The 144,179-nt window shown below is 45.6% G+C and overlaps 1 protein-coding gene and 1 long non-coding RNA gene across 2 annotated transcripts; one reads left to right on the plus strand and one right to left on the minus strand.

The window, feature by feature from the left end:
- Nucleotides 1–2,844: 2,844 nt before the first annotated feature.
- LOC120986581 (very-long-chain 3-oxoacyl-CoA reductase-like) lies at nt 2,845–99,229 on the minus strand. The gene is made up of 11 exons (XM_040415242.1): nt 98,879–99,229; nt 53,135–53,181; nt 52,984–53,059; nt 52,770–52,880; nt 51,622–51,689; nt 30,476–30,520; nt 18,280–18,314; nt 8,041–8,122; nt 3,334–3,399; nt 3,077–3,226; nt 2,845–2,988 (listed from the first exon to the last, which is right to left on the minus strand). Exons 1-11 carry the CDS (start codon nt 99,039–99,041, stop codon nt 2,878–2,880), a joined length of 954 nt encoding a protein of 317 aa, XP_040271176.1. The 5' UTR covers nt 99,042–99,229; the 3' UTR covers nt 2,845–2,877.
- Nucleotides 40,365–48,469, plus strand: LOC120986582. The gene is made up of 4 exons (XR_005775703.1): nt 40,365–40,485; nt 41,170–41,174; nt 45,817–45,828; nt 48,458–48,469. It is a non-coding gene; the product is annotated as an uncharacterized LOC120986582 (long non-coding RNA).
- Nucleotides 99,230–144,179: the final 44,950 nt, after the last annotated feature.

Here is a 144,179-nt window from a genome sequence, read left to right on the forward strand (position 1 = left end):
GTGTCCTCTGGAGGGGAGGCGGAATACGTGATGTCGGAGGTAGAACACTACTCGGAATTCTCCGGGTCCGTGATTAACCGGGATAAGTGTGAGAGTCTCTGGCTGGGAGGGGGTGATCCATCTTTCGGTCTCCCGGACACCCTCCCAGAGCCCCAGTCGTCAGCCAAAGTCCTAGGCGTTCAATTCGGCCATGGGGATTATCCCACCCAAAATTGGGACAGCAGGCTCACGATCGCCGCTCAGAAGGTTGACCAGTGGAAGGGTTGGTCTTTGACCCTCAGGGAAAGGGTGAACCTGATCAAGACTTACCTTCTCCCTTTGCTTATCTATTTGGCCAGTGTATGTGTCTTGCCAGAACCTCTCTGGACTCGGTTTACAGTCTGTTCTTCCAACTGTTATGGGGGAATAGGCTGAACCTAGTCAAGAGAGAGGTGACATACCGTACGAGGAGATTAGGGGGGTTGGGTATGGTCAACCCTGTGGTGTTCCTTGTGAACACCTTTGTTAAGATCAACCTGGCAAACCTCTGGAATTAGAGGGCTCCTCCGTGGGTAGTCTCTTGCAGGGGTTGGTTTCGGCCTTTCTTCCAGGAGTGGGAGACAGGAGGGCAAGTGAAGGATTTGCGTACACCACACGGATATCTTCCGGCTTATGTCACCCCAATTCTGAAGGTGATCCGCCAGTGGGGTTTGGGAGTGAGGGAAATCAAGACTCAGTCAAGGAGATCCCTTGACGAGAGGTTCTTGTTGACCCACTTCCAGAAGCCCCTGGCCCTTAAGGATTGCCCAAGCCGGGATCTAGACAAGGGGTTACAGTTGTTAAATTCGGCAAGGATCCCCTTGAAGTTTTGGGACTTGGCTTGGCGCTGCTTTCACGGGAAGCTGTATGTAAGGGACAACTTACAGGAACTCTGATGAAAGGGGTTGTCCCCGGGAGGAGTGTGGCGACATACTGGAAAGTATGGAGCACTTCCTGCTTCAGTGTCCCTTTAATACAGAGGTATACAAACGGGTGGGTGCATCCATTGGCTGGCCTAGGCTAGCCAACCTCGCCTATGCGGAATGGGCTTATGGAGCATTCAAAAGTTTGGGAAGAAGGGACCCATGCACAGCTTTTATAGTTAGCATAGTGATCAGGTACTTCACATGGAACGCACGGTGTTTAATTTCAACCCAGCAGAAAGTCCTCCCTGTGGAAGAGGTGTGTAGGAACATTCTAGGTGACCTGGCGAAGGTTCGATCTCTTGAGTGCGAGAAGGTGGGTACGGATGGGGTCTCTTACCTCTGGAGAGGCTTCACCTTTGATGTGCCTTAGCCTCAGTAGCACTTTTCCTGGTGTTGGGCTGAGGCTTTCACATTAGGTCTTTGTTTTGTATTTAAGATGAATTTTTGAAGAAAGGTTTGCAAATGACTGAACTTGGGCCTTCGGGTGGATTTTAATAAAATTGGTTTGTATAGATTGATATGGTTGTTATAAGATGTATATATTGTATGATAGGGTAAGTGGGGTGTAGTTAGGTTGGGTGGGATGGGGTGGGGGGGGGGTTCATATTTTTGTGTGGGGAGGCCTGCATCCAGCCCTGGACTATGCGGACAAAGGAGGACATGAGGCGAGGGGCTGGGTGTGGGTGGTGGAGGAAGGGCTGGCCTCAAGGAGGGACAAGAGGCGGAGGTTGGCCTGGGTGAAGGTGATGGGATAGATAGATTGGTAGGGTTAGTATAGGTTTGTGTTTTCTCATATATGTGTGTAATATAAAAAAAAAATAATGTATAAAAAAATATATATATTAAATTTAAAAATAAAAATAAAAAATTTATTATAGTTATTTGATATTTCTATTATGATTATTTTATGTTTATTATTTTTTATTGTAAGAAGTTGTAATTTATTTTCTGTTCTGAGCAATTTGTATAAATTTGTATATAGTCGGGGCTCAGCCGGATCGGATGTTTACGTTAGGCTAGGTTTCCTTTTCTCCTTTTTTTTAGTAGGTATGAATGAGATAGTATCCATGTAGCTGGGCCAGTAGGGTAAGTGTATATACTTTATACCTTGTTTGGAAAATTTTATGGCAACGTTTTTGTATTTTTGTATAAAATAAAAAAAGAGTTCCTCAGTATCTGCTCTTATTCTGTATATATGGACACTGCACAGTACTACTTCTCTTCTCCTGTATACTGGGTGTAATCCTCAGTATCTGCTCTTATTCTGTATATATGGACAGTGCAAAGTACCACTTCCCTTCTCCTGTATGCTGGATGTGATGCTCGGTATCTGCTCTTATTCTGTATATATGGACAGTGCACAGTACCACTTCTCTTCTCCTGTATGCTGGATGTGATGCTCGGTATCTGCTCTTATTCTGTATATATGGACAGTGCACAGTACCACTTCTCCTGTCCTGTATACTGGGTGTAATCCTCAGTATCTGCTCTTATTCTGTATATATGGACAGTGCACAGTACCACTTCTCCTGTCCTGTATACTGGGTGTAATCCTCAGTATCTGCTCTTATTCTGTATATATGGACAGTGCAAAGTACCACTTCCCTTCTCCTGTATGCTGGATGTGATGCTCGGTATCTGCTCTTATTCTGTATATATGGACAGTGCACAGTACCACTTCTCTTCTCCTGTATGCTGGATGTGATGCTCGGTATCTGCTCTTATTCTGTATATATGGACAGTGCACAGTACCACTTCTCTTCTCCTGTATGCTGGATGTGATGCTCGGTATCTGCTCTTATTCTGTATATATGGACAGTGCACAGTACCACTTCTCCTGTCCTGTATACTGGATGTGATGCTCGGTATCTGATCCTGTACATATAGACAGTGCACAGTATAGTTTCCCTTTTTTTTATTTTTATTGACGGCTCTAGTTCACTTTCATTATCTTGAACAGCAGGCTCAAGGTGCGGCTGGCCATGGTCACACATATCCGGGAATTCATGACGGTCTCGGTCAGTAGGTGGTCAAGGATGTAACTCTGAAAATATATGATTGCCATGAATATATTGCCCTCTAGAATCTATTTAAAGGGACCAGTAAAAGCTGAGAAGGTAAGTTGGTGGTACCTGGAGGCAGTGGGAGAGGCAGCCATTGGTACGATGAGAGTACCCCACGGTGTTCAGAGCTTCCTGGACATAGTCGTCACTGGTCTTCACCAGAACATTGGTGTCCATGTTGAATGTCATGTTGGTAGACACCAAGTGCGGCAGAACAGACTAAGGAGACAGAGGATAGCTGTCACTTTACATGGTGTCTCCTAAATGCGGTGTATGTAAATGAGTCTAAGCTGCTTTCTGATTGGCTTATGCTCCAGTACTGGTACCTGAACTGTAATCCCATCAGATCTGTACTCATAGTGGAGGGAGCGGGAGAAAAAGTCCATGAAAGCCTAAAAAAGAGACAACGTGGTGGTGAGATGATGAGAGCGATAACATCACACAGGTTCTATCTACAACCAGTAACATCAGCAAGACATAACTTCACCCATATACCGGCTAGTGCAAGGGGATACTAGGGGTGCACACACCCTGATGATGATGAGGGTTATAGTGAGATGTGCTGGTATTTCGCCTGACAGTGGTGGTAGTGATGATGATGATAGGGATTATGGTGATCATGAAAATTATTGGACATTAGGAATTAGGGTAAATGCACACGACAGTGAAAAAACGGCCGTGTGATGGACTTTTTTTGAAGTCCATCTCACGGCCGTCTTCAGAACCATGGGGTTATTCACATGTCGTTTTTTTTTAATGGCCAGTGAATAGCGTCCGTCACAAAATAGGAAATGTCCTACTTTTAGCTCTTTTCATGGCTAGACGGACCCCATTGAAATCAAGCGGACTGTTTTTTTCTGCCGCTTAGACAGGAGAGCAGTCCTCTAACGGTCATTAAAAATGGGTTCACTATTGCAGTGTCACCTCGTAGAGGTTAGAAAAAAAAATGTACTCACCTCACGCATAGAGGCAGTCGCTCCACTTTTGATTCAGATAGACCTGCCGAAGGACCTGCGCTCAAGCGTGATGACGTCACCACGCGATTGTGCTGGGAGTGCACGGTGACGTCATCATCCTTGTGCGCAGGTTCTTTATAATCAAAAGAGGAGCGACTGCCTCTGCACATGCAAGTGGATGACGTGAGTATTTTTTTTTTGGCTAAAAAGTAAACAATATAACTGGGGACCTCTATGGGGGAATTATTACTGCTGGGGGCCACTATGGGGACATAATTACTAGTGGTGAGCGAATCGAGCTTCAGATCCTAGATCCGAAGTCGATTCTCTCCAAAGTTCGTTTTACTGCTGTGCAGAGACCCGTCTCCATACAGAATTGTATTAGGATCCATATTGTGTGACTTCCTATTCACTATTCTGGTAAACTGACTTCTGGCATGTTTTTGGATATATAGTACCTTGAAAAAGTATTCATACCCCTTGAACGTTTCCACATTACACCCACAAACTTCAATGTATTTTATTGGGGTTTTATGTGATCAACCAAAACAAAGTACAAGTATGTGTGAAGTGAGAAGATAATGATACGTGGTTTTCAAAATTTTTAATAAATAAAAATGTAGAAAGTGCAGCGTGCGTTTGTATTCAGGCCCCCTGAGTCAGTACTTTGTAGGACCACCTTTTGCTGCAATTACAGCTACAAGTCTTTTGGGGGATGGATCTACCAGCTTTGCACATCTAGAGCCTGACTTTTTTGCCCATTATTCTTTGCAGAATAGGTCTCGCTCAGTCCGATTGGATTGAGGGCGTCTGTGAACAGCAATGTCCAAGTCTTGCCCCAAATTCTCAATGGGATTTAGGTTTGGTCTTTGACTGGACTATTCTCATGAATATGCTTTAATCTAAACCATCCCATTGTAGCTCTGGCTGGATGTTGAGGGTTGTTGTCCTGCTGGAAGGTGAACCTCCGCCCCAGTCTCAAGTCTTTTGCAGCCTCTACCAGGTTTTCCTTCAGGATTTCTCTGAATTTAGCTCCATCCATTTTCCTATTAACTCTGACCAGCTTCCCTGTCCCTGATGAAGAAAAGCATCCCCGCAGCATAATGCTGTCGTCACCTTGTTTTATAGTGGGGATGGTGTGTTCAGGGTGATGTACAATGCTAGTTTTCTGCCACACATAGCATTTTGTATTTAGGATCTCACCTGAACAGAGCACCTTCTTCCACATGTTTGCTGTGTCTCCTACATGGCTTGTGGCAAACTGGACTTTTTATGGCTTGCTTTCAAAAATGGCTTTCTTCTTGCCACTAATAGTTGTCCTGTGGACAGATTCTCCCTCCTGAGCTGTGGATCTCTGCAGCTCTTCCAGAGTGACTATGGGCCTCTTGGCTGCTTCTCTAATTAGTGTTCTCCTTGCCTGGGTTGTCAGTTTAGGTGGACGGCCATGTCTTGGGAGGTTTGCAGTTGTACCATACTCCTTCCATGTTCGGATGATGGATTGATCAGTGCTCCGTGAGATGTTCAGACCATGGGATATTTTTATATAACCTAACCCCGCTTTACACTTCTTCACAACTTTATCCCTGACCTGTCTGCTGTGTTCCTTGGTTTTCATGATGCTGTTTGATCACTGATGTTCTCTAGTAAACCTCTGCCTTCCCAAAACAGCTGTAGTTATACTGAGAATAAATCACAAACAGATGGACTCTATGTACTAATTATTTGACCTCTGCAGGCAATTTGTCACACTGGATATTATTTAGGGGTATCAGAATACAGGGGACTGAATACGTGTAACGGGGTGCCGAAGGCACACTCGGTCTCCCATCAGCCGCAGACCTACTGCTTAGCTTCGGGAGCGAGGATCTGTGTTTGGCCTCATTCCCAGGGCGGCTTTGCTAGCTGGGAGGCTCCCTGCTCCTAGGTCTGCCTTGAGCGCCGAGCTGATCACTCGGTGCTCGACTGGTCGGTCTGTCGGTCATGTGACGCTGGCCACGTCACATGACCCTCACTTCCCACTATAAATACAGGCAGCCTGCTGGCCACAGGTTGCCTGTTAATTTAGGTTCCTGGCAGTTGTTGGATACCTGTGTACTTACCTGATTCTGTTCCCTGAAGATCCTTTGCCTGCTCCTCCTGTACTGCGCATCCTTCCTGGTATATTGACCTCGGTTTCCACCTGACTATTCTTTGCAGACTCCTTTTGGTACTTCTCGACTCTCCTGGTATTTATGACCCCGGCTCCTGACCTTTCTTTGCTTATCCCTCTGTACTGCGTTGTCCTCTTGGTTTTGACCCGGTCCGTTCACTATCCGTTATTTGTCTTGTTTGTCCTTCCTGCACGTATACTAAGTTGGGGACTGCCGTCCAGTTGTCTCCTGTCATCAGGACTCGTGAGGCAAGTAGGCAGGGCCAGGGGTGAGGGTGGAGTGCAGTGGTCACTATCCTCCCCCCTCTGTGTGTGTACGTGACCGTTACAGCACGCCACACTTTTCTGGTTTTTATATATTCAAAATTTTGAAAACCACGTATTTTCACTTCACACATACTTTCTACTTAAAATACATTTAAGTTTGTGGGTGTAACATGAAAAAATTTGGAAAAGTTCAAGCGGTGTGAATACTTTTTCAAGGCACTGTACCCTTTTGGCTGCTGTTCCTGCATATATTGACTCTCCTGGCAACTGACTTGCTTGCCTCTGGATTTACCTCTCGTTTACTGCATTCTCTTTCCTGATATTTATATATTCCTTTGTACCTTCCTGGTCGCTCTGGAAGTCTGCCACTACTCTGCCTTTCACCTGTTTTGTGCTATCTAATCAACAGATGTAAACTAGGTCCATCTGGCCTCGTGGAGGGCTCTGGTGAAGAATCTAGGGGTAGCCTTAGCGTGATCTTTAAAGCTGGTAGCAGTTTTGGGGGTCACAGGCTGTGTTCTGGATGTGACCTTAGTTTCCCCAACAGTTACCCTGCCTGACTGCATTGTGCCAGCTGTAACGTTTGGTGGAGAAGGGATAATACTATGGGGATGTTTTTTTTAAGGGTTGGCTGTGCGACTTTAGTTCCAGTGAAGGGAAATCTTAATGCCTCATCAGACCAAGACATTTTGGGCAATTGCACGCTTCCATCTTTGTGGGAACAGTTTGGGGAAGGCTCTTTTCTGTTCAAGCAAGACTGTGCCCCAGTACACAAAGCAAGCTGCATGGTTGGGGGAATCTGGTGTGGGAGAACTTGAGTGGCTGCACAAAGCCCTGACTTCACCCCCACCCAACACCTTTAGGAGCCCTCATGCACACGACCGTTGTTGTTTTGTGGTCCGTTTTTCACTGATCCGTTCCGTATCTGAGGTTTTTTTTTCTCTCTCTGATTTAAGTCCTCTTCCGTTCCGTTATTCCACAAAACATATCCGTATGGTTTCCGTATGCGATCCGTTTTTTGAGGATGGGAAACGGAAACAGTAACTTATTACTCATCAAACACATGAGCAATATGGGCTGGGCATAGCATTTCTACAGTATGGATCTGCGAAATACGGATAACATACGGATGTGTTCTGTGTGCGTTCCGTTTTTTTGGCGGACCTATTGACTTGAATGTGGCCTCGGACCGTGATTTGTGGAGAATAATAGGACATGCACTACTTTTTTGCGGAACGGAAATGTGGAAACTGAATGCACACGGAGTACCTTCTGTTGTTTTTGCGGACCCATTGAAGTGAACGGTTCCACATACGGTCCGCAAAAAAAACCGAACGGAAGCGGATAGAAAATGCGTTCGTGTGCATGAGCCCTTAGGATGGACTAGAATGGAGATTGTGAGTCAGGCCCTCTCCTCATCATCAGTGTCTGACCTCACAAATGCTCATCTGGATGACTGGGCAAAAATTCCCACAGACACCCTCCAAAATCTTGTAGAAAACCTTCCCAGTAGAGCAAAGGGGAACAACTCCATAATAATGTGTATGGATGTAGAATGAAATCTCATAAAAGCTCCTGGAGATGGAATGTGAAGGTGTCCTAATACTTTCTCCATACAGTGTATGTTGGTATCATTGTTGACAGTTACACTGCTAAGGTACCTTAGTAGCCCCATACATAGTGGTCGTTGGATAAGGACGGTGTCCAGCAATGGAGGAGATATTTATGATCAGACCTTTTTTCCTATGAAGAAAGAGAGGTCAATGCCAGTCAGTGTCCCATCAGCTTCACAATGATGTCTATACATCCACCCAGGCTCATATGGTGGCAGTTATGTGGGGACATTGATATAAATGGTGCTCCTGACAAGTTGTCAGAAGAATCCCTCAGTAGTGCAGCCTAGAACTAAGCCTAGAAGTAAGATAATTATTTTTTTTTTTACGTTTTCCCGGCAGGGAGCTGTTAAGGTGCACCATTATTTTTTCTGGTGGGTCTTATTTGATTTCATTACTTTTTGTTTCTGTCCTTTTAGTTAATTATTGAATGGGGGACCAAACAATTTACCTTTCATCTAATGAATCCACTAATTTACTGGGAGTAACCGGCACATCAGACTGTACAAGGTGCAGCAGTGCTGTGTACACTAAACGGGCCACATCTCAGCAGTGGAGTGTTTTATATAACCCGTTCTACCCCAGGTCAATTTTCACCTTTCTGCCCAGGCCTAATTTTGCAAATCTGACATGTGGTAATAACTTTGGAATGGTTTTACTTATCTAACCGATTCTGAGAATGTTTTCTGGTGACACATTGTATTTCATGTTCATATTTTTTTCCTCTATTTATTAAAAACAAATTAAAAATTAACAGAACATTTGGAAAAATTCTCAATTTTCTAAATATGAATTTCTCTACTTTTTAAGACAGATAATAACACATAAAATAGTTATCAATTAACATTCCCTATATGTCTTCTTTATGTTGGCATTTTGTAAATGTCATTTTATTTTTTTAGAACGTTAGAAGGCTTAGAATTTTACAAGCAATTTTTCAAATTTTCAAGAAAATTTCAAAACCGTTTTTTTAAGGACCAGTTCAATTTTAAAGTCATTTTGAGGGGCTTACATAATGGAAACCACCCATAAATGACCCCATTTTAAAAACTGCATCCCTAAAATTATTCCAAACTGATGTTACAGACTTTGTTAACCCTTGAGGTGTTCTACAAGAGTAAAAAGAAAATGGAGGTGAAATTTCAAAATTTAATTTTTTGCAGATTTTTTATGTTAAACCATTTTTCCTGCAACACAGCAAGGGTTAACAGCAAAATGAACCTCAATATTTATTACCCTGATTCAGTAGTTTACAGATACACCCCATATGTGGTTATAAACTACTCTATCGGTACATGGCAGTGGTCAGAAGGCAAGGAGCTCCATATGGTTTTTGGGAAGATTTTGTTGAAATGGTTTTTAGGTGCCATGTTGTATTCACCTACAGTAAAAAAAAAAAAAAAAAGGTGACCCCATTTTGGAAACTACACCCCCCCCCCCAGGGTTGTACTGAGCACTTTGACCCCACAGGCGTTTTACAGAATTTAGAAACACTTGGCTGTGAAAATATTTTAATTTCTTTCAATAAAATGTTGTTTAAGGCTAGTTTCACACTAGCGGCAGGGGAGTCCGGCAGGCTGTTCCGGCGGGTGAACAGCCTGTTGGATCCGTCCTGCTGCTAGTTCATGTGTGCCCCCGGACTGCCGCTCCATCCCCATTGACTATAATGGGGGCGGGGGCTGAGTTACGGCAGCGTACAGCGAGGGCAGCCAGACTAAAAGTACTGCATGTCGTAGTTTTAGTCCGGCTGCCTCTCGCCGTGCGCTGCCATGCTGCCACCGGAACTCCGCCCCATTATAGTCAATGGGGACGGAGCGGCAGTCCGGGGACACATGTGAACTAGCGGCAGGATGGATCCAACAGGCTGTTCACCCGCCGGACACTAATGTGAATGTACCCTTAGCTCCAAATGTTTAATTTTCACGAGGGGGTAACAAGAAAAAAAGAACCCCATAATTTGTTACCCATTTTCTCCTGAATACGGCAACACCCCATATTTGGTTGTAGACTGCTGTAGGGGCAAACCACAAGACTCAGAAGGGAAGGAGAGCCATATGGCTTTTGCAGCTCAGGTTTGAATGGATTGGTTTGCGGGCACCATGCTGGTACTGAACAGGCTCTGGGTTACCAGTATTGCTATTTTCTGACAAACATACGTGTTTCTCCTAGTGAGGACTTTATTTTGTTATTGCGGCGTACACTGGGCTGGAAAAATGACACGTTATCTTTATTCTGCCGGTTAGTACGATTACACAGATACCAATTTTATAGAAAATTTACCACTTTTACACAAAGCATTTTTATTAAGAAAAATCATGTTTTTGCATTGCCATTTTCTGAAAGTGATAATTGTTTTATTTTTTGGGCGATTTTCTTATGTGGGGGCTCATTTTTTGTGACATAAGGTGACGATACCATTTTAAGGGAACATATGGATTTTTGATCAATTGATATTACGCATTTTGTAAGGGGAGGTGACAAAAACAACTGTTCTGGTACTGTTTTATTTATTTATTTATTTTTACAGCTTTCACCTGAGGGGGTAGATCATGTGGTATTTTTATAGAGCAGGTTGTCATGGATGTGGCAATACCTAATATGTCTATTTTATTATTTTTAAGTTTTACACAGTAAAAGCATTTTTGAAATGAAAAAATTTTGTGTTGCCATTTTCTGAAAGCCATATATTTTTTAATTCGTCAGGGGACTCTCCTTTGTAGGGACTCATTTTTTGCGGGATGAGGTGACAGTTTGATTGGTACCACTTTGGGGCACATACGACTTTATGATCGCTTGGTATTGCACTTTTTGTGAGGCAAGGTGACCAGTTTTTATTTTTTTAAAATTTTTTTTATGGGGTGGGTCATGTGATATTTTTATATAGCCATCGATACGGATGCGGCAATACCTAATGCCTATTTTTTCCCCACTATTTTTCTAACAGTTTTATATGACAAAATTATGGGAAAAGGGCACTTTTTTTGCTTGGAACTTTTTAATTTATTATGTAAAACCCTTTTTTTTAAACTTTTTTTTGTTCCACTATGTGACTCCAACTTTTGGGGGTCTGAACCCCTCTGCAATGCATTACTATACATCGTGTATTGTAATGCATTGCCTGTCAGTGTATTACACTGACATCATGCCTATGAGGCCCAGCCTGGGGGCTGGATCTCATAGGCTTCCATAGGAGGCAAGCCTCGATGCCTGTGTAAGGCATTGGGCTGCCTTCCCAGCCATCGGGTCCCAGTCACTGCAGTGTGGGGACAGAGATGGTGCCGTTATCCTCCGCAAACCCCGTACATGCCGTGGTCAGCATTGACCATGGCATAGAAAGGGTTAATGTGCTGGCATTGGTGTATACAGAAGGGGCTTGGCAGTTAGGAACAGCTGGACCCCTGCCGTTGCATGTACGGTGCTGGGTGGCAGTGTCACGGTCCCTCCCATGACAGAGGTTAGAAGATCTGAGAGACTGGTGGCACGTGAGGTTATCTGACAGTGTCTCTGTTTTCACTTGTTGCAGTGTTGTTGTTGGTATGACCACACCTCTTATCCCAGGTGCAGCTTGTGGTCATTACTGCTCTCTATTTAGTCTGGACTCACACTTCTTACCATGCGGTTGATATTATCTGCCCAGAGTTGGAAGAGCTGGTGTGGTGTTCTCATCTGAGTTCCTGCTCATCAATTTTCTATTTAAGATAAGTGTACTTCGCTTGTATTTTGTTGTTCTCTATTGCTCATTGTTTACTAGGCCTCAGGGAGACGCTGGTTCGCTCATCTGGGAAGGAACCAGTAGTCTCAGACCTTGTCACTACTCCTAGGGCTTTTCATGGTTACTTGGCCCTAGGTTTCCGGTGTATGAATATTCCCACCTTCAGGGTCTATTCATACTGACAGGAGTCAGGGTTAGGTCTAGGGTTTCCTAGGTGAACTCCCGTTCCCTTTCATTAGCCTTGAGGCCTAGTTCCTGGTCATTTTCCTTCTGTTGTCATTCTAGTGTTTATCCCCTCCCCCTGCATTGTGACAGGCAGGTCACGTCCCACAGTGCCTTACATATATGGCGCTGATTGAGAAAAGGTTAAAGAGTCACTGCACTTTCACACAATTTCTTTTAATAGGGAATTGTGTAGCTAGCAAATTTCTATATCACTTTATGTAAAAAATATACCTGCATCCACCAAAAAGCTGTAAACTCATGGCCACTAAGGGTCTCTCCACCTAATTTGCAGTCCACTGCCTGTTGACAGGCAAGAGGCTTCTTTAGTAACAGAGACACAGAAGATGACAGAGAAGTGGGGGAGTGTCAGAGCTACCTGAAATCCTGAAAAGAAAAGAATTGCTTCTGCACTGCTTCTGAAAATCAGACTAGTGTCCTGTCTTTCTATAAGTGTGATTTATCACTCCTTAACTGTTCTCTTAGCTCTGGAGCTAAAAACAAACATAGAAGGAAGTAAGGGAAACGATGTCACAGCAGTACAGTGCTGGCAGATTTCACATAAGGGAGACATCCCTGCTTGTGAGGGAAATGCATCTAGCTGTGCAGCTGAAGAGGGGAATAATATAGCTGAAGAAATTCGGGACACCCGAAAGAGACCTGTTCCTTCACAGTTATTATCGTACAAATAAACACAGCCATCATGCAAACATTTGTTTTTTCTTTAAAAAACTCAGGCGCGCTTTAAAGAACTGAGATTTATAAAGTCTGATCTTCACAACACATGTTTGTGGAAGTGTATCATGGCATAAACAAAGGAGATTTCTGAGGACCTCAGGAGAACAGTTGTTGATTCTTAGGCATGGTCACAAATTAATCCAAGGTAACCTCTAAGCAGTTAAATGCATTTTTCACATTAGCTAATGTTAATAAGTCACCATCAAGAGGACACTGAACAACAGTGGTTTGCAAGGAGAAAGCCGCTGCTCTCCAAAAAGAACTTTACTGCTCGTCTGCAGTTTGCTAAATATCACCTGGACAATCCAGAAAGCTTTTAGAACAATGTTTTGTGGAAGGATGAGACCAAACTTTTTGGTTTAAATGAGAAGCATTATGTTTACGGAAAGGAAAACACTGCTTTCCAGCATAATAACCTCATCCCGTCTGGGAAACTCAGGGGTGGGTTTATAATGGTTTGAGCTTATTTTGCTGTATCTGGGCCCGGACAGTTTGCCATCATTGATGGAACAATGAATTCTGAATTATACCTGAAAACTCTAAAGGAAAATGTCAGGACATCTGTCCATGAGTTGTATCTCAAGAGAATGTGGGTCATGCAGTAAGACTGAACCTGAGCACACAAGTCCTTCTACCAAAGAATAGTTAAGAGTAAAGTTAAAGTTTTGGAATGGCCAGGTCAAAGTCATGACCTTAATCCATTATAAATATTTTGGAAGGACCTGAAGCGAATGTGGTTCATGGGAGGAAATGAGGAAACCCACCAACAGTAGAGTTGACGCTTATTCATAACTGAGGTGTCTATACTTTTGTCTTGACACCAGGCACCAAAGATCCTCTTCACTCTCAGATAAGACTTAGTAGAGTCACTTCTGGATTGCGCAATAGTGTCTAAGACTTTTTCTGAGAACCCACTGCCTCTCAGTAAGGACCTGTCAACCTCCAGACTTTAAGGTTGAGTGTTTTAATTTTCTGTCAGAGCTGTGTGCCCTGAGACACCAGGTTCTGCACAAGGGGGAGCATCTAATATATCCCTTGACTCATTATCATGAATTGAGAAAACCAGGATCTCTTGGCCCAAGATGGTATGATCGCAATTACTGAGGCTTGATACTGTCTGATCTTCATCAATACCCAGGGTATTATGGAATGTGGAGGAAAGATGTACGCTAGCTTGAAGTTCCTCTGGATTGGCACCTACCGCAAAAGGATTGTCCTCCTTATATAAGGCGCAGAACTTGATCACTTTGGCATTCCTTTATGTTTCCCTCAAGTTTACCTCTGGCATGCCCCATCTCTGGGCTATGGGGGCTACAGATTTGATTTAAGGATCACTCTCCTGGAACTGTAAAGTTGTAATCTACCATAATTTTGAGAAAGTCTCTTATGTAAAAAGCTCACATCTGTCAGAAGAGTTTTTTGATCTGGTAGCTCCCTTTTTTTTTGTATGATCTGACTCTCACAGCTCTGCGTCTAAAGAGGGGAGAAAACAGAGAGAGCTCTGAAGATGATGACTCCTAGTTTTCTTACATTGGTAGACATGGCACTCTAGGGGATTCCAGGTACCATCCACTGTCAGATCAAGAAGATAAGCTTCCCATCCTGATAGCCTTCATGATCACCAGCATCCAGTCTGATTCTTCTAAGGATCTCCCTTCCAGTAGACTGTGCCACCAACTAAGAGCCTGTCGAGTTCTGGTAGAAAGATAGTAGAGAGAGTCGAGATCTTGTTTCCAGGTCTCTAATATTTCTCTCTGAAGTGGTCTGAGTTTCTTGGTGGAGTCCATTGTGGACACAGCCTTGGATGTAACTGGAGGCAACTCTTAGTTACTACAAGTAGGCTCTCTGCCTCCAAAATGTATTTTCTTTAACATGTAAAATAAAGGAACAGAAGTTAAAAGTCATCCTGACGATCTCCTGCCTCTGTCATCGCTGATCCATAGAAGTTCTTCTTTTTTATTTTAAACACTGGAGAACGTCCTGGACACCGCGTTCAGTGCATACCAGGTGAAGACTTGGCAGCAGGACAGCAAGGAGACTTATCCGCAGCTTAGGTCCTCATGCTACAAGCTTGTAAAGTTGCTGTGACTTTCTCACAACAAAACCGGGTGGGTGCTTTATACAGCACATTTAATACCTGTAAAATCTATCTATCTCTGTTCTTTTCTTCTTTTATTCCTTTTTTTGTTTTATCTTCAAGTGGTCTGAGATACCATATTGCCCAAGGCACTGCCTTCACTGTTGCTGCTAATAACTCTAGTGTTATCAAAGAAAGTTAATGAGGAACTCGGAGAAACTGTAACCCTCTCCGAATTCTGAGCTTCCTCTCCCACTGAAGATACAGCTTAATTTCTTGGGAGTTTATAATGAGTCTTAGAAACTTTTTTCTCATGGATGGCAGAATATTTTTCACAATTCACAAGCCACCCAAGCTGCTCCAGGAATGTCAATTACATGAAGCTGAAATTCCAGTATCTGGATTGAAGGGGCTATAATTAGCCAGTCATAAAAATGTGGGGTTATCGTAAAGAAATCTTTTTGTAATCAATTGGGGAGACAGAGATCTATTATTATGAGAAGATCCACGGGGAAATTGTGAATCATATACAGCATTGTATTTTCATTGTTTATGTTTCATTTTTTATTAATTTTTATTTTATATTTATTTCGTTTTATTCATTTTATTTTCCTTTATTAAATTTTTCATTATTCTTATTTATCTCAAATGCATTATTAATAAGGGGATTGTTATGGTTTATGAATAAGGTTCCTTAGCACATAAGGATGTCTAATATGTCCCAAATAAGGTACATCTATAAAAGTATATATGAACTATAAAGCAAGTAATATAAATGAGTGTATTGAAATATAGGGTAGCAAAGGAAAAGTGAATTCTACTTTAGACCAGTATTTAACTAATAGTCTGAAAATAGCCCAAGGTGTGTATACCAATAAAGCAACTACCGCAGTCCGGTCCATGTTTTGGTTTAGACCTGAAAAGGCATATATAAGAAGGAGGTCCCAATTTAATCATACTCTTTTTGCCACTGAGGAAGGGACAATAGTTCTGAAACACATCTGGCGAGGATAAGAACAGTGATCCTACACATTGTATACTGTAAGCATAAGAACGGAACGCTGAAAGATCTCTAAAGTCCGACGTGGGTAAGGTTGCAAAGCGCATGCGCGAAGATATCCCAGCTGGTACAGGAAGCGCAGGAAGACATCTGAGTCTGGTAATAGTGAAATAACTCTAAGTATATAGGAGTGGACGATACCACAACCTGGAATACTGGCATAATCACTGAACTGTAACGTAGGCCCCCATTGTCTAAGATGGCATAAACCCTTTAATAGGAAAGAATTTTAAATCTCTTACTTAACGACAAAGCTTTATCTGGATGTTTCCATTCAGGAGCCAGCAAGTTCTTAATAGATTCATCCTCTTTGAAGGCCCTAAGCCCCCTAGAGGTGGATGCAGAAGCTTAAGCCTCCCTGGCTGCACAATCAAACTGGATATCGAGGGATCACATGTAGGACAACAAGAGGACAGCAGGCAGCGCAGCATCCCACAGGGATGGACAGAACAGGGAGCGCTACAGGAGGACAGCAGGCAGCGCAGCATCCCACAGGGATGGATAGAACCAGGGAGCGATACAGGAGGACAGCAGGCAGTGCAGCATCCCACAGGGATGGACAGAACCAGGGAGCGCTACAGGAGGACAGTAGGCAGCGTAGCATTCCTCAGGGATGGACAGAACCAGGGAGCGCTACAGGAGGACAGTAGGCAGCGTAGCATTCCTCAGGGATGGACAGAACCAGGGAGCGATACAGGAGGACAGCAGGCAGTGCAGCATCCCACAGGGATGGACAGAACCAGGGAGCGATACAGGAGGACAGCAGGCAGTGCAGCATCCCACAGGGATGAACAGAACCAGGGAGCACTACTGGAGGACAGTAGGCAGTGCAGCATCCCACAGGGATGGACAGAACCAGGGAGCGCTACAGGAGGACAGCAGGCAGTGCAGCATCCCACAGGGATGGACAGAACCAGGGAGCGCTAGAGGAGGACAGTAGGCAGTGCAGCATCCCACAGGGATGCACAGAACCAGGGAGCACTACAGGAGGACAGCAGGCAGCGCAGCATCCCACAGGGATGGACAGAACCAGGGAGCGCTACAGGAGGACAGCAGGCAGCGCAGCATCCCACAGGGATGGACAGAACCAGGGAGCGCTACAGGAGGACAGCAGGCAGTGCAGCATCCCACAGGGATGGACAGAACCAGGGAGCGCTACAGGAGGACAGTAGGCAGTGCAGCATCCCACAGGGATGAACAGAACCAGGGAGCGATACAGGAGGACAGCAGGCAGTGCAGCATCCCACAGGGATGGACAGAACCAGGGAGCGCTACAGGAGGACAGCAGGCAGCGTAGCATTCCTCAGGGATGGATAGAACCAGGGAGCGCTACAGGAGGACAGCAGGCAGTGCAGCATCCCACAGGGATGGACAGAACCAGGGAGCGATACAGGAGGACAGCAGGCAGTGCAGCATCCCACAGGGATGGACAGAACCAGGGAGCGATACAGGAGGACAGCAGGCAGTGCAGCATCCCACAGGGATGAACAGAACCAGGGAGCGATACAGGAGGACAGCAGGCAGTGCAGCATCCCACAGGGATGGACAGAACCAGGGAGCGCTACAGGAGGACAGTAGGCAGCGTAGCATTCCTCAGGGATGGACATTACCAGGGAGTGCTACAGGAGGACAGTAGGCAGTGCAGCATCCCACAGGGATGGACAGAACTAGGGAGCGATACAGGAGGACAGCAGGCAGTGCAGCATCCCACAGGGATGGACATTACCAGGGAGCGCTACAGGAGGACAGTAGGCAGCGTAGCATTCCTCAGGGATGGACATTACCAGGGAGCGCTACAGGAGGACAGCAGAGAGTGCAGTATCCCACAGCAAAGAGGAGGAGAACCAGAATCCTGCAGGTCTCAGGACTAAACAAAAAATTCACCAGGGTTAATAGGAAGAGGAGTGCTTTCTTAATTGAGTTCATTAAAGGTGCTGTCCCCTGTCCATGTGCTACAATAACAAAATAACCTATACTCTCCCGTTTTCTCCTCTGCTTCTTCCTGCGCTTCTCTCCTCCTTGTTGCTGTTTGTCTTCCTGGCTGCAGCTGTGACTTTCTGTGTAGACAGTTCAACACTGTAGCCAATCACTGGCTTCAAAAGTGATGTCCTATGCACTGCTGAGGCCAGTGATTGGCTGCAGCTGTGATCTGTGTCCACAAAACTTCACCGCTGCAGCCTGGAAGCTGATGTCAGCAGCAGAATGCCTGAGCACAGCGCTGGAAGCCGCAGCGAGAAAAGGGGTAGATATAGATTCTTTATCACCGTTATAGTGACTGTCCAAGATTTCATTTAACTCATACAACCCCTTTAAAATATTTCCGGGTCCTGCAGCTTCAGGAGCAAATATACTGTATTATTGTGCTGCAGAGAGACACCAGGAAATCCTGTGCTAACCAGAAACCGTCATGTGAATAACCTGTAAGAGACAGGAAACATTACAGAGCAGAGAAAATACAGCCCTCTCACCCCTCCGTACCTCACCACCATTCTGGGTAACACAATCCGGGTCATCTGAAAAACATAACAAACAGGAGAAACGTAAGAGCAAGACTGAGGAATATCACCCTACAGGAGGAGGAGCCAACTCATAGCTCCTTCTATATGTATCACCCTGCAGGAGGAGGGGCAGACTCATAGCTCCTTCTATATGTATCACCCTGCAGGAGGAGGGGCAGACTCATAGCTCCTTCTATATGTATCACCCTGCAGGAGGAGGAGCAGACTCATAGCTCCTTCTATATGTATCACCCTGCAGGAGGAGGGGCAGACTCATAGCTCCTTCTATATGTATCACCCTGCAGGAGGAGGGGCAGACTCATAGCTCCTTCTATATGTATCACCCTGCAGGAGGAGGAGCAGACTCATAGCTCCTTCTATATGTATCACCCTGCAGGAGGAGGGGCAGACTCATAGCTCCTTCTATATGTATCACCCTGCAGGGGGAGGAGCAGACTCATAGCTCCTTCTATATGTATCACCCTGCAGGAGGAGGGGCAGACTCATAGCTCCTTCTATATGTATCACCCTGCAGGAGGAGGAGCAGACTCATAGCTCCTTCTATATGTATCACCCTGCAGGAGGAGGGGCAGACTCATAGCTCCTTCTATATGTATCACCCTGCAGGAGGAGGAACAGACTCATAGCTCCTTCTATATGTATCACCCTGCAGGAGGAGGAGCAGACTCATAGCTCCTTCTATATGTATCACCCTGCAGGAGGAGGGGCAGACTCATAGCTCCTTCTATATGTATCACCCTGCAGGAGGAGGAGCAGACTCATAGCTCCTTCTATATGTATCACCCTGCAGGAGGAGGGGCAGACTCATAGCTCCTTCTATATGTATCACCCTGCAGGAGGAGGAGCAGACTCATAGCTCCTTCTATATGTATCACCCTGCAGGAGGAGGAGCAGACTCATAGCTCCTTCTATATGTATCACCCTGCAGGAGGAGGGGCCGACTCATAGCTCCTTCTATATGTATCACCCTGCAGGAGGAGGAGCAGACTCATAGCTCCTTCTATATGTATCACCCTGCAGGAGGAGGAGCAGACTCATAGCTCCTTCTATATGTATCACCCTGCAGGAGGAGGGGCAGACTCATAGCTCCTTCTATATGTATCACCCTGCAGGAGGAGGAGCAGACTCATAGCTCCTTCTATATGTATCACCCTGCAGGAGGAGGGGCAGACTCATAGCTCCTTCTATATGTATCACCCTGCAGGGGGAGGAGCAGACTCATAGCTCCTTCTATATGTATCACCCTGCAGGAGGAGGAGCAGACTCATAGCTCATTCTATATGTATCACCCTGCAGGAGGAGGGGCAGACTCATAGCTCCTTCTATATGTATCACCCTGCAGGAGGAGGAGCAGACTCATAGCTCCTTCTATATGTATCACCCTGCAGGAGGAGGGGCAGACTCATAGCTCCTTCTATATGTATCACCCTGCAGGAGGAGGAGCAGACTCATAGCTCCTTCTATATGTATCACCCTGCAGGAGGAGGAGCAGACTCATAGCTCCATCTATATGTATCACCCTGTAGGAGGAGGAGCAGACTCATAGCTCCTTCTATATGTATCACCCTGCAGGAGGAGGAGCAGACTCATAGCTCCTTCTATATGTATCACCCTGCAGGAGGAGGAGCAGACTCATAGCTCCTTCTATATGTATCACCCTGCAGGAGGAGGGGCAGACTCATAGCTCCTTCTATATGTATCACCCTGCAGGAGGAGGGGCAGACTCATAGCTACCTTCTATATGTATCACCCTGCAGGAGGAGAGGCAGACTCATAGCTCCTTCTATATGTATCACCCTACAGGAGGAGGAGCAGACTCATAGCTCCTTCTATATGTATCACCCTGCAGGAGGAGGGGCAGACTCATAGCTCCTTCTATATGTATCACCCTGCAGGAGGAGGGGCAGACTCATAGCTCCTTCTATATGTATCACCCTGCAGGAGGAGGAGCAGACTCATAGCTCCTTCTATATGTATCACCCTGCAGGAGGAGGAGCAGACTCATAGCTCCTTCTATATGTATCACCCTGCAGGAGGAGGAGCAGACTCATAGCTCCTTCTATATGTATCACCCTGCAGGAGGAGGGGCAGACTCATAGCTCCTTCTATATGTATCACCCTGCAGGAGGAGGAGCAGACTCATAGCTCCTTCTATATGTATCACCCTGCAGGAGGAGGAGCAGACTCATAGCTCCCCTCTGTAGGTATCACCCTGCAGGAGGAGGGGCAGACTCATAGCTCCTTCTATATGTATCACCCTGCAGGGGGAGGAGCAGACTCATAGCTCCTTCTATATGTATCACCCTGCAGGAGGAGGGGCAGACTCATAGCTCCTTCTATATGTATCACCCTGCAGGAGGAGGAGCAGACTCATAGCTCCCTTCTATATGTATCACCCTGCAGGAGGAGGGGCAGACTCATAGCTCCTTCTATATGTATCACCCTGCAGGAGGAGGGGCAGACTCATAGCTCCTTCTATATGTATCACCCTGTAGGAGGAGGGGCAGACTCATAGCTCCTTCTATATGTATCACCCTGCAGGAGGAGGAGCAGACTCCTAGCTCCTTCTATATGTATCACCCTGCAGGAGGAGGGGCAGACTCATAGCTCCTTCTATATGTATCACCCTGCAGGAGGAGGGGCAGACTCATAGCTCCTTCTATATGTATCACCCTGCAGGAGGAGGGGCAGACTCATAGCTCCTTCTATATGTATCACCCTGCAGGAGGAGGAGCAGACTCATAGCTCCTTCTATATGTATCACCCTGCAGGAGGAGGAGCAGACTCATAGCTCCTTCTATATGTATCACCCTGCAGGGGGAGGGGCAGACTCATAGCTCCTTCTATATGTATCACCCTACAGGAGGAGGAGCAGACTCATAGCTCCTTCTATATGTATCACCCTGCAGGAGGAGGGGCAGACTCATAGCTCCTTCTATATGTATCACCCTGCAGGAGGAGGGGCAGACTCATAGCTCCTTCTATATGTATCACCCTGCAGGGGGAGGAGCAGACTCATAGCTCCTTTTATATGTATCACCCTGCAGGAGGAGGGGCAGACTCATATCTCCTTCTATATGTATCACCCTGCAGGAGGAGGGGCAGACTCATAGCTCCTTCTATCTGTATCACCCTGCAGGAGGAGGGGCAGACTCATAGCTCCTTCCATATGTATCACCCTGCAGGAGGAGGGGCAGACTCATAGCTCCTTCTATATGTATCACCCTGCAGGAGGAGGGGCAGACTCATAGCTCCTTCTATATGTATCACCCTGCAGGAGGAGGAGCAGACTCATAGCTCCTTCTATATGTATCACCCTGCAGGGGGAGGAGCAGACTCATAGCTCCTTCTATATGTATCACCCTGCAGGAGGAGGGGCAGACTCATAGCTCCTTCTATATGTATCACCCTGCAGGAGGAGGAGCAGACTCATAGCTCCTTCTATATGTATCACCCTGCAGGAGGAGGGGCAGACTCATAGCTCCTTCTATATGTATCACCCTGCAGGAGGAGGAGCAGACTCATAGCTCCTTCTATATGTATCACCCTGCAGGAGGAGGGGCAGACTCATAGCTCCTTCTATATGTATCACCCTGCAGGAGGAGGAGCAGACTCATAGCTCCTTCTATATGTATCACCCTGCAGGAGGAGGGGCAGACTCATAGCTCCTTCTATATGTATCACCCTGTAGGAGGAGGGGCAGACTCATAGCTCCTTCTATCTGTATCACCCTGCAGGAGGAGGGGCAGACTCATAGCTCCTTCCATATGTATCACCCTGCAGGAGGAGGGGCAGACTCATAGCTCCTTGTATATGTATCACCCTGCAGGAGGAGGGGCAGACTCATAGCTCCTTCTATATGTATCACCCTGCAGGAGGAGGAGCAGACTCATAGCTCCTTCTATATGTATCACCCTGCAGGAGGAGGGGCAGACTCATAGCTCCTTCTATATGTATCACCCTGCAGGAGGAGGAGCAGACTCATAGCTCCTTCTATATGTATCACCCTGCAGGAGGAGGAGCAGACTCATAGCTCCTTCTATATGTATCACCCTGCAGGAGGAGGGGCAGACTCATAGCTCCTTCTATATGTATCACCCTGCAGGAGGAGGGGCAGACTCATAGCTCCTTCTATATGTATCACCCTGCAGGAGGAGGAGCAGACTCATAGCTCCTTCTATATGTATCACCCTGCAGGAGGAGGGGCAGACTCATAGCTCCTTCTATATGTATCACCCAGCAGGAGGAGGAGCAGACTCATAGCTCCTTCTATATGTATCACCCTGCAGGAGGAGGAGCGACTCATAGCTCCTTCTATATGTATCACCCTGCAGGAGGAGGAGCAGACTCATAGCTCCTTCTATATGTATCACCCTGCAGGAGGAGGGGCAGACTCATAGCTCCTTCTATATGTATCACCCTGCAGGAGGAGGAGCAGACTCATAGCTCCTTCTATATGTATCACCCTGCAGGAGGAGGGGCAGACTCATAGCTCCTTCTATATGTATCACCCTGCAGGAGGAGGGGCAGACTCATAGCTCCTTCTATATGTATCACCCTGCAGGAGGAGGAGCAGACTCATAGCTCCTTCTATATGTATCACCCTGCAGGAGGAGGAGCAGACTCATAGCTCCTTCTATATGTATCACCCTGCAGGAGGAGGAGCAGACTCATAGCTCCTTCTATATGTATCACCCTACAGGAGGAGGGGCAGACTCATAGCTCCTTCTATATGTATCACCCTGCAGGAGGAGGAGCAGACTCATAGCTCCTTCTATATGTATCACCCTGTAGGAGGAGGGGCAGACTCATAGCTCCTTCTATATGTATCACCCTGCAGGAGGAGGGGCAGACTCATAGCTCCTTCTATATGTATCACCCTGCAGGAGGAGGAGCAGACTCATAGCCCCTTCTATATGTATCACCCTGCAGGAGGAGGAGCAGACTCATAGCTCCTTCTATATGTATCACCCTGCAGGAGGAGGAGCAGACTCATAGCTCCTTCTATATGTATCACCCTGCAGGAGGAGGAGCAGACTCATAGCTCCTTCTATATGTATCACCCTGCAGGAGGAGGGGCCGACTCATAGCTCCTTCTATATGTATCACCCTGCAGGAGGAGGAGCAGACTCATAGCTCCTTCTATATGTATCACCCTGCAGGAGGAGGAGCAGACTCATAGCTCCTTCTATATGTATCACCCTGCAGGAGGAGGGGCAGACTCATAGCTCCTTCTATATGTATCACCCTGCAGGAGGAGGAGCAGACTCATAGCTCCTTCTATATGTATCACCCTGCAGGAGGAGGGGCAGACTCATAGCTCCTTCTATATGTATCACCCTGCAGGAGGAGGAGCAGACTCATAGCTCCTTCTATATGTATCACCCTGCAGGAGGAGGAGCAGACTCATAGCTCCTTCTATATGTATCACCCTGCAGGAGGAGGGGCAGACTCATAGCTCCTTCTATATGTATCACCCTGCAGGAGGAGGAGCAGACTCATAGCTTCTTCTATATGTATCACCCTGCAGGAGGAGGAGCAGACTCATAGCTCCTTCTATATGTATCACCCTGCAGGAGGAGGGGCAGACTCATAGCTCCCTTCTATATGTATCACCCTGCAGGAGGAGGGGCAGACTCATAGCTCCTTCTATATGTATCACCCTGCAGGAGGAGGGGCAGACTCATAGCTCCTTCTATATGTATCACCCTGCAGGGGGAGGAGCAGACTCATAGCTCCTTCTATATGTATCACCCTGCAGGAGGAGGGGCAGACTCATAGCTCCTTCTATATGTATCACCCTGCAGGGGGAGGAGCAGACTCATAGCTCCTTCTATATGTATCACCCTGCAGGAGGAGGAGCAGACTCATAGCTCATTCTATATGTATCACCCTGCAGGAGGAGGGGCAGACTCATAGCTCCTTCTATATGTATCACCCTGCAGGAGGAGGAGCAGACTCATAGCGTCTTCTATATGTATCACCCTGCAGGAGGAGGGGCAGACTCATAGCTCCTTCTATATGTATCACCCTGCAGGAGGAGGAGCAGACTCATAGCTCCTTCTATATGTATCACCCTGCAGGAGGAGGAGCAGACTCATAGCTCCATCTATATGTATCACCCTGTAGGAGGAGGAGCAGACTCATAGCTCCTTCTATATGTATCACCCTGCAGGAGGAGGGGCAGACTCATAGCTCCTTCTATATGTATCACCCTACAGGAGGAGGAGCAGACTCATAGCTCCTTCTATATGTATCACCCTGCAGGAGGAGGGGCAGACTCATAGCTCCTTCTATATGTATCACCCTGCAGGAGGAGGGGCAGACTCATAGCTCCTTCTATATGTATCACCCTGCAGGGGGAGGAGCAGACTCATAGCTCCTTTTATATGTATCACCCTGCAGGAGGAGGGGCAGACTCATATCTCCTTCTATATGTATCACCCTGCAGGAGGAGGGGCAGACTCATAGCTCCTTCTATCTGTATCACCCTGCAGGAGGAGGGGCAGACTCATAGCTCCTTCCATATGTATCACCCTGCAGGAGGAGGGGCAGACTCATAGCTCCTTCTATATGTATCACCCTGCAGGAGGAGGGGCAGACTCATAGCTCCTTCTATATGTATCACCCTGCAGGAGGAGGAGCAGACTCATAGCTCCTTCTATATGTATCACCCTGCAGGGGGAGGAGCAGACTCATAGCTCCTTCTATATGTATCACCCTGCAGGAGGAGGGGCAGACTCATAGCTCCTTCTATATGTATCACCCTGCAGGAGGAGGAGCAGACTCATAGCTCCTTCTATATGTATCACCCTGCAGGAGGAGGGGCAGACTCATAGCTCCTTCTATATGTATCACCCTGCAGGAGGAGGAGCAGACTCATAGCTCCTTCTATATGTATCACCCTGCAGGAGGAGGGGCAGACTCATAGCTCCTTCTATATGTATCACCCTGCAGGAGGAGGAGCAGACTCATAGCTCCTTCTATATGTATCACCCTGCAGGAGGAGGGGCAGACTCATAGCTCCTTCTATATGTATCACCCTGTAGGAGGAGGGGCAGACTCATAGCTCCTTCTATCTGTATCACCCTGCAGGAGGAGGGGCAGACTCATAGCTCCTTCCATATGTATCACCCTGCAGGAGGAGGGGCAGACTCATAGCTCCTTGTATATGTATCACCCTGCAGGAGGAGGGGCAGACTCATAGCTCCTTCTATATGTATCACCCTGCAGGAGGAGGAGCAGACTCATAGCTCCTTCTATATGTATCACCCTGCAGGAGGAGGGGCAGACTCATAGCTCCTTCTATATGTATCACCCTGCAGGAGGAGGAGCAGACTCATAGCTCCTTCTATATGTATCACCCTGCAGGAGGAGGAGCAGACTCATAGCTCCTTCTATATGTATCACCCTGCAGGAGGAGGGGCAGACTCATAGCTCCTTCTATATGTATCACCCTGCAGGAGGAGGGGCAGACTCATAGCTCCTTCTATATGTATCACCCTGCAGGAGGAGGAGCAGACTCATAGCTCCTTCTATATGTATCACCCTGCAGGAGGAGGGGCAGACTCATAGCTCCTTCTATATGTATCACCCAGCAGGAGGAGGAGCAGACTCATAGCTCCTTCTATATGTATCACCCTGCAGGAGGAGGAGCGACTCATAGCTCCTTCTATATGTATCACCCTGCAGGAGGAGGAGCAGACTCATAGCTCCTTCTATATGTATCACCCTGCAGGAGGAGGAGCAGACTCATAGCTCCTTCTATATGTATCACCCTGCAGGAGGAGGGGCAGACTCATAGCTCCTTCTATATGTATCACCCTGCAGGAGGAGGAGCAGACTCATAGCTCCTTCTATATGTATCACCCTGCAGGAGGAGGGGCAGACTCATAGCTCCTTCTATATGTATCACCCTGCAGGAGGAGGGGCAGACTCATAGCTCCTTCTATATGTATCACCCTGCAGGAGGAGGAGCAGACTCATAGCTCCTTCTATATGTATCACCCTGCAGGAGGAGGAGCAGACTCATAGCTCCTTCTATATGTATCACCCTGCAGGAGGAGGAGCAGACTCATAGCTCCTTCTATATGTATCACCCTGCAGGAGGAGGGGCAGACTCATAGCTCCTTCTATATGTATCACCCTGCAGGAGGAGGGGCAGACTCATAGCTCCTTCTATATGTATCACCCTGCAGGAGGAGGAGCAGACTCATAGCTCCTTCTATATGTATCACCCTGCAGGAGGAGGGGCAGACTCATAGCTCCTTCTATATGTATCACCCAGCAGGAGGAGGAGCAGACTCATAGCTCCTTCTATATGTATCACCCTGCAGGAGGAGGAGCGACTCATAGCTCCTTCTATATGTATCACCCTGCAGGAGGAGGAGCAGACTCATAGCTCCTTCTATATGTATCACCCTGCAGGAGGAGGGGCAGACTCATAGCTCCTTCTATATGTATCACCCTGCAGGAGGAGGAGCAGACTCATAGCTCCTTCTATATGTATCACCCTGCAGGAGGAGGGGCAGACTCATAGCTCCTTCTATATGTATCACCCTGCAGGAGGAGGGGCAGACTCATAGCTCCTTCTATATGTATCACCCTGCAGGAGGAGGAGCAGACTCATAGCTCCTTCTATATGTATCACCCTGCAGGAGGAGGAGCAGACTCATAGCTCCTTCTATATGTATCACCCTGCAGGAGGAGGAGCAGACTCATAGCTCCTTCTATATGTATCACCCTACAGGAGGAGGGGCAGACTCATAGCTCCTTCTATATGTATCACCCTGCAGGAGGAGGAGCAGACTCATAGCCCCTTCTATATGTATCACCCTGCAGGAGGAGGAGCAGACTCATAGCTCCTTCTATATGTATCACCCTGCAGGAGGAGGAGCAGACTCATAGCTCCTTCTATATGTATCACCCTGCAGGAGGAGGAGCAGACTCATAGCTCCTTCTATATGTATCACCCTGCAGGAGGAGGGGCCGACTCATAGCTCCTTCTATATGTATCACCCTGCAGGAGGAGGAGCAGACTCATAGCTCCTTCTATATGTATCACCCTGCAGGAGGAGGAGCAGACTCATAGCTCCTTCTATATGTATCACCCTGCAGGAGGAGGGGCAGACTCATAGCTCCTTCTATATGTATCACCCTGCAGGAGGAGGAGCAGACTCATAGCTCCTTCTATATGTATCACCCTGCAGGAGGAGGGGCAGACTCATAGCTCCTTCTATATGTATCACCCTGCAGGAGGAGGAGCAGACTCATAGCTCCTTCTATATGTATCACCCTGCAGGAGGAGGAGCAGACTCATAGCTCCTTCTATATGTATCACCCTGCAGGAGGAGGGGCAGACTCATAGCTCCTTCTATATGTATCACCCTGCAGGAGGAGGAGCAGACTCATAGCTTCTTCTATATGTATCACCCTGCAGGAGGAGGAGCAGACTCATAGCTCCTTCTATATGTATCACCCTGCAGGAGGAGGGGCAGACTCATAGCTCCCTTCTATATGTATCACCCTGCAGGAGGAGGGGCAGACTCATAGCTCCTTCTATATGTATCACCCTGCAGGAGGAGGGGCAGACTCATAGCTCCTTCTATATGTATCACCCTGCAGGGGGAGGAGCAGACTCATAGCTCCTTCTATATGTATCACCCTGCAGGAGGAGGGGCAGACTCATAGCTCCTTCTATATGTATCACCCTGCAGGGGGAGGAGCAGACTCATAGCTCCTTCTATATGTATCACCCTGCAGGAGGAGGAGCAGACTCATAGCTCATTCTATATGTATCACCCTGCAGGAGGAGGGGCAGACTCATAGCTCCTTCTATATGTATCACCCTGCAGGAGGAGGAGCAGACTCATAGCGTCTTCTATATGTATCACCCTGCAGGAGGAGGGGCAGACTCATAGCTCCTTCTATATGTATCACCCTGCAGGAGGAGGAGCAGACTCATAGCTCCTTCTATATGTATCACCCTGCAGGAGGAGGAGCAGACTCATAGCTCCATCTATATGTATCACCCTGTAGGAGGAGGAGCAGACTCATAGCTCCTTCTATATGTATCACCCTGCAGGAGGAGGGGCAGACTCATAGCTCCTTCTATATGTATCACCCTGCAGGAGGAGGGGCAGACTCATAGCTCCTTCTATATGTATCACCCTGCAGGAGGAGGGGCAGACTCATAGCTCCTTCTATATGTATCACCCTGCAGGAGGAGGAGCAGACTCATAGCTCCTTCTATATGTATCACCCTGCAGGAGGAGGAGCAGACTCATAGCCCCTTCTATATGTATCACCCTGCAGGAGGAGGAGCAGACTCATAGCTCCTTCTATATGTATCACCCTGCAGGAGGAGGGGCAGACTCATAGCTCCTTCTATATGTATCACCCTGCAGGAGGAGGAGCAGACTCATAGCTCCTTCTATATGTATCACCCTGCAGGAGGAGGAGCAGACTCATAGCTCCTTCTATATGTATCACCCTGCAGGAGGAGGGGCAGACTCATAGCTCCTCCTATATGTATCACCCTGCAGGAGGAGGAGCAGACTCATAGCTCCTTCTATATGTATCACCCTGCAGGAGGAGGAGCAGACTCATAGCTCCTTCTATATGTATCACCCTGCAGGAGGAGGAGCAGACTCATAGCTCCTTCTATATGTATCACCCTGCAGGAGGAGGAGCAGACTCATAGCTCCTTCTATATGTATCACCCTGCAGGAGGAGGGGCAGACTCATAGCTCCTTCTATATGTATCACCCTGCAGGAGAAGGAGCAGACTCATAGCTCCTTCTATATGTATCACCCTGCAGGAGGAGGAGCAGACTCATAGCTCCTTCTATATGTATCACCCTGCAGGAGGAGGAGCAGACTCATAGCTCCTTCTATATGTATCACCCTGCAGGAGGAGGAGCAGACTCATAGCTCCTTCTATATGTATCACCCTGCAGGAGGAGGAGCAGACTCATAGCTCCTTCTGTATGTATCACCCTGCAGGAGGAGGAGCAGACTCATAGCTCCTTCTATATGTATCACCCTGCAGGAGGAGGAGCAGACTCATAGCTCCTTCTATATGTATCACCCTGCAGGGGGAGGGGCAGACTCATAGCTCCTTCTATATGTATCACCCTGCAGGAGGAGGAGCAGACTCATAGCTCCTTCTATATGTATCACCCTGCAGGAGGAGGGGCAGACTCATAGCTCCTTCTATATGTATCACCCTGCAGGAGGAGGAGCAGACTCATAGCTCCTTCTATATGTATCACCCTGCAGGAGGAGGGGCAGACTCATAGCTCCCTTCTATATGTATCACCCTGCAGGAGGAGGAGCAGACTCATAGCTCCTTCTATATGTATCACCCTGCAGGAGGAGTGGCAGACTCATAGCTCCTTCTATATGTATCACCCTGCAGGAGGAGGGGCAGACTCATAGCTCCTTCTATATGTATCACCCTGCAGGAGGAGGGGCAGACTCATAGCTCCTTCTATATGTATCACCCTGCAGGAGGAGGAGCAGACTCATAGCTCCTTCTATATGTATCACCCTGCAGGAGGAGGGGCAGACTCATAGCTCCTTCTATATGTATCACCCTGCAGGAGGAGGGGCAGACTCATAGCTCCTTCTATATGTATCACCCTGCAGGAGGAGGGGCAGACTCATAGCTCCTTCTATATGTATCACCCTGCAGGAGGAGGAGCAGACTCATAGCTCCTTCTATATGTATCACCCTGCAGGAGGAGGAGCAGACTCATAGCTCCTTCTATATGTATCACCCTGCAGGGGGAGGGGCAGACTCATAGCTCCTTCTATATGTATCACCCTGCAGGAGGAGGGGCAGACTCATAGCTCCTTCTATATGTATCACCCTGCAGGAGGAGGAGCAGACTCATAGCTCCTTCTATATGTATCACCCTGCAGGAGGAGGGGCAGACTCATAGCTCCTTCTATATGTATCACCCTGCAGGAGGAGGGGCAGACTCATAGCTCCTTCTATATGTATCACCCTGCAGGAGGAGGGGCAGACTCATAGCTCCTTCTATATGTATCACCCTGCAGGAGGAGGAGCAGACTCATAGCTCCTTCTATATGTATCACCCTGCAGGAGGAGGAGACTCTTTACCAATATTATTTATGATAAGGATACTTACATGCACCATCGAAAGTACATTGCAATTCATGAGGTCGTTTATTCCCTAAAAATAAGTAAATTGAACATATTATTGCTTTTATATATAAACAGAAACATTTGTGATCGCGATCTTTCCCTTCAGTAATCTCCAGTCAGTGTTATTGGGGGTGTGATAATGGTACAGGGATATCTCAGGATATCATTATTGATTTTCTATCCTCCAGGATCTCATGTATCAGCAGAGGTTTAAGTACCCGCACCCCCGCTGATCAGATCTATACATGGTACCAGATATAAGCAGCAGAATTAAACAGCTCCATCTATGTTGTAGTGGTCAGAGCTTGTTCATTCAGAGCTGTACTCATTGAATTGAATGTGAGGTTCCCCAAAACAGCTGATATGTGGGGGTGCGCAGTGTGTGACCTCCACTATCCGATATACTGAACTCCTACCTTACAGATATGGCAGCAATAGTAAAAACCTGGAAACCTTCTTTAATGTAAACCTTAGATGAAATTGTATTATCCAGGGAATACGGCAGTTACATTTTTCATCTAGATTATTGTACAGAACATGACATATAGATAGAACTAGAATGTAATTTGTAACATCCCGGAGTATGTCACTAAACTCTTTCTTCCCGCTACAACGTGTTAGGTGTATATTTATTGTCATCTTGTGTAATCTAACAATGCATCTTTCCTGTATATGTATTTCCTTGGCCTGTTTTATATATTATGCTGTAATTTCCATGTACACCAGCAGGTGGCAGCAGTATGTACCAGGATCTTAGTTCAGTTTAGTATATCTGGACTGGAATAGTTCATTCCAGTCTAGCTCCCCCCTCTTTGAGCAGAAGTGGGCTGGCCCATGTCCTGTCTCATGGGGAGGAAGGGAAGTTCTATTGAGTGTACCAGCCACCCCGGGGAAGGCTGTGTTGGGAGGAGCTCCCAGTTACGGGGATCCCAACCCTGGAGCCAGCCTCGGCTGAGGCCAAAGATCTCCATTCCCAGTCTGAGCCATCTGCCTCAGTGCTGGTAGAAAGCAAGCAGTACCTCCAGTCCTCCAGGAAGAGCATTCCCTGTGAGCATAGCTGTGAGTACAGATCCAGAGACCAGGAGAAGCCAAATTCCTCCTCAGCTAGTCAGGCTCATATCAAGCAGAAGACAGACAGAGCAGAAGATAAATACCTGCCAGATTCTCCAGGCATATGATAAGAAGCAGAAGAGATATTGATCCCTGCCACATATTGCCAATACCTGCTGGAACCCAAGGCTAATGCTGTATATCGTATGGATTTATGCTGCAACCAGTAAAGACAAGTTGGATTATATTCCAAGTCTGGATCTCATTCATTACTATCAAGTTCCTCAATTACTCCTACTAACAACACTCAATTTATTGCAAGTGAGCCAGGATCCAGGAGTCCAGCCGTACCAAGGTAGGAGACACCGTTGACATTACACAGAGACACTATCCCCACTCTGGCATTCCTCACCTGGTACGTGAGTTACATCTTAAAGGGCCCTGCAACAGTCCCCTGCGCAAGCTGCAATTGGCGTCACGAACAAACCATAGACTTTTATACATATATCCTGACCCACTGCATAATTGGCCACCGTACCACGGTCCTGCTCATTGCAAATTCACCATAGCACAGATACTCAGGACCAGTACAGGATAAGTAATATATGTACACAGTGACTGCACCAGCAGAATAGTGAGTGCAGCTCTGGAATATAATACAGGATGTAACTCAGGATCAGTACAGGATAAGTAATGTATGTACACAGTGACTGCACCAGCAGAATAGTGAGTGCAGCTCTGGAGTATAATACAGGATGTAACTCGGGATCAGTACAGGATAAGTAATGTATGTACACAGTGACTGCACCAGCAGAATAGTGAGTGCAGCTCTGGAGTATAATACAGGATGTAACTCAGGATCAGTACAGGATACATAATGTATGTACACAGTGACTGCACCAGCAGAATAGTGAGTGCAGCTCTGGAGTATAATACAGGATGTAACTCAGGATCAGTACAGGATAAGTAATGTATGTACACAGTGACTGCACCAGCAGAATAGTGAGTGCAGCTCTGGAGTATAATACAGGATGTAACTCAGGATCAGTACAGGATAAGTAATGTATGTACACAGTGACTGCACCAGCAGAATAGTGAGTGCAGCTCTGGAGTATAATACAGGATGTAACTCAGGATCAGTACAGGATAAGTAATGTACTTGGTGACTGAACCAGCAGAATAGTGAGTGCAGCTCTGGAGTATAATACAGGATGTAAGTGTTGCTACCTCTTGAAGCTCGTCAAGAGAATGCCAAGAGTGTGCAAAGCAGTAATCAAAGCAAAAGGTGGCTACTTTGAAGAACCTGGAATATGACCTATTTTCAGTTGTTTCACACTTGTTTGTTATGTATATAATTCCCCTTGTGTTAATTCATAGTTTTGATGCCTTCATAGTCATGAAAATAAAGAAAACTCTTTGAATGAGAAGGTGTGTCCAAACTTTTGGTCTGTACTGTATATATATATATATATATATATATAAAAAGTGCTAAAAAAAGCACAAATATTTCCCATATGTATCTTGGCATGGTCTACCTGCAAGATGGACAATAGAGTAGTGCAGGGATCAGCAACCTTCGGCACTCCAGCTGTTCAGAAACTTCAAATCCCAGAATGCTTCATTGACATCTATGGGAGTTAGAAGAACAGTGAAGCATGTTTGCATGCTGGGAGTTGTAGTTTCACAGCAGCTGGAGTGCCGACGGTTGCTGATTCCTGGAGTAGTGTGTCGATATGATCGATCACTCAATCATATATGGGGGAAATGGTGATACCATCTTCAACCATTATTAATCTGATCGGGACGACAGAGAGAATGTATATAAAGGACCGCCTATAAAGAAACCGTGAGCAACCACGTATATTGGGGAGCAAATGATCATAAAGGTGGTGTAAATAAAAAAGTGGTTTTCTTATAAATACAAGGGGTGAATAAAGGTGTCTCTAACACATATATGTATATATATACCTTAAAATCCCAGTAAAAACAAGATATACTGAAAAGGACATCAACATATAAGGAAATGTTCTATCCACATTGTTTGCATTAAACTCTATGTTCAGTCCCTGGGGTTGTAGAGCTTGTGAGGTAAAGATCCATTTCAGCTCTTTTATCTTTAGCATACGTTCCCTGTCACCTCCTCTCTCGGGAATCTGCACCGAGTCGATGACCCGGAACCTCAGTTGGCCACAGAGTGTCCACAGTCAGAGAAATGTTTGGCCACTGGTTTGTCCAGCATTTTTTTCCTTATGGTACTTTTGATTTTATTGATACGTTCCGTCACCTCCATGGTCGTCTCGCCCACATAGATTAAACTACATGGGCAGACGATCATGTAGACAACATACTTGGATCGGCATGTGTAGTACTCTCTGATGTTACATTTCTTGCCACTATATGGGTGAACAAAGGTGTTACCTTTCAGCATATTCCCACAGTTGCAGCAGCCAAGGCAGAGGAACTTACCTGTCTGTCTAGGTTTTAAATATGTCTGACCTCCCTTCTTGACTTCACCTATGTCCGTATTAATCAACTTATCATGTAAGTTAACCCCACGTTTGTATGACATCAACGGTGGTTTATCAAATTCACTTACTGAAGGAAGACCACTGTGTAAGATATGCCAGTCTTTTCTCAAGATCTGCGCAATATCTACACTGTGGTGGCCATAGGTGGATGCAAACGGGATTCGTCCCATGTTCTTATTCCTAGAGGAAACCTGAACGGTGGACACCCTGTCAGCCGAGGAGATCCGCGCCCTCGATCTGTCTAACAGTCTGCATGGATATTTTCTCTTGGCAAATTTATTGCACATCTCATCTATGCGGTTCATGAACACATTATCATCTGACATCACTCGTCTCACGCGTAGCATCTGGCTCCACGGTAAGGAGTCAGGCATGCGACGTGGATGATTACTGTCATATCTTAAAAGGTTATTCCTGTCTGTAGGCTTCTTGTATTAATCTGTTTTTAATTGACCTCCTCCCAGGTATACCCTGACATCAAGAAACTGTAACTCCTCAGAGGAGGAAGTCACAGTAAATTGCAGCCCGGGTACTCCATTATTGAGGTGTTCATGAAAATTATTCAAATCATCCACTGAACCACTCCAAATCATAAAAATAGTTTTTACTGGGATTTTAAGGTGTATATATACATATCTGTGTTAGAGACACCTTTATTCACCCCTTGTTTTTATAAGAAAACCACTTTTTTATTCACCCCACCTTTATGATCATTTGCTCCCCAATATACGTGGTTGCTCGCGGTTTCTTTATACGTGGTCCTTTATATACATTCTCTCTGTCGTCCCGATCAGAGTAATAATGGTTGAAGATAGTATCACCATTTCCCCCATATATGATTGAGTGATCGATCATATCGACACTCTACTCTATTGTCCATCTTGCAGGTAGACCATGCCAAGATACATATGGGAAATATTTGTGCTTTTTTAGCACTTTTTATATCTATATATAATTGTGGTTGATACAATAGACCCATTATCTTCCCTTTACGGCGTTCTAGGACCTTTTGCGGGTCAGGTGATGGTCACGTGATTGATGACGCGCCTGACATGTGACCGGTAACAGCGATGCTTATTGGTTGACATGCGGTGCTTATGCAGATGGGTACAGCCCTCTCGCTGTGTGTGGCGACGGCGCCCCGCCCCCGCATCGACCCGATGACATCATGGACATGCGCAATGTGCCCATGGAGACGCCGACATGCTTGGCCAATATGAGGACGCGGTTGGAGCCTAGCTAATGAGTAACAGGTATATTTGATTTTGGAGCAACACTTCTATTGGTAGTAGTGATCATTTTAATTAACGCACAGGTGTTATTGAATAGCAGTTCGAGCTTATTGGTTACATGTTGTCACATGGGGGGCCGATCATGGTATTTATATGTTTGATTGATCTTGTACCAGTATACTTGAGAAAGGCTACTGCGCAGCCGAAACGTCGTACTTGTGTGTGCACTCTGGTCCCCAATAAAAGTCACACTGGATATGCTGCTGTGATATCTTCTGTTATCCATTTATACTTATGGGACGGCGTTGGATTGGCTGCTCCATCACGGCTGGTGCATTCCAGACAGGTCAGAAGGTCCATCTTGTGCTGCTCTACAACTATTTCTTATTACTGTTTTGGATGCGAGGAGCGTGCACTGGGGATACGGTCATTGTACACCGATGGAAATACCCCCTGGTAAGACCTCTGAGAGGACCAATATGAGTGCATACTTATATACTGAAGAGGACATTCACAGGTTAATTAATGAGGATGCCAGTGATGTGACATTCCTCAGTATACCATCTATTGACCTGTTAAAAAGGAAATTTGAAAATGAGTCCAAAAGACTTGCTACTATTGAATTGCACCTCAGTACGCTGAGGGAATACTACAAAGCACAACGTGTACCTAGAGGTTTAAGATCACACCTCCGTCCCAACCTCTTTCCCAACAACGATGAATTTTGCAAAAAGTTTGAATCTATTAACAACAAATATTCCTTTGAGCTGATGCTGCTTAATATAGAATATCTGCAAAAAGAGGCCGAGAGTATCAAAAGAATGCTTGTGCCTCTGGAAACGCAGATTCATGATCTGATGTCTGCAGATGATTTTGCTGCTCACAAGGAAAAACTTACCTCACATGTACAACGACATAAGGTTGAAGTGGAAAAAACCAAAAGGGATAAGTGGCACCGTGATCTGGAGGACTTTCAGTCTGGACGGATATATAATTGGCAAAACCAACAAACCCGTACCAGACCCCCTAAGAGAAGGGGCAGAGGGAGGAGGTTTGACCAAAGCCATTTTGGATTTACAACAGGCGAGTCAGATTCCACTGACGATTCCATCAAATTTTAGGGAGAGCGGGACATACAGGAGGAGGAAACTCCGACGTGGTGGCAGAAAACACCACAGAGTCCAGAAAAGATCAGCCTCCACCGATGTACCCGGTATACAACCAGGGAGCCCGAGAGAGGGTGACGAGACGCATGCACAGGAAATAAACAATCTGGTGGTGAACATATCATCTATGGAATTGAATGATGACCAGATCAACGTCTTAGCACATGGACTTTCATTCTGTCTTTTGGCAGACACTAATTGGTTTGAACTGGAACTTGACCTACAGCGCTTTTTTAGGCGCCTCACATTGAAGGCATCCTTTGATAATAGGATCCACAGTGGGGCTATTTCTGCTGAATTGTCCTTGGCCAAATTTGAGCTGAGCATCAAGAGCAGCTTCATGCCGCCACATAATAACCACATTGTGGAAACTTATATCCAAATTGTAACTAAACATATCAGAAGTTTGCAGGAATGTAGTCAGCAGCGACTCTACCGTCCCAATTTGTCATATGATGAGAGACAGGCCCTTAAGGCATTCATGTCTAACAGAGACATCACTATCAAACCAGCCGACAAGGGGGGAGCTGTGGTGATCATGGACACGGAGGGTTATGTTCAGGAGATACGTAGACAGCTGAGTGATGGGGAGGTTTATGTGAAATTACAACATGATCCCAAATGGGAGATCGCCGGAGAGGTGACGAACATTGTTGACAGGGCATTTGCACGTGGTATCATTGATTCAGAACTGTGTCAGTTCCTTAAGATACCTTTTCCCATCACTCCGCTCATCTACATTCTCCCCAAAATTCATAAACAGCTGGTAGACCCCCCGGGCAGACCTATAGTGTCGGGCAGGGGATCTATTTTCAGCAATATTGCTATATTTCTTGACAAACTACGCCGTGTCCATGCGACCTCAGCTCCCTCCTATGTCAGGGATACGGGACACTTTTTAACCAAACTCAGTGGTATTGTTTTACCCACCCATTTCTACCTGGTAAGTTTTGATGTGGTGTCTCTGTACACGTCCAATGTGCATGAGTATGGATTAAATGTCGTCGATGTGGCTCTGGCCGGCACGGGACTCACCTGTGATGCGCGCCGCTTTGTCCTCGATCTCCTTGAGTTGTTCCTCAAGAGGAATTATTTTCTCTTTGGCAACACCTTTTACCAACAGTCACGCGGTGTGGCCATGGGGTCCAACGTGGCACCCACTTATGCCATCATGTTTATGGCGGAGGTCGAGGAAAAATTGGTATATGCATCCGAATATTGTCGGTGGGTCCTGTGCTGGTGGCGCTACATCGACGACATTTTTATGATTTGGAGTGGCTCAATGGATGATTTGAATAATTTTCATCAACACCTTAATAATGGAGTACCCGGACTGCAATTTACTGTGACTTCCTCCTCTGAGGAGTTACAGTTTCTTGATGTCAGGGTATACCTAGAAGGAGGCCAATTAAAAACAGATTTATACAAGAAGCCTACAGACAGGAATAACCTTTTAAGATATGACAGTAATCATCCACGTCGCATGCTTGACTCCTTACCGTGGAGCCAGATGCTACGTGTGAGACGAGTGATGTCAGATGATGATGTGTTCATGAACCGCATAGATGAGATGTGCAATAAATTTGCCAAGAGAAAATATCCATGCAGACTGTTAGACAGATCGAGGGCGCGGATCTCCTCGGCTGACAGGGTGTCCACCGTTCAGGTTTCCTCTAGGAATAAGAACATGGGACGAATCCCGTTTGTATCCACCTATGGCCACCACGGTGTAGATATTGAGCAGATCTTGAGAAAAGACTGGCACATCTTACACAGTGGTCTTCCCTTAGTAAGTGAATTTGATAAACCACCGTTGATGTCATACAAACGTGGGGTTAACTTACATGATAAGTTGATTAATACGGACATAGGAGAAGTCAAGAAGGGAGGTCAGACATATTTAAAACCTAGACAGACAGGTAATTTCCTCTGCCTTGGCTGCTGCAACTGTGGGAATATGCCGAAAGGTAGCACCTTTGTTCACCCATATAGTGGCAAGGAATTCAACATCAGAGAGTACCACACATGCCGATCCAAGTATGTTGTCTACATGATCGTCTGCCCATGTAGTTTAATCTATGTGGGCGAGACGACCATGGAGGTGAGGGAACGTATCAATAAAATCAAAAGTACCATAAGGAAAAAAATGCTGGACAAACCAGTGGCCAAACATTTCTCTGACTGTGGACATTCTGTGGCCAACTGAGGTTCCGGGTCATCGACTCGGTGCAGATTCCCGAGAGAGGAGGCGACAGGGAACGTATGCTAAAGAAAAAAGAGCTGAAATGGATCTTTACCTTACAAGCTCTACAACCCCAGGGACTGAACATAGAGTTTAATGCAAACAATGTAGATAGAACATTTCCTTATATGTTGATGTCCTTTTCAGTATATCTTGTTTTTACTGGGATTTTAAGGTATATACATATATGTGTTAGAGACACCTTTATTCACCCCTTGTTTTTATAAGAAAACCACTTTTTTATTCACACCACCTTTATGATCATTTGCTCCCCAATATACGCGGTCCCTTATTTACATTCTCTCTGTCGTCCCGATCAGAGTAATAATGGTTGAAGATGGTATCACCATTTCCCCCATATATGATTGAGTGATCGATCATATCGACACTCTACTCTATTGTCCATCTTGCAGGTAGACCATGCCAAGATACATATGGGAAATATTTGTGCTTTTTTAGCACTTTTTATATCTATATATAATTGTGGTTGATACAATAGACCCATTATCTTCCCTTTACGGCGTTCTAGGACCTTTTGCGGGTCAGGTGATGGTCACGTGATTGATGATGCGCCTAACATGTGACCGGTAACAGCGATGCTTATTGGTTGACATGCGGTGCTTATGCAGATGGGTACAGCCCTCTCGCTGTGTGTGGCGACGGCGCCCCGCCCCCGCATCGACGCGATGAAATCATGGACATGTGCAATGTGCCCATGGAGACGCCGACATGCTTGGCCAATATGAGGACACGGTTGGAGCCTATCTAATGAGTATCAGGTATATTTGATTTTGGAGCAACACTTCTATTGGTAGTAGTGATCATTTTAATTAACGCACAGGTGCTATTGAATAGCAGTTCGAGCTTATTGGTTACATGTTGTCACATGGGGGGCTTATCATGGTATTTATATGTTGGATTGATCTTGTACCAGTATACTTGAGAAAGGCTACTGCGCAGCCGAAACGTCGTACTTGTGTGTGCACTCTGGTCCCCAATAAAAGTCACACTGGACATGCTCCTGTGATATCTTCTGTTATCCATTTGCACCAGCAGAATAGTGAGTGCAGCTCTGGAGTATAATACAGGATGTAACTCAGGATCAGTACAGGATAAGTAATGTATGTACACAGTGACTGCACCAGCAGAATAGTGAGTGCAGCTCTGGAGTATGATACAGGATGTAACTCAGGATCAGTACAAGATAAGTAATGTATGTACACAGTGACTTCACCAGCAGAATAGTGAGTGCAGCTCTGGAGTATAATACAGGATGCAACTCAGGATCAGTACAGGATAAGTAATGTATGTACACAGTGACTGCACCAGCAGAATAGTGAGTGCAGCTCTGGAGTATAATACAGGATGTAACTCAGGATCAGTACAGGATAAGTAATGTATGTACACAGTGACTGCACCAGCAGAATAGTGAGTGCAGCTCTGCAGTATAATACAGGATGTAACTCAGGATCAGTACAGGATAAGTAATGTATGTACACAGTGACTGCACCAGCAGAATAGTGAGTTCAGCTCTAGAGTATAATACAGGATGTAACTCAGGATCAGTACAGGATAAGTAATGTAATGTACACAGTGACTGCACCAGCAGAATAGTGAGTGCAGCTCTGGAGTATAATACAGGATGTAACTCAGGATCAGTACAGGATAAGTAATGTATGTACACAGTGACTCCACCAGCAGAATAGTGAGTGCAGCTCTGGACCAGCTGGTCCTGAGCTGCAATTACCTGTGGGTGCGGTCGCCTGTGGCTGTGTGTGGAGAAGCTCCTGATACTTTGGAGGAAACCATCTCTCCACCCAGGGCCTGTTCTTTTCTCCCCAGGGGGTCTTTGGGGATGACTGGACAGAGCAAGTCCCAGGCTTCTGTTCCTCGGACCAAGCCAGTGGGTCACAGAAGAAGCCAGTAACCACCCAGTACACTTGAGGACCTGGGGGGGGGGGGGAGACATAACACCAGGAGTCACATCAGTGGTCTGTGGAGACAAGGAGAAGCTGCAAAGCTTCCAATGTGGATGGCAAGCAAGGTGCTGTGGATGCCAGTGGTCCTTTTGGGGCCACATAAGAAAAGCTGAATGCTCATAGGGGTGAGGCCGACCTCAGTGAGGAAGGCTGGGGACTGCAGAGGTCCAGGGAGTAAATTAGCATCTATGGCTCCCATGTCATCAGCCTAATGGCACAGATAAAGCTGCTCGAGTCCCCAGTGTGTCTCCAGGACTTTTCCTTTGGAGATGAATTCCCACAGGAGGCACCTGAGGGCAGCCACAAGCTGAAGGCGAAGAAGACCAGGCCGAAGCTGCAGCAGGTGGTATGCTATGTCCATGGTCCCCTTCCTGTGTCCCCCGAGTCAGCCGCAGGGCCGGCCCGTTGTGCTAGCCCCATTGTTCAGGCCAGGTTCTGTTGTGGATTTGGTGCAAAGGCACGGGGAGATGACAAAGAGAGGTAGCGTGGCACTGAGCTCTGTCTCTGCTTGCAGTAGCAAAGATGCAGTAGGGAAGGCATGGGCCGAATGGCCGGGAAGTAAGGGCGGCCCGGCTGCGAGCATTCGGTCAAGCTCCGGTGCTAAGGTCTGTTCCTCGGTGGTAGGGGGAAGTGGCCCAGTGCCACAGTCTGTTGCGGTTGCCTTCAAGTGCTGTTGCCGCTGTTCACTTAGTTGAGAAGCAGTGGCAGTGTGAAGGAGCTGCTGGGCCCCCTAGCCTTGGTCCTCTCACAAGTACTGTTATGCCTGAATCTAAAATACTACTTTGTATTGGTGCAAATAGCAGAGACTCTGACAACGAGATAGATCAGCGGCACCCATCGCAAATACCCGAAAAACTAACTGAATGGAAAAAAGTGTCTGATGGTGAGGAGGAGGAGTGTGTCACTGATCCAGCAGGTATGGATGGGAGTGTGACTGGTGCTGTGGTTGGTGTGAGTGACACAAATGTAAAATCGTCATCTTTATTATGTGGAGACGTAAGTGGTGGTGAGGGGGCTGGTGTTACCATCTTTGCCTTCCAGAGTGCGCAACTGAGTTTGTTGTCAGTTTCGTTTGGCCTGAGGGGCTGGCGCTCTTCTGGTCGAATTATGACCTGGTAAAGAGAGTGACCGTTATCACCTATAACGAATCTCTCTTGTTATGACATCATGACTTGGCTTGGGCGATGAGGTACTAAAGATGCCAAAAAACCTGAAATGAGTTTGGCATCTGGTCAGGGTCCTGGATGTTTGTGGTGAAGTTGAGGCGTTCAGGTAATTCAGTTGCCCAGATCCCTTCTTCAGCTTACCTGGGGAGGGACCGTATCCTGATCTTTTACCAGGGTCAGCCGAAGCTCTGTCACAGGTGCGGGACCTCACACACTTTAGTGCAAACTACACTGTACAGAAGTGTGCATTGTGTGGGGGTGTTGGTTATCTAGCCGCATCCTGTGCAGAGATTAGGTGTCACCTGTATGGTGACTTAGGTCCCCCATTCAGCCGTTGTCCTCGTTCCTTGGCCAATGCTGTCAGGACCCCAGTAGGGGACAGCCGTGAGGTTGGTTTTGCTAGGGAAGAGACTAGTAGAGGTGGAGGAACTGAGGGGCCAAGGAGGGAAAGCAAGAAAAAGATGCTAGCCCAACTAGGGGAGTCTCAGGTAACTGGGGCGTCCCTGGCCCTGTCCTGGAGGCCAATCATGCTGCTGAGGCTCTGAGGGATGACGTCCTGGATGAGGAGGTCAGGAGGATCCAGGCTGAGGAGGTCACCACGTCCTCAGAGTTCTCCCATTATGAGAGTATGGGTGAGGATGATAGGAAGTGGCTAGAGGAAAAGCGAAAGCGAGGAGCCAAGAAGAAGGGAGATGTAAGATCTTCTCCCACCCTGGTCCAGGTACCAAAGGAAGGTAATCCCGACTGCCCTCTGGTTGATCTCTCCAACTGGTTCCAAGCCCTTGATAACATCTCATCCTCTGCTTCGAATGAAGAGGGTGGGGGGCCAGAGGTACCGAAAGCAGGGCCCACAGGGGGGCCGAGTCTTCCCCTGAGGGCAAAATGTCCTCAGATGGGGAGATTGGCCTGGAGTCCAAAGACAAGGATGAGGAATTAAAACGAGTGGTGGGATGGATACCTCTGTGTCATTGAAAAGTGGGAAGGGTTGTTGTTTAGACACAGAGGGTAAAGTGTGGATTGAGCAGAAGAAAGCCATCTAACTCAACCACCCAGGATCACAGCACTCACCCCGTTGACGCTGGTGTACATTAATGTCGCCAGCATTAAGTCAGATACGGCTAGATTTTCGGCTTATGATTTTTTTGCCTGGATCGATGCAGACATTTTATTTTTGTAGGAGACCAGGCTGCCAGATTTGGCAGCCATACATAAAGCTAAAAGAGAGTGAAGGCACGGGTCCTCCTATTGGTCTCTTGCGGCTGAGCCTTATAACGGGTGGCGGTACTTTTTACCTCACTGGTAGAATGCCGACGAGTTATCGAGTTAGAAATGGGGAGGTGCCTGATTTTGTATGTCCTCATTAGGGGACAGGAACTTCAGTTAATCAACATCTACAGTTCCCAGTCCAAGTGGGACAGGAAGTGTCTCTTCATGAGGATCAAGCCCTACCTTTTTACGAGTCGGCAGGTGGTCTTTGGAGTGGACTTCAATACTGTCACGAGGCCCCAAGACAGGGGAGGTTCCAGAGACAAGCTGACTTATGATGGGGTTGCACTTAATGGCATAGCTAGTGATGCTTGCCTGGTGGATGTCCACATCCGGCACACCCCAGTCCACGCGAGGTTCAACTATCTTAGGGATAGTTGCAGATCTAGAATAGAAAGGTTTTATTTAAAGGAGGAAGCCGTCGTTGAGGTGGAGTTCTCCGACCACTGTTTGATTTTTGTTTTCTCTGAATGTTACAGAGACCCCCCGGATGGGGCGAGGCTTTTGGAGGCTCAATTCATCTCTCTTGGAAGAAACGGAGGTAAGACAATCCTTTGAGGACTTTCTTCAGAGCCAGGTACCATTGCTGGATCTTTGTAGCAGTAAGTCAGAGTGGTGGGAGATGTTCAAGGAAAGGGTGGCGAGATTCTTCTGCCAGCTCTCGAGCCTCAGAAGCCTTCACAAGTACTGCTGGTATCAGGGCCTGAGGAGGAAACTCGAGCATCTTGTCTCGACTGGGGGTAGCCATGAGGAGATCTCCAGAGTGAAATCTTTGCTCATGAGGTGTCAGTATGATAGACATGCATCTTTAGTTTTTGAGAGGGATTACAGGAAATACTGCTTGCCCGACCCTTACAGGAACTGTCAGTAAGATGTCAGTGAGTTCTAAGATAGTCTCAGCAGTGATTGGTAATATGGGATCCTTGAACAGTTCCAGATCAAGGAGCAGGGAAGGGCTGGTCACTGGAAGGGGTACTTGCTGTCCTTGGATCAGGCAAAAGTGTTTGATCGGGTTAATCATGAGTATCTGTTCTTCTGAGGTATGGCCTGCTGGGGCGGTTTGTTGATTGGCTTAAAACCTTGTACACAGGGGCAGACAGCTTCCTGCTTGTAAATGGTTGGATTTGCCACTCTTTTGAGGTGGGGTCTGGTGTTCACAATTGTTGTCCGTTGAGCTATATGTGTTCGCGATTGACCCATTCAAGAGGGGAGGCAGAGTGGGTGAGGTTGATCACTACTAATGTAGTATACGGGAGTTGTAATACCCGTTACTACCAAAGGTCACTTGGTGTGCTGTTGTCCCTTCTTAATTATGGAAAGTTGTTGTATGTCAGTTTTGTAAAATGCAATGTAATGTGTGTATTTCCCTGTCACTGAAACTTGCATGCACAGGCCTGCTAGGGGTGTTATTACAGGTTCTAGTCCATAGAGGGAGCTAGGGAGCCCTAGTTTATATAAGGCCAGACAGGGAAGTGCAAAGCAGACGGAGTCTAGTGTCTGTAATCTACAGATGGAGATTAGATAATGTCTGAGACCAGTCCAGGCCTGAAGCCTGCTGTTCAGGAGAAGATTCCCTCCTGAATCCCTACATGCAGAAGCAGGAATACCTTAGCCTGAGGAACCATTCAGAAGCTAGGAGAGACTGAGGCAAATATCAGAGGAGCCAGAGGTATTGAGGAAACAGAGGAGGTACTTATGAAAGCCATAATCAAGGATATAAAGCCAGACTTAGGTTAATGGGCCTTGGTGAAGAATTGCTATATTCCAGGATCAGACAGAATTAGAGTGCTAGCTCCTGTGCTGCGAATCCTGTGTTCAACACTCTGTAATTACCCTGCTGTACTGAATTGCCTGCATCGACCGAATTGCAAAATCGACTGTATGCTGAGGAACTGCGTTTCCAATATTGTCTCTGCCTGCAAACTACTAAAGTTGAAGTTCTGTTTTAACACCACGTTTCCTCAAATTATTCCTGCATCCGCAAACGGCGTGCCACCGTTTACTTGGCACTGGCGTCACGAACTATTCCTACCTATACCTGCCCTTGCAGAGAGTCAGCCGTACCAGGTTAGTGTCTATTGCACTACATCACCCAGAAACACCTATTGCACACAACTTGAGTACGCTGCACTTCTCTTTTGGCGTTCCACGAACAGGATTCGCACGCTTTCTAGTGCAAGAAGCGTGAACTTTGTGCCTTATACCGTTGCCCTGTGACCAAAGTGACAATTTACCTGTTTTATTCAAGTGGACTTTGTGGACTAAAAATCATACCCAAAGTGTGTCAAAAACTTCTAAAAAGCGCTGAGCAGTATTGCGCTATCCAGAGGAAGAAAATCGCCGCATTGGAGTGTGGTTTTATGGGCTTTAAACATTCCTGCTTGCCGTCAGTGAATAGACAGCGTTTGTACCTAAAGATGGCTGCTGGGCTTGCTGAATTTACTGCTGCGTCACCTTCATCCCGAAAAGGCGGGAAAAATTGGCGCCTTTCTGAGGAAAAAGCGGGAAGAAGGTCAAGGGCAGGCGCCACGGCTTATCTGGACATTTGCATGTCTGCCAGCATGGACACCGCCTTCCATATACTGAAATACCTGGGGGGCGGCTCCCCAGTGCAATGGGAGGAGCTGGCTACTCTAATTGACGCGACCCTATCGCTCTCCTCAGAAGGATCGAGCATGTTGGATTGTGAGCAGAGTGTTGCTGCAGCGTCCGCACCAAGGATTAAAGAAATGACTGACACCGGTGTAGAGCCAGAGGAGGCTCCACCGGCCTACGCTCCGGGACCGGAGCAACCCGCCTGCCGCACCAGGGAGAAAGAACCCGAGCCCTACTATGGCTCATGGAGGGATTTTTTTCAGCCATCGTTCCAATGGTCTTCCCTGATGGCGGAGATTCGAGAGGCCGCTATCAAGCGGAACATAAAGACTAAGATCGTGTATGAGGAATTGACCAAGACCATCCACGAGAAGCATACACACACCCAACCCCGCCTGGAAAGGAGAAAGGGAGTGGTGCTGTCGTTTGACAAACCCCGTGGCTACGGGTTTATTCAGGACTATCTTACTGGCAGAGACCTCTATGTCAATCGAAGGTCTGTCAAAAGAGACTACCTCCCGTCGTACCAGCACAGCCTCCGCGAGGGAGAGGAAGTGGAGTACACCCCTGCCGAGAGCCTGCGAGGCCCCTATGCGACTGCTGTGACCCGTCCGAAGCGAGGACCTGAGGATTGGGAGGCAGAAGAAGAAGACCACTCTGGCTGCGAGCGAGAACCGGAACGCTCTCCAGAGCCGGCCCATCACGCCTTTCAGGAGCGGAGCTCCTTCATCGGGCCGAACGTCTTCTGGCAGCCAACCGTGTTGGAGAAATGGGTGAGCCCCTATCCTTCCCCCGAGCTGCCACGTCGGGAGAAGACACTATCTGAGCTGGAGCAGCAAAGAGGATTGAGTGCTACCTTCCAGAACATCCGGATGGGACGGAGACCTGAGGCAAGTCCGGAACCTGAAGAGGCCGAGTCTGCATCAGCGGTGACTGTACCTGCGCCGGCGGCGCCAGCAGAGAACAGCGACTCCGACACCGAGAGTATCGGTGAGCAGATCGTCCGGCTGGAGGAGAAGTTGCGGGAGTTGCGTAAGACCTACACCGCCAGGATCCAGACGCCGCCGAGGAAGGATGAGGTAAGGGTGCCTGTCACCACCCGCCGACCGCCTTCTGTTGTCACCGCTCCGTCAGTGCCCCAGACCGGACCCGCGATTGCTGTGAATTGCTGCACCCAGAGCACCGGACCGCTTGCTGCGGCGGTACCAAGTATGTCACACCCTGCAGTGATTATGCCAGGGCCGGCACGGCCCACCAGAGGGTTCACCCCTAGGCCTATGGGGCCAATACCTATTAGGGGCCCCTTTACCCTGCAGCTACCCCCTGATACAGTCATGTGGGCCCATCCTCCTGTAGAGGAATACTACAGAAGGTACCTCCCAGCAGAGTCAAGTGATTACAATATGCCACTGTGATCAGCCTGCTGGGCCTTTGATTTATTTCTTCATAAGAAGTTGATGTTAACCCTTCCAGGACAGGAGTCCTATGTTGCTGGTCCTTTGTTGCAGCTGCCAGTTTGTCCACGGCTCAGTGGTAGGTGTTGACCACTGAAATCACAAAGTCAGCAAGGCCACGTTTGTTTCCAGGACCTCCTGCCTGCTTTTGTTACCCCACACCAAGTTGTGCCTGTTCCTTTGTTGCACCTTTTACCCTTCACCCCCTTTTCAGGTTGATCAGGGGTATTACAGCGCTTGTCTTTGCTGTCCATTTTATTGTGCAACCTGTTACTAAGGAACCGTGCCCGGAGACAGACTCAAAAGATACCTGAGCCTCTGAGATTCTTACTGTTTTAAAAGTATTGTGCCCAGAGATGGACTCCACCGCATGAGAGCCTCTGTGATTTAATATGGAAATAACCTGGGTACGGACTCATGTTTGTTATTTGAGCCTCCAAGAACTTTTATACCGTTTTCTACTGTTTTATCATGGACTTATTCATTGTCATGGACTATCCTGGTTATAATGTTACGCTGTGCCAGGTCAGCGCCCCAGTTCCATTCATTATCCTGAGAGAAGAGAACGACGCCCCTTGTCACCACACTTCACCTTTGCCAATTGGACCTGATGTAAATGTAAATGCAGATGAATTACATGTATGTATGCCTGCATGTCTCTATTTTCTGTTTCAGGTAGAGATTCCAGTTGGGCGACCCATGATGGAGTACGAGGTCGTACTCAGCTTAAAGCAGTGGGGTATGTAGTATACGGGAGTTGTAATACCCGTTACTACCAAAGGTCACTTGGTGTGCTGTTGTCCCTTCTTAATTATGGAAAGTTGTTGTATGTCAGTTTTGTAAAATGCAATGTAATGTGTGTATTTCCCTGTCACTGAAACTTGCATGCACAGGCCTGCTAGGGGTGTTATTACAGGTTCTAGTCCATAGAGGGAGCTAGGGAGCCCTAGTTTATATAAGGCCAGACAGGGAAGTGCAAAGCAGACGGAGTCTAGTGTCTGTAATCTACAGATGGAGATTAGATAATGTCTGAGACCAGTCCAGGCCTGAAGCCTGCTGTTCAGGAGAAGATTCCCTCCTGAATCCCTACATGCAGAAGCAGGAATACCTTAGCCTGAGGAACCATTCAGAAGCTAGGAGAGACTGAGGCAAATATCAGAGGAGCCAGAGGTATTGAGGAAACAGAGGAGGTACTTATGAAAGCCATAATCAAGGATATAAAGCCAGACTTAGGTTAATGGGCCTTGGTGAAGAATTGCTATATTCCAGGATCAGACAGAATTAGAGTGCTAGCTCCTGTGCTGCGAATCCTGTGTTCAACACTCTGTAATTACCCTGCTGTACTGAATTGCCTGCATCGACCGAATTGCAAAATCGACTGTATGCTGAGGAACTGCGTTTCCAATATTGTCTCTGCCTGCAAACTACTAAAGTTGAAGTTCTGTTTTAACACCACGTTTCCTCAAATTATTCCTGCATCCGCAAACGGCGTGCCACCGTTTACTTGGCACTGGCGTCACGAACTATTCCTACCTATACCTGCCCTTGCAGAGAGTCAGCCGTACCAGGTTAGTGTCTATTGCACTACATCCCCCAGAAACACCTATTGCACACAACTTGAGTACGCTGCACTAAGAGGCCTCTGGGTCCAAGATCAACCGGGATAAGTGTGAGAGTCTCTGGCTGGGAGGGGGATATCCTGGTTTTGATCTCCCGGACAGAGCCCCAGGAGTCCACAAAAGTCCTCAGCATCGAATTCGGCAAAGGGGATTACCCCAAACCACATTGGGACAGCAGGCTAAAGATCGCCGCTCAGAAGGTGGACCAGTGTAAGGATTGGTCTTTGACCCTCAGGGAATGGGTTAACCTGATTAAAACATACCTGCTCCATTTGCTGATATATCTGGGTTGTGTGTTCATCTTGCTGAAACCTCTCTGGACCCGGGTCTACAGTCTGTTCTTCCAACTGTTGTGGGGGCACAGACTGAATCTAGTCAGAAGGGAGGTTACTTACCGCACGAGGAGGCTAGGGGGGTTGTGTATGGTCAACCCCGTGGTGTTCCTGGTGAATACCTTAATCAACGTTAACATTGCTGACCTCTGGAAAGAGAGCGCTCCTGCGTGAGTATTCTCCTGTCGGGAATGATTTCAGCCTTTCTTCCAGGAATGGGAGACAGGAGGGCAAGTGAAGGATCATCATACACCGCATGGGAAACTTATGTTACCCTGGTCTTGAAGGTGATTCGCCGGTGGGGTCTGGGGGTGTGGGAGATCAGGACTTTGTCGAGGAAACTACTTGACCGAAGGGTTCTTTTGACCAATTTCCAGAAACCTCTGGCCCTCAGGGAGTGCCCAAGTCGGGATCTGGAAGTTCGGTTGCGATTTTTGAATTCCATAAGGATCCCCTTGAAGTTTTCGGACTTGGCTTGGCGCTGCTTCTATGGGAAACTGTATGTGAGGAACAACTTGAAGTGTAGGAGCTCTGAGGAAAAGGGTTGTCCTCGGTAGGACGGAAGTGAGGTGCTGGAAAGCACGGACCACTTTTTGCTTCATTGTCCCTTTAATACGGAGGTCTAAAACAAGGTGGGTGCCTCCATTTGTTGGCCTTGGCTGGCCGGGCTCACCTACGTGGAGTGGGCCTAAGGAGCATTCAGAAATAAATTTTAAAAGTTTAGTTTTAGTCCGGGTGTACTGCACATGCTGCATTGTCTATACAGTGCCCCGGGTGTACTATACATGCTGCATTGTCTGTACAGTGCCCAGGTGTACTATACATGCTGCATTGTCTGTACAGTGCCCAGGTGTACTATACATGCTGCATTGTCTGTACAGTGCCCAGGTGTACTATACATGCTGCATTGTCTGTACAGTGACCGGGTGTACTATACATGCTGCATTGTCTGTACAGTGCTCAGGTGTACTATACGTGCTGCACTGTCTGTACAGTGCCCGGGTGTACTGTACGTGCTGCATTGTCTGTACAGTGCCCGGGTGTACTGTACATACTGCATTGTCTGTACAGTGTCCGGGTGTACTATACATGCTGCATTGTCTGTACAGTGTCCGGGTGTACTATACATGCTGCATTGTCTGTACAGTGTCCGGGTGTACTGTAAGTGCTGCATTGACTGTACAGTGTCCAGGTGTACTGTACGTGCTGCATTGTACAGTGTCCGGGTGTACTGTATGTGCTGCATTGTCTATACAGTGTTCGGGTGTACTGTACATGCTGCATTGTCTGTACAGTGTCCGGGTGTACTGTATGTGCTGCATTATCTGTACAGTGTCCGGGTGTACTGTACATGCTGCATTGTCTGTACAGTGTCCAGGTGTACTGTAAGTGCATTTTCTGTACAGTGTCGGGGGGTTCTGTACGGTATGCTTTGTCTGTACAGTGTCCAGGTGTACTGTACGTGCTGCATTGTCTGTATAGTGTCCGGGTGTACTGTACGTGCTGCATTGTCTGTACAGTGCCCGGGTGTACTATACATGCTGCATTGTCTGTACAGTGTCCGGGTGTATTGTACGTGCTGCATTGTCTGTACAGTGTCCGGGTGTACTGTACGTGCTGCATTGTCTACAGTGCCCACAAATGCCATACAGTCTATGTAGCCACCTTTTGCTTTGATTACTGCTTTGCACTCTTGGCATTCTCTTGATGAGCTTCAAGAGGTAGTCCCCTGAAATGGTCTTCCAACAGTCTTGAAGGAGTTCCCAGAGATGCTTAGCACTTGTTGGCCCTTTTGCCTTCACTCTGCGGTCCAGCTCACCCCAAACCATCTCGATTGGGTTCAGGTCCGGTGACTGTGGAGGCCAGGTCATCTGGCGCAGCACCCCATCACTCTCCTTCATGGTAAAATAGCCCTTACTTTCAAAGTTTTCCCAATTTTTCGGCTGACTGACTGACCTTCATTTCTTAAAGTAATGATGGCCACTCGTTTTTCTTTACTTAGCTGCTTTTTTCTTGCCATAATACAAATTCTAACAGTCTAGTCAGTAGGACTATCAGCTGTGTATCCACCTGACTTCTCCTCAACGCAACTGATGGTCCCAACCCCATTTATAAGGCAAGAAATCCCACTTATTAAACCTGACAGGGCACACCTGTGAAGTGAAAACCATTTCAGGGGACTACCTCTTGAAGCTCATCAAGAGAATGCCAAGAGTGTGCAAAGCAGTAATCAAAGCAAAAAGTGGCTACTTTGAAGAACCTAGAATATGACATATTTTCAGTTGTTTCACACTTGTTTGTTATATATATAATTCCACATGTGTTAGTTCATAGTTTTGATGCCTTCATAGTCATGAAAATAAAGAAAACTCTTTGAATGAGAAGGGGTGTCCAAATTTTTGGTCTGTACTGTATTTCATTTAGATCAGTAGTTCTGACTCTCCGCACATATACATTATACAGGTTTTTACATAGATCAGTAATATAATGTGGAGCTCACCTTGTTAATGTCAGGGACCTCAAGAAATCTGTTTGCTTCAGGGTGGTAAGTCATCCCAACATTATTCACTGTAACGAGAGAAAACACTGGTGAGGTTCTGTCCTCTATCGTGTCCAGCTCTGTGGTCACAGTTCCCATAAATGATTCCAGAATGCAATGTGCAGAAATGTTATGGTAGACAAATATACCAGAATCTTGAAGTGTCTCACAATAGTCAATGGGTCAGATAGATAGACATGAGATGATATATAGATACAATAAATGGAAAAGATAGATAGGCAGCTGCCTTTTGGCGTAATCTCTGTTCAGTGGCTGCTGACCCACGGAGGTCAGGAAAAACTGGTGTAGAGCTTTGAGGGATCATGTAAAAACCATAGTGAGGAAATAAGTCATTCTCAGGTCATGCAGGCTATGAACAATCTACTAGCACCCCAAAGGTCAGAGCAGACAACACAGAGTCAGTACGAGAAACAGGCAGAAGTCAGGTCAGGCAGCTATGGGTCAGTCCACTAAACAAGTAGGAATCAGTACACAGGCAGATTGATAGAAGTTTAGTGCATCTTTGCAGGAATCTAGTAATTAAAACCTATTCATTATGCACCTTCCCCTTTTGGAAGATGCCCTTATAGGTCTACAAAGTCCACAGGCTGGGAGCACCTGAATGTGTGTGCAATCTACCCCTTGAAGAGGACAATTGGAACATGTACGCATGCCGTAAGGTTACCAGTAGAGTCTGCACGCAGGACATTCAGGCCTAACTAGATCCTGGGTAGAACGCTCTGGCAACCACGCCTGCCTTGAATGCACGGAAAGATGCCAGAGAGGAAGCAGTAGTCTGGTGAGTGACCCAGTGGCCATGCCTGCCGAGAGCAGAGGAGATCCACCAGGCATGGACCGCTAACATGACAAAATAACCTAGAAGTCACAAAATAGCTTAGTACAGCTCAACCTTCATGACCCATAATAAGAAAAAAAAAACAGGACAAACACATCAATACATCATTTAGTCCCATACTGCAAAATAAACCTCTAGATGATTTCTGAATAATGTGGGATAATGTCTTGGACAGAGGAGTCAGGAATGTCTAATGTTAGGACATTGGTAGAAACTTTAGATTTTTGGCCCTGTTTTATTTCCAAGGTTGTACCTAAAATCCCAATATCCAGGCCCTTCAAAGCCTTCTCCACCTTTGGATAAATCTCAGACCCGCCTGTGAAGTCAACTTGGATGATCTTGGTTTTTCGTCCGCTCTGTTTTTCTGTGGATATAAGATATGTATTCGATGTCTTGAGTAATCGTCCATATTGTATCTACTGCAGATGTTGAGCTGGAATTATAGGTGGGACCCTTTTGCCCCTCACCTATCTCCTGAGCAACTTTTTGTAGCTTCTGCACATTCCGACCGATGAGGACGACATCGAAGCCTCTCCTGGCCAACTACAGGGAAGACATAGAAGCATGAGACAGATATAAGAGATAGATAATTAGACTGATAGACCACATGCTACTGACCTCCATCGCGTAGGCCTTCCCGATTCCATCTGTCGCTCCAGTTACCACTGTTGGAGAAGTGAACAGACCATAGTTATATGGAATATACCTTATGTTTCAGATACGTATTTTCAGGATCTCTGCTTAATATCAGTGAATGGAAACATACATTGACTTAGTCCTTTTACTCACTTGAATATGGACAACCTAAACTACTGCCATAGTTGGAAGGTTTTACCATCCAGATTATGGGTGTCAAATGACTAGTTGTTTATGGCTGTACAGGGTGTCATTTCGCCTCATTTCACCTTTGGTTCTACTATTGTAAAAGTGCACAAACTTGTTCATAAAGATTCTAGAGACCCAAAAAGATATTATATTAACACTGTCTTTGTGATACTGGTAAATTAATTTATTAAAAGTTGCACCTGTTCAGCCAAGACAAACGAGACAGGATGGGTGTTACACGAGTGTATTTGTTGTACCGTGTGAACTTTCTCCTATTACAATAAGGAATGTCTGGCACTAAGGATAATGAGACAGATAAGGAATGTAGTAGGGGCTCGCTGTGACTGGAACAGTTTCTGAGGACATAGTTGGCATGCCCACTTTGGTGCCAGGGGTCACGCTACTCTATAAGCAGCTCTGCCAATGTCTGGTTGTCAGGGCATCTAGGCCAGGCCCAACCTGTACAGGAGCACCAGCCAATTAGATGTTTTGCCCGATGCGCTGATGTGACCGGTCATGTGATGCCGGGCGTGTCATGTGACCAGGAAGCGCGGCCTATTTGAACAGGCATCCCGCTGGCCACAGGTTGCCTGCGAGTGGTGTCATTCTCATGGATCGCCACACCAGTGAATTGAAAACTGGATTCTCGACCTCTGATCTGGACCCTGACCCTGATGTTTCTTCCTGGTTTTGACCATGGCTTAGTATTGCATCTGAATTGTTTGCTCTTGGTTTTCCCTGTCTGATATCCTGGTCAGATATCTGGAGGTATTAATCAGTCCAGGCAAGAGAAATCCTCTACAAGACAGGTGTCACCTAAGGTAAGGAACAGTGCAGCCCTAAACTCCACCTGCACCACCATCCTTACCTACGGCGGCCCCAGGTTGACGGTTCCTAACCTGGAAAACTACACAGGACCTAAACTAGAGGTGTCAACGGCGGCACCCAACTGGTCAATGGTTCCTAACCTAAATAAGTGCACAGGACCTAAACTAGAAGGGAAAGAGATGTCAGACAGGGCAAGTTAAAACCAGAGAATAAATGTTAGAAACAGAATCAGAAACAGAGTCCAATACCAGAAATATACATCAGGGGTCAAATCCACAGACAAAGGTGAAGGCAGGAGTGCGTCAGTAGAACAAAACATGTTTGTGTGGCAAGTAAGACCAATCACAGGCTACTGTGGCCAGCAGTTGCCCGTTTAAGTACCCTGCCAACAGGAAGCATATGATGCCAGCACGGAGCCGAATTGGCTCGGCATCCCCACTCCTCCCCGACAATCGGCTACTCGCTCAGTGGAGGCGAAGCACTGTATTTACATGCAACGATCTCCTCTACAGTATGAGGACGAGGGATCGCTACTACCATTGCTCATCCTCCTACAGCTACATTGTTTATTGTCTCTGAGCAGAAGATTGTGCAGTCTAAGCAACGATCTGCTGCCCAAAAACGATCATTTAGGTGCCTGCACTAACAACAATGTCACCTGATGAACGAGCATTTCGTTAGTTTATCGAACGATCTGTTGTACCTTTACACGGGCAGATTGTCGGGATTGAGCGTTCATAGGAACGTTTGTTCCCGATAATTAGTTTTGAGTGACGTTATGAAAACTTTGAATGTCCCCCCCCCCCTATTTCAGGGAAAATCGATTTGTTACCACGAAGCACGAGGAAATCCGGCTTTGAAGTGATTAGAACTTTCCCTGCGATTCGAATCAAAGTCCACTTCGGATACTTCGATTCGCCCAACCCTACTGATAATCTGCCCAATGATTGTTCCGTGGAAATCCACACTAGCGCTTGTACAGCTGGGTTTCTCTGTATTCCGGCATCGCTGGAAGCTACAGCATTGCCGTCCGGGACTAGCGAAGATCCATCTGTGACCTGCCAAATATGGTGAGAGTTGGCCGGACGAAAACCGCTGCGCTTATCGGTTTTTATCTGTCCGATTCTTGGCATATTTGCCAGGTTGCGGCCTGATCTCCGCTGGGCCCTATTATAGTTAATAGGGCTGGACGGCAACGCTGTAGCCTCCAGCAATACAGGGAGATCTGGCAGGCAGTTTCCTGTACAAACGCTAAGGGCCCATTCACACGTCTGTGGTGTATTGCGGATCCGCAATACACCCGGCCGGCACCCCCCATAGAACTGCCTATTCTTGTCCGCAATTGCGGACAAGAATAGGACATGTTCTATTTTTTTGCAGAGCCGTGGCCGGAAGTTCTGGGCCGCGCTCTGATAATGCGGATGCGGAGAGCACATAGCGTGCTCTCTGCATCCCGCTCTGCCCCATTGAGAATGAATGGGTCCACACCCGTTCCCGATATTGTGGAATGGATGCGAACCCATATGCGGACGTCTGAATGGAGCCTAAGACTGTTGCCCATCAAAGCCTGCGTTGTAACTGTAAGCTCTTTACCAAACGTGATTCAAGTAAACACCGCTTTGTTTAAAGAGTCACTCTGCTTCCACACAATTTCATAGAGAAGGGTGTAACTAGCAAATTTCTAAATTTGAAAAAAAGATGCCTGCATCAACCTGAAAAAAAAAGCTATAATGTCATGGCCACTAGGGGTCTCACTTCCACCTAAGTCGCAGTCCACTGCCTGTGTTCAGTGGGGGCATGTCAGAGCTAGCTGAGATCGGGATAAAACAACTGCTTCCCCACCGCCTCTTTGTAAGTGTGATTTATCCCTCTTTAGGCTACTTTCACACTCGTGTTAAGCTTGTCCGGTGTTCCGTTAAATTTCCCTACCCTCGTCACTTCCTGTTGTGACGCGGCCACACCGGACATGACGTTCCCAGCTTTGGAAGGAGATGTGCCGCGCCGCGCAGGCGTACAACGACGGGCTAGCGAAATTTTACACCAGAGTTGGGGAGAAGGGGCCACCTAATGCACTTGCGCCTTACCTCTCAGCTGGACACCGGCCGACACTGTGCAGGTGCTGGGAGCCTCAGCAGTGGTGAGAGGGTAGGGAAAAATTATGGGCCAGTGTGCAAGCGCGGCTAACTACTCCCGTCGGGATACACCAAGCGTGCGCACCAGTGGCAGGGAGATCTCTTATACCGAACATCCATCCGATCACCGCGCCTGCGCAGTGTGGGGGTAGGGAGATCTGATGGCCATTTGTTCTGTTAAATCTCCCGACCACTCACTGCGCATGCGCGGTGTCTGATCATCTGGAGCCAGCTGAGAGGTAAGGTGCAAGAGCATTAGGTGGCCCCTTCTCCCCAACTTTGGTGTGAAATTTCCCTACCCCGTTGTTGTGCGCCTGCGCGGCGCGGCACACCTCCGTCTAAAGCTGGGAACATCATGTCCGGTGCGGCCGCATCGCAACAGGAAGTGGCGGCCGGACAAGCTTAACGCGAGTGTGGAAGTAGCCTTATCTGCTCTGTGAGCTCCAGAGCTGAAAACAAACAGTGGGAAGTAAGGAAAAGGATGTCACAGCAGAACAGAGCTGACAGACGGGAGACTTCCCCTGCCTCTGAGTGAAATGCATCTAGCTATGCAGCTGAAACAGGAAATAATATGGCTGATCACCAGCCTATGTGCTCTCCAACAGTCCTGGCCACTAGAGAGGCCAGCGCTTTTTCCTATAGTCTGCACGCACGGCCCCCACTGATGGATTGCAGAGGGGTCATACCATGGAAACGAGCAGTATATAATGTGATGGAAAATCACAATACATTAGTAAGTGCCTTATATGAACTTTCTCTCCACGATAAATGCTGAAGTGACACAACCCCTTTAAGGGCCCTGTGTGTGTGTGGTGCTTTATTTTCAGGGGTCATAGTATGTGACATGACTGTATGCAGGGGCGCAGTGTATGCTGCTAATATATTCATGGCACAGCGTGTGGCACTGAGAGGGGTTTATGTTAATAGGGTGCCCATGAGTTGGTAAAGGGAGAAGCTGAAGTGCGGCAAACTCTGCAGAGATGAGTGATAGCTGGGAGATGTCACGTGGAAGGAAAGAAAAAGAAGGAGAATAAGGCCTCATGCACACGACCGTTGTTTTCGTCCGCATCCGAGCCTCCGTTTTTGCGGCTCGGGTGCGGACCCATTCACTTCAATAAGGCCACAGAGGATGTGGACAGCACTCCGTGTGCTCTCCGCATCCGTTGCTTCGTTCCGTGGTCCGCAAAAAAATATAACCTGTCCGTTTGGCGGACAAGAATAGGCAGTTATATCAATGGCTGTCCGTGCAGTTCCGCAAATTGCATGTAGCCTAACTCTGGTGGAGATGATACCCTGTAAGTCACGAAGTGTAAATGTTTACTCTGTGTGATCAGCGCTGTAGTCACTCGTATGGCCTACAGAACCATCATGGGGGATAGCAATGCTTTGTGAAACTACTTCCAGAACACCTTATACCTGTGCAGGTCATGCTGGGAACTGTAGTTTCACACGGAACTTGGCAGGGACTAGTGATGAGCGTCAGGGGGCAATATTCGAATTTGCGATATTTCGCGAATATTTGGGCAAATATTAGTGAATTCAAGAATTTGCGACTATTTTCTTGATTGCGAAAATCGGCAATGTAATAGGCGCGTAATGCGGGTCACTTTTGTTACATTTTTCAAGCTGCTAGAAGTTTTCTGAGACTGGAGAAAATGGTCGGCACGGCAGAACATTACAATAACTTTATATGCAGATAGAGTGCGCCAATATATTCACGATCGCGCAAATCGGCACTAATGATGCGCATATTTTTACGTGCAACTTCACAATTTAGCAGGTCTGACTACATATTAGTGATTGGTGCACTAAGTGAACTTGTGACATCACAGCACTATGTATGTAGCATGTATGTATGGACAGCAGAACCTATCAGCTACACTATATCACTATCTAACCTACACTGACTATCTGTATTATATATATTGTAAGGGGTTACGCTCTCAGGCTGGGCGGCGATGACAGATTCTCTTGCAGACCACAGGGTTAAAGTCCAAATGCTGCTTTATTTATCACACTCTGGCAATACAGGCAACCCCAGTTATAATTCACTGGGTAGGGTGAAGGTCCAGCACCACAAAACATAAACCAAACTGAAATAAACACCTGCCCGTCTGGGCACTGGCTAATACAGTAAGGATCCTAGTTCACCTATTGAACACAGGTCACACAGAGAACTCGGCTTCTCTAGCCAGCAGCGCAGCCATCTTCCCAGGCTTTCTCCAGGCCTCACTCTCCTCAGACTGACGGCCTGGACTGTGCTTTATTTCCCCTTGATGATCCCAGCTGGCTTCACCTGGGATCCCTCAGGCTAGGGGAAAACCTGTCCTGGATTTTATTTACCTCACCCAGTTGAGGAAGCTGGGTGGGATATACACCCCTTCCAGGACTTTACCATACACCTTTCTGTTCGCCTTACCACAATATATATAATCTAACTAACTATCTAACCTAAACTGACTATCTGTATTATATATATATATATATATATATATATATATAAGCTAGCTAACTAACTGCTTAATGTAATGACACAGTAAAGCACAGAGCACAGCAATAACACTGCTCTCTCTCTCAGATCAGCAAAATACTGCCTACAAGGGCTGCTGGGGAGGTTCTTATATAGTAAGGGGGAGGCAGCTTTCCTATTGGTTGCTAGGGATGTTGCTAAGCTCAGACAAAGACATTGCTGCCTTCTAATTGGCCCACAAGCAAGAAGCAGGGAGGGATCATGGGTTCAAAAGAAAATAAAATCTAGAATATTCGTGAATACGAATATATAGCACTATATTCTACATCTTCGCGAAATCTCGAAGTGGCGATATTCGCGATTAAAATTCGCGATTCGAATAATCGCGCCCAACACTAGCAAGGACTAACCTGACTAAGGAAATGGTATTTCTATTCATCTGGTGCTGTATATATGTACTGTGCTGGGTTTCAGTGCTATTATATATACACTGCTCAAAAAAATAAAGGGAACACTTAAACAACACAATGTAACTCCAAGTCAATCACACTTCTGTGAAATCAAACTGTCCACTTAGGAAGCAACACTGAGTGACAATCAATTTCACATGCTGTAGTGCAAATGGGATAGACAACAGGTGGAAATTATAGGCAATTAGCAAGACACCCCCAATAAAGGAGCGGTTCTGCAGGTGGTGACCACAGACCACTTCTCAGTTCCTATGCTTCCTGGCTGATGTTTTGGTCACTTTTGAATGCTGGCGGTGCTTTCACTCTAGTGGTAGCATTAGACGGAGTCTACAACCCACACAAGTGGCTCAGGTAGTGCAGCTTATCCAGGATGGCACATCAATGCGAGCTGTGGCAAGAAGGTTTGCTGTGTCTGTCAGCGTAGTGTCCAGAGCATGGAGGCGCTACCAGGAGACAGGCCAGTACATCAGGAGACGTGGAGGAGGCCATAGAAGGGCAACAACCCGGCACCAGGACCGCTACCTCCGCCTTTGTGCAAGGAGGAACAGGAGGAGAACTACCAGAGCCCTGCAAAATGACCTCCAGCAGGCCACAAATGTGCATGTGTCTGCTCAAACGGTCAGAAACAGACTCCATGAGGGTGATATGAGGGGCCGACGTCCACAGGTGGGAGTTGTGCTTACAGCCCAACACCGTGCAGGACGTTTGGCATTTGACAGAGAACACCAAGATTGGCAAATTCGCCACTGGCGCCCTGTGCTCTTCACAGATGAAAGCAGGTTCACACTGAGCACATGTGACAGATGTGACAGAGTCTTGAGACGCCGTGGAGAACGTTCTGCTGCCTGCAACATCCTCCAGCATGACCGGTTTGGCATTTCTTTGGAGGGCCGCACAGCCCTCCATGTGCTCGCCAGAGGTAGCCTGACTGCTATTAGGTACCGAGATGAGATCCTCAGACCTCTTGTGAGACCATATGCTGGTGCGGTTGGCCCTGGGTTCCTCCTAATGCAAGACAATGCTAGACCGCATGTGGCTGGAGTGTGTCAGCAGTTCCTGCAAGACAAAGGCATTGATGCTATGGACTGGCCCGCCCGTTCCCCAGACCTGAATCCAATTGAGCACATCTGGGACATCATGTCTCGCTCTATCCACCAACGTCACGTTGCACCACAGACTGTCCAGGAGTTGGCAGATGCTTTAGTCCAGGTCTGGGAGGAGATCCCTCAGGAGACCGTCCGCCACCTCATCAGGAGCATGCACAGGCGTTGTAGGGAGGTCATACAGGCACGTGGAGGCCACACACACTACTGAGCCTCATTTTGACTTGTTTTAAGGACATTACATCAAAGTTGGATCAGCCTGTAGTGTGTTTTTCCACTTTAATTTTGAGTGTGACTCCAAATCCAGACCTCCATGGGTTGAAAAATTTGATTTCCATTTTTTTATTTTTGTGTGATTTTGTTGTCAGCACATTCAACTATGTAAAGAACAAAGTATTTCAGAAGAATATTTAATTAACTCAGATCTAGGATGTCTTATTTTTGTGTTACCTTTATTTTTTTGAGCAGTGTGTATATAGATATAGATATATATATATATAGAGAGAGAGAGAGAGAGATATACATAGTATACCATGCTTGGTTCCAGTTCTGTATATACACTACTCACAAAAAGATAGGGATATTTGTCTTTCGGGTGAAATTCTTGGAAAACATAAAAAGTTCACGCTACAGTGATATTATATCATGAAAGTAGAAGCATGCAATGGTGATTTCCTCATCTCAAACAATTTATTGAAATTAACCCTTGCCAGTTATAGGTTTACTCCCTTGCTGTGCTCCTGGTTCTGAGTGTTTTGGATTGTTTAGTATATTGACCTCGACTTGTCTCTGACCTTCCTCTGTCTTGTGATTTTGTACCGTGATAGCCGTCTGGTTCTGACTTTGGCTTGGCTATTTTGACTACTCTCCGTCCTCTGATTTTGTGCTGTACCGTTCTCCCAGTTTTGACCTATTTCCGTACGACCCTTGTCTGTGTGGTTGCATCTCCATGGCTGTCTGCCTTGCACTTTGCAGAACAGGGAACGTGGACCAGTTGCGGACTTGCGGCATAGGACTTTGACTGCAAGAAGGCAGGGAAAGCGGGTTGGGTTCAAGTCAGGGCTCGTTGTATGCCTGTTTCCTGCCAACTGTGCTGACATCTGTATTAACTTTTTATTGTAATTTATGTTAATTACTAAACTATTTAACCATTTTGTGTGCAATAAACCATTTTTGCTTGTATTCTACAACGAGAACTACTGGGCTCCTCACCCTTGTGTACTACTTTAGTCACAAACGGAGTGCAGAGGGTTATACTGTATCTGTGCTGTGTGTATATACAGGTCATGGTGTAGTAGTGTATATACTGGATCTGGGCTGTGTGTATATACATGTCATGGTGTAGTAGTGTATATACTGGATCTGGGCTGTGTGTATATACATGTCATGGTGTAGTAGTGTATATACTGGATCTGGGCTGTGTGTATATACATGTCATGGTGTAGTAGTGTATATACTGGATCTGGGCTGTGTATATACATGTCATGGTGTAGTAGTGTATATACTGGATCTGGGCTGTATATACAGGTCATGGTGTAGTAGTGTATATACTGGATCTGGGCTGTGTGTATATACATGTCATGGTGTAGTAGTGTATATACTGGATCTGTGCTGTGTGTATATACATGTCATGGTGTAGTAGTGTATATACCGGATCTGGGCTGTGTGTATATACATGTCATGGTGTAGTAGGGTATATACTGGATCTGGGCTGTGTGTATATACATGTCATGGTGTAGTAGTGTATATACTGGATCTGGGCTGTGTGTATATACATGTCATGGTGTAGTAGTGTATATACTGGATCTGGGCTGTGTGTATATACATGTCATGGTGTAGTAGTGTATATACTGGATCTGGGCTGTGTATATATATATGTCATGGTGTAGTAGTGTATATACTGGATCTGGGCTGTGTGTATATACATGTCATGGTGTAGTAGTGTATATACTGGATCTGGGCTGTGTGTATATACATGTCATGGTGTAGTAGTGTATATACTGGATCTGGGCTGTGTGTATATACATGTCATGGTGTAGTAGTGTATATACTGGATCTGGGCTGTGTGTATATACAGGTCATGGTGTAGTAGTGTATATACCGGATCTGGGCTGTGTGTATATACATGTCATGGTGTAGTAGTGTATATACCGGATCTGGGCTGTGTGTATATACATGTCATGGTGTAGAAGTGTATATACTGGATCTGGGCTGTGTGTATATACAGGTCATGGTGTAGTAGTGTATATACCGGATCTGGTCTGTGTGTATATAGAGGTCATGGTGTAGTAGTGTATATACCGGATCTGTGCTGTGTGTATATACATGTCATGGTGTAGTAGTGTATATACCGGATCTGGGCTGTCTGTATATACAGGTCATGGTGTAGTAGTGTATATACTGGATCTGGGCTGTGTGTATATACATGTCATGGTGTAGTAGTGTATATACTGGGTCTGTGCTGTGTGTATATACATGTCATGGTGTAGTAGTGTATATACCGGATCTGGGCTGTGTGTATATACATGTCATGGTGTAGTAGTGTATATACTGGATCTGGGCTGTGTGTATATACATGTCATGGTGTAGTAGTATATATACTGGATCTGGGCTGTGTGTATATACATGTCATGGTGTAGTAGTGTATATACTGGATCTGGGCTGTGTGTATATACATGTCATGGTGTAGTAGTGTATATACTGGATCTGGTCTGTGTGTATATAGAGGTCATGGTGTAGTAGTGTATATACTGGATCTGTGCTGTGTGTATATACATGTCATGGTGTAGTAGTGTATATACCGGATCTGGGCTGTCTGTATATACAGGTCATGGTGTAGTAGTGTATATACTGGATCTGGGCTGTGTGTATATACATGTCATGGTGTAGTAGTGTATATACTGGGTCTGTGCTGTGTGTATATACATGTCATGGTGTAGTAGTGTATATACTGGATCTGTGCTGTGTGTATATACATGTCATGGTGTAGTAGTGTATATACTGGATCTGTGCTGTGTGTATATACATGTCATGGTGTAGAAGTGTATATACTGGATCTGGGCTGTGTCTATATACAGGTCATGGTGTAGTAGTGTATATACTGGATCTGGGCTGTGTGTATATACATGTCATGGTGTAGTAGTGTATATACTGGATCTGGGCTGTGTGTATATACATGTCATGGTGTAGTAGTGTATATACCGGATCTGGGCTGTGTGTATATACATGTCATGGTGTAGTAGTGTATATACCGGATCTGGGCTGTGTGTATATACATGTCATGGTGTAGTAGTGTATATACTGGATCTGGGCTGACTGTATATACAGGTCATGGTGTAGTAGTGTATATAGTGGATCTGGGCTGTGTATATACATGTCATGGTGTAGTAGTGTATATACAGGATCTGTGCTGTGTGTATATACATGTCATGGTGTAGTAGTGTATATACCGGATCTGGGCTGTGTGTATATACATGTCATGGTGTAGTAGTGTATATACTGGATCTGGGCTGTGTGTATATACATGTCATGGTGTAGTAGTGTATATACTGGATCTGGGCTGTGTATATACATGTCATGGTGTAGTAGTGTATATACCGGATCTGGGCTGTGTGTATATACATGTCATGGTGTAGTAGTGTATTTAGTGGATCTGGGCTGTGTGTATATACATGTCATGGTGTAGTAGTGTATATACTGGATCTGGGCTGTGTGTATATACAGGTCATGGAGTAGTAGTGTATATACTGGATCTGGGCTGTGTATATACATGTCATGGTGTAGTAGTGTATATACTGGATCTGGGCTGTGTATATATACATGTCATGGTGTAGTAGTGTATATACTGGATCTGGGCTGTGTGTATATACATGTCATGGTGTAGTAGTGTATATACTGGATCTGGGCTGTGTGTATATAGATGTCATGGTGTAGTAGTGTATATACTGGATCTGGGCTGTGTGTATATACATGTCATGGTGTAGTAGTGTATATACCGGATCTGGGCTGTGTGTATATACATGTCATGGTGTAGTAGTGTATATACTGGATCTGGGCTGTGTGTATATACATGTCAAGGTGTAGTAGTGTATATACTGGATCTGGGCTGTGTGTATATACAGGTCATGGTGTAGTAGTGTATATACTGGATCTGGTCTGTGTGTATATACATGTCATGGTGTAGTAGTGTATATACTGGATCTGGGCTGTGTGTATATACATGTCATAGTGTAGTAGTGTATATACTGGATCTGGGCTGTGTGTATATACATGTCATGGTGTAGTAGTGTATATACCGGATCTGGACTGTGTGTATATACATGTCATGGTGTAGTAGGGTATATACTGGATCTGTGCTGTGTGTATATACATGTCATGGTGTAGTAGTGTATATACTGGATCTGGGCTGTGTGTATATACATGTCATGGTGTAGTAGTGTATATACTGGATCTGGGCTGTGTGTATATACATGTCATGGTGTAGTAGTGTATATACTGGATCTGGGCTGTGTGTATATACATGTCATGGTGTAGTTGTGTATATACCGGATCTGGGCTGTGTATATACAGGTCATGGTGTAGTAGTGTATATACCGGATCTGGGCTGTGTGTCTATATAGGTCATGGTGTAGTAGTGTATATACTGTATCTGTGCTGTGTGTATATACATGTCATGGTGTAGTAGTGTATATACTGGATCTGGGCTGTGTGTATATACAGGTCATGGTGTAGTAGTGTATATACTTGATCTGGGTTGTGTATATACATGTCATGGTGTAGTAGTGTATATACTGGATCTGTGCTGTGTGTATATACATGTCATGGTGTAGTAGTGTATATACTGGATCTGGGCTGTGTGTATATACAGGTCATGGTGTAGTAGTGTATATACTGGATCTGGGCTGTGTGTATATACAGGTCATGGTGTAGTTCTGTATATACCGGATCTGGGCTGTGTGTATATACAGGTCATGGTGTAGTAGTGTATATACCGGATCTGGGCTGTGTGTATATACATGTCATGGTGTAGTAGTATATATACTGGATCTGGGCTGTGTGTATATACATCTCATGGTGTAGTAGTGTATATACTGGATCTGGGCTGTGTGTATATACAGGTCATGGTGTAGTAGTGTATATACTGGATCTGGGCTGTGTGTGTATACATGTCATGGTGTAGTAGTGTATATACTGGATCTGGGCTGTGTGTATATACAGGTCATGGTGTAGTAGTGTATATACTGGATCTGGGCTGTGTGTATATACAGGTCATGGTGTAGTAGTGTATATACTGGATCTGGGCTGTGTGTGTATACATGTCATGGTGTAGTAGTGTATATACTGGATCTGGGCTGTGTGTATATACATGTCATGGTGTAGTAGTGTATATACCGGATCTGGGCTGTGTGTATATAGATGTCATGGTGTAGTAGTGTATATACCGGATCTGGGCTGTGTGTATATACATGTCATGGTGTAGTAGTGTATATACCGGATCTGGGCTGTGTGTATATACATGTCATGGTGTAGTAGTGTATATACTGGATCTGGGCTGTGTGTATATACATGTCATGGTGTAGTAGTGTATATACTGGATCTGGGCTGTGTGTGTATATACAGGTCATGGTGTAGTAGTGTATATACTGGATCTGGGCTGTGTGTATATACAGGTCATGGTGTAGTAGTGTATATACTGGATCTGGGCTGTGTGTATATACATGTCATGGTGTAGTAGTGTATATACCGGATCTGGGCTGTGTGTATATACATGTCATGGTGTAGTAGTGTATATACTGGATCTGGGCTGTGTATATACAGGTCATGGTGTAGTAGTGTATATACTGGATCTGGACTGTGTGTATATACATGTCATGGTGTAGTAGTGTATATACTGTATCTGGGCTGTGTGTATATACATGTCATGGTGTAGTAGTGTATATACTGGATCTGGGCTGTGTGTATATACATGTCATGGTGTAGTAGTGTATATACTGGATCTGGGCTGTGTGTATATACAGGTCATGGTGTAGTAGTGTATATACTGGATCTGGGCTGTGTATATACAGGTCATGGTGTAGTAGTGTATATACTAGATCTGTGCTGTGTGTATATACATGTCATGGTGTAGTAGTGTATATACCGGATCTGGGCTGTGTGTATATACATGTCATGGTGTAGTAGTGTATATACCGGATCTGGACTGTGGGTATATACATGTCCTGGTGTAGTAGTGTATATACCGGATCTGGGCTGTGTGTATATACATGTCATGGTGTAGTAGTGTATATACCGGATCTGGACTGTGGGTATATACAGGTCATGGTGTAGTAGTGTATATACCGGATCTGGGCTATGTGTATATACAGGTCATGGTGTAGTAGTGTATATACTTGATCTGGGCTGTGTGTATATACATGTCATGGTGTAGTAGTGTATATACTGGATCTGGACTTTGTGTATATACATGTCATGGTGTAGTAGTGTATATACCGGATCTGGGCTGTGTGTATATACATGTCATGGTGTAGTAGTGTATATACCGGATCTGGGCTGTGTGTATATACATGTCATGGTGTAGTAGTGTATATACCGGATCTGGGCTGTGTGTATATACATGTCATGGTGTAGTAGTGTATATACTGGATCTGGGCTGTGTGTATTTACATGTCATGGTGTAGTAGTGTATATACTGGATCTGGGCTGTGTGTATATACATGTCATGGTGTAGTAGTGTATATACTGGATCTGGGCTGTGTGTATATACATGTCATGGTGTAGTAGGGTATATACTGGATCTGGGCTGTCTGTATATACATGTCATGGTGTAGTAGTGTATATACTAGATCTGGGCTGTGTGTATATACATGTCATGGTGTAGTAGTGTATATACTGGATCTGGGCTGTGTGTATATACATGTCATGGTGTAGTAGTGTATATACTGGATCTAGGCTGTGTGTATATACATGTCATGGTGTAGTAGTGTATATACCGGATCTGGGCTGTGTGTATATACATGTCATGGTGTAGTAGGGTATATACTGGATCTGGGCTGTGTGTATATACATGTCATGGTGTAGTAGTGTATATACCGGATCTGGGCTGTGTGTATATACAGGTCATGGTGTAGTAGTGTATATACTGGATCTGGGCTGTGTGTATATACATGTCATGGTGTAGTAGTGTATATACTGGGTCTGGGCTGTGTGTATATACAGGTCATGGTGTAGTAGTGTATATACTGGATCTGGGCTGTGTGTATATACAGGTCATGGTGTAGTAGTGTATATACTGTATCTGTGCTGTGTGTATATACATGTCATGGTGTAGTAGGGTATATACTGGATCTGGGCTGTGTGTATATACAGGTCATGGTGTAGTAGTGTATATACTGTATCTGGGCTGTGTGTATATACTGGATCTGGGCTGTGTGTATATACATGTCATGGTGTAGTAGTGTATATACTGGATCTGGGCTGTGTGTATATACATGTCATGGTGTAGTAGTAGTATATACTGGATCTGGGCTGTGTGTATATACATGTCATGGTGTAGTAGTGTATATACTAGATCTGTGCTGTGTGTATATACATGTCATGGTGTAGTAGTGTATATACTGGATCTGGGCTGTGTGTATATACATGTCATGGTGTAGTAGTAGTATATACTGGATCTGGGCTGTGTGTATATACATGTCATGGTGTAGTAGTGTATATACTGGATCTGGACTGTGTGTATATACATGTCATGGTGTAGTTGTGTATATACCGGATCTGGGCTGTGTGTATATACATGTCATGGTGTAGTAGGGTATATACTGGTTCTGGGCTGTGTGTATATACATGTCATGGTGTAGTAGTGTATATACCGGATCTGGGCTGTGTGTATATACAGGTCATGGTGTAGTAGTGTATATACTGGATCTGTGCTGTGTGTATATACATGTCATGGTGTAGTAGGGTATATACTGGATCTGGGCTGTGTGTATATACATGTCATGGTGTAGTAGTGTATATACCGGATCTGTGCTGTGTGTATATACATGTCATGGTGTAGTAGTGTATATACTGGATCTGGGCAGTGTGTACAGTTGCAAGAAAAAGTATGTGAACCCTTTGGAATGATATGAATTTCTGGACAAATTGGTCATGAAATGTGATCTGATCTTCATCTAAGTCACAACAATAGACAATCACAGTCTGCTTAAACTAATAACACACAAAAAATTAAATGTTACCATGTTTTTATTGAACACCCCATGTAAACATTCACAGTGCAGGTGGAAAAAGAATGTGAACCCCTAGACTAATGACATCTCCAAGAGCTGATTGGAGTGAGGTGTCGGCCAACTGGAGTCCAATCAATGAGATGAGATTGGAGGTGTTGGTTACAGATGCTCTGCCCTATAGAAAACACACACCAGTTCTGGGTTTGCTTTTCACAAGAAGCATTGCCTGATGTAAATGATGCCTTGCACAAAAGAGCTCTCAGAAGACCTACGATTAAGAATTGTTGACTTGTATAAAGCTGGAAAGGGTTATAAATGTATCTCCAAAAGCCTTGCTGTTCATCAGTCCACGGTAAGACAAATTGTCTATAAATGGAAAAAGTTCAGCACTGCTGCTACTCTCCCTAGGAGTGGCCGTCCTGTAAAGATGACTGCAAGAGCACAGCGCAGACTGCTCAATGAGGTGAAGAAGAATCCTAGAGCGTCAGCTAAAGACTTACTAAAGTCTCTGGCATATGCTAACGTTTAAAGTTTGCACAAGAGCACCTGGATGTTCCACAGCAGTACTGGCAAAATATTCTGTGGACAGATGAAACCAAAGTTGAGTTGTTTGGAAACACAGCACACCAACATCAAAACCTCATCCCAACTGTGAAGTATGGTGGTGGGGGCATCATGGTTTGGGGCTGCTTTGCTGCGCCAGGGCCTGGACAGATTGCTATCATCGAAGGAAAAATGAATTCCCAAGTTTATCAAGACATTTTGCAGGAGAACTTAAGGCCATCTGTCCACCAGCTGAAGCTCAACAGAAGATGGGTGTTGCAACAGGACAACAACCCAAAGCATAGAAGTAAATCAACAACAGAAGGGCTTAAACAGAAGAAAATACGCCTTCTGGAGTGGCCCAGTCAGAGTCCTGACCTCAACCCGATTGAGATGCTGTGGCATGACCTCAAGAAAGCGATTCACACCAGACATCCCAAGAATATTGCTGAACTGAAACAGTTCTGTAAAGAGGAATGGTCAAGAATTACTCCTGACCGTTGTGCACGTCTGATCTGCAACTACAGGAAACGTTTGGTTGAAGTTATTGCTGCCAAAGGAGGTTCAACCAGTTATTAAATCCAAGGGTTCACATACTTTTGCCACCTGCACTGTGAATGTTTACATGGTGTGTTCAATAAAAACATGGTAACATTTAACTCTTTGTGTGTTATTAGTTTAAGCAGACTGTGATTGTCTATTGTTGTGACTTAGATGACGATCAGATAACATTTTATCACCAATTTGTGCAGAAATCCATATCATTCCAAAGGGTTCACATACTTTTATATACATGTCATGGTGTAGTAGTGTATATACTGGATCTGGGCTGTGTGTATATACATGTCATGGTGTAGTAGTGTATATACCGGATCTGGGCTGTGTGTATATACATGTCATGGTGTAGTAGTGTATATACCGGATCTGGGCTGTGTGTATATACAGGTCATGGTGTAGTAGTGTATATACTGGATCCGGGCTGTGTGTATATACGTATCATGGTGTAGTAGTGTATATACTGGATCTGGGCTGTGTGTATATACGTATCATGGTGTAGTAGTGTATATACCGGATCTGGGCTGTGTGTATATACATGTCATGGTGTAGTAGTGTATATACCGGATCTGGGCTGTGTGTATATACATGTCATGGTGTAGTAGTGTATATACCGGATCTGGGCTGTGTGTATATACATGTCATGGTGTAGTAGTGTATATACTGGATCTGGGCTGTGTGTATATACATGTCATGGTGTAGTAGTGTATATACTGGATCTGTGCTGTGTGTATATACAGGTCATGGTGTAGTAGTGTATATACCGGATCTGGGCTGTGTGTATATACATGTCATGGTGTAGTAGTGTATATACTGGATCTGGGCTGTGTGTATATACATGTCATGGTGTAGTAGTGTATATACTGGATCTGTGCTGTGTGTATATACATGTCATGGTGTAGTAGTGTATATACTGGATCTGGGCTGTGTGTATATACATGTCATGGTGTAGTAGTGTATATACTGGATCTGGGCTGTGTGTATATACATGTCATGGTGTAGTAGTGTATATACTGGATCTAGGCTGTGTGTATATACATGTCATGGTGTAGTAGTGTATATACCGGATCTGGGCTGTGTGTATATACATGTCATGGTGTAGTAGTGTATATACCGGATCTGTGCTGTGTGTATATACATGTCATGGTGTAGTAGTGTATATACTGGATCTGGGCTGTGTGTATATACATGTCATGGTGTAGTAGTGTATATACTGGATCTGGGCTGTGTGTATATACATGTCATGGTGTAGTAGTGTATATACTGGATCTGGGCTGTCTGTATATACAGGTCATGGTGTAGTAGTGTATATACCGGATCTGGGCTGTGTGTATATACATGTCATGGTGTAGTAGTGTATATACTGGATCTGTGCTGTGTGTATATACATGTCATGGTGTAGTAGTGTATATACTGGGTCTGGGCTGTGTGTATATACATGTCCTGGTGTAGTAGTGTATATACCGGATCTGGGCTGTGTGTATATACAGGTCATGGTGTAGTAGTGTATATACCGGATCTGGGCTGTGTGTATATACATGTCATAGTGTAGTAGTGTATATACCGGATCTGGGCTGTGTGTATATACATGTCATGGTGTAGTAGTGTATATACTGGATCTGGGCTGTGTGTATATACAGGTCATGGTGTAGTAGTGTATATACCGGATCTGGGCTGTGTGTATATACATGTCATGGTGTAGTAGTGTATATACTGGATCTGGGCTGTGTGTATATACATGTCCTGGTGTAGTAGTGTATATACTGGATCTGGGCTGTGTGTATATACAGGTCATGGTGTAGTAGTGTATATACTTGATCTGGGCTGTGTGTATATACAGGTCATGGTGTAGTAATGTATACACTGGATCTGGGCTGTGTGTATATACATGTCATGGTGTAGTAGTGTATATACCGGATCTGGGCTGTGTGTATATACAGGTCATGGTGTAGTAGTGTATATACTGGATCTGGGCTGTGTGTATATACAGGTCATGGTGTAGTAGTGTATATACTGGATCTGTGCTGTGTGTATATACAGGTCATGGTGTAGTAGTGCATATACTGTATCTGGGCTGTGTGTATATACAGGTCATGGTGTAGTAGTGTATATACTGTATCTGGACTGTGTGTATATACATGTCATGGTGTAGTAGTGTATATACTGGATCTGGGCTGTGTGTATATACACGTCATGGTGTAGTAGTGTATATACTGGATCTGGGCTGTGTGTATATACATGTCATGGTGTAGTAGTGTATATACCGGATCTGGGATGTGTGTATATACATGTCATGGTGTAGTAGTGTATATACCGGATCTGGGCTGTGTGTATATACATGTCATGGTGTAGTAGTGTATATACTGGAACTGGGCTGTGTGTATATACATGTCATGGTGTAGTAGTGTATATACTGGATCTGGGCTGTGTGTATATACATGTCATGGTGTAGTAGTGTATATACTGGATCTGGGCTGTGTGTATATACATGTCATGGTGTAGTAGTGTATATACTGGATCTGGGCTGTGTGTATATACACGTCATGGTGTAGTAGTGTATATACCGGATCTGGGCTGTGTGTATATACATGTCATGGTGTAGTAGTGTATATACTGGATCTGGGCTGTGTGTATATACATGTCATGGTGTAGTAGTGTATATACTGGATCTGGGCTGTGTGTATATACAGGTCATGGTGTAGTAGTGTATATACTGGAACTGGGCTGTGTATATACATGTCATGGTGTAGTAGGGTATATACTGTATCTGGGCTGTGTGTATATACATGTCATGGTGTAGTAGTGTATATACTGGATCTGGGCTGTGTGTATATACATGTCATGGTGTAGTAGTGTATATACTGGAACTGGGCTGTGTGTATATACATGTCATGGTGTAGTAGTGTACAGTGGGGGAAATAATTATTTGACCCCTCACTGATTTTGTAAGTTTGTCCAATGACAAAGAAATGAAAAGTCTCAGAACAGTATCATTTCAATGGTAGGTTTATTGTAACAGTGGCAGATAGCACATCAAAAGGAAAATCGAAAAAATAACTTTAAATAAAAGATAGCAACTGATTTGCATTTCATTGAGTGAAATAAGTATTTGAACCCCTACCAACCATTAAGAGTTCTGGCTCCCACAGAGTGGTTAGACACTTCTACTCAATTAGTCACCCTCATTAAGGACACCTGTCTTAACTAGTCACCTGTATAAAAGACACCTGTCCACAGAATCAATCAATCAAGCAGACTCCAAACTCTCCAACATGGGAAAGACCAAAGAGCTGTCCAAGGATGTCAGAGACAAAATTGTAGACCTGCACAAGGCTGGAATGGGCTACAAAACCATTAGCAAGAAGCTGGGAGAGAAGGTGACAACTGTTGGTGCGATTGTTCGAAAATGGAAGGAGCACAAAATGACCATCAATCGACCTCGCTCTGGGGCTCCACGCAAGATCTCACCTCGTGGGGTGTCAATGGTTCTGAGAAAGGTGAAAAAGCATCCTAGAACTACACGGGAGGAGTTAGTTAATGACCTCAAATTAGCAGGGACCACAGTCACCAAGAAAACCATTGGAAACACATTACACCGCAATGGATTAAAATCCTGCAGGGCTCGCAAGGTCCCCCTGCTCAGGAAGGCACATGTGCAGGCCCGTCTGAAGTTTGCCAATGAACACCTGAATGATTCAGAGAGTGACTGGGAGAAGGTGCTGTGGTCTGATGAGACCAAAATAGAGCTCTTTGGCATTAACTCAACTCGCTGTGTTTGGAGGAAGAAAAATGCTGCCTATGACCCCCAAAACACCGTCCCCACCGTCAAGCATGGGGGTGGAAACATTTTGCTTTGGGGGTGTTTTTCTGCTAAGGGCACAGGACAACTTATTCGCATAAACGGGAAAATGGACGGAGCCATGTATCGTGAAATCCTGAGCGACAACCTCCTTCCCTCTGCCAGGAAACTGAAAATGGGTCGTGGATGGGTGTTCCAGCACGACAATGACCCAAAACATACAGCAAAGGCAACAAAGGAGTGGCTCAAGAAGAAGCACATTAAGGTCATGGAGTGGCCTAGTCAGTCTCCGGACCTTAATCCAATCGAAAACCTATGGAGGGAGCTCAAGCTCAGAGTTGCACAGAGACAGCCTCGAAACCTTAGGGATTTAGAGATGATCTGCAAAGAGGAGTGGACCAACATTCCTCCTAAAATGTGCGCAAACTTGGTCATCAATTACAAGAAACGTTTGACCTCTGTGCTTGCAAACAAGGGTTTTTCCACCAAGTATTAAGTCTTTTTTTGTTAGAGGGTTCAAATACTTATTTCACTCAATGAAATGCAAATCAGTTGCTATCTTTTATTTAAAGTTATTTTTTCGATTTTCCTTTTGATGTGCTATCTGCCACTGTTACAATAAACCTACCATTGAAATGATACTGTTCTGAGACTTTTCATTTCTTTGTCATTGGACAAACTTACAAAATCAGTGAGGGGTCAAATAATTATTTCCCCCACTGTATATACCGGATCTGGGATGTGTGTATATACAGTTCATGGTGTAGTAGTGTATATACCGGATCTGGGCTGTGTGTATATACATGTCATGGTGTAGTAGTGTATATACTGGAACTGGGCTGTGTGTATATACATGTCATGGTGTAGTAGTGTATATACTGGATCTGGGCTGTGTGTATATACATGTCATGGTGTAGTAGTGTATATACTGGATCTGGGCTGTGTGTATATACACGTCATGGTGTAGTAGTGTATATACCGGATCTGGGCTGTGTGTATATACATGTCATGGTGTAGTAGTGTATATACTGGATCTGGGCTGTGTGTATATACATGTCATGGTGTAGTAGTGTATATACTGGATCTGGGCTGTGTATATACATGTCATGGTGTAGTAGTGTATATACTGGGTCTGGGCTGTGTGTATATACAGGTCATGGTGTAGTAGTGTATATACTGGAACTGGGCTGTGTGTATATACATGTCATGGTGTAGTAGTGTATATACTGGATCTGTGCTGTCTGTATATACAGGTCATGGTGTAGTAGTGTATATACCGGATCTGGGCTGTGTGTATATACATGTCATGGTGTAGTAGTGTATATACTGGATCTGGGCTGTGTGTATATACATGTCATGGTGTAGTAGTGTATATACTGGGTCTGGGCTGTGTGTATATACAGGTCATGGTGTAGTAGTGTATATACTGGAACTGGGCTGTGTGTATATACATGTCATGGTGTAGTAGGGTATATACTGGATCTGGGCTGTGTGTATATACATGTCATGGTGTAGTAGTGTATATACTGGATCTGGGCTGTGTGTATATACATGTTATGGTCTCATGGGCAGCACGGTGGCTCAGTGGTTAGTACTGGTACCTTGCAGCGCTGGGGTCCTAGGTTCGAATCCGACCAAGGACAACATCTGCATGAAGTTTCTATGTTCTCCCCGTGTTTGTGTGAGTTTCCTCAGGTTTCCTCCGGTTTCCTCCCACACTCCAAAGACATACTGATAAGGACCTTAGATTGTGAGCCCCATTGGGGACAGTTGGATGATAACGTCTGTAAAGTCCTGCGGAATATAGTGTGCATAAAATAAATAAATAGTAGTGTCGGGGTAGCACTAGACAGAAACTCCAGTTTGGTTTTTTAGCGTTATCAATTTTTTCCGCCGTTTTTTTGTTGTAGTCCCACAGCAATCTCGTTCTGATTTGCAAATATTAATGTCTGTTTGAGTTTCTGTATCCTGTGGCAAGAATTTCAGAGCTTCAATTAGAGGAATGAACAGTGATAATGTTTCCTCTGAAGATTGGCAAAAGTGGAAGAGAAATCATGGAGTTTATTTTGCCAAGATATTTTTTGAGAGTGGATGGATGATGAAACATGGGCGCCCAATAGTTTCTGGGATTAACAGCTTATGCCAGAATGCAGGCATATACATAGATCGCATTCCTATGCCCTTTGTGGTATGCCTGCCATCCTACATTCGCGATAGTATGGACCTTTTGCGGAAAATTGTTGATGTTACCATCGAGGATAGTTGTAAACAATTCCAGCATATAGAGTAACCCCTAAAACAATAATTTTATTGGTATACCTTAAAAAGGATCCCACTTGGGTCCACTTGTTATAACGCGAATAATATGAAAACAGAATGGTGTATCCTATAATTGCATCCAGTATACTTGGTAACCTGGGGTATGGGGATATTTGTCCCTATAGCTATCCCTGTCCTATAACCTCAGCCCAGGGAGAGCTCCTGATGGTGGAGGCCCCCTGTCCACGTACCTAGACTTCTACCCCTCACAGGTCCCTATGGGGGTACAGCAGGGATATTCCTAGTTTAACAAGAAATAAGGCGAGGATATAAAACACTAATGGATATATATATATCGACTGGATGCAAAAAGAAAGAAAAGAAAAAACAATAATAACGCGGTACAGACATATACAAAAATACAATCAGTCAGGGGTGACTATATAGTCATACACCTAAACTACCTCGACGCGTTTCCCCCATAAACAGTGCTACGGGATCATCAGGAGGTATAATATAACATTAGTCTATACAAAGTAGATGCAGCCATATAGATACTGGCATATAGCCAGGTCACATAGAAAAGTGCTACACGATGTACACCAGCGTAAAGCCAGGTCGCACATATGAAAAAAGATAGTCGCTCTACATAAATTGATTGAGGGGGAACGTAATCAGGCCAGTAGATATGTTTGATAGCATCATATCCGGCTAGTTACGTGCACATTTTGATGATCGTGCCTGCAGCGGACTCCTTCAGAGGTAGACAGTATATTCCGCATCCTATAGGGCAGAAAATAATCATATACCCAAGTCAGTTTGACGTTTATCATCCAGATATATATAGGTGCAGAGATCAGTGCGGACTCACGGTTTAGATGGTAGGGAAGATCCCAGTAAGAGATTATTCCTGTTGTCCCCCTATCATGAAGTCCTAGTGAGACCCACACTAGAATCCAAAAATCATAGTCACAAATAATGCTCATGTTGAATAGGAGCTAGATAATCCAAAGCCTTGGAGTCCTAGTGACAAGATGTATAAAACTTACATGCTGGAGTCCTTCCCTGTGTTCATGTTCCCCCTGGTAGGCAGTTTGTTACTGATGCTGCAGCTGTATTTAAAGTGCTGCCACTTGGCGCCCTGTAGCCCTATTGGTAGTCTGCATGACTTCCTGGTTAATGTCACTTCCTGTTGCTGGAACGCATATGCGCTCCACAGGACGGATGTTCAGGATATTCACGGAGCTGGACAGCATAGTTAATACTGCGCTGTCCTTCCGGTCTATGGAACGCATATGCGTTCCACAGGGCGGATGTTCAGGTTATTCACGGAGCTGGACAGCATAGTTAATACTGCGCTGTCCTTCCGGTCTATGGAACGCATATGCGTTCCACAGGGCGGATGTTCAGGTTATTCACGGAGCTGGACAGCATAGTTAATACTGCGCTGTCCTTCCGGTCTATGGAACGCATATGCGCTCCACAGGGCGGATGTTCCGGTTATTCACAGAGCTGTATAACAAAACAATAACAAACACAGGTGCACTCTGCAGTATTACATAATCCTCAAACTGTTTTTAAAATTGAGAGATTAGTCAACATGTCCTACGGTGTAGAACATGTCTAAGCCCAGACACCGCGACAAGGTTTCTCAAGTAGCCCGGGCTACTTGAGAAACCTTGTCGCGGTGTCCGGGCTTAGACATGTTCTACACTGTAGGACATGTTGACTAATCTCTCAATTTTAAAAACAGTTTGAGGATAATGTAATACTGCAGAGTGCACCTGTGTTTGTTATTGTTTTGTTATATTGTTATATTAATTATTACATCCGCGCACGAAGGAATTGTTCGGACAATCAAGCTTTCTTTAAGGAAGCAAAGAAATTACAAACAAGATTTAGAGAAAGGGGCTACCCGCAGGAATATCTAAATCGAGCCTTTAAACCCGCAGTTATCCAGGATCGCACTAGTTTACTTGTTCCGAAACAAAGAGACCTAGATAAGACACCATCACCCCGTATTATCTCTACCTATGACTCAGCTAACCAAGATGTTATGAGGGTGCTTAATAGATATTGGCCCATACTACGAATGGACCAGGATCTGTCTGGCATTCTCACGGAGAAACCATGCGTCAGTTATAGGCGGGGAAAAAGTCTCAAGGACCGTCTTGTCCATAGCCACTATGCCCCTGTCACCAGAGAGGGCACTTGGCTGGACCGCAAGCCGATAGGCATGTTTAGATGCGGAACATGCAAGGCATGCAAATACATATCCACCACTAATTAGACCACATGCGTAAAGCATGAAATATTATGTTATAGGATTGTTGGACCTTGGTGACTCAATATCAAGTCACTGTCCTGAGATTGACCACGTACTGCGGTTATTTCTTCGTGAAAGTAATATGCATCAGGATTAAGTGTAACTATGCTGCAATGTTTTCTTTTATTATGGTGCACCACCTTGGCATCTATATAACCACCGATATGGTAGATTAATCATGTTCCATAACTACTGTGTCGGCGTCTGTTCCATCAATAGAATTTATATTTTTTTTCTATATCCTATCCCTTTATAAATCTCTTCCCGGGTATGATTTATGAGGCATTCAAATATACACCTGTGATGGGTATGCCCTGAATCGTGTGGAATGTAATAATATATCACATGACGATACATACAGGAACCAGGAAGTGATTTGGAGATGGGAGGCCGCGATTTGGAACGCTTTTGCGCTCCAGTGACCGGAAGGACAGCGCAGCACTGAGAGTGTGAGTCTGCTGTGTCAATAACCGGAACATCCGCCCTGTGGAGCGCATGTGCGTTCCATAGACCGGAAGGACAGCGCAGCATTAACTGTGCTGTCCAGCTCCGTGAATAACCTGAACATCCACCCTGTGGAACGCATGTGCGTTCCAGCAACAGGAAGTGACATTAACCAGGAAGTCATGCAGACTACCAATAGGGCTACAGGGCGCCAAGTGGCAGCACTTTAAATACAGCTGCAGCATCAGTAACAAACTGCCTACCAGGGGGAACATGAACACAGGGAAGGACTCCAGCATGTAAGTTTTATACATCTTGTCACTAGGACTCCAAGGCTTTGGATTATCTAGCTCTTATTCAACATGAGCATTATTTGTGACTATGATTTTTGGATTCTAGTGTGGGTCTCACTAGGACTTCATGATAGGGGGACAACAGGAATAATCTCTTACTGGGATCTTCCCTACCATCTAAACCGTGAGTCCGCACTGATCTCTGCACCTATATATATCTGGATGATAAACGTCAAACTGACTTGGGTATATGATTATTTTCTGCCCTATAGGATGCGGAATATACTGTCTACCTCTGAAGGAGTCCGCTGCAGGCACGATCATCAAAATGTGCACGTAACTAGCCGGATATGATGCTATCATACATATCTACTGGCCTGATTACGTTCCCCCTCAATCAATTTATGTAGAGCGACTATCTTTTTTCATATGTGCGACCTGGCTTTACGCTGGTGTACATCGTGTAGCACTTCTCTATGTGACCTGGCTATATGCCAGTATCTATATGGCTGCATCTACTTTGTATAGACTAATGTTATATTATACCTCCTGATGATCCCGTAGCACTGTTTATGGGGGAAACGCGTCGAGGTAGTTTAGGTGTATGACTATATAGTCAACCCTGACTGATTGTATTTTTGTATATGTCTGTACCACGTTATTATTGTTTTTTCTTTTCTTTCTTTTTGCATCCAGTCGATATATATATATATATCCATTAGTGTTTTATATCCTCGCCTTATTTCTTGGTAAACTAGGAATATCCCTGCTGTACCCCCATAGGGACCTGTGAGGGGTAGAAGTCTAGGTACGTGGACAGGGGGCCTCCACCATCAGGAGCTCTCCCTGGGCTGAGGTTATAGGACAGGGATAGCTATAGGGACAAATATCCCCATACCCCAGGTTACCAAGTATACTGGATGCAATTATAGGATACACCATTCTGTTTTCATATTATTTGCGTTATAACAAGTGGACCCAAGTGGGATCCTTTTAAGGTATACCAATAAAATTATTGTTTTAGGGGTTACTCTATATAACTATTTACCCCATTATATATCCATGTATATTGATATTGCTGGAATTTGATTACCATCGAGGATAGTAGTATCTTGGGCAGCATAGATGTTGAGGCCCTATACTCCTCCATCCCCATGAGGCAGGACTCAGGGCAGTTGAGTACTATCTCAACATGAGGGGAACCCAATATAGGGCACATAATTAATTTGTGCTGAAGCTATTAAGATTCCGCTTAACACACAATTTTTTCCTCTTCAATACTAGGACCTACCACCAGCTCAGGGGCACGGCAATGGGATGTTCTTGTGCGCCGTCCTATGCCAACCTGCTCCTGGGCTGGTGGGAGGCATCAGATCTTTGGGGACACGATGTCGTCATGTACCGGGCCCATACTCATGTGGGCGCGGTACATAAACGACATCTTTGTCATATGGAAGGAGTCCTTCTTAGAGTTTGTACTCAAACTTAACTTTAATGAAATAGGATTACGCTTCACATCAGAAGCAAACAGGGACAATCTGGCGTTTCTGGACATTAAACTTAAAATATGCCTTAAATGAGCTTGACACTACAATCTACAGGAAGCCTACGTCGACGAAACTCTGTACTACACTGGGACAGCGGCCATCCCTTTTCTCAGAAAAGAGGCATACCAAAAAGTCAATATTTGCGCCTCAGACGCAACTGTTCCAGCAACTCAGAGTTCGTCGACCAAGCAAAGGTCTTCCAAAATCGGTTCCTTGATAGAGGATACCCCAATGATGTCCTAAAACCAGCATATCGGACCGCATTATCAGCAAAGCGGTCCGATCTCCTGGTGCCCAAGGTCAAAGAGGAGTCGGAGAAGAAGATCCGCCTCATCGCAACGTTCGACGAGGCATCAGGACAGATCAGGGATATCCTTCGCAAGCACTGGCCCGTCCTATTGATGGACCCCGAAATTTGGGAGACCATCTTTAGTTATCCGCAGATCTCTTTTAGGAGAGGCAGTAGCCTCAAAGACTTGCTTGTCCATAGCCACTACACCCCAGCCACCCAAGGGGCGACATGGTTGGACTGTAAGATCAATGGCTTTTACAGGTGCAGTGGCTGCGTGGCCTGCAAGATATTACAAAGCAGTAAAACTTTCTTCAGTTCAAACCTACAGAAGTCCTTTACCATCAAGGATTTTATTAATTGCCGCACACGGGGTGTGATCTATAAGATCACATGCGTGTGCGGACTTGAATATATAGGAAAGACCAAAAGAGAGTTGCGCAGACGTCTCGGGGAGCACTTGGGTGACATCACGAATGAGTGTGATACACCAGTGGCCCGGCACGTGAATGACAACCACGGCGGGGACCCCAGCTGAATTAGAGCCATAGGCATTGACAAAATCCCACCACCTACACGGGGCAGGGATTGGGACTGTCTCCTACTACAGCGGGAAGCACGCTGGACATTTCAACTCAATACAGTATCCCCTAGAGGTTTGAATGAACAGCTTCATTTCGGCTGCTTCCTGTAGTGTCTGTCCTATTGATGAACCCCTCTCCATACTTTGGTAGAATGGATTCTATCTTTCATGGTTCCCACCATCCCCCTTTTGGGTCTTTCTTCTAGCCGCGGTTAGGAAATTAAAATATTAAACCACCACAAATACCATTCTCCATTTATTGTATACCCATATCAGGGTTGTTTGGGTGTGCATTGTATGGACATTGTGGGGGGTTAGCTCTTCTCTGGGGGTCATTCTCACAGATACGACTTTAGGACACCAGGTTTCAGGTCCAAACAGTGCATTTATTTTACACTCCAACCAATACAGGTCATCATGAAGTCGCAGCTTCACCTAACACATGTTGCATCCACATAAAATAATAAACACTTGCCCGGCTAGGCTCTAACTAACACAGAGTTTCCTGATTCAACCTAAGTTACAGTTCACACCCTGTGAACTCGTGCGGCTTTTTCAGCCAATGTCCTACAGCCTCCTGGCTGTACAGAGCACAGTATACCCACTGTCTCTAGTTCACTGTTTCTTGTGGGGGATTGGGGCCTAGTGGTCCGCCTGACTATGGCCCTGTGACCCTCCCAGGTGTCGCTGCGTCCCCCAACTCCAGGCTATCTCCCAGCCTCGTGGTCCTTCAGCCTTGCCCAGCTGAGACCACGCAGACAGAGCCTCCAGGCCTTTGTCTACAGGTAACACAGTTCCCCCTTCTGACACCCTGGGAGGTGCTTTATGCCAGCCTGACTACATCCAGCTTGTCTCCGCTGTGGTGGAACAGGGGTGTGGACCGCACTATCCACCCCCTCCTTGCCTCCAACCTGCATGAGACCTGTCACTGTCTCACATACCCCCCCCCCTTTGTTCAAGCCCGTGAGGGTGAACACCTGCATAACCATGGGAGGCTGGTGAGAGGGTATCCACCTGGCCTGGACGTGGGGAACAGCCACCCACCCTGCTCTTTGGCTGCTTCCAATAAGAACCGGCCCAGCTTGGCTTTACAGCCACACTAAGTAACCCAGTGTCAGCGAGCACTAGCTGCGCTGACACAGAAAATTACCGGTTCTTATTTCACCGAGGCCAGGAACCTCGGTGACACGTACCTTCCCCTTGTTCTGCCAGACCCACCCCAGCAGAGCTTGGTTTATCACTAAAACTAACATCTTGCCCAATCTAATCTGCCTAAAGGCCTCATGTGCCCATCTCATGGCCAGATACTCTTTTTTTCATCTTTCCCGGGTGATAATGATGCGCTCTCGCACTCTGTGATCCCTCTCTCTTTTTTGATCCTCTGGCTCCCGCACTTGCGCCTCATGTCCATTCTTGAACTGCTGCAGCTCTTGCCTGAACTGTTACCAGTCATGGTCATGTCCCGACACTTTCTCCTTTGCTTTGCATGGCTCCTTCAGCAGAGCATGCTTGCCCCTACTCGCTTCTTTAGCGGCTTTTTCCACTTCGGCCCCGCGGCTCCCTTTGGCTTAACTTTGGTCTCTGCAGCACCTGGGGACTTCACGTCAACCAACACATCGGCCTTAACTTTTTCAGCATTTGTCTTCTCGAAGTCTCCAGTCTCTTTGACCGCCTTCTCATCCTTCTCGGACATGGCACCATACACTTGCCCTGTTAACTCCTCCCCCTCTTTCTCATCGAGGACGGAGGCACCAGGGTCTTCAGCAGACTCCTCGTCTTCTGTCATTTTCTCCAGAGGCTCACCCAGGACACTGTTCTCCTTTTGGGGAGGAGTCAGGAGATACAGCCCATCGTAATAGCCCGGATCCATAAACTGATCGTTCACCTCCTCGTACTTCTTCCCCAGCAGGCTGCTGGCTATTTGGAAGGCCTTGTATGCAGAGGGGACGTCTTCCAGGCCTGGGCTACACGCTACCATGGGTCTGTGGTCTTCGGAATCCACATCAGCCCCATCAACTGGTTCAGCAGAAGTATCTTCCATCTTCTCGAGAGCACCCTTAGATTTATCCAACTCATCTTTTAAGCTCATGAGATTTTCCATCTCTGCTCTGAGTTGCTTGTTCAGCCTCTCCAATTCAGCATGCTCCTCAAGCGCTTCTTCAAGGGCTATAGCCAAGGAGAGGGCCTTGGTCTCCTTTTCCTAATCATCAGTCTCTGCTTGGTCACATTTTTCATCATATCGAGCCGAGATGTATTTCTCTTTCTGGCTCTCCTCCTTTTCCCTTTCTGAAGCCTTCTTCCGTTTCTTTGTGAAGACAGCTAGTCCCTTCTCTAACGTTTCTAGGGAGCGTGAGGAGAGAGAGAGATCATACTTCTGTTTGCAGCTGTACTGTCGTGTCAGGTCATCTATAACTGCCTGGACGTGGGCCTCAGACACTAGGCTGACGTCACCCGACTTAATTCCCATCTCATGAATTTTTTAGGAGCACGCAGACGCCCAAGAAGGCCGACACCAGGCGCTCAGGCCGACGCCATCATCGGGGACGCCGAAGCTCCACGCCTAACCCGGTCACAGGTACTCAGCACACCTTAGAACTAAATTTATCTTCTAAGAATCTCTCTCCACTCCAAATTGGACTCCTTGAAAAGGGACTATCTTTCAGTCCGACGGCTAGTCTGGACACATTTGGACTGGATATGGGTTTAAATCGCTTTTTCCGCAATATACGGCTTAAAAGCCATTTTTCAAATGTATCTACACATGATGTTGTTTCAACTGAGAATGTACAATCACTGTTAAACTTGCAACAGTTTGGTTTAAGGCTAAAGAGCCATTATATGCCGCCGAAAATATATCATCCCAGTGAAACATATATACAGCTTGTGCAACATGATGTTTCTTTGTTAATTGCGAAATTTAAAAAGGGAGACTACTATATACACCATAATCTATCTGCTGAGGAAAGACAGGTAATAAATCATCTCACTGATGATGATTCCCTGGTCTTTAAACCCGCGGATAAAGGGGGAGCCCTTGTCATATTAGACAAAGACTACTATGTCAAGGAGATCCTTGGACAATTATCTGACCACAATGTCTATGAAACATTGCAGGGGGATCCGGTCTGGGCAATTAAGCGGGAGTTACAGGCCTTGGTTGATGAGAATTTAAAACATGAAGTTATTGATAAAAAGTTAGCGGAATTTTTAATCAACCAACACCCAGTGACACCTGTATTCTATACACTTCCTAAGGTGCATAAATCCCTGGAACAGCCTCCGGGACGCCCAATAGTTGCAGCCACGGACTCAGTCCTTTCTCCCCCTGCAATGTTTCTTGACAAAGTGTTGACCCCACTCACTAAGAAGGCCCCCTCCTATCTTAGGGACACACCACATTTCTTAGAGACAATACGAGAGATTGAGCTGTCGCAGGACTGTATCCTGGTCACTCTAGACGTCTGTAGCTTATACACTAGTATAACTCATGAAAAGGGCCTGGCGGCCGTGCAGGCACTATTAGATGATAGCACATACACAGGGATTGAGAAGGATTTTTTTTCTGTCCTTACTTTCTATTGTTTTGCGACGTAACTATTTTTTATTTCAAGACACATTTTTCCAGCAGCGGTGTGGGACCGCGATGGGGTCCAATGCCGCACCGCCATACGCAAATTGCTATATGGCACACTTTGAGAGAGAGTATATCTACCCAAGTGAGCTATATCAGAACCACTGTATATTTTGGAAACGTTTCATAGATGATGTTTTTTGCGTGTGGCGGTGCGGCATTGAGACCCTCATGTCCTTTATGGACTACATTAATAATATAAGATCTGAATTGAAATTTACCCTGCACCAAGATTTACAACGTGTCTCCTTTCTCGATACATGGGTGATTAGAGGAATTAACAACAGGATCACTACTGACTTGTATGTCAAAAAAACTGACAGAAATAGCCTGCTGTCATTCCACAGTAATCACCCCTCAACTGTGAAAAAATCATTGCCATACTCGCAGTTTAAAAGGGTGGCCAACATCGTAATGGATCGGGACACACGTGATCTTAGGATGCAGGAAATTACCCAGAAATTTGTGGATAGGGGTTATCCTCCCCAATTGCTATATGAACAGAGGGATAAGAAGAAGCCGGACTGAGGGCGTAGCATAGGGGGAGGCGAACATGACAGGGGGTGGTTTAAGGAGACCCCTCCCTGGTCATGGTTAGGGATTGGTAGGTTTGAGTTGGTGGGAGGGGGACAAAGGGGTTAAGAGGGGATGTGTGGCAGAAGACAGGGGCCATTTTGTGCGTTCTGACCCCCGCCCACCCACCCTTGTTTTTGGAGGGGGGGAGAAGGGCTGGGCCCCCCTTGGGAAATAGCTGTCGGTATAGGTTGGGGTTGCGTGCTGTCTGCATAATGAGGGTTCTAAAAAAAAAAAAAAAAAAAAAGAAGAAAAAGGGGGGAAGGATAAAGAAAGGAAGAAGAAAAGGCGAGGAATGAAGAAGGAAGAAGAAGGAAGGTTATTGTTGCGGCGGCTTAGATTGGCGGTGGGAGGTCCTTGGAGTCGGTGGGTTTATCAGAGGATGAGGATGGGAGGGCCCCACGGTGGGGGCTGGACTCCCATGGTTGCTTGGCGGCTGTGGCGGGATTGTTGGGGTGTGTCAACCGTGGTGCTTCCGAGCTAAGGTGCAACGTCTGGAGGTAAGGTTGGCCACCCCGGCAGGGTTTCCAAGGTTTCCGGGCTTCAAGGACCTCCCCCTGGGTTAGGTTAATGTGACAACTATATATATGTATGTTTTGTTTAATAAAAGGCTGCTGTGGCCAATTTATCCATCCAGGTGTCGGTGTTTTATTTGAAGGAAGGAAGGTTGGAGGTGAAGTAGAGGAAGGATGGTGTGGAGGGCAGCCTGAAGAAGGGGTCGAGTGTAAGTAACCAGTACCCTGTCAAGTTAGCAAGTCCCATAGAACCACAAAAGAAGAAAGATAAAGGACAGAGAATACCACTAATTGTAAAATATCATCCCTGGATGGACCGCGTTAAAGCGGTCATTAATAAGCATTGGAACATCTTACAAAAATCATATCCTACAATTCAGGAGTTCAGGGAATGTCCCATGATGTGCTACAAGCGTAACAAAAATATCAGGGACATGATTATTCGGGCGGACATAGGAAGTGACAGGACGCTCCTGCGACAGCTCACTCTCTCTACAGTCAAGAAAGGAACATTTCCCTGTCTTAACTGTGTTCACTGCTCAAATGTTATCAAAGGCTCCAACATCTCACACCCACACACAGGACAACAAATCCCCATTCGGGGTCACTTTACATGTGACAGCAGTTTTGTGATCTATTTACTTAAATGTCCTTGTGGGTTGTGTTATGTTGGAGAGACAACAATGCGCATTAAAGACCGAGTAGGGAAACATAAGTCCACGATTAGGAAGGAAAACACCTTGTTACCTATCCGTCAGCATTTTAAAGAAATAAATCACTGCATCTCACAAATTATAGAAGAAGTGAACCTACCCCGACGTGGAGGAAATCGGATCCAGATGCTCCACCAACGTGAAGCATATTGGATCCATCGACTTGAGACGCTTGCCCCTAAAGGCCTCAATAAGGAATACTCGTTGAGCGGTTTTATCTGATTCAATATGTGGAACGCATGTCAATTAAGTGTTTCTCTTTTTTCCTTTTTTTTCTTTGTGCTAATTTTAGTTTCAGTCTTGTAATTAATCCCGGATTACTCAGATGTTTAGATGAGGTATGGATCTTGATATATATCCTGCCGTACTCTGTCTTTCGGCAGATTTAACTTTGTTTGGACGAGTTGCGTAGCAATATGATGTCATGATCATGTGATTGGTCATGTGACGGGGTCTTGACCCGAGTCACGTGACCACTTGCATGATTTAGAGGCGGTCTCAAAGTGTATCTGAACGGTGTAAAAATGGCTATCCCTGATTTGTAATCGATTTAGGATTAAACCAGATATCTAGTAGCCTATGGACCCTGATACATACTTTTTCCGCACTCTGTCTCTAGATAGTTTCAACTTGGTTTGGGCTGGTTGCGTAGCAATACGATGCTACAGTCACGTCACTGGTCATGTGGCTGGGGGCGGATCAGTCTGTTCCCGGTCATGTGACTACTTACGTGACTAGGGGGCGGGTTATTTGAATTGTATTTAAATGGTGTATTTGCAGTGTACTCAAGTTGTGCAGTAGGTGTTTCTGGGTGTAGTAGTGCAATATACACTAACCTGGTACAGCTGACTCTCTGCAAGGGCAGGTATAGGTAGGGAATAGTTCGTGACGCCAGTGCCAAGTAAACGGTGGCACGCCGTTTGCGGATGCAGGAATAAATTGAGGAAACGTAGTCTTAAACAGAACTTCAACTTTAGTAGTTTGCAGGCAGAGACAATATTGGAAACGCAGTTCCTCAGCATACAGTCGATTTTGCAATTCGGTCGATGCAGGCAATACAGTACAGCAGGGTAATTACAGAGTGTTGAACACAGGATTTGCAGCAAAGGAGCTTGCACTCTAACTCTGTCTGATCCTGGAATGTAGCAATCCTCCACCAAGGCCCATTAACCTAAGTCTGGCTTTATATCCTTGGCTATAGCTTAGATAAGTACCTCCTCTGTCTTTCTTAGTACCTCTGGCTCCTCTGATCTTTGCCTCAGTCTCTCCTAGCTTCTGAATGGTTCCTCAGGCCCTTAGGCTAAGATATTCCTGCTTCTGCATATGGGTATTCAGGAGGGAATCTTCTCCTGAACAGCAGGCTTCAGGCCTGGACTTGTCTCAGACATAGTCTAAACTCCAACTGTAGCTTACTGAAACTAGACTCCGTCTCCCCTTGCACTTCCTGGTCTAGCCTTATATAAACTAGGGCTCCCTAGCTCCCTCTATTGACTAGAAGCTGGAATGACACCCCTAGCAAGCCTGTAAGTGCAAGTTTCAGTGACAGGAAAATACACACATTTCATTACATTTTATAAAACTGACATAAAGCAACTTCCCATAATTAGGAGGGACGACAGCACACCAAGTGACCTTTGGTAGTAACGGGTATTACAACTCCCGTATACTACATACCCCACTGCTTTAAGCTGAGTACGACCTCGTACTCCATCATGGGTCGCCCAACTGGAATCTCTACCTGAAATAGAAAATAGAGACATGCAGGCATACATACATGTAATTCATCTGCATTTACATTTACATCAGGTCCAATTGGCAAAGGTGAAGGGTAGTGACAAGGGGCGTCGTTCTCTTCTCTCAGGATAGTGAATGGAACGGGGGCGCTGACCTGGCACAGCGTAACATTATAACCAGGATAGTCCATGACAATGAATAAGTCCATGATAAAACAGTAGAAAACGGTATAAAAGTTCTTGGAGGCTCAAATAACAAACATGAGTCCGTACCCAGGTTATTTCTCATTAAATCACAGAGGCTCTCATGCGGTGGAGTCCATCTCTGGGCACAATACTTTTAAAAGAGTAAGAATCTCAGAGGCTCAGGTACTTTTGAGTCTGTCTCCGGGCACGGTTCCTTGGTAACAGGTTGCACAATAAAATGGACAGCAAAGACAAGTGCTGTAACACCCCTGATCAACCTGAAAAGGGGGTGAAGGGTAAAAGGTGCAACAAAGGAACAGGCACAACTTGGTGTGGGGTAACAAAAGCAGGCAGGAGGTCCTGGAAACAAACGTGGCCTTGCTGACTTTGTGATTTCAGTGGTCAACACCTACCACTGAGCCGTGGACAAACTGGCAGCTGCAACAAAGGACCAGCAACATAGGACTCCTGTCCTGGAAGGGTTAACATCAACTTCTGAAGAAATAAATCGAGGGCCTAGCAGGCTGACTACAGTGGCACATCATATCCACTTTGCTCTGCTGGCAAGTATCGTCTGTAGTATTCCTCTACAGGAGGATGGGCCCACATGACTGTATCAGGGGGTAGCTGCAGGGTAAAGGGGCCCCTAATAGGTATCGGCCCCATAGGCCTAGGGGTGAACCCTCTGGTGGGCCGTGCCGGCCCTGGCATAATCACTGCAGGGTGTGACATACTTGGTACCGCCGCAGCAAGCGGTCCGGTGCTCTGGGTGCAGCAATTCACGGCAATCGCGGGTCCGGTCTGGGGCACTGACGGAGCGGTGACAGCAGAAGGCGGTCGGCGGGTGGTGACAGGCACCCTTACCTCATCCTTCCTCGGCGGTGTCTGGATCCTGGCGGTGTAGGTCTTACGCAGCTCCCGCAACTTCTCCTCCAGCCGGACGATCTGCTCACCGATACTCTCGGTGTCGGAGTCGCTGTTCTCTGCTGGCGCCGCCGGCGCAGGTACAGTCACCGATGACGCAGACTCGGCCTCTTCAGGTTCTGGACTTGCATCTGGTCTCCGTCCCATCCGGATGTTCTGGAAGGTAGCACTCAGTCCTTTCAACTGCTCCAGCTCAGATAGTGTCTTCTCCCGACGAGGCAGCTCGGGAGAAGGATAGGGGCTCACCCATTTCTCCAACACGGTTGGCTGCCAGAAGACGTTCGGCCCGATGAAGGAGCTCCGCTCCTGAAAGGCGTGATGGGCCGGCTCTGGAGAGCGTTCCGGTTCTCGCTCGCAGCCAGAGTGGTCTTCTTCTTCTGCCTCCCAATCCTCAGGTCCTCGCTTCGGACGGGTCACAGCAGTCGCATAGGGGCCTCGCAGGCCCTCGGCAGGGGTGTACTCCACTTCCTCTCCCTCGCGGAGACTGTGCTGGTACGAAGGGAGGTAGTCTCTTTTGACAGACCTTCGATTGACATAGAGGTCTCTGCCAGTAAGATAGTCCTGAATAAACCCGTAGCCACGGGGTTTGTCAAACGACAGCACCACTCCCTTTCTCCTTTCCAGGCGGGGTTGGGTGTGCGTATGTTTCTCGTGAATGGTCTTGGTCAATTCCTCATACACGATCTTCGTCTTGGTATTTCGCTTGATAGCGGCCTCTCGAATCTCCGCCATCAGGGAAGACCATTTGAACGATGGCTGAAAAAAGTCCTTCCATGAGCCATAGTAGGGCTCGGGTTCTTTCTCCCTGGTGCGGCAGGCGGGTTGCTCCGGTCCCGGAGCGTAGGCCGGTGGAGCCTCCTCTGGCTCTACACCGGTGTCAGTCATCTTTTCAATCCTTGGTGCGGACGCTGCAGCAACACTCTGCTCACAATCCAACATGCTCGATCCTTCTGAGGAGAGCGATAGGGTCGCGTCAATTAGAGTAGCCAGCTCCTCCCACTGCACTGGGGAGCCGCCCCCCAGGTATTCCAGTATATGGAAGGCGGTGTCCATGCTGGCAGACATGCAAATGTCCAGATAAGCCGTGGCGCCTGCCCTTGACCTTCTTCCCGCTTTTTCCTCAGAAAGGCGCCAATTTTTCCCGCCTTTTCGGGATGAAGGTGACGCAGCAGTAAATTCAGCAAGCCCAGCGGCCATCTTTAGGTACAAACGCTGTCTATTCACTGACGGCAAGCAGGAATGTTTAAAGTCCACAAAACCACACTCCAATGCGGCGATTTTCTTCCTCTGGGTAGCGCAACACTGCACAGCGCTTTTTAGAGGTTTTTGGTACACTTTGGGTACGATTTTCAGTCCACAAAGTCCACTTGAATAAAACAGGAAAATTGTCACTTTGGTCACAGGGCAACTGTATAAGGCACAAAGTTCACGCTTCTTGCACTAGAAAGCGTGCGTATCCTGTTCGTGGAACGCCAAAAGAGAAAGTGCAGTGTACTCAAGTTGTGCAGTAGGTGTTTCTGGGTGTAGTAGTGCAATATACACTAACCTGGTACAGCTGACTCTCTGCAAGGGCAGGTATAGGTAGGAATAGTTCGTGACGCCAGTGCCAAGTAAACGGTGGCACGCCGTTTGCGGATGCAGGAATAAATTGAGGAAACGTAGTCTTAAACAGAACTTCAACTTTAGTAGTTTGCAGGCAGAGACAATATTGGAAACGCAGTTCCTCAGCATACAGTCGATTTTGCAATTCGGTCGATGCAGGCAATACAGTACAGCAGGGTAATTACAGAGTGTTGAACACAGGATTTGCAGCAAAGGAGCTTGCACTCTAACTCTGTCTGATCCTGGAATGTAGCAATCCTCCACCAAGGCCCATTAACCTAAGTCTGGCTTTATATCCTTGATTTGGGCTTAGATAAGTACCTCCTCTGTCTTTCTTAGTACCTCTGGCTCCTCTGATCTTTGCCTCAGTCTCTCCTAGCTTCTGAATGGTTCCTCAGGCCCTTGGGCTAAGATGTTCCTGCTTCTGCATATGGGTATTCAGGAGGGAATCTTCTCCTGAACAGCAGGCTTCAGGCCTGGACTTGTCTCAGACATAGTCTAAACTCCAACTGTAGCTTACTGAAACTAGACTCCGTCTCCCCTTGCACTTCCTGGTCTGGCCTTATATAAACTAGGGCTCCCTAGCTCCCTCTATTGACTAGAAGCTGGAATGACACCCCTAGCAAGCCTGTAAGTGCAAGTTTCAGTGACAGGAAAATACACACATTACATTACATTTTATAAAACTGACATAAAGCAACTTCCCATAATTAGGAGGGACGACAGCACACCAAGTGACCTTTGGTAGTAACGGGTATTACAACTCCCGTATACTACATATTGTGTATGTGGAATTGAGCTGTTATCACCTGTAATTTGACAAAGACACAGACTGGTGTCGAAACGCGCGTCACATATGGGTGACGAATAAAGAAATCTCTTTTTCATCATTGGAATTACGGAGTGCTGGTCTTCTTATCTTAATTCCCATCTCGCCAGATAGAACTGTCTGGTCGCTACTAGTAACCACCTTTGTTTCGCAGGACCTTGACATGGTAGCTTCACTCTCTGGGTTGCTATTGGTCACCGCACATACGTCACCTATACCGCTCGTGTCATTATTAATTCTGACCTCTAGGGGCACCGCTGAGCTAATCCCCACCTGGGACACTTCCTTAGTAACCAACCAACATTGTGGAGACTGCATTTCCACCTCTGGTACATGCGGTACACCCTCTAACCCTATATTTTCCTGCACATTCAAACACTGAGCTGGAGCTGGGCTTTGCTCCACACTACTTATAGGCATGTCTTCAAACCTTTTGATCAAGTCATATCGCGCTTCATAAAACATAGCAGATGCAGAAAATAAAGTTTCATCATCATTTACATTTTTACCATCAGGGGGCGCTTCTCCCCTGACCACAACCTGCAACGGAAAAGGTATATCACGGTCACCACATATTTCATATGACATCATATTTTCCTTATGCATTTCCGCACTTTTGTCACCATCACTTTGCACTTGACCAGCACCATTGTTTTCAATGGTCCATATTCTTTCCCCATGCAGGTCAAAGTGCAGCTCCCTCAGATATTCACTTAAAGGGACAAGTACAGGTTCTGCAGGAGTTTCCTCACTATCTGCAGAAGTGTCTACCTTACCCCACAACATCGACACAATATCCCAGCCCAACATCACATCATATATGAACATATTTGTAACATCAGGTCCACAAGACCCAGTTCTCACTGGAGACTCCCCCTCAGTGAGAACCACCAGCACTTGCTCAGGCTCTCTTTCAGGTGCCTGGTTCACATTATGGGTCACCCCCCTTTCATCTATCTTGCACCTGAGCTCACTAACCATAGAACCCTGTGGAGACTGCTTATCTGCACCTAGTACATGTGGTACACCTTCTAGCATTGCCTCAGTTTCAATCAACATCCCTACCACATATACAATTAAACCAGCAGGGGTAGCTTTTTTCCTGATCACAGCCTGCAAAGGAAAAAGGGTGTCATCATTATCACTTAGTTTACATAACTTCACATTTTCATTAGGCAATGCAGATAACTTGGCACCATTGGTTCTAGGTGTCACTTTAGTCCCACGCTCAGGGAGAGCAACTGGACAGTTCATGCTAACTCCATGAATGTCCCGCACATAGTTCTCAGCCCCCGGGCTGGTCTGAACCAGGATCACCTGATCCTCTGCAACACACGGAATAATTGGAACGCTCTTACCCACAGACGTCACAGGGTCGGCGCTCCGCTCCATCAACATACGATCCGATCTCTGTACCAGCTGCTTCACGATTTCCTCTGTGGCACTGGTTTTCCACCAGACCGGACCACTTTTCACCGAGTAGTGGTTGTTCCTAGCAACAGCATCACGGTTCCTCTGCACCTCCTCTCCAGGACTCTGTACAGACTGACATGGAATATAGGAACTCCTGAAAACCAAACCACTCTCCATCCAGTTTTCTTCCCGTCGGTTGCCCTTGGCAACGGCATGCATTTTTTCCTCTAGCACTCCATTCTCAGGCAATTTCAGAGCAGCCTCTCCAAGCGCAGCACTCGGTTTCCTCAACAAGGAATTTGTTTCCTGCACCAGCTGCTTCATTACTTTCTCTGTGGCCTTTTCCGCCAAACCGGGCCACTTCCCCCAGAGGACATCACCTCCGGTATGCAAACTTTCCGCCACACCGGACCATCTCTCACCCAGGTTGCCATTTTGACCACACCAAAAACTTTTTTTTTTCCAGATTAACACCAGCAGTTCTCCAGCAGCCGCTGCAAACTAGCAGGCTTCCAGCACTTTTACTTATCAGTAGGGACACCTGCCCGCCTCCTCCACCAATTGTGGGGGTTTAGCTCTTCTCCGGGGGTCATTCTCACAGATACGACTTTAGGACACCAGGTTTCAGGTCCAAACCGTGCATTTATTTTACACTCCAACCAATACAGGTCATCATGAAGTTGCAGCTTCACCTAACAAATGTGACATCCACATAAAATAATAAACACTTGCCCGGCTAGGCTCTAACTAACACAGAGTTTCCTGACTCACCTAGGTCACAGTTCACACCCTGTGAACTCGTGCGGCTTTTTCAGCCAATGTCCCACAGCCTCCTGGCTGTACAGAGCACAGTACGCCCACTGTCTCTAGTTCACTGTTTCTTGTGGGGGATTGGGGCCTAGTAGTCCACCTGACTATGGCCCTGTGACCCTCCCAGGTGTCGCTGCGTCCCCCAACTCCAGGCTATCTCCCAGCCTCCCGGTCCCTCAGCCTTGGCCAGCTGAGACCACACAGACAGAGCATCCAGGCCTCTGTCCACAGTTCCCCCTTGCTGACACCCTGGGAGGTGCTTTATGCCAGCCTGACTACATCCAGCTTGTCTCACCTGTGGTGGAACAGGGGTGTGGACCGCACTATCCACCCCTTCCTTGCCTCCAACCTGCGTGAGACCTGTCACTGTCTCACAACACACAGTACAGACCAAAAGTTTGGACACACCTTCTCATTCAAAGAGTTTTCTTTATTTTCATGACTATGGAAATTGTAGATTCACACTGAAGGCATCAAAACTATGAATTAACACATGTGGAATTATATACATAACAAACAAGTGTGAAACAACTGAAAATATGTCATATTCTAGGTTCTTCAAAGTAGCCACCTTTTGCTTTGATTACTGCTTTGCACACTCTTGGCATTCTCTTGATGAGCTTCAAGAGGTAGTCCCCTGAAATGGTTTTCACTTCACAGGTGTGCCCTGTCAGGTTTAATAAGTGGGATTTCTTGCCTTATAAATGGGGTTGGGACCATCAGTTGCTTTGAGGAGAAGTCAGGTGGATACACAGCTGATAGTCCTACTGAATAGACTGTTAGAATTTGTATTATGGCAAGAAAAAAGCAGCTAAGTAAAGAAAAATTAGTGGCCATCATTACTTTAAGAAATGAAGGTCAGTCAGTCAGCCGAAAAATTGGGAAAACTTTGAAAGTAAGGGCTATTTGACCATGAAGGAGAGTGATGGGGTGCTGCGCCAGATGACCTGGCCTCCACAGTCACCGTACCTGAACCCAATCGAGATGGTTTGGGGTGAGCTGGACCGCAGAGTGAAGGCAAAAGGGCCAACAAGTGCTAAGCATCTCTGGGAACTCCTTCAAGACTGTTGGAAGACCATTTCAGGGGACTACCTCTTGAAGCTCATCAAGAGAATGCCAAGAGTTTGCAAAGCAGTAATCAAAGCCAAAGGTGGCTACTTTGAAGAACCTAGAATATGACATATTTTCAGTTGTTTCATACTTGTTTGTTATGTATATAATTCCACATGTGTTAATTCATAGTTTTGATGCCTTCATAGTCATGAAAATAAAGAAAACTCTTTGAATGAGAAGGTGTGTCCAAACTTTTGGTCTGTACTGTATATCCCGATGCCCATCGATGTACACCCATACGGTGCTCACATATCAACGCCCGTATGCACGGACTACATATGCATCTATATTATGTCCGTTTTATGCTTAATATGGGTCCACAGTATGCATCTGGTGGAAAGTGCCCCCATGCTTATTTTTCACACTGTGGAACCTTTTTTCTCATGTTATCGATACTAACATGAGAACTGTGATGCCCGGCGAAAATAGCAGTGTATCCTCAAGTTGTGGCATATATATCGGAAGCGATGCGCCTGCGCGGTGACCTACTTCTACTACTGGCCACTGGCGCAGGCGCACTTAGCACTGCTCCATGTACGCTACACTCTGGATCCTGGTAGATTGTTCTGCGCATGCGCCGCCTTCACATCTCGCGATGACTGACGTCACTGCATTGCGCGTCGCGCACATATGCCGATGCGCACGCGCTGTTTCTACACCTTGTGACAGTCGACGTCATCATAGTGCGCGTCACGTGCATATGCCGATGTGATGCTTTAAAAGAAAGGCGGGCTCCTGCAGAAAAACCAGGTAACATCATCTTGTGTACCGCAACGAAGGGAGGGGGTGTTTCATCTGTCCCCCTTTTTTCTTTCCCTGTATGTTGTGCACCGATCTGTGCACTCTACTCCATCTAGGAGCCATTGCTCCTAGTGGCTTTTGTACTTGCTGGCGATTACTACTCCCAGCATTTGCTTAGCGGTGAACATCGTCTCCGGCTAGCGAATCATACTTTTTGGCCCATTCTATATATTCCCCTGATGAGAGGACTGTTTCTGCCTCAGAAACGTGCATGTTGGGATCTTTTCAGGGCTAAATAGGGAACGCAATTCCAGGGTTAGGCTACTTTCACACTTGCGTTCAGGGTTCCGCTTGTGAGTTCCGTTTTAAGGCTCTCACAAGCGGCCCCGAACGGATCCGTACAGCCCCAATGCATTCTGAGTGGACGCGGATCCGCTCAGAATGCATCAGTCTGGCACCATTTGTCCTCCGTTCCGCTCAGCAGGCAGACACCTGAACGCAGCTTGCAGCGTTCAGGTGTCCGCCTGGCCGTGCGGAGCCAAACGGATCCGTCCAGACTTACAATGTAAGTCAATGGGGACGGATCCCTTTGACGTTGACACAATATGGTGCAATTGCAAACTGATCCGTCCCCCATTGACTTTCAATGTAAAGTCAGAAGTCCCTATTAATATACCATCAGATCTGAGTTTTCTCCAATCCGGTGGTATATTTGAACTTGAAGCGTCCCCATCACCATGGGAACGCCTCTATGTTAGAATATACCATCGGATTTGAGTTAGATCGTGAAACTCAGATCCGACAGTATATTCTAACACAGAGGCGTTCCCATGGTGATGGGGACGCTTCAAGTTAGAATATACTAGGAACTGTGTACATGACTGCCCCCTGCTGCCTGGCAGGTGCTGCCAGGCAGCAGGGGGCAGACACCCCCCCCTATATTTAACTCATTGGTGGCCAGTGCAGCCCCCCCTCCCTCCCCTGTTTTTAACTCATTGGTGGCCAGTGCGGCCGGCCCCCCCTCCCCCCCTGTTTTTAACTCATTGGTGGCCAGTGCGGCCGGCCCCCCCTCACTCCCCCCTAATTAAAATCCCCCCCCCCTATCATTGGTGGCAGCGGAGAGTTCCGATCGGAGTCCCAGTTTAATCGCTGGGACTCCGATCGGTAACCATGGCAACCAGGATGCTACTGCATTCCTGGCTGCCATGGTTACTTAGCAATTTTAGAAGCATTATACTTACCTGCGATGTCTGTGACCGGCCGGGCGCTCCTCCTACTGGTAAGTGGAAGGTCTGTGCAGCGCATTGCTTATAGCACAGACCTTTGACTTACCAGTAGGAGGAGCACCCGGCCGGTCACAGACATCGCAGGTAAGTATAATGCTTCCAAAATTGCTAAGTAACCATGGCAGCCAGGAATGCAGTAGCGTCCTGGTTGCCATGGTTACCGATCGGAGTCCCAGCGATTAAACTGGGACTCCGATCGGAACTCTCCGCTGCCACCAATGATAGGGGGGGGGGGGGGGTTTAATTAGGGGGGAGGGAGGGGGGGCCGGCCGCACTGGCCACCAATGAGTTAAAAACAGGGGGGGGGAGGGAATGGAGGCCGGCCGCACTGGCCACCAATGAGTTAAAAACAGGGGGGGAGGGGGGGGCCGGCCGCACTGGCCATCAATGAGTTAAATATAGGGGGGGGTGTCTGCCCCCTGCTGCCTGGCAGCACCTGACGGGCAGCAGGGGGCAGTCATGTACACAGTTCTTTTAGTATATTCTAACTTGAAGCGTCCCTGTCACTATGGGAACGCCTCTGTGTTAGAATATACTGTCGGTTCTGAGTTTTCACGAAGTGAAAAATCAGATCTGGTTATGCAGACGGATCCGTTCTGAACGGATGCAAGCGTTTGCATTATAGGAGCGGATCCGTCTGTACAGACACCAGACGGATCCGCTCCAAACACAAGTGTGAAAGTAGCCTTAGGTTCCGGACGGGGGCCCAATTAGTGGGACACCCCGTGGCTAGACCAACAGGACTATTGTAGGGTCCCGAGGGTCGTCTCTAGAAAGGAACATCCTCGTGTTATCCCTCCACATCGTACTGACTCTCTGCTGTCAAACTGGACCACCCTAACCAGAAACATCGGAAAGGAGGTGTCTGGAGAACCCACTATCTGTAGGGTAGGACACTGGGTTTCAATGGTGCCGCCGTGCACCTTATGATATGGGTGTAATTGTGCATGTTTGTTGCATGGTTTCTTCTAACACCTAATCATTGTATGTTTTGTTTTGTTGTATGTCGTTGTGCATTATGTATACACTGCTAAATGCTCTTGTCTGCATCATTGCCTGAATTGTGCACATAAGGTGTCAGTATACACTGATTGCTGCTGCCCTGATCCTGTGCACCTTAGGTACTAGTGCATACCGGCTCTTGTTACCTTCCAGTGTCCGACACTGATTGTGTAAGTGTGGACACAGCTGTCACTGTTTCCGTAAGAGTCCCCTTGATCGTGGGGCAGTGGAAAACTGTATTGTGTATTCAGCTTTTAGTTATTCTGAGGGATATATCTCATTCATTTTATATTATATCCAAAGTAAAAGTTAAGTCTTAAATAATCCAGATCACTGTTCACTACTTCATACGACTCATGCGAGTGATCATTTATGAACATCATTTTGTCTGATGATGAAACATGGGTCTACTAATAAGACCCTGAAAAGAAGTGTTTCGAACCGTGGACATCGGTTTATATTCTCCCAAGGAGATTACTTTAAAGGCAACCACAGTGAAATCCAAAAATCAGGTAGGTAGCACTCATGACTTTGCAGACCTTGTATACTGGATCCAGGCTGTGTGTACATACATCTCATGTGCACCCCGTCCCCTCTTACCTGCCCATCCTCCATACTTCTTCTTGAGGTTAGTCTTCCACCACCGGGAGAGTATATGGTTTTTGGTCCCGATCAGCAGGGTCCACACCTGTTTCAGGACCAGATATGATAGAGCCAGGAGACCCAACAGGTGAAGCCATCGGTAGAACTGAGACTCCTCCATCTGATCTTCTCTGTTGTCCTCTGTGCTGTGTCCTCTGCTGATCCTGCTGTTTGACTACAGCTCTAGCCGTCCTCTTCTGGCTGACAACGAGTGATGACATAACTTCTTCCTGAGAGCATGGGTCGGTATCAGCTCCCAGGACAGGCGGAGTCCTGGTTTTTCATTTTGGAGCTTGCACAGGGTGGGCGTAACTTTCTGCATTTTACTTCCTGCTTAGTGTTCTGCACGAAGACAGCTTGTGTGAACGAACCCTTAGTAGTCACAATATACTGTATGCATACAAGTCTGCCCCCAGGATACTGAACAGTGCTAGACCGGGTCGGTGACAGAAAATTGTAAGTACAGTCGTGGCCAAAAGTTTTGAGAATTACATAAAGATTGGAAATTGGAAAAGTTGCTGCTTAAGTTTTTATAATAGCAATTTGCATATACTCCAGAATGTTATGAAGAGTGATCAGATGAATTGCATAGTCCTTCTTTGCCATTAAAATTAACTTAATCCCAAAAAAACCTTTCCACTGCATTTCATTGCTGTCATTAAAGGACCTGCTGAGATCATTTCAGTAATCGTCTTGTTAAAGGGTTTCTATCACTTGGTATCACATATTTAGGTGTCAGACACTAGCGATCCGCTAGTGTCTGCTCTAACAAACCATCCTAATATGATAGGTTTTGGGGCAGCCGTTTTGCTAAAATAACAACTTCTATCTATATGCTAATGAGCCTCTAGGTGCTATGGGGGCGTCATTAGCACCTAGAGGCTCCGTCTACCTTCATAAACTATCGCCGCCCAGCGCGTCCCTCCAGCCCGCCCATCTCCTGCTGAATGCGATCCTCTCCGTGCGCGTCTCTGTTCTGCGCATGCGCAGTGAATGTCTGACCGCTTCCCTGCTCAGACATCTCCACTGCGCCTGCGCCGATGACATCATAGTGCTCCGAGGAACAGGCGCAGTGGAGATGTCTGAGCAGGGAAGCGGTCAGACATTCACTGCGCATGCGCAGAACAGAGACGCGCACGGAGAGGATCGCATTCAGCAGCAGATGGGCGGGCTGGAGGGACGCGCTGGGCGGCGGCAGTTTATGAAGGTAGACGGAGCCTCTAGGTGCTAATGACCCCCCCATAGCACCTAGAGGCTCATTAGCATATAGATAGAAGTTGTTATTTTAGCAAAACGGCTGCCCCAAAACCTATCATATTAGGATGGTTTGTTAGAGCAGACACTAGCGGATCGCTAGTGTCTGACACCTAAATATGTGATACCAAGTGATAGAAACCCTTTAACTCAGGTGAGAATGTTGACGAGCACAAGGCTGGAGAACATTATGTCAGGCTGATTGGGTTAAAATGGCAGACTTGACAGGTTAAAAGGAGGGTGATGCTTGAAATCATTGTTCTTCCATTGTTAACCATGGTGACCTGCAAAGAAACGCGTGCAGCCATCATTGTGTTGCATAAAAATGGCTTCACAGGCAAGGATATTGTGGCTACTAAGATTGCACCTCAATCAACAATTTATAGGATCATCAAGAACTTCAAGGAAAGAGGTTCAATTCTTGTTAAGAAGGCTTCAGGGTGTCCAAGAAAGTCCAGCAAGCGCCAGGATCGTCTCCTAAAGAGGATTCAGCTGCGGGATCGGAGTGCCACCAGTGCAGAGCTTGCTCATGAATGGCAGCAGGCAGGTGTGAGCGCATCTGCACGCACAGTGAGGCGAAGACTTTTGGAAGATGGCCTGGTGTCAAGAAGGGCAGCAAAGAAGCCACTTCTCTCCAAAAAAAACATCAGGGACAGATTGATCTTCTGCAGAAAGTATGGTGAATGGACTGCTGAGGACTGGGGCAAAGTCATATTCTCCGATGAAGCCTCTTTCCGATTGTTTGGGGCATCTGGAAAAAGGCTTGTCTGGAGAAGAAAAGGTGAGCGCTACCATCAGTTCTGTGTCATGCCAACAGTAAAGCATCCTGAGACCATTCATGTGTGGGGTTGCTTCTCATCCAAGGGAGTGGGCTCACTCACAATTTTGCCCAAAAACACAGCCATGAATAAAGAATGGTACCAAAACACCCTCCAACAGCAACTTCTTCCAACGATCTAACAACAGTTTGGTGAAGAACAATGCATTTTCCAGCACGATGGAGCACAGTGCCATAAGGCAAAAGTGATAACTAAGTGGCTCGGGGACCAAAACGTTGACATTTTGGGTCCATGGCCTGGAAACTCCCCAGATCTTAATCCAATTGAAAACTTGTGGTCAATCCTCAAGAGGCGGGTGGACAAACAAAAACACACTAATTCTGACAAACTCCAAGAAGTGATTATGAAAGAATGGGTTGCTATCAGTCAGGAACTGGCCCAGAAGTTTATTGAGAGCATGCCCAGTCGGATTGCAGAGGTCCTGAAAAAGAAGGGCCAACACTGCAAATACCGACTCTTTGCATAAATGTCATGTAATTGTCGATAAAAGCCTTTGAAACGTATGAAGTGCGTGTAATTATATTTCACTACATCACAGAAACAACTGAAACAAAGATCTAAAAGCAGTTTAGCACCAAACTTTGTGAAAACTAATATTTGTGTCATTCTCAAAACTTTTGGCCACGACTGTAGGTTAGAGTTCAGATAAGTCAGTGATTAACATCTCCTGGTATCTAAAAGCAAACTAAGCGAGTACATTGGGTCCTTGGGGAATATTCTGTTTCTCATCTGATCTGATATTGAGGTTTATGTGACTTTGCCATCTGAGATTTCTGCAGAACCTCTGTTGGGAGTCGGGGGGTTAGTTGTATTCATTTTTATGACTCTTTAACGTTCTTGTGTTTGATGCTGTATTATCTATGCACTAATACATCCTTGTGCTATTACTGTCATGTACTCTATCTGAAATATTTGAATAAAAAGATTTAAAAAAATAAATAAATAACTGGATAAGATATGGGGCAAGTGAGTGACCCGGGTGTGATAAGTGTCGTATGGAATTCCCAGTTCATGGTAAGAAGTGAATCAAAGGGGTTCTCCGGCCAAAAGAAAAATGAAACGGGGCAGAATGGATAAACAAGGTAAAATAAAGCTGCAAAAACAGTTAAAGGGGTTATCTGAGTAATGGAAAAAAAAAAAAAAAAAAAAACATTATAAAACTCATCCGGGCTTACATATATATTAGTTAAGCTTGATTTCTTGGAGAAAAAAAACCAAAAAAACAAAACATACTTACACCTTTGCATGGTTCTGTTATTCTTGCTTTGTTTACATGCTGCAGCAAAGCTGAGGGGCGTGTACCAACAATGACTGAGCCCGCCCTCATGAATATTTGTGGGTGTAAATAATCTGCCCTTCCCCGCCCCCTGCTCTGCACAACCTAACCTTCCATACAAACACAGTCACATGATCATCTCCGAGCTCACACAGCCAGAAGATCTGCACTACACACATCACACCCTGCACCACATACATCACACCCTGCACCACACACATCACACACTGCACCACACACATCACACCCTGCACCACACACATCACACCCTGCACCACACACATCACACCCTGCACCACACACATCACACCCTGCACCACACACATCACACCCTGCACCACACACATCACACCCCGCACCACACACATCACACACTGCACCACACACATCACACCCTGCACCACACACATCACACGCTGCACCACACACATCACACCCTGCACCACACACATCACACCCTGCACCACACACATCACACCCTGCACCACACACATCACACCCTGCACCACACACATCACACCCTGCACCACACACATCACACCCTGCACCACACACATCACACGCTGCACCACACACATCACACCCTGCACCACACACATCACACCCTGCACCACACACATCACACGCTGCACTACACACATCACACCCTGCACCACACACATCACAGGCTGCACCACACACATTACACCCTGCACCACACACATCACACCCTGCACCACACACATCACACCCTGCACCACACACATCACACGCTGCACCACACACATCACACCCTGCACCACACACATCACACCCTGCACCACACACATCACAGGCTGCACCACACACATCACACCCTGCACCACACACATCACACCCTGCACCACACACATCACACCCTGCACCACACACATCACACCCTGCACCACACACATCACAGGCTGCACCACACACATTACACCCTGCACCACACACATCACACCCTGCACCACACACATCACACCCCGCACCACACACATCACACGCTGCACCACACACATCACACCCTGCACCACACACATCACACGCTGCACCACACACATCACAGGCTGCACCACACACATCACACCCTGCACTACACACATCACACCCTGCACCACACACATCACACCCTGCACCACACACATCACACGCTGCACCACACACATCACACCCTGCACTACACACATCACACCCTGCACCACACACATCACACCCTGCACCACACACATCACACCCTGCACCACACACATCACACGCTGCACCACACACATCACACCCTGCACCACACACATCACACCCTGCACCACACACATCACACCCTGCACCACACACATCACACCCTGCACCACACACATCACACCCTGCACCACACACATCACACCCTGCACCACACACATCACACCCTGCACTACACACATCACACCCTGCACCACACACATCACACCCTGCACCACACACATCACACCCTGCACCACACACATCACACCCTGCACTACACACATCACACCCTGCACCACACACATCACACCCTGCACTACACACATCACACGCTGCACCACCAACATCACACCCTGCACTACACACATCACACGCTGCACCACCAACATCACACCCTGCACCACACACATCACACCCTGCATCACACCCTGCACTACACACATCACACCCTGCACCACACACATCACACCCTGCACCACACACATCACACCCTGCACCACACACATCACACGCTGCACCACACACATCACACCCTGCACCACACACATCACACCCTGCACCACACACATCACAGGCTGCACCACACACATCACACCCTGCACCACACACATCACACCCTGCACCACACACATCACACCCCGCACCACACACATCACACGCTGCACCACACACATCACACCCTGCACCACATACATCACACCCTGCACCACACACATCACACGCTGCACCACACACATCACACCCTGCACTACACACATCACACCCTGCACCACACACATCACACCCTGCACTACACACATCACACGCTGCACTACACACATCACACGCTGCACTACACACATCACACCCTGCACCACCAACATCACACCCTGCACCACACACATCACACCCTGCACCACACACATCACACCCTGCACTACACACATCACACGCTGCACTACACACATCACACCCTGCACCACACACATCACACCCTGCACCACACACATCACACCCTGCACCACACACATCACACCCTGCACCACACACATCACACACTGCACCACACACATCACACCCTGCACCACACACATCACACACTGCACCACACACATCACACCCTGCACCACACACATCACACCCTGCACCACACACATCACACCCTGCACCACACACATCACACGCTGCACCACACACATCACACCCTGCACCACACACATCACACCCTGCACCACACACATCACAGGCTGCACCACACACATCACACCCTGCACCACACACATCACACCCTGCACCACACACATCACACCCTGCACCACACACATCACACCCTGCACCACACACATCACACCCTGCACCACACACATCACACCCTGCACTACACACATCACACCCTGCACCACATACATCACACCCTGCACTACACACATCACACCCTGCACCACACACATCACACCCTGCACCACACACATCACACCCTGCACCACACACATCACACGCTGCACCACACACATCACACCCTGCACCACACACATCACACGCTGCACCACCAACATCACACCCTGCACCACATACATCACACCCTGCACCACACACATCACACCCTGCACCACACACATCACACCCTGCACCACACAGATCACACCCTGCACTACACACATCACACCCTGCACCACACACATCACACCCTGCACCACACACATCACACCCTGCACCACACACATCACACCCTGCACCACACACATCACACCCTGCACCACACACATCACACCTTGCACCACACACATCACACCCTGCACTACACACATCACACCCTGCACCCTGCACCACACACATCACACCCTGCACCACACACATCACACCCTGCACCACACACATCACACCCTGCACTACACACATCACACCCTGCACCACACACATCACACCCTGCACCACACACATCACACCCTGCACCACACACATCACACCCTGCACTACACAAATCACACCCTGCACCACACACATCACACCCTGCACCACACACATCACACCCTGCACCACACACATCACACGCTGCACCACACACATCACACGCTGCACCACACACATCACACGCTGCACCACACACATCACACGCTGCACTACACACATCACACCCTGCACTACACACATCACACGCTGCACCACACACATCACACCCTGCACCACACACATCACACCCTGCACCACACACATCACACCCTGCACCACACACATCACACGCTGCACCACACACATCACACCCTGCACTACACACATCACACCCTGCACCACACCCTGCACCACACACATCACACCCTGCACCACACACATCACACCCTGCACCACACACATCACACCCTGCACCACACACATCACACCCTGCACCACACACATCACACGCTGCACTACACACATCACACCCTGCACTACACACATCACACCCTGCACCACACACATCACACGCTGCACCACACACATCACACCCTGCACTACACACATCACACCCTGCACCACACACATCACACGCTGCACCACACACATCACACCCTGCACCACACACATCACACCCTGCACTACACACATCACACCCTGCACCACACACATCACACACTGCACCACACACATCACACCCTGCACCACACACATCACACCCTGCACCACACACATCACACCCTGCACCACACACATCACACCCTGCACCACACACATCACACCCTGCACCACACACATCACACCCTGCACTACACACATCACACCCTGCACCACACACATCACACCCTGCACCACACACATCACACCCTGCACCACACACATCACACCCTGCACCACACACATCACACCCTGCACCACACACATCACACCCTGCACCACACACATCACACGCTGCACTACACACATCACACGCTGCACCACACACATCACACCCTGCACCACACACATCACACCCTGCACCACACACATCACACCCTGCACCACACACATCACACCCTGCACTACACACATCACACCCTGCACCACACACATCACAGGCTGCACCACACACATCACACCCCGCACCACACACATCACAGGCTGCACCACACACATCACACCCTGCACCACCAACATCACACCCTGCACCACACACATCACACCCTGCACCACACACATCACACCCTGCACTACACACATCACACCCTGCACCACACACATCACACCCTGCACCACACACATCACACCCTGCACCACACACATCACACCCTGCACCACCAACATCACACCCTGCACCACACACATCACACGCTGCACTACACACATCACACCCTGCACCACACACATCACACCCTGCACCACACACATCACACCCTGCACCACACACATCACACCCTGCACCACACACATCACACCCTGCACCACCAACATCACACCCTGCACTACACACATCACACCCTGCACCACACACATCACACCCTGCACCACACACATCACACGCTGCACCACACACATCACACCCTGCACCACACACATCACACCCTGCACTACACACATCACACCCTGCACCACACACATCACACGCTGCACCACACACATCACACCCTGCACCACACACATCACACGCTGCACTACACACATCACACCCTGCACCACACACATCACACCCTGCACCACACACTGCACTACACACATCACACCCTGCACCACACACATCACACCCTGCACCACACACATCACACCCTGCACCACACACATCACACGCTGCACTACACACATCACACCCTGCACCACACACATCACACCCTGCACCACACACTGCACTACACACATCACACCCTGCACCACACACATCACACCCTGCACCACACACATCACACCCTGCACCACACACATCACACGCTGCACTACACACATCACACCCTGCACTACACACATCACACGCTGCACCACACACATCACACCCTGCACCACACACATCACACGCTGCACTACACACATCACACCCTGCACTACACACATCACACGCTGCACCACACACATCACACCCTGCACCACACACATCACACGCTGCACTACACACATCACACCCTGCACCACACACATCACACGCTGCACCACACACATCACACCCTGCACCACATACATCACACGCTGCACCACACACATCACACGCTGCACTACACACATCACACGCTGCACTACACACATCACACCCTGCACTACACACATCACACCCTGCACCACACACATCACACCCTGCACCACACACATCACACGCTGCACTACACACATCACACACTGCACCACACACATCACACCCTGCACCACACACATCACACCCTGCACCACACACATCACACACTGCACCACACACATCACACGCTGCACTACACACATCACACCCTGCACTACATACATCACACCCTGCACCACACACATCACACGCTGCACCACACACATCACACCCTGCACCACACACATCACACCCTGCACCACACACATCACACCCTGCACCACACACATCACACCCTGCACCACACACATCACACCTTGCACTACACACATCACACGCTGCACCACACACATCACACCCTGCACTACACACATCACACCCTGCACCACACACATCACACCCTGCACCACACACTGCACTACACACATCACACCCTGCACCACACACATCACACCCTGCACCACACACATCACACGCTGCACTACACACATCACACCCTGCACCACACACATCACACGCTGCACCACACACATCACACCCTGCACCACACACATCACACCCTGCACCACACACATCACCCCCTTGCCCTACACACATCACACGCTGCACCACACACATCACACCCTGCACCACACACATCACACGCATGTATGTGGTGCAGTATGTAGTGAATGCAGACAGGCTATTATAGCCAAGTGATAAAGTACAGGGAAGATCCGCCATATTGGACTGGACTTTATCACTTGGCTATGATTGCCTGCTGTTAGACCAGTAATGGCTCCCTGCAGAAATAACGGAATTGCAGGATCGGGCACGTAAGGCTGGATTTTTTTTCATACGATCAACATACACAACAGGTGCCGTACTGTGACATACAGCACCACGAGTTCCATTGTAAAAAAAAAAAAGGACTTTTTTTTAGTACTTTGCAGAATGGGAAAGTGCAGTGTACCACGTTTTTCCATCCTGCAAAGTCCAGCAAAAAAACATGTAGGCTAACGGTTTTTATTTTTTAGGTGATATATATAGATATATCTATATGTGTGTGTATGTATATGTATATGTATATATATATATATATATATATTTTATATATACTGCTCAAAAACATAAAGGGAACACTTATACAACACAATGTAACTCCAAGTCAATCACACTTCTGTGAAATCAAACTGTCCACTTAGGAAGCAACACTGAGTGACAATCAATTTCACATGCTGTTGTGCAAATGGGATAGACAACAGGTGGAAATTATAGGCAATTAGCAAGACACCCCCAATAAAGGAGTGGTTCTGCAGGTGGTGACCACAGACCACTTCTCAGTTCCTATGCTTCCTGGCTGATGTTTTGGTCACTTTTGAATGCTGGCGGTGCTTTCACTCTAGTGGTAGCATTAGACGGAGTCTACAACCCACACAAGTGGCTCAGGTAGTGCAGCTTATCCAGGATGGCACATCAATGCGAGCTGTGGCAAGAAGGTTTGCTGTGTCTGTCAGCGTAGTGTCCAGAGCATGGAGGCGCTACCAGGAGACAGGCCAGTACATCAGGAGACGTGGAGGAGGCCATAGGAGGGCAACAACCCGGCACCAGGACCGCTACCTCCGCCTTTGTGCAAGGAGGAACAGGAGGAGCACTGCTAGAGCCCTGCAAAATGACCTCCAGCAGGCCACAAATGTGCATGTGTCTGCTTAAACGGTCAGAAACAGACTCCATGAGGGTGATATGAGGGCCCGACGTCCACAGGTGGGGGTTGTGCTTACAGCCCAACACCGTGCAGGACGTTTGGCATTTTCCAGAGAACACCAAGATTGGCAAATTCGCCACTGGCGCCCTGTGCTCTTCACAGATGAAAGCAGGTTCACACTGAGCACATGTGACAGACGTGACAGAGTCTGGAGACGCCGTGGAGAACGTTCTGCTGCCTGCAACATCCTCCAGCATGACCGGTTTGGCATTGGGTCAGTAATGGTGTGGGGTGGCATTTCTTTGGAGGGCCGCACAGCCCTCCATGTGCTCGCCAGAGGTAGCCTGACTGCCATTAGGTACCGAGATGATATCCTCAGACCCCTTGTGAGACCATATGCTGGTGCGGTTGGCCCTGGGTTCCTCCTAATTGTCATATATCTTCTATATGAAAAAGAATCTTCATATAAAAGAGAGGATAAAAAAAAAAAAATATGTATTATCCTTCAGGCGGACATAAAAACGCCTCTAAGTTCTTTTTATCAAGTATCTTAATTTGATTTGTGCAAGCAGTGAAACAAAGGAACAATTGTATGCAAAAATATATAATCATTTATTATAAAAACAAAGAATATAAAAACAATACAACTGCAAAACAAATGATGAAGTTACAACGTAACATCCAAAATGTACCACACGGTGGTGTTCACACACCCCTATCTGATCAGCACAGTATGAATTATTGATTCATGACAACCAGTGTCATACTTTTAACAAACGGACTCATATACCAAGAGAAACTTAGGATCTTCTGTTATCAAACAGGCTATAACAATAAAACACGGATTTACAGGAAAATAACTGTTATCCCTTGACTCTGTTATGACCAATCAAAAATATATGATATTAATATGATAAAATATTCAGCTCGGCAATCAGACTATGGAAAATAACTTTCCAAGGGTTTAGTCCTCTTTTCAAATAATGTCAGATCTTCCATTAACAATATGCATCTTTGCTAAGAGAATAATCAGCATTATGGAGGCGCCTAACACTATATATTCCCACAATATGGGAACTCTTGGCTATATACCGAGAGAAATATCTTATTAATATCATGAGTAGTAGGCAAAATATACGTTACCGGGTCAAAGGTAGACAGAGTTCAGATGGGACCGGTTCTGAAGAACTTTCCTAGTAATCCAAAAAGAATAATCCAAGTTTCTTCTGGTAAAGTATTTTTTTTTTTGATTAAATGAATGGATGGATCAATGGATATATGGATCTTTTCTCTAGCTTTCTTTTTTTTCTCTTGCTCCCTCCTATGCTACTCCGCACACGAGTAATTATTCCCCCCCTTATCTAAGAATCATCCCCTTTAGATTATGGATTCCCAATCAGGTAGGGTGGGTGTATTCGCATGCTAATAACATCATGACGTGATCTCAACTCCTAAAATGGTATAGAGCAAATAATGAAATAATATAATGTTGCCCATCTGACTCCAGATGGCACTGCGGTACTGTAGGTGAATATAACAACTTTTTAAGCATTAAAATTTAATATCTAATAATACTTTCACAGGACCTCATTGACCTTTCTACCATAAATCACTGAGGAAGGTCTTTTCCTTAAACTTTTAATTACCTATATCCTGCACTTGTTGGAGTTGACTGTCTTCTCCTATCTTTTTGAAATATGGGTTGACTTGATGAAAATTTTATGTAGCGGCTTTGATGCTGGGCATCGGAACTTGTAGATTTCATTTATGTACTCCCATGAATAACTATTGTTTTGAAATCCAATTAACTTAAACTTACTGAGTTGTTTCTGTACCTTCTAAATGGTAAATACATAGTATGACATATATATAAATCGATACATTGTTACACATAGATAACACATTATATGAATTATTGATTAACATATGTTGTAAACTAAATATACCATGCAGAGATATATATATATATATATATATATATATATAAAATTATGAATATATAAATTGAAGCTCATACAGCAGGTGTGCTCCAAGGACATGAGTCCTTATCAAGTAACCATGTTCCCTCTAGACAGACATGTCTTAGGGAGTTGACTTACTCCTTACCAGATGGTCTCATATCTTTAGTAATAACTTTTTAAATACAATGTCCATTTATGTTCCCAATTTTTTTTTTTTTTATATAGACTGAACTTGCCATGAACTCATCTTGGCTTCCTCAGCCACATAATATAATTTTGGTTCAGGCTGGTCTTATTCTTAAAGGCAATGAGATGAGCATTCATTTTGATTATAATGTCATTACATAATATTGTATACGTATGAAAATGCACAACAAATCCCCCTTCATTCCAAAATGTTCCATAACGTGTGAATGTGTTTGGAATGCATAAAAGGGCTTTTCATAGGTCTTCTTCTAAAGGTTGGGTGCGTGAACGTTGTCCTTCCTGATTACCATTCGAATAGTATGGCTAGGTTTGTTATCTAGCAAAAATCTTAAGTCTGGGTTTATGGCAATCTCCTGGTTTTGGAAGGCATCAATACTCTCCACCTCTCCCTCAATGTCCTCTAGGTCAACAGGATATAGAGTACGATTTCCAATCATAATCCTGGAATTTTGAGGTACTTTTATAATGGATACACGAGAAGGCAGGGCGATGACTTTCACCATTACGTGGTCATTTGAGAAAACAGTCATTTCTGGTAGGCGAGTACTAACAAGCCACTTATTTTTAATTAAGACCGCATTTACCACGTTTCCCTCCTCGATTTTTGACAGGGTCACCTGGCACTTTTATGATCCATGTTTCTCGTATTCGAGGCCACACAACGCGTTAGTCGCATCATAGTTAAATGGATCACTCTCGCATTGAAAATTGTTGTCCCGGAACATCACACAATTATCCAGAATTGGGACAGAAAACCACTCCGGTTTCCATGGTTGGTATGCTACAATATCAGGAGCTTGGATTCTAAAGTGAATGTTCTCTTTCCAGGTGCCTACGTTATGAATCTTTTTCATCTGGTATACATTGTTCTTAGTAACAACGGGAATCGACAATAAGAAACAAATCTCCATTTTTATGGGATCGACATATAATGGTATGGCAATCCCCATGTTGAACGCTAGGTTCAATTGAATATCTTCTATCTTATCCTTACTGATGTTCTGTAGCATCCTACGAATGACGTCATAGGATACGAAATAAAGGGGAATGCGTCCTTCCCTCAGATCTTGTATCCCACTCTGCACTTCATCATGGTAAACTTGAGTTTGAAAGTCAATACGCTCTTTCAATAATATAAGTTCCTGTTTAAATTGTTCGTTACTTTTGCGCAGATTTATTGAATGAGATAGAAATTCAGAGTGTAAGTTTGTGGTGACGACAGTATCTTGCACAACAGTATATAAATCAGATAAGTGCTTCTTCTGCTTCTCCATCTCCGCATGTATACTTAGTAGGTTACTCTTTAATGAACCGATTTCAAGTTCTAATGTTTTGATAGAGATGGAATTGGCAACTGTTACACCTGTGGCAATGACAGCGCCTATTACGCTAAAAATTACAGCGGCTACGATTGCAGAAATGAATCGCTTTGGTCTTTGGTTTGTAGAAAACGGTTCTCTGGTCAAGGTCTTTCTCGCTTGCTCCAGGATTTGCGTAATCCGTTCTTGGGAATATCCGATGTGTGTCTGGTACCAGGCTTGGATTTCCGGCGACATGATCTCAGCCACGTTGAATTGTCTTTCAACGAAAACACGTGGATCCAGACTGATGTAGATCTTTTGGGATAGGATCCTCTTGTTCGTCAGTATAAATCCTGCGGTATCCTGCAGCATGATCCCGGATGAAGGACCTGGCACAGCAATCGGCTCAGCGTGGAACTCCTTTCCCAAGATTAGGATGATATAAACGATGGCGATCATCTTAGTCGGCATCTTATACCTATGAAATTGTATGACACATATGAATACATACATCTTTCACTTTTTATCCTGCAAGAAAAGAGTTAATGCTATCATGTATCTTTGATTGGCATAGGTTCTTTTCTTGAACAGAGCAAGTTCTCAGTTCTAGAGGTAAGTTAAGAGATGTTTTGTTACGGAGGAAACACACATGAGGATGGTTAGTATACATGTTTGTTCATACAATACCAAATCCTGGTTTCCGTCTTTAGCTGGAACCGTAAAATCTCTTCACTTCTCTTCATCCAACTACTTCTATCTCGCGAAGTCGTGAGCTAGGATGACAAACATGTAACTGGTTAATGTGCACCCACTTTTCTACAAATTCATCCCCCTTAGGGATTTTTATCTTGTAGACCACAGGTGACAACTTGTCAGTGATGACATAAGGTCCTTTCCAGGAAGGTAAGAACTTTCTCTCCTTCACTTGATCCCGAGCGAAGTTATAGAGATAAACCTGATCGGAAATTTGATATTCCTTCTGTGTAGTCTTCAGATCGTAGTATGTCTTAGCACTTATTGCGGCTTTCTCTATATTCTTCTGGGCGAATGCAAAAGCATGCTGAAGGTGCTTGCGTAGATTTTCCACATATTGATGAGATGTTGTAGCATTTATTAGATTGTGGTCTGTTGTCCGGTATAGCAAATGTTGGGGTAATACCATCCTCCTGCCTGTGATCATTTCGAAGGGAGAAAGTTTGGTTGCTGCGCTTGGGGTGGCTCTGATGGCCATAAGAACCAAAGGCAATTTGACATCCCAGTCCTTACCGGATTCATTGACAAACTTTTTTAGAATGTTCACAATGGATTGGTTGTAGCGTTCCACTCCACCACTAGAGGCTGGCCGATAAGCTATATGTAGCTTCCTTTTTACCCCCAGTATCTCCCACATCTTTGTCATCACCTCACTAGTGAAATGACTTCCACGATCGGACTCGATGCGTTGGGGAAGACCAAACCTGGAAAATATATGGTTAATGAGAAGAGATGCACATACGCTTGAACTGCATGTTTTACAAGGCAAACATTCCACCCATTTTGTGAACAAGCAAGTCACAGTTAGCATGTATCTGTTGCCTTTTGATGAGGTTGTTACTGGTCCAATGAAGTCAATTTGGATGTCTGACCATGGCATGGACATCCCCCTTTTCATCAGCGGCGCTCGATGAGTGGGTGTCTGTGGCTGGAATTGAAGACAGATTAGACATCCTTGACAATACGTGCGAACATCTTGCAACATATGTGGCCAATAAGCGTAGTCCCGTAACAATTCGTACGTCAACTTCTCACCTCGGTGACCAGCTGTCGGGGCGTCATGGGCGTGTTGTAGCATCAAACCTCGGTATGTTGCGGGCACTACCCATTGTGTGATACCATTCTTTGAGGTTCTAATTAACAATCCATCCTGCAACGAAAATTGGCACTTACCCTTCATCAAAATCCGCAGCTCCTCTTTGCCATCGCAATCTTCCGTATTTATGGGACAATTCTGTGGATCTTCAGAATGTTTATAAAAAGCACCAATAATTGGATCCCCCTTTTGGCTCATGATGAGATCCTCACTAGGGGAATCTTGGCTCCATTGCAACACATTGGCTTCCGTTCCTTTTTGGGCCTGACTTCTTGTTGTTGCATCCACTTGAATAGTTCCCATGAGATCATCCACATCCAAAACTTCTCCATTGATGGCTGCTTGTTTAGCGAGGGAGTCTGCTAGGTCATTTCCTTCCTTGTCCATACCTGGATATTTTGAATGACCCAATTGATTTCACAAAACATCTTACCATGCTTGACTGGCTTGTTATTACTTCTCATCATGTTGGATCTTTTCCATCCGGGGAAATACTCCACAAAGCTATTACAAATATAATCAGAATCTGTGATTATGGAAAACTCTTTAATACCATATTTGATAGCCATTTGTACGGCTTTGTACACAGCAGTGAGTTCCGCGACTTGGCTACTTTTGGGGCCAATTTTGTATCCGACGGATATGTCCGGGAATATATTATTCCATGCAATTCCGACACCTGCAACCAGTGTACGCTCATTTCCTACATCCGTATGGAAAGAACAACCGTCTACATGTACATATGGTAATGATTTGCAGTATTCCTCGTCATAAGATTTATATGGGGATGATGATTGTTCCTCCAAGAAATCATTTTCTGGTGACTTACCTCCCTGTTCTGCATTGGAACAATCATGTAGTTCAGCTAATCCTTGAGCAACTGGGTTCCTATTATTTTGTTTATACCTGATCTCCAATGGCCATCCCATTAAGGACATCGTCCAGGCGGTTATCCTGCTGTTTGACAGATTTCCATCCTTGATCCTGTCACTTTGCAAATATTGCAGTGGTTGATGTGCAGTTTCCACAATGATCTTTTCACCTTGAATGAAGCTCCTGAAATATTGTAAAGCCCACACAGTTGACAGTAATGCTTTCTCACAACTGTTGAATTTTACCTCAACCGGTGATAAGGATTTGCTGGCATAGGCGATGATCTTGTTCAGGTTTTCCTTTTTCTGGAAAAGGACTGCACTCATGCTTTTGTCAGTAAAGCCTGTTTCCACGAAGAATGGTTTTCCACCCTCTGGATATGCAAGGCATGGGGCCTGGACAAGCTTGGCCTTGAGTTCATTCACAGCTTGTTCATGACGCTCACTCCATTCCCATTTCACTCCTTTCTTCAGCAACTGCAAAAGAGGTTTTGTAATTTCGGCATAATTATCTATAAACTTACAGGAATAGTTCATCATGCCCAAGAAGGATCTCAACTCCTTGAGATTTGTAGGTGACTTGGTGTTGATCACTGCTTCCACCTTCTTCTTCTGTGGGTTGATTCTATCAGCAGTGATTTCATGACCTAAGAAATTTACTTTGGCACGACACCATTGAGCCTTCTGCAAAGAAAGTTTCACACCAGCTTTTCTAAGTTGGGTTAGTACATGCTTCAGTTCTACAATGTGTTCCTGAAAAGTTGTGCTTTTGATTAGAATGTCATCCACATAGGATAAGGTACCTCGTTCAGTGGCATCAGGCATTGCCTTATGCATGAACACAGCAAATTCATGGCCCGCATTTATGTACCCGAAGGGTAATCGGGTCCATGCATATTGTGTTTTTCCAAATGTAAAGGCCAGTTTGTACTGATCCCTTTCATCCACTTTAATCGTCCAATATCCTTGTGCACAGTCAAGGGCGGTGAAAATTTTGGATCCTTGAATTTGCGCCAAACACTGGTCAATGTATGGCACGGGCCATCCGGACATGTAAACACGTTTGTTCAATTGTCTTAGGTCCGAGCAAAGACGAAATTGACCATTGGGTTTGAGGACTCGAAGTATAGGATGGTTGAATGAGCTATGTATCGGACGGATGATGCCCCTCTTCTCCAGGTTTTTGACGATTTCCGATAGGGACTCGTAAGCCGCCAGCGGAAGTCGGTATTGTTTGACAAAGACAGGGGGTGCATCAGGGTCTGTCTGGATTCTTGCGACATGCAGGTCTGTTTTCCCACAATCATAAGAATCCTTGGCAAACATGTCCTGGAATTCTGTGAAGAGCTCCTTTAGCTGTTGACACTCTGACTCATTGGAGCACGCGTTAGCTATAGAGATTTGCTCTTCCACCCGTTCCTGAAATTCTGGAAAGATTTCAGGCTGACTTAACTCGTAAGTTTCTTCAAGCTCACTGGTTAAATTATTTTGGGTATAGCGTACCTTATACTTTCCTTGTTGGCATGACTCGTACTCCTTTTCATCGATCTCCTGGTTGAAAACCAATGATGACTCTTCGATGTGGCATGTACCTTCTTCAGAACTGAAAGGATAAACAGAGTGGATATTGAATAACCCCTCAGGTGTTGAGGAAAAACATTGTTCCAATATTTGTTCTTCTGTTAGGTATTCATCAGGAATAAGTCCAATTACATCATTCTGGAACCCAAAAGTATAATATTCCGAATCCATAGCTAGGCCAATTACTGTGTTCTTCTGCAAGGATATGCTATGGGGAGCCATGTTATGGATTATCATGCGCAATGGATCCTGATGGATGTTAATTATAGGAGTGGGTTTTACCTGTAGGCCGAGTTTCTGCATCCGGTTGGACAAACAGATCAAAGCGTCTGCGTTCTTCAGAGTTTGTCCCTTTTTCACTTGAATGGGAAGAAGAAATGGTTTACATCCTTCAGGGATTTTAACCTCCTCGGCGACCATGATACTCACGGCATAGGGCATCTGTTGTCCCCATCTCAAGGCTTGCTTCACATCCTGGAATCCCTCTGGGTCTCCCGGTAATCTGGACCAGAAGGTATTATTTACCAGATCAATCTGCACGGCAAATCGGTGTAGACGGTCATTACCCATATATATCTGATGCCGTGGTTCATTCAACACGATGAAAACGTGTTCTGTAGTCTTACTTCCTATGGAGATAGACAAAAGACATTTTGCAACCACATTATGACTCTGGGAATCTCCATCCAGATCATGAACCCATTGTTCCTGTGGAGAGGAATTTTTTATCATTTTAGGATTGGTGACCTGTTTTAAGAGTCCTAAGCTTATGTAGCTGGCTTCGGATTTCAGATCCAACTTGGCATTTTTCACCCGGGCTATATTGTTTACCTGTATGGGAATCAATAAATTGTCATTGACCCTTTCAATCTGTACCATGGATTGAGTATATTTGGCCAGGTCCGCGACTTTGTGACTTCCCCCTTCAAGGGAAATAGTCCATACATCCTCATCCAGGGTTATCTTCTCGATTCTGTCCTTCTGGATAGTAATGATATGAGCGGCACCGTTGACAGCTTCCTCGGGCTTACCATTTTTCAGGATCGTGACATCCGGCGTTTGACTGTTCCTAAAATGAACTTCAACAGAGTTAGGCCTTTCTTCAATCACATGACAACTGTGTTGTGTTTGTGCATTGCAAGAATAATCATAGGCAATGGGTGCCTTTACCTGAGTCCAGACTGCTTCGTTAATGAAGTCTATTATGGAGCTCAACCTTTTCAGAAGGTCAATTCCTATGATCAGCCGATCATATGGAAGGTCCACAATCAGTGTGGGGTGTTTAATTGTCTTCTTGCCAATTTTGAATGTCAACCATGATGTACCTTTTACCTGCAAAGTGTCTCCACCTACACTTATCAGAGAGCCATCGAATGATTTCAATCTCGGTTTCTTTGCTGTTAAATTCATAACTTGTTGGAAGTAACTATGTGATAAGATAGTTGCCTGTGATCCTGTATCAATTAAACCCCTGATCGGCCCGATATGTTCATCTTGAAGGTAGGAGTCCACGAAATATCGGCCTTTGACCTGAAACAAATCACATAAGAAGTTAGGGTGAGTGTTCTTTTCCTGTTTTCTGAGAGCGTGACCTCTCTGCAGCGTCGCGACCTCTGGTGAATCCTTCACATTCCTGCTGCAGGGAGCAGGAGTAGTAGCCCCCACCTTAGGGGAATGCTGGACTAAGTCACAGTTTATAGACGGTTCACAGCCTGACGTTGATACGATAGGATCACTTGTTGGAGAAGACACAGGATTGTATGGATCGACAAGATTAGTCTGCAAAATAGATAACATATTAGACACCTCCTCCCTGGCCGCAACTTTAGGGTCAGGAGCACTGCAAGGCAAAATATGATTAGAAGTCAACTTAGATTCTTCCTCAACCACCTTGATTACCTTGCGTTGGCCTGGGTTCTGACCCTGCCCTATTTGTTTTATGGGGCTGAGCTGGGACCTGGAGTTGCCCCTAAAAAAGGTTCAGGCTGTTTTCCTTGGGACCCCTGGGACAACTTACTTACAATGTCATACAGCTGGGTCATTTGTTCAGCCAGTTGATCAAACCTGTTTGGTTTGCGTACATTTTGATTTTGTGGGGCGGCCTGGTTATTGGTGGGTGACCTACTCCTAGGTGAATTTGAGGGTTCCTGCCTATCTTCCCTTTGTTGTCTGGGCCTGTTGTTCCAATTCCTGTACCCCCCTCTATTTTTAAAGGGCCTAGATCCCTGGGGGCCCCTATTGTAATAGGGACGGTAGTTAGACCTTTCAGCACCAGGATTATCTCCCTCTGACCCATTGAGGTTTTGGGGTTTTATCTGTTTGGGTCCTACCTGTTGTTGCTGGATTTGTTGGACAGGTCCTGTTGATTGAGGGTATTTACGTGGCTGCGTTTCAAATCCCAAGCTAGGGTTTACCTTAGCTTCAGCTACATTTTGCTCTGGGGACTTTTTGAACCTCCTCTCACCTGTTTCATGGCACTCACTGATATTATACATTGTGGTGGCAGCCGTCACCAACCTATCCAAGGGAGCTTCAATATCAAGATCTCTAGCTAGGCTAAGTTTGATTTGGGTTGGCATTGCATCATAGAACAGCTGCTTAAACTCTTCAGATTCCCAATTTGGGGACCTATATGCTAATCCATAGGCATTTTTAAGGACAGAGAGGAATTCACGGGGACTCTGATTGGGCCTACATGTAAGCTTATATATCTCACGTTTTGCAGCAGTAATGGTTAGGTAAGGTCCGAATTCTAGTTTAATTGCATGCAAAACATCTTGCCAATTTTGAATTCCTCTATCCCTAAAGGAAGTAAAATAATGACGGTAACTATCATCAAATGCCCATGGTAGGAATCTGATCCTGTCAACATCAGAGTACAACTTTAAAGAATCCATAGTGGATTCATACAGTTCTAAGTGGTTTGCTATTTGAGTAGAACCTTTCTTAGAGAACTTGGGTACAGTGGCATTCAGAAACTTAATGATGCTTGAGGAACTCTGATCTTTTTCTGAATACTGAGGATTGCTTGCTGCTTTTCCAAGACTGCTTACCAAGAGCTGATTTACAAGAGCATTGAGATATTCAGGAGACCAACTTAGTCTAACTCAGAGTTAGACTAAGCAGAACTTCAGTGGTGTTTCTGGTCAATACTCAGACACTGTGTTTCAAGAGAGGTAAGGAATTTGCTAGACACAGGATCTCTATTGTCTGATTGCAAATGAGCATAGGCAAGTAAGGTGTTCATTTGCTGTTGGGGGAGGAGCCTTTGTGGGAGGGTGTGTATATATACCAACACAGTATTAGCTTGCTAATTATAGCTTGCTGCTTTTCCAAGACTGCTTACCAAGAGCTGATTTACAAGAGCATTGAGTTATTCAGGAGATACTCAGGAGGTAATCTGGAGGTGGATACAATCTAAACAAGTAAGATTTGTTTGTTTAAAATTTTTCCCCTCTTTACAATGGCAGACCTGGTTCTGTGCAGGAATTGTTGTGCTTTTATTTCAGGTTCCACTCTTCAGAGGTTTGGATACTGTCTGATCTGTAGACAGCTCTCCATAATGCAGCAGGAAATTAACTTTTTGAAATATGAGATTTTTAAATTAACCACTAAACAAACTCAGGCTGAGAACATTGCAATGCCACTGCCACAGAGGCCCCCTAGAATAGGGAGATGGGTTACTGTAGGTTCTGGTAGACTGAGAGTTGTGGATAGAAGGCATGTCCCACAGTCTGTGGCTCTCCATAATTCATTTGCAGCACTTTCAGAGTGCAAGAGCAACATGGAGGATGGCTCAAGCACATTGTGTGAGAAACAATCATCTCCCATGCCTAAAGTATGTAAGACTGCAGCCAAAGACAAAAAGGCTACCGCTAGCAGGGATAGACGACGGATCCTTAATATTGTCAGGCAAGCAAAGCAGGAAAGGGAAGTGGATGTTATTCTCCATCTTGGGACAAACGATCTGGCTTGCAATGAGGTTTCAAAGGTGAAAGAAGCTTTTCACACACTTGGAAAGGATATACGGGAGGTTACATCAACTGTTTCATTCTCTGCAGTTTTGCCTGTGCATAACCTTCAGCATGACAGGAAGATGCGCATTAAGGAATTCAATGTATGGCTTGGTGAATGGTGTCTGAACCAAGGGTTTGGCTTTGTGTCTCATGTTAGCTCTTGTTGGAATGGAAAAGAACTGTACAAGAAAGATGGTTTGCATCTTTCTCTCAAAGGAACGAATGTCCTCGGTGAACAGTTCCAGGTATTTGCTAAGAAGCATTTAAACTAGGAAAGGGGGGCAAAAGAGTGATAATCCAGCAGTCCAACTGCCCCCCGGAACAATGCCAGAAGAGGCCAGTAGCACAAAGGTTAAGGAATGACAAGCTCAGAGTCTTGTCTACAATGCTCGCAGTCTAGGGAATAAGATCAATGAACTTGAGGCTATAATGGCATCTGAGAATATAGATGTAGTGGCTGTTACTGAGACGTGGTTCAAGGGGAGTAATGACTGGGATATATCAATACCAGGGTTCTCTCTATACAGGAAAGACAGAGAAGGCAAGAAGGGGGAGGGGTGGCCCTGTATGTGAAAGATAACATAAAATCTAATTTGATACAAGTTAGCGAGAACAATTTAGAGTCAGTTTGGGTTACCGTGCAGCTTGATAATCATAAGGTAACTCGTGTAGGTGTGATATATAGACCACCTAGCCAAGTCAAAGAATTAGATGATCTACTAGTTGAGGAAATAGCTAAAATGACATTGAAGGGGGGAGTTATCATTATGGGAGACTTCAATCTTCCAGATGTAAACTGGAAAACCAAAATAGCTAGTTGTGCCAGGAGTACAGATATTCTAAATTCCCTACTGGGATTATCTCTACAGCAAGTAGTTGAGGAGCCGACCCGGAAGGAGGCCATTTTAGATTTAGTATTCACAAATGGGAATTTGGTATCTGATATTACTGTAGGGGAAAGCTTGGGATCTAGTGATCACCAGTCAGTGTGGTTTACTATAAGTACAGTGACTGAGTCACACCACACAAAAACAAAAGTTTTAGATTTTAGAAAAACAGACTTTTCTAAAATTAGATTAGTGGTATACGAGTCCCTATCAGACTGGAACAGTTTCATTGGAGTCCAGGAGAAATGGGACTACTTAAAAGTGGCACTATTGAAGGCAACAGAAAATTGCATTAGGCTTGTCAGTAAAAGCAAAAAAAGGAAGAGACCACTGTGGTACTCAGCAGAAGTGGCCAAAATCATTAAAAACAAAAAGATAGCATTTAGGAATTATAAAAAAAAAAAAAACGAGGATGACAGACAAATTTATAAGATTAGGCAGAGAGAGGCCAAACAAGCTATAAGAGCTTCCAAAGCACAGGCAGAAGAGAAATTAGCTCAGTCAGGGAAAAAAGGCCAGAAAGCATTCTTCAGATACATAAATGAAAAAAGGAAACTAAAACAAGGAATTACCAAATTAAAAACAAAAGAAGGAAGGTATATAGAAGAAGATAAAGAACTAGCTGACTGCCTCAATGAATACTTCTGTTCAGTTTTTACAAAGGAAAATGAAGGAGAAGGACCTCAGTTAGAAAAGAAGACTAATGAATCTTTTGATGCATGTGTCTTTACAGAGGAAGAGGTTCTAAGTCAGCTGTCTAAAATTAATACAAATAAGTCACAAGGGCCTGATGGGATACACCCAAAGCTATTAAAAGAGCTCAGCGTTGAACTAGCAAAACCATTAACAGATTTATTTAACCAATCGCTGGCAACAGGAGTCGTCCCAGAAGATTGGAAATTAGCAAATGTTGTGCCCATTCACAAGAAAGGTAGTAGGGAGGAATCGGGCAACTATAGGCCAGTAAGCCTGACATCAATAGTGGGGAAATTAATGGAAACCATACTTAAGGAGAGGATTGTGGAACATCTAAAATCCCATGGATTGAAAGATGAAAAACAGCATGGGTTTACTTCAGGGAGATCATGTCAAACTAATCTTATTGATTTTTTCGATTGGGTGACTAAAATAATAGATGGAGGAGGTGCAGTAGACATCGCTTATCTAGACTTTAGTAAGGCTTTTGACACTGTCCCACATAGAAAGCTTATCAATAAAGTGCAGTCTTTGGGCTTGGACTCCCATATTGTTGAATGGATTAGGCAGTGGCTGAGGGACAGGCAACAGAGGGTTGTAGTCAATGGAGTATATTCAGACCAAGGTCTTGTTACCAGTGGGGTACCTCAGGGATCTGTTCTGGGACCCATATTGTTTAATATCTTTATCAGCGAAATTGCAGAAGGCCTCGATGGTAAGGTGTGTCTTTTTGCTGATGACACAAAGATTTGTAACAGGGTTGATGTTCCTGGAGGGATACACCAAATGGAAAAGGACTTAGGAAAACTAGAGGAATGGTCAAAAATATGGCAACTAAAATTTAATGTTGATAAGTGCAAGATAATGCACCTGGGGCGTAAAAACCCAAGAGCAGAATATAAAATCAGTGATACAGTCCTAACCTCAGTATCTGAGGAAAGGGATTTAGGGGTCATTATTTCAGAAGACTTAAAGGTAGGCAGACAATGTCATAGAGCAGCAGGAAATGCCAGCAGAATGCTTGGGTGTATAGGTGGAGGCATTACCAGTAGACAGAGGGAGGCGCTCATGCCGCTCTACAGAGCACTAGTGAGACCTCATTTGGAGTATTGTGCTCAGTACTGGAGACCATATCTCCAGAAGGATACTGATACTTTGGAGAGAGTTCATAGAAGAGCTACTAAACTGGTACATGGATTGCAGGATAAAACTTACCAGGAAAGATTAAAGGACCTTAACATGTATAGCTTGGAAGAAAGACGAGACAGAGGGGATATGATAGAAACTTTTAAATACATAAAGGGAATCAACAAGGTAAAAGAGGAGAGAATATTTAAAAGAAGAAAAACTGCTACAAGAGGACATAGTTTTAAATTAGAGGGGCAAAGGTTTAAAAGTAATATCAGGAAGTATTACTTTACTGAGAGAGTAGTGGATGCATGGAATAGCCTTCCTGCAGAAGTGGTAGCTGCAAATACAGTGGAGGAGTTTAAGCATGCATGGGATAGGCATAAGGCCATCCTTCATATAAGATAGGGCCAGGGGCTATTCATAGTATTTAGTATATTGGGCAGACTGGATGGGCCAAATGGTTCTTATCTGCTGACACATTCTATGTTTCTATGTTTCTATGTAATCTCGGTCTCTGCGACTTTGAGATTTGCTTTTAGCTGGGCTACATAGATCTCCATTTCCTGCACAGATTCACATCTCTTTTGTGAGTGAGTACTGACCGCCAGTAATTCATATAATACAGGTGGCAATGTGCAAAAAAGGCGATGGTCCTTTTTGTTTTTATCTTGCAACACATCAATATATGTCAGGTATCTTTCAACCATGCCACCTAACTGCCATATATCCCCACGTTCTTCCTTGGCTTTTTCCTGCAGCTCATCAATCCATTCATTTATATCTTTATCAATTTTGTTCCGTGAGTGTATATATTCAACAACATTATGGATGAGCTGCGTTGGGCTGGGTGGACTGCCTGCTGTAGCATAGTCACTACCCGGGTAACTGCCTGTAACACCCATCTTTCTGATCAATAATCAATATACAGATGTAACACCACACTGGCCAAGAAGAAATGTGGAACCTTTCACTATTTGCACAATCAATTAAAGAATTACTCGATCTCGGTGGGGACCTCCATCTATGTCATATATCTTCTATATGAAAAAGAATCTTCATATAAAAGAGAGGATAAAAAAAAAAAAAAAAATGTATTATCCTTCAGGCGGACATAAAAACGCCTCTAAGTTCTTTTTATCAAGTATCTTAATTTGATTTGTGCAAGCAGTGAAACAAAGGAACAATTGTATGCAAAAATATATAATCATTTATTATAAAAACAAAGAATATAAAAACAATACAACTGCAAAACAAATGATGAAGTTACAACGTAACATCCAAAATGTACCACACGGTGGTGCTAGCACACCCCTATCTGATCAGCACAGTATGATTTATTGATTCATGACAACCAGTGTCATACTTTTAACAAACGGACTCATATACCAAGAGAAACTTAGGATCTTCTGTTATCAAACAGGCTATAACAATAAAACACGGATTTACAGGAAAATAACTGTTATCCCTTGACTCTGTTTTCCTATGACCAATCAAAAATATATGATATTAATATGATAAAATATTCAGCTCGGCAATCAGACCAAGGAAAATACCTTTCCAAGGGTTTAGTCCTCTTTTCAAATAATGTCAGATCTTCCATTAACAATATGCATCTTTGCTAAGAGAATAATCAGCATTATGGAGGCACCTAACACTATATATTCCCACAATATGGGAACTCTTGGCTATATACCGAGAGAAATATCTTATTAATATCATGAGTAGTAGGCAAAATATACGTTACCGGGTCAAAGGTAGACAGAGTTCAGATGGGACCAGTTCTGAAGAACTTTCCTAGTAATCCAAAAAGAATAATCCAAGTTTCTTCTGGTAAAGTTTTTCTTTTTTGATTGAATGAATGGATGGATCAATGGATATATGGATCTTTTCTCTAGCTTTCTTTTTTTTCTCTTGCTCCCTCCTATGCTACTCCGCACACGAGTAATTATTCCCCCCCTTATTTAAGAATCATCCCCTTTAGATTATGGATTCCCAATCAGGTAGGGTGGGTGTATTCTCATGCTAATAACATCATGATGTGATATCAACTCCTAAAATGGTATAGAGCAAATAATGAAATAATATAATGTTGCCCATCTGACTCCAGATGGCACTGCGGTACTGTAGGTGAATATAACAACTTTTTAAGCATTAAAATTAAATATCTAATAATACTTTCACAGGACCTCATTGACCTTTCTACCATAAATCACTGAGGAAGGTCTTTTCCTTACACTTTTAATTACCTATATCCTGAACTTGTTGGAGTTGACTGTCTTCTCCTATCTTTTTGAAATATGGGTTAACTTGATGAAAATTTTATGTAGCGGCTTTGATGCTGGGCATCGGAACTTGTAGATTTCATTTATGTACTCCCATGAATAACTATTGTTTTGAAATCCAATTAACTTAAACTTACTGAGTTGTTTCTGTACCTTCTAAATGGTAAATACATAGTATGACATATATATATATAAATCGATACATTGTTACACATAGATAACACATTATATGAATTATTGATTAACATATGTTGTAAACTAAATATATCATGCAGAGATATATATATATAATTATGAATATATAAATTGAAGCTCATACAGCAGGTGTGCTCCAAGGACATGAGTCCTTATCAAGTAACCATGTTCCCTCTAGACAGACATGTCTTAGGGAGTTGACTTACTCCTTACCAGATGGTCTCATATCTTTAGTAATAACTTTTTTAATACAATGTCCATTTATGTTCCCAATTATTTTTTTTTTTATATAGACTGAACTTGCCATGAACTCATCTTGGCTTCCTCAGCCACATAATATAATTTTGGTTCAGGCTGGTCTTATTCTTAAAGGCAATGAGATGAGCATTTAATTTTGATTATAATGTCATTAGATAATATTGTATACGTATGAAAATGCACAACATAATGCAAGACAATGGTAGACCTCATGTGGCTGGAGTGTGTCAGCAGTTCCTGCAAGACGAAGGCATTGATGCTATGGCCTGGCCCGCCCGTTCCCCAGACCTGAATCCAATTGAGCACATCTGGGACATCATGTCTCGCTCTATCCACCAACGTCACGTTGCACCACAGACTGTCCAGGGATCTGGCAGATGCTTTAGTCCAGGTCTGGGAGGAGATCCCTCAGGAGACCGTCCGCCACCTCATCAGGAGCATACACAGGCGTTGTAGGGAGGTCATACAGGCACGTGGAGGCCACACACACACTACTGAGCCTCATTTTGACTTGTTTTAAGGACATTACATCAAAGTTGGATCAGCCTGTAGTGTGTTTTTCCACTTTAATTTTGAGTGTGACTCCAAATCCAGACCTCCATGGGTTGAAAAATTTGATTTCCATTTTTTTTATTTTTGTGTGATTTTGTTGTCAGCACATTCAACTATGTAAAGAACAAAGTATTTCAGAAGAATATTTAATTAATTCAGATCTAGGATGTGTTATTTTTGTGTTCTCTTTATTTTTTTGAGCAGTGTATACAAATCGGATTCCAAATAAGTTGGGACACTAAACAAATTGTGAATAAAAACTGAATGCAATGATGTGGAGATGGCAAATGTCAATATTTTATTTGTAATAGAACGTAGATGACAGATCAAACGTTTAATCCAAGTAAATGTATCATTTTAAAGGAAAAATACGTTGATTCCAATTTTCACGGTGTCAACAAATCCCAAAAAAGTTGGGACAAGTAGCAATAAGAGGCTGGAAAAAGTAAATTTGAGCATAACGAAGAGCTGGAAGACCAATTAACACTAATTAGGTCAATTGGCAACATGATTGGGTATAAAAAGAGCTTCTCAGAGTGGTAGTGTCTCTCAGAAGCCAAGATGGGTAGAGGATCACCAATTCCCACAATGTTGTGCAGAAAGATAGTGAAGCAATATCAGAAAGGTGTTACCCAGCGAAAAATTGCAAAGACTTTGCATCTATCATCATCAACTGTGCATAACATCATCCGAAGATTCAGAGAATCTGGAACAATCTCTGTGCGTAAGGGTCAAGGCCGTAAAACCATACTGGATGCCCGTGATCTCCGGGCCCTTAAACGACACTGCACCACAAACAGGAATGCTACTGTAAAGGAAATCACAGAATGGGCTCAGGAATACTTCCAGAAACCATTGTCAGGGAACACAATCCACCGTGCCATCCGCCGTTGCCAGCTGAAACTCTACAGTGCAAAGAAGAAGCCATTTCTAAGCAGGATCCACAAGCTCAGGCGTTTTCACTGGGCCAGGGATCATTTAAAATGGAGTGTGGCAAAATGGAAGACTGTTCTGTGGTCAGACGAGTCACGATTCGAAGTTCTTTTTGGAAATCTGGGACGCCATGTCATCCGGACCAAAGAGGACAAGGACAACCCAAGTTGTTATCAACGCTCAGTTCAGAAGCCTGCATCTCTGATGGTATGGGGTTGCATGAGTGCGTGGGGCATGGGCAGCTTGCATGTCTGGAAAGGCACCATCAATGCAGAAAAATATATTCAGGTTCTAGAACAACATATGCTCCCATCCAGACGTCATCTCTTTCAGGGAAGACCCTGCATTTTTCAACAAGATAATGCCAGACCACATTCTGCATCAATCACAACATCATGGCTGCGTAGGAGAAGGATCCGGGTACTGAAATGGCCAGTCTGCAGTCCAGATCTTTCACCTATAGAGAACATTTGGCGCATCATAAAGAGGAAGGTGCAACAAAGAAGGCCCAAGACGATTGAACAGTTAGAGGCCTGTATTAGACAAGAATGGGAGAGCAATCCTATTTCTAAACTTGAGAAACTGGTCTCCTCGGTCCCCAGACGTCTGTTGAGTGTTGTAAGAAGAAGGGGAGATGCCACACAGTGGTGAAAATGGCCTTGTCCAAACTTTTTGGGGATTTGTTGACACCATGAAATTCTGATTCAACATATTTTTCCCTTTTTAAAATGGTACATTTTCTCAGTTTAAACTTTTGTTCCGTGATTTATGTTCTATTCTGAATAAAATATTAGAAGTTGGCACCACCATATCATTGCATTCAGTTTTTACTCACGATTTGTATAGTGTCCCAACTTTTTTGAAATCCGGTTTGTATATATATACATACACTTATAAAGATATTCACTTACCGATCTATATTACTATATACATATATATCTATATATACCATCTATAGTTATGTATATAGAGATATAGATCAGTAAATATATATCTCCATATACATATATACTGTATATATATAATTTTTATACAGTATATACTGTATATATAATCTATATATGTATATATTTACTGATCTATATCATTATACATATATATCTATATACATTTATCATAGCCACTGTGTTATCCAATAAGATGTATCTGTATATCACCCCCTGCTGTTTGTTCATCTCACTGGGCTGGTCCAATGTGCCACCAGCCACATGTGCTGTTAGAAGTAGAGATGAGCGAAGTTTTCGAAAATTCGATTCGGCTGCTTCGCAGAATTTTACAAAACAAATTTGCTTTGTGACGAATTGCTTCATCACAAAGCGCCTTTTTTTGTAAGTAGCGGGTGCAATGACGGGGAGCTGCAATAGTGCCGCTCCCCATCATTGTACCCCTCATCTAAGTGTAAAAACAGTGTAAAATGAACAGAAGAAAAAATATTACTGCATCCATTTGCTCGCGAAATCTTGCGCGACCCGACATGATGTCATCACGTTGGCCAGCATGGCGACGTCATACGTCACCACTCACGGGATTTCGGCTGAGAAAATTCGGCATCGGGCTCATCTCTAGTTAAAAGCTGTGGCAGTTATAGGAAGAGAGTTGCAGTAGAAGGCTCAAACTCCCTGAGCTGCCAGGCTGAAGATAATCTAGCAGAGCAATTCGAGCAGTGAATGTGGAGATGTCTGGACCATGAGAGGTGAGCTCATCACCAATCTAACTAAGTTGTACCATTCATGTCCTTTTATTGAGCACATTGAGGAAATAGCCACAGTGCAGGGAGAAACGGTAAGAGAACCCTTGAATTTAATAACCTGCATAATGTCGAGGAGGAATTTTTGGACCATTCTTCCCTTCAAAAAGGTTTCTCTTTTTTCAATATTTCTCTGAAGTCTTGTACGCGCCGCCCTCTGCCTGTCACATCCCAGCATCTCCATAGGGTTAAGGTCAGGTCTCTCACTTGGTTATTCCAAAATATTCCAGATTGTGTCCATCCATGACGCCATGTTTTAAGGAAATAGACCACTGTGCACAAAGACAAAAACTACACTCCAGCTCGGTGGAGGTTTGTGTTTTGGAATGGCCAAGTCAGAGGCCTGATCTTAACCCCATGGAGATGATGTGAGATGCAAGAGATCCCAGAAATATTGATGAACTGACACATTTGCAGGGACGAATGGTCCAAAATTCCTCCTCCATGATTTTATACACACTCACAGGAAATGTGTGGTGGAGCTGATTGCTGCTAAAGGGGGATCTAGAGGTTATTAAATGCAAGGGTTCACTTATAATCACTGCATGCAGTTTAATGCTAATTTCCAGTTTTGCTAATTACTGCTGATGAACATAAGCTTTGGTATTTTCAGGTCTTGAGGGTTGTTATATAGTCCTGATCAAAAGTTTAAGACCACTTGAAAATGGCAAAAAATCATATTTAGCATGGCTGGATCTTAACAAGGTTCCAAGTAGAGCTTCAACATGCAACAAGAAGAAATGGGAGTGAGACAAAACATTTTTTGAGCATTCAATTTAATGAAAAGAACGAATAAACTGAAACAGGCTGTTTTTCAGCTGATCAAAATTTTAGGACCACATGCCTTTAACCTCTTAAGGACACATGACGTACCGGTACGTCATGAATGGTTCCGATCACTGCCGCTCGGCCGGCGGTGATCAGAACCCGGTGCCTGCTCAAATCATCGAGCAGGCACCTGGGGAAAATGCGTCGGGGGGTCCTGTGACCCCCCCATGTCGGCGATCGCAGAAAACCGCAGGTCAATTCAGACCTGCGGTTTTCTGCGTTTCCGGGATATTCGGGTCTCTGAAGACCCAATAACCCGGAACAGGATGGTGATGGTGGTGTGATTTCACTCCACCAATCACCATCCATGGTGACATCACCACTCAGGATCGCTTTCTGATTGGTCTGTGGGCGGTCCGGCGGCAAATTCAAAAGAGGCAGGCGCTCCTCTCTTCCTCCTTTTGTGTTCCGGAGCCGGAGGAGAGAGGAGCTGCCTGCACGTGTGTCTGCCAGCACCCCCAGGACCCGATCTGTGCCCCCAGGACCCGATCTGTGCCCCCAGGACCCGATCTGTGCCCCAGCACCCCCCATCAGGTACATAGGGACAGCACAGGGAAAGTTTGGTTTAGGCAGGGAAAAAAAAGGGAAAGTTAGTTTGTGAACTTTTATTGCATCACCCTAAGTTAGGGTGTCTGGGGTCCACAGCACAGCTGTGTGACCCTAGACCCCCCAGGGGTGCTGCCACTTCCCCCCCCCCCACCCCCTGCCCCCCCCCCCACCTTTTTTGGGGTGCATTTTTTTCTTTTTTTTTTTCTTTTTTGGTGTACGCTGACTGTGGCCGGCACTTAGTGTCCGGCCGCTGTTAGCGCATCGCACACCTCACCGCTGATCAACTTCGGACGTTATTTTTTTATTTTATTTTTCTGTTAGTTTTAGGGTTAAGTCCGCGAACACCCGTGCCCCCACACACACGCACACAAAATAAAGAGTTACACACACGCACATATACACGCAGACACACACTCCCCTATGGCCCGCCGGACGTTCTCGGCCGAGGAGGCATACGCCCAGCTTGCCTCTGACTCCGAGAGTCCCAGTGAGGATGAGGATGACCCCACATTCCTGTTGTCATCCGCGTCCTCCTCATCATCTAGCGATGATGATGAGCCCCCAAGGTGGCGGAGACGCCGCCAGGCGGAGCAAGGGGACCGCCATGTTAGGGACCCTGTGGCCCAGCCTGGTACGAGCAATTCTGGGGCTCGTACTGGTTTCCCGGCCCACCAGTTAAATCCACCGGAGCCCCCTGCCGGTGAACTTGTCTGGTGTAGCCCAGAGCGATACGAGCCTGTGATTCCTGATTTTGTAGGCCAATCAGGAATCCAGATTTCCACAGTGGGCTACACTGAATATGACTTTTTTTGTCATTTTTTCAGTGACCCACTGGTAAATCTGATGGTGGAGCAGACGAATCTGTACGCCCAACAGTTCGTCGCTCAACACCCGGGCTCCTTTTTGGCCAGGCCCGGTGGCTGGACGCCGGTCAGTGCAGCCGAAATGAGGACATTTTGGGGCCTCGTGCTGCATATGGGCCTGGTCAAGAAACCCAGTGTCAGGCTGTACTGGAGTGGGGACGTCCTATACCAGACCCCACTTTACAGTACAGCCATGACACGCTCCCGGTTTGAGGCCATCCGGAAATGTCTGCATTATTCCGATAATGCAGCATGTCCACCCCGAGGTGATCCTGCCCATGACTGTCTGTATAAGATACGGCCGGTCATCGATCACTTTGGGGCCAAATTCATGGAGGCCTATGTACCTGGAAGGGAGGTCGCAGTTGATGAGTCTCTCATTGCGTTCAAGGGGAGACTCATTTTCCGCCAGTATGTGCCCTCCAAGCAGGCGAGGTATGGCGTAAAGCTATACAAAATTTGTGAGAGTACCTCAGGGTACACTTACAAATTTCGTATATACGAGGGGCGAGATTCCCGGATTCAACCACCAGAATGTCCCCCCACTCTGGGTGTTACCGGGAAACTTGTGTGGGACCTTATGTACCCACTGCTGGATAAGGGTTACCACCTGTACGTGGATAACTTTTATACCAGTATCCCCTTGTTCCAGTCCCTTGCCGCCAGATCCACGTTCGCTTGTGGGACCGTGCGGAAAAATCAACGCGGCCTCCCTGCCCTCCCCCTCCAGGTACCTATCCCCAGGGGTGAGACCCGTGCACTTACCACTGGAAACCTGTTGCTGGTCAGGTATAAGGACAAGAGGGATGTCCTTATGCTGTCCACAATTCATGGTAACGGCATCGTCGGTATCGTCGCCTACAATCGGTATATGGGAGGAGTTGATTTCTCGGATCAAGTCCTCAAGCCATATAACGCCATGCGCAAAACCCGGACATGGTACAAAAAAGTTGCGGTCTACTTGGTGCAGGTTGCCATGTACAACTCTTTTGTACTATCCCGAAGCGCTGGCAGCACAGGGACATTCCTGCAGTTCTATGAGGCAGTCCTCATGGCCCTGATCTTTTCGGACCAGGAAAGAGCAGGCCGGAGTACCTCGGGAACTGTAGGTGCCCGGATCGTCCCTGGCCAACACTTTCCAGGTGTGGTCCCCCATACTGGAAAGAAGGGACGAACCCAAAAAAGGTGCAGAGTGTGTCACAGGAGGGGGATACGGAAGGACACCACTACTCAATGTGACACTTGCCCCGATCATCCGGACCTCTGCATTATTGGTTGCTTCAGGGAGTATCACACTTCCATGGAGTACTAAATTTATATCCCAATTTAGCACTGACATCGGAAAAAAAAACTGGTTCTCAGACTTGAGACACCCAAAAAAACGAAAATAATTTATTAAAAGTAGACATATTAGGTATTGCCGCGTCGGTAATAATCTCCTCTATAAAAATAACCCATGACCTAACCCCCCAGATTAACACGGTCAAGAAAAAAAAAAAAAAAAAGGTGCAAAAAAAGATTTTTTTTTGTCACCTTACATAACAAAAAGTTTAATAGCAAGCGATCATAAAGTCATATAGCCCCCAAAATAGTGCCAATAAAACCGTCCGCTCGTCCCGCAAAAAATGAGCCCCCACATAAGATAATCGGATAAAAAAAATAAAAAAAATGACACCTAGACTTTAGAGATACAAAACTTTTTTTTTTGTATCAATAAGGATAATATAGTCTAAAACCTAAATAAATGTAAAAAAAGTAGACTTATTAGATATCGCCGCGTTCGTAAGAATCTCCTCGATAAAAATACCCCATGATCCAACCCCCCAGATTAACACGGTCAAAAAAAAAAAAAAAAAAGTGCAAAAAACTATTATTTTTTGTCACCAAACATAACAAAAAATTTAATAGCAAGCGATCATAAAGTCATATAGCCCCCAAAATAGTGCCAAAAAAACCGTCCGCTCGTCCCGCAAAAAATGAGCCCCCACATAAGATAATCGGATAAAAAATAAATAAAAAAATGACACCTAGACTTTAGAGATCCAAAAATTTTATTTTTGTATCAAAAAGGATAATATAGTCAAAAACCTAAATAATTGTAAAAAAAAAGTAGACTTATTAGGTATCGCCGCGTCCGTAAGAATCTCCTCTATAAAAATATCCCATGACTAACACGGTTAAAAAAAATAAAAAAAACGGTGCCAAAAACGCAATTTTTGGCACTTTTCCATTTCAATCCGTTTTTTCCGGTAACAAAACGAGGGTTAACAACCAAACAAAACTTAAAATTTATTACCCTGATACTGCAGTTTACAGAAATGCCACATTTGTGGTCGTAAACTGCTGTATCAGTAAAAGGGAGGCCGCAAAAGGAAAGGACCGACATGGTTTCTGGAAGGCCGATTTTGATGGCCTTTTTTATTGACACCATGTCCCTTTTGAAGCCCCCCTGATGCCCCCCTAGAGTAAAAACTCCCTAAAAGTGACCCCATCTAAGAAACTACACCCCTCAAGGTATTCAAAACTGATTATACAAACTTTATTAACCCTTTAGGTGTTTCTCAACAGTTAATGGCAAATGGAGATGAAATTTCAGAATTTCAATTTTTGGTAACCTTGCCTCACAAAAATGTAATATAGAGCAACCAAAAATCATATGTACCCTAAAAATAGTCCCCCAAAAAATGCCACCTTATCCCCTAGTTTCCAAAATGGGGTCACTTTTAGGGAGTTTCGACTCCAGGGGTGCATCAGGGGGGTTGAAACAGGACACGGTGTAAATAAACCGGTCCATAAAAATCAGCCCTCCAAAAACCAAACGGCGCACCTTTCACTCTACGCCCCGCTGTGTGGCCGTACAGTAGTTTACGGCCACATATTGGGTGTTTCTGTAAACGGCAGAGTCAGGGCAATAAAGATACAGTCTTGTTTGGCTGTTAACCCTTGCTTTGTTAGTGGAAAAAATGGGTTAAAATGGAAAATTTGGCAAAAAAATGAAATTTTCAAATTTCATCCCCATTTGCCAATAACTCTTGTGCAACACCTAAAGGGTTAACGACGTATGTAAAATCAGTTTTGAATACCTTGAGGGGTGTACTTTCTTAGATGGGGTCACTTTTAGGGAGTTTCTACTCCAGGGGGGCATCAGGGGGGTTGAAACAGGACACGGTGTAAATAAACCGGTCTATAAAAATCAGCCCTCCAAAAACCAAACGGCGCACCTTTCACTCTACGCCCCGCTGTGTGGCCGTACAGTAGTTTACGGCCACATATTGGGTGTTTCTGTAAACGGCAGAGTCAGGGCAATAAAGATACAGTCTTGTTTGGCTGTTAACCCTTGCTTTGTTAGTGGAAAAAATGGGTTAAAATGGAAAATTAGACAAAAAAATGAAATTCTCAAATTTCATCCCCATTTGCCAATAACTCTTGTGCAACACCTAAAGGGTTAACAACGTATGTAAAAATCAGTTTTGAATACCTTGAGGGGTGTAGTTTCTTAGATGGGGTCACTTTTAGGGAGTTTCTACTCTAGGGGTGCATCAGGGGGCTTCAAATGGGACATGGTGTAAATAAACCAGTCCATAAAAATCAGCCCTCCAAAAACCAAACGGCGCACCTTTCCCTCTACGCCCCGCTGTGTGGCCGTACAGTAGTTTACGGCCACATATTGGGTGTTTCTGTAAACGGCAGAGTCAGGGCAATAAAGGTACAGTCTTGTTTGGCTGTTAACCCTTGCTTTGTTAGTGGAAAAAATGGGTTAAAATGGAAAATTAGCCCAAAAAATTAAATTCTCAAATTTCATCCCCATTTGCCAATAACTCTTGTGCAACACCTAAAGGGTTAACGACGTATGTAAAATCAGTTTTGAATACCTTGAGGGGTGTAGTTTCTTAGATGGGGTCACTTTTAGGGAGTTTCTACTCTAGGGGTGCATCAGGGGGCTTCAAATGGGACATGGTGTAAATAAACCAGTCCATAAAAATCAGCCCTCCAAAAACCAAACGGCGCACCTTTCACTCTACGCCCCGCTGTGTGGCCGTACAGTAGTTTACGGCCACATATTGGGTGTTTCTGTAAACGGCAGAGTCAGGGCAATAAAGATACAGTCTTGTTTGGCTGTTAACCCTTGCTTTGTTAGTGGAAAAAATGGGTTAAAATGGAAAATTAGACAAAAAAATGAGATTCACAAATTTCATCCCCATTTGCCAATAACTCTTGTGCAACACCTAAAGGGTTAACGACGTATGTAAAATCAGTTTTGAATACCTTGAGGGGTGTAGTTTCTTAGATGGGGTCATTTTTGGGTGGTTTCTATTATGTAAGCCTCGCAAAGTGACTTCAGACCTGAACTGGTCCCTAAAAATTTAGTTTTTGTAAATTTCTGAAAAATTTCAAGATTTGCTTCTAAACTTCTAAGCCTTATAACATCCCCAAAAAATAAAATATCATTCCCAAAACAATTCAAACATGAAGTAGACATATGGGGAATGTAAAGTCATCACAATTTTTGGGGGTATTACTATGTATTACAGAAGTAGAGAAACTGAAACTTTGAAATTTGCTAAATTTTTCCAAATTTTTGTTAAATTAGGTATTTTTTGGTGCAAAAAAAAATTATTTTTTGACTTCATTTTACCAGTGTCATGAAGTACAATATGTGACGAAAAAACAATCTCAGAATGGCCTGGATAAGTCAAAGCGTTTTAAAGTTATCAGCACTTAAAGGGACTCTGGTCAGATTTGCAAAAAATGGCCTGGTCCTAAGGTGTAAAAAGGCTGTGTCCTTAAGGGGTTAAAAGGCCAAATCTGTGCAAAGATGTGGATTCATTGTCATTTTCTGTCAGGTAGTCACACGTTGTGATGGCAAAGGCAAAAAAACTCTCCCTTTTTGAACGTGGTCGGGTTGTTGAACTGCATAAGCAGGGTCTCTCACAGCGCGCCATCGCTGCTGAGGTGGGACGCAGTAAGACAGTCATTTGGAATTTCTTAAATGATCCTGAGGGTTATGGAACAAAAAAGTCAAGTGGAAGACCCCAAAAAATTTCATCAGCACTGAGCCGGAGGATCCAATTGGCTGTCCGTCAAGACACTGGGCGATCCTCGACCCATATTAAGGCCCTTACTGGTGCTGACTGCAGCCCCATAACCATCAGACGGCATCTGAGACTGAAGGGCTTCAAAAACAAAAAACGTCTTCAAAGACCTCGTCTCCTTGAACGCCACAGAACTGCTCGTTTGGACTTTGCAAGAGAGCACCAAACATGGGACATTCAAAGGTGGAAGAAAGTTTTATTCTCTGATGAGAAAAAATGTAACCTTGATGGTCCTGATGGTTTCCAACGTTACTGGCATGACAAGCAGATCCCACCTGAGATGTGGAGGGGGCGCCATAATGGTCTCTGGGGTGCTTTTTCCTTCAGTGGAACAATGGAGCTTCAAGAAGTGCAGGGGCGTCAAACGGCCGCTGGCTATGTCCAGATGTTGCAGAGAGCATTCCTCATGACTGAGGGCCCTCGTCTGTGTGGTAACGACTGGCTTTTTCAACAGGACAACGCTACATTACACAATGCCTGCAGGACAAGGGACTTCTTCCAGGAGAATAACATCACTCTTTTGGCCCATCCTGCGTGTTCCCCTGATCTAAATCCAATTGAGAACCTTTGGGGATGGATGGCAAGGGAAGTTTACAAAAATGGACAACAGTTCCAGACAGTGGAACTTCGTGTGGCCGTCTTCACCACTTGGAGAAATGTTCCCACTCACCTCATGTAAACGCTTGCATCAAGCATGCCGAATAGAGATGTCGCGAACATACAATTTTCCGTTTGCGAACTGCGAATGCGAATTTCCGCAAATGTTCGTGAATGGGCGATCCGGGCGAACCACCATAGACTTCAATAGGCAGGCAAATTTTAAAACCCACAGGGACTCTTTCTGGCCACAATAGTGATGGAAAAGTTGTTTCAAGGGGACTAACAAGTGGAGTGTGGCATGCCGGAGGGGGATCCATGGCAAAAGTCCCATGGAAAATTACGTAGTTGACGCAGAGTCAGGTTTTAATCCATAAAGGGCATAAATCACCTAACATTCCTAAATTGATTGGAATAACGTGCTTTAAAACATCAGATATGATGTATCGATCAGGTAGTGTAAGGGTTACGCCCGCTTCACAGTGACAGACCAAACTCTGACAGACCAAACTCCCCGTTTAACGCACCGCAAACAACCGCAAACAGTCCATTTGTACAACCGCAAACTCCCCATTTGCACAAGGTTGGATACCAAGCTAGCCATGTCCCGTTCCTTGTCCTCACTGACGTCATTGAAGGTCTCTTCCTCCACCCAACCACGTACAACACCAAGGGTCCCCAAAAGGTGACAACAAGCCCCCTGGGACGCCTGCTGTGGTTGGTCTTCCACCTCCTCAAAGTCACCTTCCTCCTCTGACTCCTCTTCTTCAGACTCCTCTCTCTGCGTTGGCGCAGGTCCAGCAATCGACGACGACAAGGCTGCTTCTGGTGGTGATGGTGACCACAACTCTTCCTCTTCACGCTCATTTACGGCCTGATCCAGCATTCTTCGCAGGGCACGCTCCAGAAAAAACGCATATGGGATGAGGTCGATGATGTTGCCTTGGGTTTGACTGACCAGGGTTGTCACCTCCGCAAAAGGACGCATGAGCCTACAGCCATTGTGCATGAGCGTTCAGTAACGCGGCCAAAAAATAACCAGCTCCGCAGAGGCTGTCCTCTTTTTTTTAAATTAAAAAAAATTTGTTCTTACCAGTTTAATCTTTGTTTTGTCCCCTATCAGGGGCCGGTGTTTGGAATAGATTTTAGGAACCGGGAGATGGAAAAAGATGCTTGGTCAGTCTTCTTACTTCCAATTTGGGGCACGGCGCGTGCGCCGTGCAATGTACTGTGCTACCCTATATGAGTGGTATGTTAAGTAGTACTATTCCTATCAGTTTAATCCCTGTTACGTGCCCTATCAGGGGCCGGTGTATGGAATAGATTTTAGGAATCGGGAGATGGAAAAAGATGCTTGGTCGGTCCTCTTACTTCCAATCTGGGGCACTGCACGTGCGCCGTGCAATGTACTGTGCTACCCTATATGAGTGGTATGTTAAGTAGTACTATTCCTATCAGTTTAATCCCTGTTACGTCCCCTATCAGGGGCCGGTGTATGGAATAGATTTTAGAAACCGGGAGATGGAAAAAGATGCTTGGTTGGTCCTCTTACTTCCAATTTGGGGCACTGCGCATGCGCCGTGCAATGTACTGTGCCACCCTATATGAGTGGTGGGCAGTGGGCACAGTACACTCTGTGGGCCTGACACACACTGGCAGGCAACTGCAATTATATTACAGAGAATTTTTTTTATCACTTTGCGGTTTATACTACTTCCTGGATTGAAGTGTTCACTGATGGAGGCTTCTGCTGCTGCTTGTTCAGATAAGTCCTTTCATGTATTGTGTTTCCTTGCTGGCTTGATTCTAGGTGACCCTGACTACCTCCGTATGAAGTGCAGGGAGCCGGTGGTCGTGTCCCCTCACTATTATAGGGTTTTCAGGTGTCTTAGGTACGTGGGCATACAATCGTCTACCTCTGAGACCCTTGTATGTGCTTAGCAGTCAGGGTGAGCTCTTAGGGTTTTATAGGGGTCACCTATATGGTCCTTAGTTTGGGATCAAGCCAGTCGGACGTTTTTTCATAGCTTCCAGCTATCTGCAACATCATCCGTGACAGGGATTTCGGGAAGTACCGCTCGCCTCACCCTTACAGAAACTGTAAGATGGCAGTGAAAAGTAAGTTGGTGACGGGACTGGTCGATGGTACGGAATCTCTGGATAGGTCCAGATCAGGGATCTTGTAAATCATCAAGTCCTTCTACTCGTGCCTCTTGAGGAAGAAGGATCTGAATCGGGACAGGATTTCGGCTTTCCTGGCTGAAACCATCCCTGAGTCAAGAGTAGACCGCTCTCTTGGCGTTTTGATAGAAAAAATCAGAGAAGAGGAAGTCAGCCTGGCGATCAAAGGGCTTGCCCTAAAGAGGTCGCCAGGCCCGGATGGCTTAACATCCGAGTTTTATAAGACCTTTAAGGACTCCTTGGTTCCCCTCTTTGCTAAGGTATTCAATGAGTGCCTTTCCTTGGGTGCTCTGCCGAAGTCAATGAGGAGGTCAGCTCTGATCCTTATATCAAAGGATAAAGATCCGAGCCGTATTGAGAATTGGCGTCCCATAGCGCTTCTAAGTACAGACAGAAAGATCCTGGCCAAGATACTGTTTAATCGGTTGGTGCAGTTTGCGCCCCGGCTCCTTTCGGAGACCCAACATTGCTCGGTTCCAGGCCGAAGCACGTTTAGTGCTGTGCTCGGTCTCCGAGAGGCAGTGGAGCGGAGTAGGGCGGGTAACTGGAAGGGGTACATGCTGGCCTTAGATCAGGCAAAGGCTTTTGATTGGGTTAACCACGAGTACCTCTGGTCAGTCCTTCTGAAATATGGCCTGCCAGGAGGGTTTGTCGATTGGTTAAAGATCTTGTATTCAGGGTCAGAGAGTTTCCCGCTGGTGAACGGTTGGTCTGGCAGCCCTTTTGAGGTTGGGTCTGGAGTCCGCCAGGGTTGTCCATTGAGCCCGCTCTTATACGTGTTTGCGATTGATCCTTTTATTAAGAGGATTGATCGAGGACCGTTAGCGGGAGTCAGGATGAGTCTGGAGGAGCTAGAAGCCACTCTGAGGGTGGTGGCGTATGCCGATGACGTTACTGTTTTCGTGTCCTCTGGAGGGGAGGCGGAATACGTGATGTTGGAGGTAGAACGCTACTCGGAAGTCTCCGGGTCTGTGATTAACCGGGATAAGTGTGAGAGTCTCTGGCTGATCCATCTTTCGGTCTCCCGGACACCCTCCCAGAGCCCCAGTCATTAGCCAAAGTCCTAGGCGTTCAATTCGGCCAAGGGGATTATACCACCCAAAATTGGAACAGCAGGCTCAAGATCGCCGCTCAGAAGGATGACCAGTGGAAGGGTTGGTCTTTGACCCTCAGGGAAAGGGTGAACCTGATCAAGACTTACCTTCTCCCTTTGCTTATCAATTTGGCCAGTGTATGTGTCTTGCCAGAACCTCTCTGGACTCGGGTTTACAGTCTGTTCTTTCAACTGTTATGGGGGAATAGGCTGAACCTAGTCAAGAGAGAGGTGACATACCGTACAAGGAGATTAGGGGGGTTGGGTATGGTCAACTCAGTGGTGTTCCTTGTGAACACCTTTGTTAAGATCAACCTGGCAAACCTCTGGAAAGAAAGGGCTCCTCCGTGGGTAGTCTCTTGCAGGGGTTGGTTTCGGCCTTTCTTCCAGGAGTGGGAGACAGGAGGGTAAGTGAAGGATTTGCGTACACCTCACGGATATCTTCCGGCTTATGTCACCCCGATTCTGAAGGTGATCCTCCTGTGGGGTTTGGGAGTGAGGGAAATCAAGGCCCAGTCAAGGAGATCCCTTGATGAGAGGGTCTTGTTGACCCACTTCCAAAAGCCCCTGGCCCTTAAGGATTGCCCAAGCCGGGATCTAGACAAGGGGTTACAGTTGTTAAATTTGGCAGGCAAGGATCCCCTTGAAGTTTTGGGACTTGGCTTGGCGCTGCTTTCACGGGAAGCTGTATGTAAGGGACAACTTGAAGTACAGGAACTCTGATGAAAGGGGTTGTCCCCGGGAGGAGTGTGGCGACATACTGGAAAGTATGGAGCACTTCTTGCTTCAGTGTCCCTTTAATACAGAGGTATACAAACGGGTGGGCGCATCCATTGGCTGGCCTAGGCTAGCCAACCTCTCCTATGCGGAATGGGCTTATGGAGCATTTAAAGGTTTGGGAAGAAGGGACCCATGCACAGCTTTTATGGTTAGCATAGTGGTCAGGTACTTCACATGGAACGCACAGTGTTTAGTTTCAACCCAGCAGAAAGTCCTCCCTGTGGAAGAGGTGTTTAGGAACATTCTAGGTGACCTGGCGAATGTTCGCTCTTTTGAGTGCGAGAAGGTGGGTACAGATGGGGTCTCTTACCTCTGGAGAGACTTTACCTTTTATGTGCCTTAGCCTCAGTAGCACTTTTCCTGGTGTTGGGCTGAGGCTTTCACACTAGGTATTTGTTTTGTATTTAAGATGAGTTTTTGAAGAAAGGTTTGCAAATAACTGAACTTGGGCCTTCGGGTGGATTTTAATATTGGTTTGTATAGATTGATATGGTTGTTATAAGTTATATGTATTGTATGATAGGGTAAGTGGGGTGTAGTTAGGTTGGGTGGGGGGGTTTCATATTTTTGTGTGGGGAGGCCTGCATCCAGCCCTGGACTATGCGGACATAGGAGGACATGAGGCGAGGGGCTGGGTGTGGGTGGTGGTGGAAGGGCTGGCCTCATGGAGGGACAAGAGGCGGAGGTTGGCCCTGGGTGAAGCTGATGGGATAGATAGATTGGTAGGGTTAGTATAGGTTAAAAAAATGTTTTCTCATATATGTGTGTAATAAAAAAAAAAATAAAAAAAAAATTTTAATTTATTTAAAAAAAAATAATTATTATAGTTATTTGATATTTCTATTATGATTATTTTATGTTTATTATTTTTTTATTGTAAGAAGTTGTAATTTATTTTCTGTTCTGAGCAATTTGTATAAATCTGTATATAGTCGGGGCTCAGCCGGATCGGATGTTTACGTTAGGCTAGGTTTCATTTTCTCCTTTTTTTTAGTAGGTATGAATGAGATAGTATGCATGTAGCTGGGCCAGTAGGGTAAGTGTATATACTTTATACCTTGTTTGGAAAATTTTATGGCAACGTTTTTGTATTTTTGTATAAAATTAAAAAAGAGTTCCTCAGTATCTGCTCTTATCCTGTATATACGGACACTGCACAGTATAACTTCTCCTGTCCTGTATACTGGGTGTAATTCTCAGTATCTGCTCTTATTCTGTATATATGTACACTGCACAGTACCACTTCTCTTCTCCTGTATACTGTGTGTGATGCTCAGTATTTTATCCTGTATATATGTACACTGCACAGTACCACTTCTCTTCTCCTGTATGCTGGTTGTGATGCTCAGTATTTTATCCTGTATATATGGACACTGCACAGTACAACTTCTCTTCTCCTGTATACTGTGTGTGATGCTCAGTATTTTATCCTGTATATATGTACACTGCACAGTACCACTTCTCTTCTCCTGTATGCTGGTTGTGATGCTCAGTATTTTATCCTGTATATATGTACACTGCACAGTACCACTTCTCTTCTCCTGTATACTGTGTGTGATGCTCAGTATTTTATCCTATATATATATATATATAGACAGTGCACAGTACCACTTCTCTTCTCCTGTATGCTGGGTGTGATGCTCAGTATTTTATCCTGTATATATGTACACTGCACAGTACCACTTCTCTTCTCCTGTATGCTGGGTGTGATGCTCAGTATTTTATCCTGTATATATGTACACTGCACAGTACCACTTCTCTTCTCCTGTATACTGTGTGTGATGCTCAGTATTTTATCCTGTATATATGTACACTGCACAGTACCGCTTCTCTTCTCCTGTATACTGGGTGTGATGCTCAGTATTTTATCCTGTATATATGTACACTGCACAGTACCACTTCTCTTCTCCTGTATGCTGGGTGTGATGCTCAGTATTTTATCCTGTATATATGTACACTGCACAGTACCACTTCTCTTCTCCTGTATACTGTGTGTGATGCTCAGTATTTTATCCTGTATATATGTACACTGCACAGTACCGCTTCTCTTCTCCTGTATACTGTGTGTGATGCTCAGTATTTTATCCTGTATATATGTACACTGCACAGTACCGCTTCTCTTCTCCTGTATACTGTGTGTGATGTTCAGTATTTTATCCTGTATATTTGTACACTGCACAGTACCACTTCTCTTCTCCTGTATACTGGTTTTGATGCTCAGTATTTTATCCTATATATATAGACACTGCACAGTACCACTTCTCTTCTCCTGTATACTGGGTGTGATGCTCAGTATTTTATCCTGTATATATGTACACTGCACAGTACCGCTTCTCTTCTCCTGTATACT

The sequence above is a fragment of the Bufo bufo genome, chromosome 1, assembly GCF_905171765.1.
Source record: "Bufo bufo chromosome 1, aBufBuf1.1, whole genome shotgun sequence".
Classification (NCBI taxonomy): Eukaryota; Metazoa; Chordata; class Amphibia; order Anura; family Bufonidae; genus Bufo; species Bufo bufo.

Bases quoted from the DNA above. Each gene is read 5' to 3' on its own strand.
- LOC120986581 (XM_040415242.1), bottom strand. From the start codon at position 99,041: ATGGAGGAGTCTCAGTTCTACCGATGGCTTCACCTGTTGGGTCTCCTG. The intron at 30,521-51,621 runs GTGAGCTCCACA...ACTTATTTTTAG, and splicing joins AGGTCCCTGACATTAACAAG to GGAATAAACGACCTCATGAA. The intron at 3,227-3,333 runs GTACCAGTACTG...CTGTCTCCTTAG, and splicing joins CTGATGGGATTACAGTTCAG to TCTGTTCTGCCGCACTTGGT.